The sequence below is a fragment of the Lampetra planeri genome, chromosome 21 (genome assembly GCF_965212315.1).
Source record: "Lampetra planeri chromosome 21, kcLamPlan1.2.h2, whole genome shotgun sequence".
Taxonomy (NCBI): domain Eukaryota; kingdom Metazoa; phylum Chordata; class Hyperoartia; order Petromyzontiformes; family Petromyzontidae; genus Lampetra; species Lampetra planeri.
Genome location: NC_136127.1, coordinates 8,743,178 through 8,865,073, shown reverse-complemented (window position 1 = coordinate 8,865,073; position 121,896 = coordinate 8,743,178). Strand labels below are relative to the sequence as shown.

Sequence of the window (121,896 nt, the reverse complement as noted above, 5' to 3'; positions counted from 1 at the left end):
CATCGCAGACCCGACAGCTCCTGCGGATGATAGGATTCTTGGTTAACATGTTCGTGGATAATATTCTCGTGTATTGCATTTTCAAATATCGCCAACTGAACTCGAAAGCTCTTTGGTTTTTTCGGTAAAGTCACGTAATTTTGCTGTGACGGTTCCACCTGAAGACGGAAGCTTGTGTTGCCTCCGAAACGTCGTGATTTAATTTGTTTTCTTTTTTTGACCTACGTGACTTTACCGAAAAAACCAAAGAGTATGGATCCTTGCAGTCACGAAAACCTCAAATCTAGAATGAACTCGAAAGGTTTCCTCCGTCAGCCTGATACACAATGGCAGCAATGTCCTTTCCCCAGTTCCATGATGCCAGGATTATTTAAGCAGCAGTCAAGAGCAGAATTTTTTTTTACACTAACAAGTGACTACCACGGTGTTTGTGGCCAAATTAAAAATCCCTTTCCACGCAGCAGTGAGAGCGAGTTTTTATTTTTAGACAGGGTTGTCTGCTTTGTATTACATCAATCTAAGCCATAACAGCGGCTTCGAGTTCCCACGTTGAATCTCAAGTTACGTTGCACGTCACATCCGTAACTAGCGACGAAGTTTAATTAAACACAAGGCAGACAGCACTGTATCATCCATCGCCAATATTTTCACATGACCGCGACACAACATAAGATGTATTTTGCGAGCATGCAGCAATCGGCACCGCGTGTCACTGCGATAATGTTTCGTACGGAATTTTAGAATATATTAAACCAACTTCAAACATTACACACGAGCACTGGACGTTATTCGATTGCTTCGCGAACAGCGTCAAAGGCAATCGCACAGTTGGAATCAATTCGACAATGAAGAGTACTTTGAAGTGTTTTATTTCCATACTTAAAGGTTCAGAAGGTGGCAGCCAAGGCATGGGAACGCATCCACCGGGAAAGATGGGGAGATGAAATCAGTTCGGAGCGCGCGAGCTGGGTGGGAATTTTTTTGTTTGTTACCACATCGCAGGATTGTACGAAGAGATGATGACCGTGGCATGGGGGAAGGCCTTCATCCAACAGTGGATTGAGCGTGGCTGGTGACGATAACGATGAACACAACAAATATTTATAGGCGTTTAACACAACACATCTATGTGCAAAACAAATACTGCACTAACCTTAATTTGTTTTGGGGAGGGGAAAAAAACTCACAGGAAACGGTGTGCGATATATGTCATATCTAGGTTAAAAAGTACTACATATCACAAGCTGCCCTTATATGGTATTAAAATCTTTCATTGCGTAGTAGACACCACGTGACAAGCGGGTTGATTAACTTAACAAACGCAGGTGATTGAAGCAAGTCGTTAACTGTGTTCTAAAGATCAACCAACCCTAGGCGCTAGGCTATAGTGCTTATGTTATGCAGTAGAAAATTGTAGCTGTCCACCATGAAGTTGAATCTGTTGGTGCATAAATTGTACGTGTCTTTCTTTAAATCATGCATTGTTAATATACGGTTCAAGTTTAACTTAACACTTAAACCGCTACTTTATTTTCCAGAGTACAAATCCTGAAACGCATATTCACAAATGTCTCGGTAAGCATTTTTCCTTTATTGTAATTTGTAATCTGAACAATTTCCTGGACACTGTAAAAAAGAAAAATATCCAGAAGAGACCGTTTAGAAACATGTATACTTGAGATCGTTCGAGTGTGAACGGTAGTGTTGTAATTTACCAGACCCACTGCCTTTTGGCTAAATTATATGCACGGACAGCATCTGTGTAGTTTTAAATTGGACAAAATTCTCCAAATAATTAAACAAATTCAAAACCAACGAAAGTTTGGTTGTACATATGCAAAACATGCAGGGCGATCCATCTACAGACACCCCACTCATTTCTAATGACGCCCTTGCTGTCAACTAAAGAGGTGATTAAATATTGTGCAGGCTCGGTTTTAAAAATAAAAGTCTATTGGGTGAGTTTTAAAAGATGTAATGTTTATTGACAGTGGTGGCAGACATGTAGAGGCTTGAAATAAAATGTAATTTCCTCTGTAATTTCTCCCCGTTATTTTAGTGGAGTGCCTATAAACAGATCGACTTGTATAAAGGGTAATAAAGAGACACAATTCAACATACCAAAACACACGTTAATGTGTGGATATTTTGTTGCAGTAGAACAAGGGATGTTCCATAAAGGTCCCTTTGTACCACAAGAGTGCGGATATGCCAAGTCTGTTTGAAAAAAGATGAGCCTTGAAAGAAAAACGTTGCTGGAACTTCCCAAAAGCAGTTTTATAATATGAGCAGCATAAAAGCATTCACATTTGCAAACCAAACAAGCAGAAAGTCAAACTGCTGCTACTCGGAAACGTGCCAAATGGCAATTTTCTTGTTTTCCTAACTCGTGTTTACGGCTAACTTGCGTAATTTTAATTTCAACCAGAGCTCTGTGTTGGAGTCTTGAACTTATCTCACGAGGGGTCGGGTGCCAAGTAATGTATTTTAAACTAATGTAACAAACATTGGCAAATTGTGCCACCCTTTAAGTCAAGTCTTCAGCAGCGTCTATACTCTTATTTCTATTCAACTGATATCGCAGCGACAGATTCAAGAGAAGCCACAAATGAGCAGCTTTGTACGGCTATATCATCATACGAATGACTGCTTACGCAACATGACGAGCTCCCTTTACGCGCAGTGCGAAGATTTTAAAGCGTCACCTCCGTGTGTCCAAAAATGAGCAAAATAAGCCGATGCGTGACTCATCAGAAGGTTACCCAATTTGCTTTTCTGCAATAACAGAAAGGTGACACAATCTTCAGTACAATCTTACCACACCAAGCCTCAACAAAATAAAACAACACGTCCGTGAAATGGCAAACGATTGTAAAAAAAAACAAAGTTACTTTCTGACCGGCAGTTCAAACGCAACCCCAAGATTCGTACAGGCAAACGGATGGACAGATGGTGGAGTGGAACGATCCACCCCTCTCCCCCGCCTCTGGAGATTCAACGAATTGTCACGATTCCATTTAAAAATTTACGTAATTTTAACATTGCGGAGAGAAAGGTAGTTGCTTCCTAGTGTGACAGCAGGGCTGATGTGAGCCAATCACATACAACGTTAGATGAATTGAAAAAAAAAAGCAATTGCGACGCATGTGATTTCATGCATGTATCGCGAGCTCAAGAATTAATCGATGAACAGATGCATCGTTCCACTTGTGTATGAAGACTATTACCAGACGGAAACCCATGGATACATGCATATCTTCTGCAAAGCAGTGAATATTTTGCAGCAAAACAAAACGTAAAATCGTAAATTTCACGTAATCATTTGTTCCTCTTCCCTTGCCCCCTCCACGTATTGCTGCAAAAATGACCAAATAATGAGACCGATGACAACAACGCGTTGGTGAAAATTTACTCTATGATATTGGGTTCGTTTGCCATCTGAACCAATCAGCAAGAGTGGGTGGCGGGGGGGGAGTGGAGAAGGTGGGGTGGGTAGCGTAAGAGGCGGGCGTTTGTCGTGCTGCGTGACCTGGGCCTCGGCTCGGTCACGGGGCAGGGAAGGGGGAGAGAAGTGAGGGTTGGGGGGGGGGGGCGTGGTGGGGGGGGGGGGCAGCATCACGAGGGAACAGCGCCGTGCTTCGCCCGTTTACGTGGCGTAGCGCTTGGTCCACTGACGCGCCGTCCGGTCGTGCTCGCTTCTGTTCGTCAGGTACTGCGTGGCGATGCTCCCCACGAGCGGGTCCGCTGTGACAAACGAAAACGGTAGCAGAGAATCGCGCTCAATCACGCACACTTTGATGCGGCAAACATGGTGGGGGTGGGGGGGGCCTTCCTGGCAGAGGGAGCTCGAGAGAACACCTCCAGAGGTGATTTGGCCTACTTTTCCACACTGGCTAGATGTCTTGGAAGAGGCGGGAGTAGAGACGCATTACTTCCCACCACATGCGACCCAGCCGACAATCGACTAACTCTGCATAATACATGTTTTTTTGGTTGGATCGCGTAAATATAAATGTGTCGTTAAACCCGTCACGAAAACAGAACATGGCAATTCATTATGAGTACAGCATACCGGTGTGATGGAGAGCAAATCCACTACATTTACAATCAGAGTACAACGTTTCGCTAGTAATTACAACTAGCTTCATCAGGCGATAGCCAGATTTGTGGAGAAATCCTCCTGTTTTGTTCCTTAAATAGAGGGATATAAGTGATGACGTCACTTGTGAGCCCTTCACGTGTGAAAGGGGGCGGGATTAATGAACGCATATAAATTACAATGGGTATCCATTACCGGTTGGGTTATATTTATGCGATCTAACCCAAAAAAACAATATTACGGATGATATTGGTCACAAAAGCCTACATTTTAAACCGACTAACTGTGGTGTGCCTATTCGTACTGCTGGGAAGGCAGGGCTAGCATGTGTGGGGCACATCCTAAGCTGGGGCTGCGATGAAGATGATTCTGCAATGGAAACTTGAAGAGAGGAGGAAGAGAAAGAGGGAGGAAACAGATTACGGTGGGAAACAATATGATTGGTTGGACAGGACTTCTCCTTGAGAGACACTGAAGGTCACAGGAGATGGAAAGTACCCGCTATGGACATCAGCTATGAATTATAAGGATATATAATAGCTTGCTTGGCTTGAAGTGGCCCGCTCACACGCCTGTACACAGCACACCTTGTTAACAACTGGCATTTAGCTTTCTGTTAGATACTGGCTGTCACAATAACTTCAGTAATTTCTACAACCCGCTGGAAAGAGACAACATGAGATAAAACTGCTCTACAGGTGTTGTTAGTCTAACTCAGAATGCACAAAACAGGGCAACATGCGTTGAATAAAAAAAATCTACTACTTCTTACGGTGCGGAGAATTGATCTGCAAAGATCTTAAATTTGGAGCTTTCGTGACTGCAGGAATTACTCTTTGGTTCTTTCGGTAAAGTCACGTATAAAGATAAAGTAATAAATGAAAGAAAATGTTCTCATTTAATTTAATTTATTATTTTATCTTTATACGTGACTTTACCGAAAGAACCAAAGAGTGATCTGCAAAGGTTTATACATTTGTGTCGAGGTGGGCTGGTGAGCCAGCGGACGGCTTCAGGAGCACCCTGGTGAATATGCAAAGCGCTGCTGGCGAATGATCAAAGAGGGCAAGTGGTGTTAATGTGCGCTCCGTGGTTTGAGGTTAGTAACCACAGTCTCACCGTAGGGATAGGTTCTCAATTGGCCATTGGTTTAGGGAGATACCTGCAACTGTCGTGCGACCTGGCCAGAAATGATAGCTGAACGAAGTGGCATTCACCGCATGGAAATATATTGCATCCAAATAAAACAACTAGAATTTCGGCGGCTCATCGGATTCCCCCAGGAATTTTTTTTTCAGATTCTGATTATCTATGCATTCATCTTGAACATCGCACCGTACACAGCTAGCCGAGCACATCTTCTCTCGGGCTTTCTCCTAGCACGACTGCGGGCATCTTCAGTGGTTGAAGAATCGCCCAACAGCAGCAGCCCAAACCCGGGAAAGACCACACTCAGGATTCCACGCAGCTTTGAGAACCCACGTGGAAAATTACGCATTTATGTAACGTACAAACTCAGCGAAGGCTCCACTCACCAGGGTTGCAATCGGTGAGGAGGGAACAGATGGAAAGGAGCACTTTGGAGATGGTGAGTGCCGGGCTCCAGTTATCCTTGAGAATGTCCAGGCAGATGACTCCCTGGCTGTTGATGTTGCAGTGGTAAATGCGAGTGCGGAAGGTCACCTAAGGGAAAATTGTTTGGCACCATCAGCAGAATCCTGGCTTATAAGGCATGTGAATGTGTCGATTCAGCCATAAAAATATGTATTCTCGTGCTCACAATACACACGGTGAAACCCCTGTTGTCTACAGCAGGGTGAACATTGTGGCTCCTATTACCTGCAATGTCAACCACGAGTTTTCTCCACTCATCCTTACTCGGGTCGCATGATTCATAGCTTAGTGTGTGAACCACTGTGCCACCGCTCTAGCTCAATTTGCATTTAGTTTTCACAAATTATCGATTCTCCCATGCAGTTTAACGGATGAATCCAGAGCTTAGGAATCAATTTCAATTGATGAATCAGTGCATTATTACATGCCTACTCACCTGTTCAGAAATGTCACTGTGTAATTTGCTGGCAAAATGCCCTCTCTGACTACACCACTATCACAGCGAATTTGTTCCCACCATCACAACAACAACAAAAACACATTCATGAACAATGCATCTTAGCAATATTGATGTATTCATCATCACTTTGCCATGGTCAATCCCCTGGCAGATGAAGGCCTCCCTAAAGCCACCGCCACTTCTAATGATCCTGTAGTCACAATCTGCCAAGCACTTGCCCATTAATTTATTGTCATCGCTCCATCTCCTGGGTGGACGTACCATTCCTGATGTGTTGCAATGTCAACTATTCCGGGAAAACTCTGACCTCTGCTCACCGAGTCTCAATTCGGTAAAATGTTAAATACCATGCAGTCTTACTGTATTAGTTGGAAGGCTGGAGGATATTTTTAAAAAATGATGAAAGAGAAACCAAAACATCCTCATCCCCACCCTGCCTTACGTACAATGCGTAAACACTTGTGTGCCTGCCCGCAGGGCTGCACTCGCCTTTAACAGAATGTCACACAATGTGAATCTAACATCGCCAGACTGCGCAGTCTGGAGTAATGATGACAGGGCCCCTTTAGTTTTGGATACGTCACAATGCGCAGCAATCGACACTGGTATTATACATACGAATAATACAGAGGCAACGATTACCCATTTAGCCTTAACAGATTGTGGGGGCAAGTGCCGTCAGCAAACACTTATTTAGGTCGGCGTGGTGCGCCTGGGAGTTGTGTGGCCAGCACCAAGCTCAGCCACATTTTCCTCCCAAGTTCTGATGTGGTACACGCAGGTCTGGGACTGGTGCAGATGTTATCCACTACTGTCAGCTGTGGCTGGGAGTCGAACCCAGGTTGTTGGATCTCAAGCACCATGTGCTAACCCACTACTCCACCCTTGTAAGTAAAAGCCTAAACCACAGGCACTTACTCAAACAAGCATGGCACAGTATTAAACACACAAGGGTATAAATATATGTAAGAACCATGTAAGCAAACACATTCCCGAAATTTAAAATAGCTTGGTAAAATTATCAGGAGCTTTGCAAAAACAAACAAGAAGTATATAGCACTGTACTTTATTATGTTTTTTTTATTTATAAAAACACACACCCAGTATTATGCCATTCCTGGTGAATGCCGTTCTTATGGGCGCACTCCCACCCCAGCAATCTGTTGCACACAGTTGCACGCAACCGAGTCGCTTATGTGTGGACGTCTTTGTTGCAAGTTAAAAGCAGCTGCACCAGCCCCCTTGCTTAAAAGCAGAAGCAGACTCCACTTTCGAGTATCGATCTGCTCAGATATGATTTCTACCGACTTAGTCCATCACGTTGACATTTGCGAACGCATCATTGGTCGTAAAGTTGGGTGGGGGGGGTGGAGCTAAGCGGGAAAAGGGAGGGTAGGGCTCTGCTATTAAGGGGTGCGGCCAGACACTTAAAGCCTCACCCAGACGTGACCACGGCAGAGGTCGCAACCGGTTACCCGATACCCGTACCCTACCCGATACCCGGGTACGGGTACCCGTTTGCGACCCTGGTGCGGCCGGGTACGGGTAGGCCGTGAGTTACTGGTGAGTAACCGTTTGTCACTCATTTCGGGTAGGGTACGGGTAGGGAACGGGTACCCGTACCTGGCCGGGTACAGGTACGGGTACCTATTTGCGACCCTGGTGCGACCGGGTACGGGTACGGAATCCAAACCCGTTTGCGACCTCTGGACCACGGTGCTGCAACTACTCACTCAGAAGCGGTCAAAGCCGTCGCAGGCGACGACGACGATAGAGTTTCACGGCGGACTCCAGGGGCGATTTGTTCACACAACGGATGGGCTCATATGTGGATACGCCCAATGAACACAACGCCCATAAAACGAGAGCTCACCTTGGGTGGTTTGAAGGGGTATTCTGGAGTGAAGGTTATGTCCAGGAAAAACACTCCGCCCTCATACACAGAGCCAGGAGGGCCCAAGATGGTTGATCTCCATTCGTATATGTTGTCACCCTTGGGGCCAGCACTGCAAGAAAGGAAAGTTCCATTTGAGGCTTGCGTGCTATGTTCTCCCACAAGATCACTATAAACGTAGAGTCGCAAGGCAACAAAGTTTCGTTCACATAAGTTGACAGTTGTTAACTCCATTGACGGTATGAATGGTATCGACCCTGGTAGGCTGATGGGCTGAATCAACCCTCAAACACAGATTGCGGGCCACTCAATATCACTTAGCCACCCAGGTTGGGTATCGGAATCAGAGTATTTATTTATCCTGGAGAAATCCAGTGATCTATGAAGCTCTTTTTCACAGATGTGCAGTAGGGGCAGGTCATATAACAACAACACAAAATAAACTATAGGAGTGTAGAGTATCGGAAAGTGAAGCTATTAACTATAAATACATAAACTACAACCAGCTATTAGTTCATTTTCAGAAGCGACCTGGCCACAAATTATAGCTCAACGAAGTAGCTTATGTAGAAATGTATACTAGACACGTTTCTAAATGTGGAGGACAGGTAACACTGTAGTATGTATAGCATGTGTTTTATTATGTGCATATGTACGTGCCTGTGTGAGTGTATTTGGGGAGCGGTAGTGTAGCTGTTAGCGCACTGCGCTACGAACCCGGCGACCCGAGTTCGATTCCCGCTCACGGCCAACACCAGTGACGATTATCTGAACCGGTCCTGGGCCTCTCATAGGTCGACTCAGCCTCAAATGAGTACCCGGTGTGATGTGTAAACATCGCCACTGGGGAGACAAAGGCGGTCGGGCGTGGTGCTGGCCACCCACCCCCTCGTGTGCCGTTCCGGCCTTCATAGGTGCTCGCTAACAGCACTTGCCCCTACAGTCTGTTATAGGCTATACGAGGGAACTTTGTATGTGCGGATAAACGCCGTATTGTTTGGCAGGCCACCTGGGCCGTCTTGTGACCACTTGCTTAAGTCTGCGGACAGCTTGATTTAGGGCGGCAAGTGTGAATGCTGGCGCACACGTTGTGCATTTGTACCCCAAACACAAGGGCCATGTGAAGATGTACGAGGCAAACTGAAGCGCCACGTCACAGCGGCGGGGGCGGCACCTTATGAAACATCTTATCCATTTGTGTGCATCGAGCCATGAGGTCACGACGCACAGCGGTGGTCCACCCACTCCAACAACCGCTTTCTCCAAACCAGAATCATCTTTCATCTTTATTTAGACTGCAGGAGGAATCCGATGAGCCATGAAGCTCTTTCCAGAGATATTCATTAGGGACGGGGTCAGCAAGTTACAACAGCACGGTTCTTCATAATAGAGATTTTTGGGTTAGATCGCGTAAATTTGAATGTGTCGGCAAACCCGCCACCACCCGACACAGCCAATTAGTAAGGTTTGTCACGTAAACAAAACGTGCCAAATCGTTACGAGTACAGCACACCGGTGGGTTGAAGAGTAAACCCACAACATTTACAATTTTAGTACGACGTTTCGCCAGTAATTACAATTAGCATCATCAGGCGATAGCGAAAAACGATAGGAGTGCAAAGTAGAAAAAATGGTAAGCGAGTCACAGAATATGAGTAAATACTTAATAAATCATTCCATGAAACAATTCCGATTTATCAAGATTGGGGAAGTCAGCAAAAACAACAAAACAGTCCCAGACCACACCAAGATATCACACAGTAGTAGTCACTCAATAAAACTGGACTTTAACATTGAACTATCGATACACCGGTAATGATCAAAGTCGCAAATCACATCTGCAAAGGACGAAGAGCGATTCGCGCGGACGTGCCGATCTACGTTGGCCCACGCCCGCGCGATAAGCGGGGCACAGCTTGCGCCATTCATACGGCGGCAGTTATGTGCTGGCAATGCCATAACTCTGGCGTACAACGACGGGGACATGGCACCTGCTGCTATACGGTCATGTGTAATATAACACCCACATCATCTGCTCCATAGCCAGAGGGTCAAGAACACCCAAGTACACACAGGGGAACTATTATGCATTGATGTCAAGGCCATTTTGACACCCAACACAGCCACCGCAAGCTGGAGGAAAGCCACGCGCATCCGACTGCGTATATATCTATTCAATGAAAAGCTAACAAAGCGGTTCGCAGGGTCTACCATTTTTAAGCGACGTCTCATTTTAATTGCCGGGCACATTCTCGTTGTTTTGTTATTCACTTCAACTCATCGTCTCTGCTGATCATTTCCGAAAAAAGAAAGAAATAAACGCACGTGGCGGCACATTGCCAATAAATCTACCCGTGCGGTGCCTTTTAAAACCCGGTTATTAACTTCCAACGGGTGTGATTTCTCCGCAAAATATGACAAAACCACACGGCTGAGTGAACACAACGTGCTTCAGCGTGTCCAGTCGATTTTTTTGCTTCATTATTTTTTATTATTCAAAGCAAACAGACGCCCAAGTCCCACGCCAACCACCGCCTCTCGCATGTGCTACGCTAGACCCCAGTAACTGTAGACTCTGCGACACCAATACGGTGAGGGTAGACATCTAAGCTCATCACGCACAGCACTGGAATACAGTGCTGCCATGCTCAAGGGACCAATGCACACACACGCACGCACCATGGACACACGCACACGAGCACGCATCTGCGCAACCTCATTATGAACGAGTAACAGCCACGCCGGACACTATTTTCCTTGGCACCTGAATGATGTCCTACTTAATTGCGACTTCAAACCAACGTCGCCCATGCATCAATCATATCAAACGCGTCTGCATTTCAGATGTTCTTCGGAGCTTTCCCATCTGAAGCTTCGTCGACATCCTTGGACGCACTGGCCCACCGCTGCGAAGCGTAAAAATAATCTTTGTTATTTTTAGTCCGTCCACCCCGCCTCAGACAGGGGGCCGTTAAAATGTGCGCCCCATCCACAGAGCGGCCCCGCATTCGTGTTTTGGACGTAAAGGAGCTGGGCGGGAAACAGGAAACATATGGGCAACACACGTGAACCGCAGACATCCCCAAGCGAGCTCGCCCACACACAACAACGCACATCCCTATGAAGCAATCCTGGCCAGGTGCAGCGATGTGTGCACTTCTCCCTCTCTCTCTCTCTGCACGAGGAGGTCCATTGTCCAGTTGCTGATTGAGGGGAGTGGGCGTCGAGTCAAGAGCCCACAGAGGTACCCGCCGGGTGCCGTGCTCGCTCCGTGGCAGCGTTGGCAGGGCCCGGTTTATTTTCCGTGCAGGTTCTGCACATTTCTGCCCGTTATTTTAAGAAGCCGTCATCCTTTTCTGTGTCTTGTGATATTACTGCCAGGGTTATGCTTGGGTTCAAGAAAGGGACTTAAGGGTGTAAGGCCTTCAAAGCTTTGCATTTAAGATGAGGATTTCACTTACGGCAGTTTTGATTTCCTAATGAAATGAGTTTGGCTTGGGAATTCACATTTTAAAAAAACATGGATTGCATAAAGAAGATATGGTGATGAACTCTGAACCCAGTAGCCTGTGTTTGAGTCCCGACCAACACTGGTGATGAGTGATATGTGAACTGATCCTCGCTTACCAGCAAGGTGAATTGTGTTCAAACAACCTCTAATTGTCATCAGTGTATGGTAATATGACCCATATAGCATAAATAACAATGAGCACATTGATATCTTGGTGGCAGAGAAACCCAGGACGAGTCTGAAAATGTCACAAACTCAGCAAATTATTGTTTTTCTTAGCAAGAATACTTCCCAAAGGGTGAAAGCCTCTTTGTGCAGATATCAGTTCAATGCTGTAATCTCCACTCATATGATGAAAGGTGCTTGCGAGATGAATGGGCGTCTAATCGTACTAGCCGATTGAACAGCCAAGCTCAGCAATCCTTTACCTCTGCTGTCCATTACACTCCGCTCAAGTAAAAAAAAAAGTGACATATCGACTTTGGTAACAATTGCTAGACTAGTGATAATCATTAACAGCCGTGCTTTATCCACTGCTGGGGGGGGGGGGCTCCCCCACAAGCTGTTGATACACCACACGGCCTTTGCGATGCAACAATCAATCGAGCGCCTGCACACCAGTCGATTTCCCACTCTACGTCCCCACGGATGTGTTCCCACCATTGGCTGCCAATCCACCATCAGGTCTCATCCACTGGCAAATCATCCTTCCCAAACCCACCGACTCTTCTGAACAAAGAACGCTGTCATCTCTCCAATAGCTTCTTTGGCTGCCATTCCGTCACCTGCCATGGCGGCGAGATGTTAACAACCTTGCCTGGTATACAGGGAGGCCGTGGGGATTTGATCCCGACCCTGATGCCTGTATACTTGGAGTTTGCATGTTCTCTCTCCACGTCGTCACGTGGATTTTTTCTCCGGGTCCTCCGGTTTTTTCCTCCACATTAAGAATCAACGTCACCAGTTTTAGAGTATTTGGCTGCTATAAATGTCCACAACACGAGCCACTTCGTTGGGCTATCATTGTGACAGTCAGGTCGCTTCTGAAAAAGAGCTACATGGCTCAGTGGGGTCTTACCTGGTAAAATATAATTTAGTTTTAGTTTAACCCCAGCCATCGTCATCCTTTCTAGTGGTATGTGTCGTCTCATCCGCCGGCCATCATCAAACGGGAAGAATGTTTCCCATTTGCGTTTGTCCTCTGATCCGTGTGTTCCTTCTCGCGTCTTCCATTGTAATTCTAAGCATGGCCCTCTCGATGCATACATTTCATCTTTTGTTTAATTCGCTTCCTCACTGTCAATGTATTAAAGCCATGTGTCATCGCAGGATATATGCACTCGTTGAATACTTTCGCTTGAGGTACACGCTGGGACGCCGCTTCTCATTATCAAACTCAGTTTATAAAAAAGCACCCCAACCAGTTTTTCGCCCTCTTAACTTCATCATTTTGATCCTAGACTCCCCTTCAATAACTGACAGTGGTATATTTACTTAGCTGTCTTTTCCTGTTATTTTTCTCCAAAACATAGCTTCATTTTGTCGAGCGAAATCATTGTACAAGGCCCTCTTGTTTTTCCCAAGCAAAACTCTAGATTATGTTTGACCATACTTCACAGCACTTGTCAGTGTTGGGAAGTGAATGAATGGTGGGGGTGCCCAGGACTGATTCAGCAGATATCACGTGCTACTGTTAGCCACGGCCAGGAATCAAACTTAGTTACCCGGGTTTATATCCCAGCAGTGCAACAGCCTAGGTGACACTGCTCCCCTGGAGTAATATATTTCCTTACAAACTATTGTACAATACCGAGAGCCAAACACACACGAATCTAACAACTTAGTAATTTCCTCCATTCATCATATGCCATATTCATAATGCTGCACATAACCGGTTAAATAGCCTGTCCAATGAGACCAAATATGCAAATACAACCTCACACCTGCTAAAGAGGCTGCAGCCCCGAAACTGCTTGCTCAGGCAACTGGTGGTGCAAGGGTGTCCACTCGAAGGAGGCTCTCGACACCCCATGCTTAAAGGGTATTTGGCCTCATACTCTTAGTTCTTTCGGTAAAGTCACGTAGGTAAAAAATGAAATTAAAATTTAATAAAAATAAAACAATAAAATCACGACGTTTCGGAGGCAACACAAGTCTCCGTCATCAGGTGGGACCGTCACAGCCAGATTTGCTGCATCAAGTGAGGGAGGGATTCAAGATGCAAGCTTTGGTATTTGGCCTACTCTTCCATGCCGACCAGACGCCCGGGAAGAGGTGCAAGTACCCACACTTTACCCCACCAAACGTGACCTGCCAATCTATTGCTTAACTGTGTACCCATTTATTGCATACTGCTGGGTGGACAGAGGCTGGTGGGTGATTCAAGGAACTTGCTCCACTGAACCCGACGGCTTATAGACTGCAAGTCCAGTGTGCCAAGCATTACACCACGGCAGCAACCCAAAGCTTGGTATTTAATTGTTATAATTGAGCCAAAAGGCTACATTTGGCTTCAGGTTAATGAATCGATGTGCATGACGCAAATATGCTTTACGCATTCTAAGCATGTGTAGATTCTTGGTGTTCAACAACTGCCTGCCACTTTTGTGACCATAATATGTGCTGCGGGAAGCAAGGGACAGAGTTCACCCATTCAAGGCCAGTTTTGGCAGACGAGGATAAGCAGAGCCTGTAAACATCCACACAAGCGCCAACTTCGCTTTTTTTAAACCAAGAAAAAAAAAGAAAATTCCTTAAAATTTAGAGCAACAGGCTGGTCATCGTTTGCCGAGTACATTTTCACAGAAGCAATCCAACTCTTAAATTTTTCCCCCTGTTTGTAGCATTCTTGCAAGGATGCGTTTCGTTTTTTCGTCGTCTTAGACAATTAATTCAAGAGCTGCCGCAGATTTCTTTCTTGGCTCTCGGGATAATGCGGCCAAGCGCTGTGGCCCGCGGGAATCATATGAGCACATTAATGGAGGACGGCAACGGCTCGTACGGCAGGTCGGATGAAAGCCCCCCTCCTCACCGCCCCCCCTTCCCCCCCAGGGGCCACGATCTCCACGCACGCGTGACACCCGAATCCACTGCGCACGAGAACGTCCAAACGAGCGCGTTTCCACGACGCTCGCCGAGTATTCCTGACGCGTCACGTTCACAGCCGCTTGACGCTGATGTAAAAAGTCAAGATATTTTCTCTTCTTGGTTCTTTCGGTAAAGTCACGTCGAAGGGAAATAATAAAATAATAAAAAATAAAACATACTAAAATAATTCTCACGACGTTTCGGCCACAACGCAAGCAGCCGTCCTCAGGTGAAGAACAGGTCTGTCGGAAAGACAGCGTCTGAATTATGGTTTATTATTTTTTATTTTATTATTTCCCTTCTACGTGACTTTACCGAAAGAACCAAGAAGATGAATCCCTGCAGTCACGAAAGCTTTAAATCGAAATTCAAGATATTTTTTCTCACAACCTATTTTTTTTCTCTCTCTCTGAAAGAGAACGGTAAGGAATTGCAGAAGAAACATAATTTACGTGTTACTTTTTACTTAGATGTTTTGTTTGTTGTCATATTTTAAACACAACGGTCCGTTAAAGCTGTAATTCTTCAATGCTAATAATTGTGTTTGCTACTGCAATGTTTTTGTACTCTGCGCTCATGCGACAAGCAATCGTGACTTCCCAAAGAAGTGGTACAAGGGTTTGCTCCCCCTGGAGTGATGATGATTGAGCGAGTTATCCCTCAACTGGGCATTGAACCTTAACACAAAAATAACTGTTCACCTGTTTCGCACCTCCAATTTGCATGGTTGGCTACGTACGGCGCAAAAGAAGTTCAATATACATACAGATAGTACTGAGCGAAGACAGACCATGATCAAAATAATTAAATTGAGGCAACTGCATGAAGGTTGAAAACCTCAGAAGGGAAACATTTCTCCAAAGCGGGGTCCTAAATGCTTTCAATTACAGGCGAAAAGTAGTGTGATGCCATTCACTTGGAGGATATAATATCAATGACGAGTGCAATCTTTTAGTCTGATGTCGATCCAAAATGCAATGTGTATACCACGACTATCATGGTGTGCGGAGGCCTTAATCCAGTGGAGGTATTGACAGAGGGCTGTAAATGATAGATTTTCTATCAGGAAACCACACCTTTCCTTGAGTAAAGTTCACCACAATATTTGAATTTTGCTCCAAATATTTCGAGTTAAGTTAATTTATTGCTTGATGTAACTTCCTATGAGGCCAATCATTCATCCTGAATCTCTTGTTATTTAAGACCAAATCACCCTGAATGTGCTCGATCCCAAGCCGGGTTGAGCCTGGCTAGTGCTTTGATAGAAGACTGCCTGAGAATACCAGATGTTTTAGACTTTAGCTGTGAGCTAGTCAGGAAGTGGCTGTAGAACACTGGAGTATTGCACCTATCTGTGCAGCGCTTTAAGTAACTCTCTGATTTACACCATTGGAACCTCATTTGCCAGTAAAAAAATATGATAATTGGTTTTTTACCCTTCTATCTGGCAACAAAACTGACACCTTTTTTTTACAAGGAGTCATGTTTGCATAGACCACAATACCTGCAGCCATAATGCAAACAAAAAACATAACTCTGATAATAAAAAAAAATCATAACCCTGATAATAGTGCATATATTATCAGAGTTATGTTTTTTGTTTGCATTATGGCTGCAGGTATTGTGGTCTATGCAAACATGACTCCTTGTAAAAAAGGTGTCAGTTTTGTTGCCAGATAGTAGGGTAAAAAAACAATTATCGTAACTCTGTGATGTTTCACTCCTGAAGAAGCTCCCAATACTTAGAGTGAAATGTTAGACATCATACCGAAAAAACATGCGATACAACCCGAAAACAGATCTGAACTACACAGCACAACTAGAAAATCCTCGGGAGTTGAGCTTTGAGTGCTATCCCCTCGTGTGGAAGTATTTTCTCAGGGTAGTCAGGCTTCTGTCAAATACTCACAAATAGAATTGTTTACGTATGTATTTTACACTTCTTTCGCACCGTACGTAGCCAACCATGTTAATTGGAGGTGCGAATTGGCCAGAATTCCCAACACAGGACCACACCTGTCAACCCGCCTTATTACAGCCCTTATAAATCTCAACGTTCATCGTATAAAGTCTCATCAGAAAGGAGAAACACAAACCAATATGAGTGGATTTATTTATTATTTGCCCGTATTGAAACGGCTGTATGCGAAATGGACCTGAAAACTCAATTTCCCTGCACAACAATACGAGTAAACCGTATGGGTTGACAGGTATGCAGGACTATCCAGATAAATAGATTTAAGACTTAGTGTGGTGTTCCTGAGTGAAGAGAAATTATTTTTTCTCTCCCTCCCTCTCTTGCCTCTCTCTATACGTTTGCTATGAAGAGAGGCAACTGCCATAAACGTCGCCTATTATATTACTCATCCGTTTAAGGCAAACCTGTCATCAACAAAAGTGTTGGGCGTTGTCGTTTTTTTGTTTAATTCTCATCACAATGTCATCATTAGGAGGAGGAGCAGGAGGAGGAGCACAGAAGCAGCGCTAATTTTTACGTTGTTTTCAATGTCGCGGGTGTTCACACGCCGCCCAGGTACAGCTGCTCAAGAGTCACAGCCACGACGTTTTGGATGAGAATCACCGTTTGCATCCCTTCCAACAAGGTGACATAAATTGATCGATTGTGCTGACCGCAGACAATTTTAGTACACAGCAGTGCACGGAAACGTGGCCAGTCATTGTGTAGATTCGATACAATTATAACGCAACACATTCGTCAATAACGCTGCCCTCTGATAGGGGGAAATATATGACGGGCAACGTTTCAGGCAATTGCCCTTCTTCTTCAAGGACAGTGTTGTAAAATGTCACCTATTATATATATCTCTTTCCCCCCCATTCAGGGTGGCGTTATGACAAATGTGTTGAAATTTTTCTTATGTACGCTCGTGCACCACTGCCAATGCAGCATCGCGCCACCGCTGTTTTTTGTTCCAACACGATCATTGTACAATAAACATCCACTTAGCCATGACGCAGTTGGGCGCAACTACATGGATCCTAAATGCAATCTCGCCAAATAAATCACCGGGAACCATTCAGAAGTACGACACTGCCCCACCCCCCCCACCCCTAACGTTTCACGGTGTGGCTGCGTCCATTGCCGTGCGCCGGCTGACGATAAAATTTAGAGAGACGCGAGGGGTCGGGGGGCCCCTTCAACTCACCTGCAGTTGGGCGGAGGGTCGAGCGTTATCTCGGCGAGCTCCTTCTGGATCCTGCACGCATTCGCCCATGAAAACAAACTGGGTGAGTTATCAGAATCAGAACATTTATTTATACTGGAGGAATCCGACGAGCTGTATATATACAGATGTTCCAATTGAGGCGGGTCAGAACGTTACAACAACAAACGGTACAAAAACACGACAGGAGTGCAAAGTATAGCAAAGGTAAGCAAAAAAATTAAAATACTAAACTATTTTTTATATTACACGGTGAAGCCCACCGAGCTATTAGCTTATTTTTTTACAAGCGACCTGGCCACAAATGATCGCTCAATGAAGTGGGTTATCATGTGAAAATGTATGGCAGTGAAATAATCTAAATAATCTAAACACGTTTCTAAATGTGATGGGAAAAAACTGGAGGACCCGGAGAAAAAAAAACATCCACACGACCACGGGGAGAACATGCAAACTACAAATATACAGGCGTCAGGGGTGGGATCGAACCCCCGACCCCTTGCGTACCAGGCGAAGAAGGTAACATTTTGTCACCTTGGACACACAAACCAGTCGGCGCTGCGCTCACAACCCCGAGCCGCCACGTATATTACAGCTGCATCTTTATTACAATTACCACTAGAGCTAGCTCACATCGGTAAATTACACTTAACCATGGATATAATCCATTCCACAGTGCAATTTATGCAGTATAATTGCATAATAAAAAGGAAATTTTAAGAAAATCCCGGGTCCATGCGAGGGTCTATTGAGATACATATTATCATCATCATCATCACCTCCGTGGCTGGATAGCCTTAATGGTACCAAGGTTTTGTATTTACACATAGGGTGGCATAGTGGCGAGTATACTCGCTATGAATCCGGTAGTCCGAGTCCGATACCTGGCCATGGAAAGCATTAGCGGTGAGTGATATCTGATTTGGTCTCTCTTCTTCACCAACCCACACTGACCACCATGGTGAAGTATGGTAAAAAAAAAACCCTCGTGACCAACATGGCATGGGAAGGACCTTCATTCGGCAATGGAATGGCAAAGGTCTGTATCGTGAGTGTATCAATCGGTTGTCATATTGACGAATAGATGCATCATCGCATGCCTAATGCTGACGACCATTAAGGCTATCTGGCCACTTGCAAAAGAGACTTATAGTCTCAATGGGCTCTCAAAATTGATTGAAGTCTGAGGAAAATACTGCTTGGGTTTTTCGCAGTTGTGTTGTCCAGCTCTCCGATGTGTTTTCGAGTCATTCGGCGTGCTGTGTCTGGTGTCACGTCCGACATTGCTCCCGGCACATCGAGCGAAATTTCGGACATCAACATGCCAGAGAAAGTTTGAGGCTTTTTTTTAACAAAGCGTAAATGTATAATGTTGCGAATATTTATTTTAAAAATAAAGCATATCTACTTGCCACCCTGTGAATGACACTGCTTGATATATATTTAGTGGCAGGTAACAAAAAGATAAATTAGTGGATATATTTGATTACCATGTCAATCGCAAAATGCATGGCATAAACGTAATCAACAAATGCAGCTCTCAGCGTGTAACTGAGCGACAAACGCTCGGGCAGTTAAATACGCGCCATGATTATTACCGCGCATTACGTGGTACGTCAAGTAAACAAGAGCAACACAAGATATGCTACGATCTTTTAAACATGAAAATGCCAGGAACCCACTGAAAAACTTTTATACTTAGAAGGCGTTAACTCAACATGCCCAAAGGAAAACAGATTAGCAGTGACAGCCAAGCACCAAGAGAAATCTGATCCTTAGCGAATGCGCCTTTGCATTTGGCAAGATTCCAAACAGACCACCCACATCTATTTAAACTACAGACCCTTCTCAATGTTATAGCCTTTTTTCTTGCAGGATTAAATTATTCTTCAATTTAAAAGCCACTTATGTGCCTACGAGTGTCCACGCTTTAATACGCCAGTCCGACGACCAAAACGAAGAGACAATTCCTCAGCAATTTTGCTCTGCATCCATGGCCAACGGTAGCGACACGGGGGGCACGCACGGTATCCATTTCAAAATGCACGGTGTGAGCAACGAAAGCGGACGATGTTACTCGGCCGTTTGGGACACGATTAAATAATCAGTGGTCACCTGTGGCAGTCGAACAACTCTGTCTAGATTTACACAGCGCGGTAATTTAATTCACGCACGACAATTACGGAATTCGGGCCACAATATCTGCATTGACCTTCGGGAGCACCGTCGAATGTGGCGTCACCATATAAAATACGACTCCCTTATATATCACCGTCATTTTAATATGATGACTCTTAACAATTCCTTCTCATGCTGGGGACTGCATAAGCAGTTACACACGTCACGGCACACAATAAATCACTTTCCTTTTTTCACTTGAGAGCATTATCCCCTATCCTCGCCTCTAGTCCTGCATAAAAACCTCATCAGCCTCAACCCTTACAATTTGCATTTCTCCTTTCCGCAGCGTAAATTCAAGTGCAATATATATTATTGTTTAATTAATAATAAAATACATATAATTCCAAAGTAGGGAGTGTTGGGACAACCCATAAACAAAAAGGAGATGAATCGATTGGTTGTTCAGGCCTTGTAAGGGTGGTACTCTTAGCTTTAGTATCAATGCCCTGCTGTGTAACCTTCATGGACTGCTTATTTTGGACTCAAATGTAATAAATAGGGTGGGAGGAGACGAAAAAAATAAACCTCACTACGTAATGTCCTGTGAGCATGCTGGTAGAAACGTACTGAAAATCAATAGTAGTAAACAAAAAATGATTCCAACCATTTTCAATCCACCGATGAATGAACACACTTTCCCACGGCATGTTGGTCATGTGTTTGTTTTTTATAATCATACTTTACCACACTGGTTGGTTGGTGAAAGGGGCAGGAAGGGGTTAGCTATCGCTCGCCAATTATGTTAGCCGTGGCCGGGGAATTAAAATTCGGGTAACTGAGTTCATTGTCCTGTGAGCATTGTCCTGTGAGCATGCTGGTAGAAACGTATTGAAAATAAATAGTAGTAAACAAAAAATGATCCCAACCATTTTCAATCCACCGATGAATGAACACACTTTCCCATGCCATGTTGGTCATGTGTTTGTTTTTTTATAATCATACTTTACCACACTGGTTGGTTGGTGAAAGGGGCAGAAAGGGGTTAGCTATCGCTCGCCAATGATGTTAGCCGTGGCCGGGGAATTAAAATTCGGGTAACTGAGTTCATTGTCCTGTGAGCATTGTCCTGTGAGCATGCTGGTAGAAACGTATTGAAAATAAATAGTAGTAAACAAAAAATGATCCCAACCATTTTCAATCCACCGATGAATGAACACACTTTCCCATGCCATGTTGGTCATGTGTTTGTTTTTTTATAATCATACTTTACCACACTGGTGGGTTGGTGAAAGGGGCAGAAAGGGGTTAGCTATCGCTCGCCAATGATGTTAGCCGTGGCCGGGGAATTAAAATTCGGGTAGCTGAGTTCATTGCGCAGCGCTCTAACCGCTGCACCACCGCTCCACCCCGGTACCAATGTAAAGAGACATGATGGAGGTGATGAACATCTTGGAAAATTGATGATCAACCATTGGTGTATGAGCTATTAAGAAGCTAACTGATAGATTTGAATGGCTGCCACGAGTGAAATCAGACGTGCGGTGATAACGACATTTAAAGTACGGACGAACTTAATCAGACATTACTTTTGGTCTAAGATGTGTATTTTAGCATTGACAGACATAGAGAAAATTACAAGAACGTTGTCAAATTATGATTCCTGGTACACTGCGAGTGCGTACATCCATAAGTCGGGACGTGCGCAAATCAACACTCGAGATTTATTTTTGTCGATATAAAAAAAAACACCTACCACCACTTTGGATGTTGGCAGCCCAGTGTCCATTCTTATACCAAAACTGTGGAATTTACTCCATAGCAAATGACACAATCTAATGCCTCATCAGCCTTTACGTTTTACATAACACGTAAAGTTGTATGAACGCATCCATGATAAGTACTTCCTATCCTTCCCCCACACCTCTAATTAGCACGGCTGGATACGTACTACGCACAAAAAAGTTCAAACACGCATACGTACATGCAATGACGATAATGTTTTCATGTTTTTCTTTTCATAATGTCCCGCGATTTTATTCCGATTATGCTTTTGCCGTCATCTCATGAGATGAAGCATTCATTCACATCTCTCGTAAGGCAACGCAACCCTACGATTTAGCGAACGGCCTACGGAAGCAGAAACCACAGATCTACTTTTGAAATCCCTTCAAGTGACCTCCGATGTATTAAGTGACATTATTTTTACCCATCCCACCAAGAGACATGTTCATCGCATGACAGTCAACCCTATATATTCGTTTCCTGGAGCTGAAATTTTGGGCAAAATTAAGTGCAGAACCAAATTGAACGTAATATTTTTTGCGCGCTCATTCATGATGAAGATTAAACTACACTTGAGAATACGGTTTATTCGTAACAAACTCTACGCAATTCTATAGGTCTCTGTGTGAGTCTATGGGTCTTTATGTCAGTCAATGTTAAACCGGGCTGAGACAATCAACTCACTCCACTTGAGAACCCATTTGAATCATGAGCAGTAGCATGAAACCAGGATCCAAACCTGGGATGTCAACGGTGCTAACTCAGCACTCCGACCTGTTTTCCACCCAGCCACCTTGACGATGATGACAACTTTCGATTTAAAGCTTTCGTGACTGCAGGGATTCATCTTCTTGGTTCTTCCGGTAAAGTCACGTAGAAGGGAAATAATAAAATAATAAAAATAAAACGTAATAAAATAATTCTCACGACGTTTCGGCCACAACACAACCTGAGGATGGCTGCTTGCGTTTGTGGCCGAAACGTCGTGAGAATTATTTCATTGTCTTATTTTTAAATCCTTTATATTAAGTTCACTTGCTTGCTTGCTTGCGCGCTTACGACCGTGCAAATCTTTCGGTCGTGTTTTAACCCACTTCCCGTTATCCAATCGAGCTGACATTTTGCACACATACTCGTTGTACATGACAATTTATTTTCGTGAAAATATTTTTCCAAAATTTTCCACTTTTAGGAATTTTTTTTTTCATATTTAATTTAAAATACCAATGTGATAAAAATGAAACTCTTACTCAAGAAAAACTGAAATTAATAATAAAATAAAACCGATGCCACGCATATAAAGGATTTATAGTGAAAAACTTTGTTTTTACGGGTAAATTTGTATTATTTTATTATTTCCCTTCTAAGTGACTTTACCGAAAAAACCTTGACGATGATGACAGCGACGATCAAAAAGCCACAATCACTCGCCTTTTTGCGCTGGTCGACAGCTTGGCGGCAGTTTTGCCCGGAATCTTGGCCTCCTTCCTCCGCGGCTGGGCAGGCTCGCGCTCCGGCTGGTCAGCGTCCGAGCCGGTGCCGCTTGTGCCAGGGCTGTCTCCGGATCGTTGCTCCCTCTCAGCTGCACTCGACATGGCCTCGTGTCAACGCTGCCGGTGCAACACAACTCGCAAATCAACCCCGCGTCACCCATCCCCCACATTGCTCCACCTCCCCGAAACACACGTCTGGTTTATATTCTTAGGTTTTTTCGGTAAAGTCACGTAGGTAAAAAATTAAGTTAATAAAAGTAAAATAAAAATAAAATAAAAATCACGACGTTTCGGAGGCAACACAAGCTTCCGTCTTCAGGTGGAACCGTCACAGCACGATTGCTTGATACAGCAATTGCTTGATACAGCAATCGTGCTGTGACGGTTCCACCTGAAGACGGAAGCTTGTGTTGCCTCCGAAACGTCGTGATTTTTATTTTATTTTTATTTTACTTTTATTAATTTTTATTTTTTTACCTACATGACTTTACCGAAAAAACCTAAGAATATGAATCCTTGCAGTCACGAAAGCTTCAAATCTAGAATTAACACACGTCTGGGTTTGCTACTAGTCCCGATGGACCCAATATATGGCCCACAGATGTATGCAGAATGTAAATCGTCATCATCACCAGCCATGATCCACTGCTGGATGAAGGCCTCCCCAAGTCATCGCTATCTCTCACAACCCTGCGGGTTTGATAAATCCAACTAGAACCTCTACATGAGCTGATTTGTATACGTACAGCCCCTCTGCCAGTCCACTGCTGGATGAGGGCCTCCCTACACCATGCGGGGCCATTGGCGTTATTTCACGCTTCTTCACCAGGCTGGCCAATGCGGATTGATGAAGGTGGGGAGAATAGACGATCGATCATAGTACAGTACAACAATGGATTTTGCTGAACTGCTATATGCTGACAATGCAGCCCCACGACAGCCTAAAACACCGGTTTCTTGCATGGTGGTCACCCATTCAGGCACTCGCCATTCTCAGCCCTGCTTAGCATAATACAAAATGTGTGGCAAGCATGCAAGGACGAATAACAAAAAGCGAAGCAGTTATATTAAGACATAATTCAATAACCAACGCAAAGTAAAGGCTTAAACGTTTGTATTCGTGAACCCAGTGTTCTATCCACATACGACACTTCAGTCATTAAACATCATCGCAGGAACACTTCAATCCAAAAATAATTCTCGCAAAATCCCCACCACCAACGTCACACCGATGTTATTTCCCACGCTTTGATATTCTCATTAACAGAAAATAAGCAAATCAGAGTACAAAGACACGATTGCCAAGTCCATTAGACATACAGTGTGGGTATTTAGGCAGCCGGTAAGCGAAAATAATAGACTAATCTTCCATATTTCCCATCGGGATGTAAACATGGTTAGCGTGCATCATCCTCACTATAAACGGAGAACTGCTGAGCAGTACAGAGCAACACAAAGGAGCAGTATTCACAGGTCACAGTAACTCCATTGGCATAACATGAAGCGCAGGAACTTTGGAAAAAACTAGCAGGCTTTTTGATCCTCGCCAGCAATACTGCAGCCAGTCTGCCATAAATCCTCTCTTTCTTTTGCAAATCCTGCCATCACGCACTCTCAACAGCACCCTCACAACGGAGCAGTTGACCTTCAGTGTTAAATCTCAAGGTCTGTGATGATGCGGGTGTGTTAAGTTAATGTCCTTTGGAGTAAACAGACCTTTGGAAGTCACGTTGCATTAAAAAGCATCGTACTGTATACACTATATATATATGTAGTGTTAAATCTCTGTGGAATCAATCAATGCTGGCCGTGTGGAAAGGCCCAATTTGACCTCTTGCTGAAGATCCCCCGTCGTGTGCCGGATACTTTCCACATTTTACGGTAAAAAGTTGAAGGTGCACCCCTGAAAAATTTGGTGGAAAGGCCTCCACTCCAGGAAGGTGTATTCGGCATACTCTTCGACATTGTCCAGACGTCTTGTTTGGTATGTACGTTGAACTTCTATCGCACCATACGTAGACAACCGTGCTAATCAGAGGTACGAGACCAATTGTGCTAATCAGAGGTCTTGGAAGAAGAGGTAGGAGTAAACCACACTTTACCCCACCACACGCAAACCTGCCCCGGTCGACTGTGGTGTGCCCATTTAGACTGATGGATGTACAAGCAGGTGGAGGGGATTTGAGAAATTGTCCAAAGCTGCGAATGCCGTGCCGGAAGATGGAGTCGAACCGGTGACCTCTGGATTGCAAGTCCATACGGGCTCAGTATTACGCAGCGGCGGCTCCCTGCTCATCATACTTGAGAAATAGAACCGATACAATAGCTGTATGTGATTTCATAATAACAGTAATGCACCGGCCTTTGTCAATCCATTGCTGGATGAAGGCCTACTCACGCCGTGTCAATCAAAGGGGGTAGTTGACCATATTTCATGACAAGTTCAGATATCATTTGCCTCCGATGTTGCGTTCCTCACTGTGCCACCAACTCTTCCCCACCCCATATGATTGATCAGGCTTGGATTATTTAAACGAGGTAAGGAGCCAATTCAGATAACACGAGGGAACCACAGGACATGCGCACACATGCAAAGCTTATTCAGCATGTTTTGATAGAATGCTTTTCAGAGCATGAGTGCACAGATTATAAATCTGGCTTTTGTAAATTACTTGCCAAAAAGAGAAAAGATGAGTTGCCAACTGCGAAACGAATGCTGATGCCAGCAATGTCAGGTAGAGATCTCTGATACTGCAAAGTTGCTTTTGCATTTTGTCCTCAATCTCTTTCCTCCGTCATGAAAATACAATTGAGATCTCCTTAAACACGTGTAAACATCGCCAGTTTTCAGATAATACAGTCCCATGTTTGTGAGCGTAATGTGGGGCTTGTTGCAGAGATATCAATGACACATATTTGCCTGTAATAGGTCTGGAAATAATATGAAAAATACCAAATCTCACAGCCAGTTCAATTTCATGGTGTGGTGAGGATTTTAGTCGGCAAGGTTGTGTACGCGCCAGCAAATCCTCCTATGATTGTCGTTTGGGAAATTGCATAGAACATGAACGCATCTTAATCCGATTCGGTCATATAAGCCTGTGTATGATTAGCACATTGCAAACAAATGAGCACGTACGAGCAATGCATGATGGCCAAATTGCGGTGCACAAAACCACAATGTTTGTGGGTTTATTGGTGTCACCATTAATCTGAGCAGCACACTTTGACAAAATCTGTGGTGTGCACGTCTAAGAGTAAACGATATTTGCTTCACATTTTACAACATTAAAGGTCCTTTCTTGGCGAAGACAGCTGACAAAACAAGCAAGAAGGGCCAAGCCACACGGCAGATAATAAACACGTCCAAAGCCTACTGAACAATCCCCTCCTGTGTGCTTCGTGCTCGGTAGAAGAAAACCCATCCCGTGAAGTCTCGCCATGGCCAATGTAATACGTTACATGTAGATCGATAACGTCAAATGCAACCAGGACAGATATTATTTGTTGTTGTTGATGTTGTTGTGTTTTAAACCAATGAACACACGGTGGTTATCCTTCTGTATATCACGAACAGCTGTCGTGGCGAGAAGACCTCGACAATGGCATTTAGCTGCTTGACATGTTGTTGTTGTTGTTAGCAAGAACATAACATGAAGCCCTCCTGTGAAATGTGTAATCCGTATGCGTATTTATGCATTTCACGATGGGAAAAGAGAGACAGACAGAGAGATATAGCCCACGGATAATCGTGCAAAACACGTAAACGAACCTCGCTCGCAAGCCTCTTTATGAAGAAAAGAAATCCATGCCAACAGAGTATCCATTTCATTTGTTGTTTATGCGTTCAGCTCAAGGACCCTAACTACCGAAAGGGCCAATGTTCTGAACCATAAGCGGTGGTGGTCTTCAGGACAACCCACAACATGTTTGGCCCGAGAATAATAATAACAATATCAGCAACAACAACACAATAATAACAAACGAGCGAACCGAATGGAAGGTGTGACCGACGATGCAAGGGTTAAACTCGCGTTGGTTTTTTAAAGGTTTGGGTCAGCGAGCGAACAAAAGAAACGCACACGGCTGATGCCACCAACACCACCACTAACTAACCACATCCAGCAACTCATCCCTATTCTCTTCGTGATCCATCAACCCCTCTCCCTGTCTCATTCCATGTCGGTTGTCATTTCCCAACACGAATTCACTCACCCAACCCACACTGCATTAAGAAGCACAAGCCCGGCGAGTTCTATCACACACACCACACACACACACCACACACACACACACCACACACACAGACCACACACACACCACACACACACACCACACACACACCACACACACCACACACACACAAACACCACACACCACACACACACACCACACACACCACACCACATACACCCCACACACAAACCCCACACACACACCACACACACCACACACACACACACACCACACACACACCACACCACATACACCCCACACACAAACCCCACACACACACCCCACACACTACACACCACACACACCCCACACACCACAAACCACCGCACACCCCACACACCACAAACCACCGCACACACACACACCACACACACACCACACACACACGCACCACACACACACACACCACACACACACACACCACACACACCACACACACACCACACACACCACACCACATACACCCCACACACAAACCCCACACACACACCCCACACACTACACACCACACACACCCCACACACCACAAACCACCGCACACCCCACACACACTACACACCTCACACCACACACACCACCACACCCACACACCACCCCACACCACACACACACCACCCCACACACCACCCCACACACACACCACACACACACAGCCACCACACACACCCCGCACCACCCACACACACACACCACCCACACACACACACCACCCACACATACACGCCACACCACACCCCCACACACCACACCACCCCACACACAATCACCACACACCCCCCACGCCACACACACTCCACACACACACCACACACCCCCACACACACACACCACCCCACTACACCCACCCAGCCACCACACACACCCCACACTCAACACACACACACCACCCCACACACACACACACCACCCCACACACCACCCCCCCAGAGGCACTTACTTGGCAACTCTCTTTTGTTCTCCAAGTCGTCTTCTTGTTCCCCGTAATAACCTTGCTCGTTATTTCTTTTTGATGTTACTAGTTGCAAGAAGAGGCGCAGGATGAGGATGGCGAGTGTGGGTTGATGGGGGAGGGGAGGAGGTCGACAACGAAGACAACGCAGCCACCAAACCACGCTGCTGTCGAAATGTTGTTGTCTGCACCACCAACACCACCACCAACAACAACAACCAAACCCCCTAGTCTACACAAGGTCTCGTCAAAGCCAAGCAGCACAGCCTGCCTTGCTTGCTTGCTTGGAACCTGACCTCAACGTCTCTCCCGAGTGGCTTCGCTTTCGCTCTGCGTATTGCTTCTCTCCGTGTCAGCACGCAGCGGTGTGTAGGGGGGGTAAGGCTATGAAGCTGTCCCCATCAGCTGTCCCCCACCACCAACACCACCACCACCAACAACACCACCAACCTCTTTGAGAAGCCCCCAAATAAAATAACGAAACGCGAACTCCGTCTCTCGTAACCTCGCCCCCTCCTCCTCCTCCTCGTGTCCCTTCGCCGTTCCACGAACGTCTTGACGCGGCGTGTGTCTCTGTGTGTGTGTCTGTGTGTGTGTGTCTCTGTGTGTGTCTGTGTGTGTCTGTGTGTGTCTGTGTGTGTCTCTGTGTGTTTGTATGTGTGTGTCTCTGTGTGTGTGTCTGTCTGTGTGTGTGTGTCTGTGTGTGTCTCTGTGTGTTTGTGTGTCTGTGTGTCTGTGTGTTTGTGTGTCTCTGTGTGTGTGTCTCTGTGTGTTTGTGTGTCTGTGTGTGTGTCTGTTTGTGTCTGTGTGTGTGTCTCTGTGTGTGTCTGTGTGTGTCTGTGTCTCTGTGTGTGTCTCTGTGTCTCTGTGTGTGTGCCCTGCTTGGTGTGTCTGTCTCTGTGTGTGTCTTTGTGTGTGTCTGTGTGTATGTGTCTCTGTGTGTTTGTGTGTCTGTGTCTCTGTATGTCTCTGTGTCTCTGTGTGTCTGTGTGTGTATCTCTGTGTGTGTTTGGGTGTGTGTCTCTGTGTGTTTGTGTATGTGCCCTGCTTGGGGTGTCTGTGTGTGTGTCTGTGTGTGTGTCTGTGTGTTTGCCCTGCTTAGTGTGTGTCTCTGTGTGTCTCTCTGTGTGTGTCTATGTGTGTGTGTCTCTGTGTGTACCCTGCTTAGTGTGTGTGTCTGTGTGTGTATCTCTGTCTGTGTGTGTGCCCTGCTTAGTGTGTGTCTCTGTGTGTCTCTGTGTGTGTGCCCTGCTTAGTGTGTGTCTCTGTGTGTGTGTCTCTGTGTGTGTGTCTCTGTGTGTGTGCCCTGCTTAGTGTGTGTCTGTGTGTGTGTGTCTCTGTGTGTCTCTCTGTGTGTGTGTCTCTGTGTGTGTGTCTCTGTGTGTGTGCCCTGCTTAGTGTGTGTGTCTCTGTGTGTGTCTCTGTGTGCGTGCCCTGCTTAGTGTGTGTCTCTGTGTGTGTGTCTCTGTGTGTGTGTCCTGCTTAGTGTGTGTCTCTGTGTGTGTGTCTATGTGTGTGTGTCTCTGTGTCTCTGTGTGTGTCTCTGTGTGTGTGCCCTGCTTAGTGTGTGTCTCTCTCTCTGGCTGCCTTCCCCTCCTCCCTCCTGGCTGCCTGCGGCTCCGTCTCTTCTCTCTCACTGCGCCCGTCCCCTCCCCTCCCCACGTGGAGCGCGTTCACGCCTCCGCCGCGATGACGTCTCTCCACGCCTGGGTCAGCTCAGACGGAACGACGCTGCCTCGGTGGTGGTGGTGGCGGAGGAGAAAGAGGAGGCGAGAGGGTGGGTGGGTGACTGTGTGAATGAGAGCAGAGAGGGTGGGTGGGTGACTGTTTGGGTGAGTTGGAGCAGAGAGGGTGGGTGGGTGACTGTGTGAGTGAGTGGGAGCAGAGAGAGAAGAGTGGGTGGGTGGGTGACTGTGTGAGTGGGAGCAGAGAGGGTGGGTGGGTGACTGTTTGGGTGAGTGGGAGCAGAGAGGGTGGGTGGGTGACTGTGTGAGTGAGTGGGAGCAGAGAGAGAAGAGTGGGTGGGTGGGTGACTGTGTGAATGGGAGCAGAGAGGGTGGGTGGGTGACTGTGTGAGTGGGAGCAGAGAGGGTGGGTGGGTGACTGTTTGGGTGAGTGGGAGCAGAGAGATGGGTGGGTGACTGTGTGAGTGAGTGGGAGCAGGGGGAGAGGGGTGGGTGGGTGACTGTGTGAGTGAGTGGGAGCAGAGGGAGAAGGGTGGAGATGGGGGTGACTGTGTGAGTGAGTGCACAGAGGGAGAAGGGTGGGTGACTGACTGTGTGAGTGAGTGAGTGGGAGCAGAGGGAGAGAGAAGGGGGAGGGGAGAGAGAGGGTGGGTTGACTTGGTGAGTGAGAGAGAGGGGGGTGAGTGAGAGGGGGGGGTGAGTGATTTGGTGAGTTTAGAGTGTGTGGTGGAGAGAGAGAGAGCGTGGGTAGACTTCCTGAGTGAGAGCAAGGAGAGAGATAAATGGAAGAGTGAGAATGAGTTGGTGATTGTGAGTGGTGGGTGGGTTCTGGGTGGAAACGCCGTTTCCTGTGTGGGGATTTGTAACATCCAGGCGGCCACAGACGTCGTGGTGGTGGTGGTCGTGGCGGCTACGAAGCGACTCGATCAAGGCGGTGAGATACATTAAACACACCATCTTGTTAGGGGTGGTGGGGTAGAGAGAATTTCACTCTTGCTGTGCAAACACAACAACAACAACAAACAAAACAACAACAGGAGCGATTCGAATGCGGAAACGCCGCTGCTGCTCGCATTGGCGTTCTGCCGCTTGCGGACGACATCGCCGTCGGTTTAACACGGAGACTTTCGCGATAACAACAATATTATACACAATATTATTAATATTATACGCAATATTATCAATAATATTGGTATTAACACGTTACGCGATCTAACACCGCACCCCAGCCCCCTTTAAAAGACGTCTGGATGACATCTCCATGGTGAGTTGTTACACAGACGACCCGTGTAGACGGCTAAGATGGGCAAGTGTGTTGTTGTTGTTGTTGTTTGTGTGTACACTTGATACACACACACACACACCAGGGTATCTGAGGTGCACACTCGTGTAAACGTATGCATTCTTCACCTGAGGACGGCTGCTTGCGTTGTGGCCGAAACGTCGTGAGAATTATTTTATTATGTTTTATTTTTAAAATTGTATTACTTCCCTTCTACGTGACTTTACCGAAAGAACCAAGAAGATGAATCCCTGCAAGTCACGAAAGCTTTAAATCGAAATTTAAGTCTGCAGAGTTGTGTGCTTGCTATTGTAAATGTAGGCGATGCCGTGTCAACCCACACGGCTGTAGCCTCGTGTTCTTGTACGGGGGACGTTTGAGTTTTCAGGTACATGCGGCCACATTTTTTTTGCTTTTTTGTTGGTTTATTTTTCGTCTATTTGTGAATTTGTTTGTGAATTTGTTTGTCTATTTGTTTGTGAATTTGTTTGTCCATTTGTTTGTGAATTTGTTTGTCTATTTGTTTGTGAATTTGTTTGTTTCTTTTTTCGTCTATTTGTTGGTTTATGTTTTCGTCTATTTGTTCGTGAATTTGTTTGTCTATTTGTTTGTGAATTTGTTTGTCTATTTGTTTGTTTATTTTTTCGTCTATTTGTTTGCGAATTTGTTTGTGAATTCGTTTGTTTATGTTTTCGTCTATTTGTTAGTTTATTTTTTCGTCTATTTGTTTGTGAATTTGTTTTTTTTCGTCTATTTGTTTGTTTATTTGCTTGCGTTTCTCCCATTGTGATGTGCGATTTTGTAGGATAAACGTCGAGATTTAGAAGGCCACCGGGGTGATGAATGAATAAGGTCTGAATTGATCTGTAATAAGTGAGGGGCACTGATAGTGGGTTGACAGGTACTGTGTATGTGTGTGTTTGTCAACGTACCCTGCTGATGATGCGTCCTTAACACAGGTAGTAGTGTTAGTGTGTGTCGACTGCATGCGGTGGTTTGTGTGTCTGTAGGTCAATGAGACTCAACAACCCCGCCAGAGCTGTGTTATTGTGTACTTGCCAATGCCACTGTGTACTCAGTAATGTCATTGTTATACAGCACTTACATGGTTGTGTATACTTCCTACAGGATATGGACCCAGTGCTAGTGTCTCTGTGACCTGCAAACACGCCACCTAATGTGAGTACACACGTGTAATTGTGTGTTTTTGTGTAATTGTACACGGTACTTAGCATTGTGTATACTTCCTACAGGATATGTACTCGGTGTTTGTGTCTTTGTCTCTTTGAACTGCATACACACCACCTAATGTGAGTACACACGTGTAATTGTGTGTTTTTGGTATTGTAAATGTATACAGTTATTAGCATTGTGTATACTTCCTACAGGATATGTAATCGGTGTTTGTGTCTTTGTCTCTTTGAACTGCATACACACCACCTAATGTGAGTACACACGTGTAATTGTGTGTTTTTGGTATTGTAAATGTATACAGTTATTAGCATTGTGTATCAGAGGTGGGACAAAGTCATTGTTATGCAAGTCCAAGTCGAGTCGCAAGTCATCAAATTCATGACTCGAGTCTGACTCGAGTCCAAGTCACATGACTCGAGTCCACATCTCATAGGTGGGACAAAGTCATTGTTATGCAAGTCCAAGTCGAGTCGCAAGTCATCAAATTCATGACTCGAGTCTGACTCGAGTCCAAGTCACATGATTCGAGTCCACACCTCTGTTGTGTATACTTCCTACAGGATATGTACTCACTGCTGGTGTCTCTGTCTCTTTGACCTGCATACACACCACCTAATGGGAGTACACACGTGTAATTGTGTGTTTTGGTACTGTAATTGTATACAGTTCTTACCGATGGCTGTACGTACTGCAAGTAGTGTGTGTGTGTTGTATATGTCATGGTGGTTTGTGTGTCTGTAGGAAGAATTGTTTACACACTCATGTAATTGTGTACTTTGCTGTGCATATTATGAACGGACAGTATGCACATTAGCCTGCAGTTATGGTGGTGGTAATTTCTTGTTGACTTACACATACCACCAGTACTACCTTGATAATGCTATACAATGTAATTGTGTATTGCACTTGCTAACCTGTGCTGTATTGCTATTGTAACGTGCTGAACCGCCCACACTGGACATCTGTGAAAATAGCTTAATAGCTCATCGGATTTCTCCAGTCTGAATACAGATTCTGAAAACACTATGTAACACAATTTTTGTGCCTGGGTAGTAAGTGTTATTTCATAATTGCTTATGCTTAAAAAGTATACAAAATGGCTATTATTCCCCACAAACTTTGCTTTTGTGACCAGGACAGTGATATTTTGAAATTTACCTTTTTTCAATGAGAAAACGGGCCAATTTGTGACTTTTCGTTCATGTAAAGTAAAAAACAACAACATGTGAATCAAAATTAACATTATGTTTTCTAAAGTAATACAAAAATGACTACAAAAGATTTAGAAGTAAGTAGTTTTTCGAGATTTACGATTATACTGTAAATCACTTTAACGTTTCAGCCCCCAAATTTAGTCTCCCATCATGTTCTCGTTATACTGTCCTTGGTAGCGGCGTTCAAAGTCAAGTATATCCTGGTGGAAGCGCTCGCCTTGCTCCTCCGAGTACGCTCCCTTGTTCTTCTTTCTTTTATCAAAATGAGCATCAAGGATATGGACTTTGAGGGACATCCTACAGCCCATTGTGCCGTAGTTCTTCACCACAGTCTGAACCAGCTCCACATAGTTTTTGACCTTGTGATTGCCCAGGAAGCCACGAACCACTGCGACAAAGCTGTTCCAAGCCGCTTTCTCCTTACTAGTGAGCTTCTTGGGGAATTCATTGCACTCCAGGATCTTCTTTATCTGTGGTCCGACGAAGACACCGGCTTTGACCTTTGCCTCAGACAGCTTAGGGAAGAAGTCTTGAAGGTACTTGAAGGCTGCCGACTCCATATCTACAGCTCTGAAAACTTTTTTCATAAGGCCCAATTTTATGTATCAGCACCTTCCGGGGGTCCACCAGTGGCTCCCACTGACGTTGTTCCTCCCCACAGAGAACTCGGTCTGCTGTGGCCAGTCTCACCTGTGGTAGTGCGCCTTGGTGTCTAAATCTTTTGTAGTAAATTTTGTATTACTTCAGTATAAATACATGTACATTTTAATTTATATGTTGTTTTATTCTGACTTTTATGTGAACGAAAAGCACAAATTCGCATGTTTTCGCATTGAAAATAGGTACATTTCAAAATATCACTGTCCTGGTCACAAAAGCCAAGTGTGGGGGGAATAATAGCCATTTTCTGTACTTTTGAGGCATACTTAATTAGGAAATAACACTTACTACCCAGGAACAAAAAAAAATTGTGACAGTGTAATAGTTCTGGTGGACAGTTAAACACGTAGGCTTTCGCGACCAATATATTTTTCGTTACAGGTTTTTTTGGGTTCAATCACGTAAGTAGAATTGTGTGGTTAAACCCGCCACCACCCGACACAGACAATTAGTAAGGTTTGTCACGTAAACAAAAAATGCCCAAAAAACCCTCTATAATAGTTCTGGTGGCGTTCTCTCACCTATGGGCACATACCACCACCACAACTGTGTACACATGTAAAGGGTACACTCACCAATGTACATAACTGATACATACTGGCTAGTGTACACCGTTGCGGTGAGGTTGTGTGTCTCGACCTACAGACACACCACCACCTTACTATGTACATACTTAATGTAATTGTATACTAAGTGCCTACTAAAGTACCTTACTAATACTGTCTGTACACAGAGCACACAGCAAATGTTGGGTCGGGTGTCGGTACCATAACTGTGTACACACATACATCACTAGTTGAACACAGTTGTGATGTTGGTGTGTGTTGCGTGAAGGGGGGGAGCGGTGGTGAAGCGGTTAGCGAGTTCGATTCTCGCTCACAGCCACCAACACTGATAACGCATGATCTGAACCGGTCCTGGGCCTCAACTGAGTACCTGGTGCGATGTGTAAACATGAGCACCGAGGAGACAAAGGCGGCCGGGCGTAGTGCTGGCCACCCACCCCCTCGTATCCCGTGCTAGTCTTCATAGGTGCTTGCTAAGAGCCCTTCCCCCAACAGTCTTTTCAGGCTATACAGGGGGGGGGATCTTTGTATTGCTCTGCCTAAGCTCCCAGCTGTCTGCCCCTGCTTGTCATGGACTGTACTGTGAAGCTGTGTATTTCCATACACAGTGGTGTGTGTATGTGCTGTGACCACGTGTAAACAGTATCACCCAGTCGACATGTGCTTTTAGCTGTACTCATTCCTGATAATCATCAACAGCTGTGGTCCACTGCTGGATGAATGTCTCCCACAAGCTGTTGGTAGACCTCACGCGGCCTTGCTATGCGACGATCCATTGGACTCCTGCACAGGAGCCGGTTCACCGCTCCGATGTCACCTCGGATGTGTTCCCTCCGTTGGCTGTCGTTCTATCATCAGGTCTCATCTACCGGCCAATCGTCATCCTTCCCAAGCCCACTCACTTTTGTGAACAAAGAATGTTGCCATCTTACCGCTGGTTACAATGTCGCAGAGGCGTGCATGCTCCTTTTGGCTGCCATTCCTTCAGCCTTGGCTATTGTCATCCTGTTTCACTGGTGTGTGCCGTATGCAAGGCATCATGATTAGTAAGGCATCATGATTAGCATTGATTTGACCGCTGCTCGATGAAGGCCTTCCCTTCCTTCCGGCATATTCTATCCCATCCTATGGTTGCCATTTCATCGTCGCCAGCCTCTTCTGTCTGCCGTCATCCTTTCCAGCGATGTGCTCTGTCCAAAAACCCAACTTAACTTTTCAAGTCTCAAATTTGAGTTTGTAATCTGATCCACGTGTTCCTCTTCCTGTTTCCCAGTGTAATGCTAAACATGCACCTCTTTACTCTTTGCACACACACACTTAAACTTTTGTAAAAAATTGTCATGTCAGCATCCACGTTTCCTATCCATGTCATCGCACGCCGTATCCACCGATTGAAACGTTCTTCTGTGATATTTGAAGAAGGGCCATTGACTATAACGTCGCTGATTATATGTTTCCTTCTAAGGCAGCGTTGTTGGCGAATGTGAGTTTTCTCTTGACATTTGTATGTTGCTTTCATTGTCGACTTCAATTTCCTAAAAGCACTCCAACTTGCTCTTGCTAGCCTCTTAATTACATAATTTGTAGGCCAAGCTGCCTTCAGTAATTGCCAAAGGTATACATGTCACTCTGTTGTGCTTTCCAGTCAAGGACTGAATCGGTATTAACTCGTACTCGACTTTTCTTTTGTTCAAGTTTATCTTGAGCCCAACTTTGCAGTGTCCATCTTCTTGGTTTTTTCGGTAAAGTCACGTAGAAGGGAAATAATAAAATAATAAAAATAAACATAAAGAATAATTTTATTATTTTTATTTCCATTACTTTATTATTTCCCTTCTACGTGACTTTACCGAAAGAACCAAGAAGATGAATCCCTGCAGTCACGAAAGCTTTAAATCGAAATTTTGCAGTGTCCTTTTAAAGATCCATCATATCTTCCTGCAGTTTCATTGGTTGATATTAATGACTGTTATAAGAAAATCAGAGATGGTTAATACTTTTTCTCTGTTTATGTTTCAAGCCTTTTACCCAATACAATTTCCCTAAATTCTGGATCTGAGAATGTTGCCGTGATTGTTGTGTGTTGAGCTTCTGCCGCACCATACGTAACTTTGGTGAGAGCATACCTTTGGTGAGACCATATCTCATGGACTCACTCGTATTATTTACTTTGCTACTTTCTTGATTCCATCTCAGTATTTTTAAATCCTTTATATTAAGTTCACTTGCTTGCTTGCGTTTTTTAATCCACTTCCCGTGATCCAATCGAGCTGACATTTTGCACACAGACTCGTTGTGCGTGACAATGTAGGAAAAAATCTATTATATTTAATCACCAATTGCTTAATGGTGGTAGGCATTCATCTGACCCATAGGTGGCAGCCATCTCAAGCCAGAGGACGAGAGGACTCTAGCCGCCACGCATATAAAGGATTTATAGTGAAAAACTTAGTTTTTACGGGTTAATTTTTGTTGTTCCATCATACACTCCACAGTTTCCATATATTTTAATGTAAGCCTCTATTTGTGAGAGCTTGGATGATCATACATTTCCACTGAGTCAAATAGCATGTTTCAGACGGAATGTCTTTCGTCAGGGGAAACACATGACCATACTACGCCATGCTGCGTCAGTGCCGATTAGTGGAGATATCCACTTCACAATGTGGTGCATACCACCCCCATGAAAGCCACCTCCGAACTATTAATATCTTAACACCACATATGACAAATTCACCGGGAATGCACCCAATCTCGTCAGATTTTGGTAAGTTTAGCCTGGAAGGTGGTCGATTGCGCAACGAGGTTGTTACAGGCTTGTGCGTCGTAGCAGCAGAGGGCGGTGAAATCAAATCCATTGCCCTTGCCGTGTGTACTTCATTGCTCCCGCACTCATGCTGCCCATCTTCATCAACTCCCACTGACCAGCATGGTGACGTATCAGAGGTCGCAAACGGGTTTTGATTCCTTACCCGTACCCGTACCCGGCCGCACCAGGGTCGCAAACGGCTACCCGTACCCGGCCGGGTACGGCTTCCCGTTCCCTACCCATACCCGTACCCTACCCGAAATGAGTGACAAACGGTTACTCACCAGTGACTCACGGCCTACCCGTACCCGGCCACACCAGGGTCGCAAACGGCTACCCGTACCCGTACCCGGCCGGGTACAGGTAGCTGGGTATCGGGTAGGGTACGGGTATCGGGTACCCGGTTGCGACCTCTGTGACGTATGCTTAAATTACCCCCACGATCAGCATAGCGTGAAGACAACCTCATCTAGCAGTGGAATTCCAACAAGGGCTGTAACATGTACAGTACTTCTGTACCAGTAACATTACTACTGTACTGATGACTAATAAGTATTAAGTGGCTTTTGCTTTCTATTGACTTAAGCGTCAATAGGAGTGATTGTGTATAATGCATTACTTGTAATATATTCGAGCAATTTAGAGCTTTAGGCTGACCCTGCCCTATGAGTGAACCCAATCAACCACCATATGACACATTTTTAGCACCAACATTTTTAAATGTTCTGTTTCAGATTCTTCTAGTCATAAACATAGACTTGACTACAGGTATATCAAATGTAACCTTTTTAGCTCTTCCAGAACTTAATTGGCATCAAAGACAAAGATCTCTGTATATCCTTAAAATACTTTTGGGGGTGTGGGTGGCCAGCACCATGCCTGGTGATGTTTAAGACACCGCACCAGGTATTCATTTGAGGCTGAGTCGCCATAGGGGAGGCCCAGGACCGATTCAGATAATCGTTACTGTTGTTGGGCATGAGCAGGAATCAAACTCGGGTCGCCGGGTTCGTAGCACAGCGCGCTAATTGCCGCACGAACGCTTCCCACCATTTACCTAATTCACTTGTGTCAGATTCTCTAGGTATGAATCACACATTACGGCTTTAAAGTTGTCAGTTTTACAGTGTGAGGTGTGGCCACATAGGATGGGATGACACTCGGTCTCTGCTGTCCGTCAGTATTCTCCGGGTACTCCAGTTTCCACCCACATGCAACTCATGAATGGTATTGGCTAAACATGCCAAAGTAGGACCCTCCGGTAAAAATGGTGTCTTGGGGACTCAATGAGACTTTCCTGGGTAAACAATTAGCAATACAGTAATATACTCATGTTAACAACAGCTCATGAAGTACAGCCAATCAATAATTATCAATTCATAGCCAAGTAGGATATGAGAGGGCAAAACCTCCGAATATTGGATTTTAATTTGTTGCATTGAGTGTGTTCTTATATTGAGGATAAGGCAGCCAAGGGATGGAATGTGTCTGAGAGGACGTTTTTCCCCCCGAGCTGACGGGGTGATGAAATTGGTTCGTGTGCAAGTGCTGGTTGGATCGTTGCATTGCAGGCTTGTGGGAGATGACGGCAGCTTGGGGCGACCTTCGTCCAATAGTGGATTGATCATGGCTGATGATGATGATGAAGGAGGTCATAGAAAAATATGATCCCTGGCAATATACAGAATGTGTTTGTGTTTTAAAGAAGAAATACTGCGTTTGCAAAACTTAATTTATGCATGATGCATGGGCCAGATGAGTTAAATAAGCTGTGGGTCGGCCACATGTGTGTTTGGGCTGTGTTGCGTGAGACTGCGGTTAAGCAGGAAACCCATGCATTTGGATCAGCCTCAATTGTAGCAATTGAAAAACGTGTTTGTTTGCTCAGCCTGCTGCAACAATTCAGCATCAATTGCCAGGAAACACATGCGTGTCAGAGGATTTTAATGATGCCCGAGATGCACTCCGCAGTGCATCAGGGGTTTGTAAGTTTACGTAATCACACCTACTGACAAGCCACTCATCATGTCATTCCCAAGGATGGATGTTGTTGAGAAAGCAATACATCTCATAGTCTACCCACCAACACCCGAACTCGGTTATCTAATGATGATTACTGATCATAATTGGAAATACTGTAATCCTGACTCCATTTGTACTTCATACTCTGGCTCTTAGTATAATTAATTGCACTCGGTCATCTTGTAAATCGATACAGGATGAATCACAAATAGTTTTAAAGTCTGTGTGTGCGCACAAAAACTATACGCAGCAAGCAATGGGTTTCATTTATTAGCAAACATAATTTGTAATGTCTGCTTGCAAAACAAACTATGACAATGCAAGAGAGGCCTGTCCTCCGGGTGAGTACCACAGAATAAAAGGGCAATCTCTCATCCGTATCAATATTTTATTGCGACAAAAAGATAATGGTGCAGCCCTGCAATTAGTTATGCTACAGTTCGTCGAAGGGCCTCCACGAGTGGGAGCTTGACAAAACCCCTCTAGAGGTGATTTGGCCTCACCTTCCATGCTGGCTAGCAATCTTGGAAGAGGTTAAAGTACCCACACTTTACCCCACTACATATGACCTGCCGTCACGACTGTCACGTACCCATTTGTACTGTTGGGTGGACCGAGGCGGGCAGGGAGTGTTTAAGAAACTTCCACCTTGGTTGCAACTACCATGCCGGGAAATTGAATCAAACCAGCGACCTCTGGATTGCAAGTCCAGTGTGCTGACAGTTACACCACGGCAGCATTCCCCACGAGAGCACCGCAGAACTAAAGGGTAATCTGTCATTGCTATCAATATTGCATTGCGATAATTGCCGCATTAAAAAAATGGCTCGCGTTTCTCCATCCCGGTGTTTTCTGCAGGTGACGCGCGGGTTTGCCAAATCCCCAGCTGTGTGGTAGCTCCGTCACGGAGTAAATAATAGGATCTCTGCTGGGGAAAGATGCCGCACGAGGGGGTCCAAAGAGGAAGGGAAGAGCTTGGAGACGACGGCGTGATGGAGGGCACGGGCGATCATGGCACATTCACTGCTGCAGCAGATTACAAAGCCGCTGACTTGACGCAGGTTAGTGTCGGCTGCTTTGACTGCACAATTGCAACACGAATGACCATCAGTAGCTTTAAAAGTGGTACAAATTTTCTGAGAATGGGATTTATATGTATCAAAAAGGAGCATACGCCGAAACAAATGATTTAACTTTCAGCCATCTGTCAAACCACCCCTGCACGCAGACCTTCCTGCGCCATGGTGATGATTCTTTGACCATACTTCTCCAACTTAGTCAGTGCGGATGGGTGAATGCGCAATGGCAGGGCCGTTTAAAATATCACTCGTCACCGATGTTAGCCTTGGTTTCTCGGTCCAGAGGGCATGGTTTAATCATATAATTGTACTTAAATCGTCGTGATACTCACGTTTACCCAATGACATCAGTGCATTATATCACGTGATTAATCCAAAGATACGGATTATAATTGGGGCTGATATTAAGTGGTATAAGTGCAGTATTATTTTTTTGCATCTCATTCTGATAACGATGAAACGTAATTTTGTTCACGTTTTGTACATTTTAATGTAACCATAGGTTGTGCAGTTATATAGTACTTCCTTATCATCGCAGTATGGCTCTACCAAGCCCTACTCCCTTCATTTGTTCTGTCCATCTTCCTCCAGCTGAGCTTCAGGCGTGGCGACCGGATAGTCGTCCACCAGCAAATGTCCAACGAGTGGTGGTGGGCCGAACTGAGCGGCTGCTTTGGCTATGTCCCGGCAAGATATTTCACGGAAAGGGACCCGCTGCAGGACCTGGGCGAGGAAGACACTTGGCAGGACGATGAGTACTTCAACAGCTACTCCAAACTGGTATGTCCCAGTGCCCGAGTCACTCGCGATATCGGTCACATTCGGCTCTGTTTTTACCTCCACACGCTCGCCAGTGGGAGAGGTAATACTGGTCGGAATTCCCTTGCATTGTCATAGCAATCATAATACTAATTCGTAGCCAACCAGGTGGCTGAACGGATGAGTGAATGGTTTTGCAACCCAGACATATCATTGGAAGAATAATATCTCACAATACCGGAAGAGGGGTGAACTACATGTAAACACATTGTCTTAAGTGGTGCATTATTGCGCAACTGGCAAAAACGTGGACTATTAATTTTCTGGAATGACTTACAGATTCTCCAGGACAGCTATCTTAAAAAAAGAGATCCTGGGAAAAGCAGGACAGGTGGCAACACTAGTCACCTGCCAGGCCAGTGGACTTGGAAATTCATACCATTCAAAACACGAGATTACAGGCAACTGCACGACTGACGTGAGTAGATGTTAGGTCAAAGCCAACGTGAAAATGCAATTGTCTTGCAATGACGTTGCTAAAAACAATGCGGTTGTGTGTTTTGCTTTGTTTAACGTAGATTGCAACGCTTAGTAAAGTTAACAAAAACACGTAGCACTGCGTTGGCATTGTTGCACAAGCACAATTAAAAAGCCAACACATTCGTCAATAAAACTTCCCGAAAAAATGTACAATAGGTGACGTTTTTGAAAATGGCATTACTTTATCAGAGAGACGACGAAGGGCCATTGTTCTTAACGAATTTGTTCAGTTATTTGGGAAAATAAAGTTTAATTCGCATCACGAACATGCAACTTTGTTCAACAAAGCTGCTGAACTATGTTGCTCTTCAACTCTAGCAATGCGTGCTCTAATTATATGGATGGGATCACGTGGTTAACATGGCTGATTTTATTTTTACGTGTATGATGGCTAGATGTTTGATAAGAAAACTGGACTAATCTGTCTTTCTAAAGGTAAACAACACATTCACCTGTTACTTTTCTTATTATTTTATCATGTTTTTTTATGATTTCACTAAAGTTCCTGAATAGTGTTTTAAAAGTGAAATTTGTAGGCTCAGGAGGCACCTTGGCTTACCTAGACCCCTGCCAGTTTTCCTGGGCCAGGTTGTCCAGGCGAGAGGTGAGGGCGGAGGTAGGGCCTCCTAGCCTCTACCATATTGCACACAGATATTGGCCATCATTGAGTTTGTCAACTCGGTAATGTATAACTGTGTCGTAAAACAAAAACGACACTTTCAATGTGTAACATAGCATGTTGCGCAACGTTAGAGGATTGTAACAATTATATACGGTAAAGGTGCAGGCCGACAATTACTTGCTTACATCACCGCTGTTGGAAGAGCCTTTACTAGGTGGTGCTCTAGATACCCACACATGACACAACCACACACGACCTGCCGATCGACTGCGGTGTACCCATTTATACTGCTGGATGGACAGAGGATGTGATGATTTGACAAACTTGTCCATTAAATTGCGATTTAAAGCTTTCGTGACTGCAGGGATTCATCTTCTTGGTTATTTCGGTAAAGTCACGTAGAAGGGAAGTAATATTATTATTTTATTATGTTTTATTTTTATTATTTTATTACTTCCCTTCTACGTGACTTTACCGAAAGAACCAAGCAGATGAAACTTGTCTATTGTTTCAGCTGCCATGCCTGGAGATCCAAGCCGACGACCTCAGTATGTCCAGTTCAGTGTGATAGCCCTGAGCCAGATGGAGATGTCTCGTTAGGTCTGCGTATCTCGTTTTGGTCATGGCTCGGCATGGCAATTAACCGCGAGAGGCCCCCCCCCCCGCATGCAGGCTCGGCTCAAATGAGGACAAAGGGTAAAAGATTCCAACAAGCAAATTAACTTTAATCTCAAAACAATTACCGCCGTCCCTCCCGCCTTCTAACCGCTGCGTTACCGTGTGCAGAAGCTGCAGCAGGAGATGCTGGCCGACCGAGTGCGCACCGAGACTTACGGTGCTGTCATGAAGAGGAGCCGCGCGTGGCTACGGGGCAAGGCGGTGCTGGATGTCGGCTGTGGCTCTGGTATCATCAGCATGCTCTGTGCCAAGCATGCCCAGCCATCACGGGTACTGTCGCCCTCGACTCGGCACACTGTGCACCGCTCAGAGAGATGCACCTCGGGGCCCTTTTAAAGAGTCGTGTCAAGGCAGCCGGCACAGGCAGATTTGTACCAGCACAAGCCAGCTGATAGACATGATTGTTAAATATTTATTACGCCGCATTACTTTAACCATTTAGCTGCGCTTTTTTCAATTGGTGTACAATATCTGGATTTTTCCAGATTCGAACCCAAAACAACTCGGTGACAGCTGTACCGACAGCTTACGTCAGCTTGTTTACATTTATATGCAGATCTGGCCTCTAGGATGAGCGATAGTGTGAGTAGCTCGCAATCGGAAGGTTGCGAGTTCAAATGCTGGTTTGATGGTTGACTCGGCTCATCATTCCTCGGGAGCTTGATAAAATGAGTACCACTGGGAATAATTAATTGACAAAGGTACCACTGTGGGAAAGGTAATCGTAGTTGTGCGATTGCTACAATTGCTCTCACCTTAGGAATGTGGAATTTCCACCACTGGTTCAGGGCTGTAAACATAAGATGAGCACCAATGCCTCAATGCTCATTTGGGGCAACATATCCCGTTTGACTTTTTTTTTGGATAACATGGAGCAGTACAGGGGTGAATTCTCCGCAGCTCTAATTAAATTATCTTTGCTGATACCATGGAAGAGTAGCGTGGGTTAGGAGATAATTCTTGGTTTCAGTTTGCAGGCTCTATAATACCATCGTCATCACCAGTTATTGTTTGTCTAATGCTGCATACACAATATTAAAACTACGCTTTGCATTTGTTGTTTGAAACTTTAAGCTGTAAAAGTCTGAAAATAATATTTAAGCAGTGGCTGCAAGGGTGAGCAACTCGCGGAGGAGAAGTGACCTGCCATAGAGCAAAAAAAATATACGCGAGACTCGCAGGGAATGCAATGTTCCTTCGGTGCGGAACAATCCTACAAGTGGAAATATGCAGTGATGGAAAGCGGTGTATAGCTTACATTAATCATCATCTAGTTGCTTCCATCATCTCATTAGCGACGTTGAAGCCAAACAAATGTCTGCCATGGTTCTCTTTCTGTAGCCAGTCTCGCTGTTTCATTCAGTATTAATCTGTATTCTTCTTTCAGCCCTGCATCTGTCTGCCTGCTTTTATGTATTCTACTTCTCATATTTCTTTTTTTGTTTGTCATTGTTATTTGTTCATTAAATTTCAATCCCCTTCTAGATATTTTACCACTGCTTCAATGCATCTGGTTTTCTGTCTTCCCTGGCTCCTAATTTCCTGTACTTCTTCTATGCATCACCAGCTGCGGCATCCTGCCCAGGATCATTCTCGTAAAGTGTTCGAACCACGGTAGCTTTTACAAAGCAACCGTAAACATCAGCCACATTGAATGTACCCATCCATTGCATATTTATCATTATAATATTAGTAAATTGACACCATTTTCTATTATGACTGATGATGCATCTAGGATATTTAGAACTATTAGTATCTGCTGAAAATGGCTTAAGAGGTTCAGTGATTAATACTCTTAGGTTGTTTCGGTAAAGTCACGTAGGTAAAAAATCTATAATAAAAGCATAAAAAGAATAGAAATAAAAAAGTATTTTACTTCTATTAATTATTTTATTTCCATTATTATTTCTATTATTTTTATTATTTTATTATTTATTTTACCTACATGACTTTACTGAAAAAACCTAAGAGTATGAATCCTTGCAGTTACGAAAGCTTCAAATCTAGAATTCAGTGATTAACTTTAAGCATGTCAACAAAATTCAAGGGAACATTATATTCATGCATGTGCACTTAATTGGCTGACTACAGTCCCAGCTAAGAAGGTCATTGTAACACACAGGTTTGGCATGAATCCTGCAACCAAATCGTGACCGGTATTTTCAGATCTGGTAAGCTAAGTAGGTGTTTTGCTTGTTAGTATTTGGATAGGAAACGACTTGGAAGGCCAGGTTTTGTGGATTGAGTTGCGAGGTGGCGAGAAGATGGCAGCATAGCAATGGATCTTGAAGCCATCTATGCTGAGGTTTGATTGTTACCCCCTCATATGTGTGGGTTTTCTTCCTCCCACAAATTAAACACTCATCAATGGAACTTGTAAAATTATTGCAATGCAGGACCCTCCTGCAAAATAGTTTTTTTCTCATTGAATCGGTCTTGGGTAAATAAAGGCTGATATTTAATACGTAGGCTTTTGCGACCAATATTATCGAAAAGAGGTTTTTTTGGCTTAGATCACATAAATATTTTAAGGACACATTGATATTTACGCAACATAACCCAAAAAACCTCTTATGGAAAGGCTAATATTTTTCATAGACGCCTTTTGACCAAACCACCTGAAAAAGCACCCCATCTCTTGAGACCACAAAAGCTAAGCAGGCTTGATCCTGCAAAGCGCTTCAATGGGTGACCACCATGCACAGGGTTTGCGGGGTTACATCATAGACAGCGGAGGGCAGTGCAGCATAATCCCTCGCTGTACCGTGCTTCTCTACGCTACTATGTCTGTGCTCCCTGCTTGGCCCACGTGTGCACCGATCGAACATCGCGAAGCATGATCGGATAAGCGCCGTGACCCGCGTGGCGTGGGAAGACCCTCATGCAGCAGTCGGTTGACAAAAAGAGGGTGGCGCACGCACGTGCACATTGTTGTGACCTTCTTGGTTCTTCCGGTAAAGTCACGTAGAAGGGAAGTAATAAAATAATAAAAATAAAGCATAATAAAATAATTATTGTATTATGTTTTATTTTTAATATTTTAGTCACGTAGAAAGGAAGTAATAAAATAATAAAAATAAAACATAATAAAATAATTATTTTATTATGTTTAATTTTAATTATTTTATTACAAAAACAAAATAAAATAATTATTTTATTATGCTTTAATTTAATTATTTTATTACTAAAACGTAATAAAATAAGTATTTTATTATGTTTTATGTTTTTTCTTTTATTACTAAAACATAACAAAATAATTATTTAATTATGCTTTATTTTTATTATTTTATTACTTCCCTTCTACGTGACTTTACCGAAAGAGCCAAGAAGATGAATCCCTGCAGTCACGAAAGCTTTAAGTCGAAATTGTTGTGACCGTCAAGGTGTACGCGGTGGAGGCGAGCGAGCTGGCGCGGCTCACGGAGCAAGTGGTGCGGTGTAACGGGATGGAGGACACAGTACGAGTACTGCAGGGCCGCGTCGAGGATGTCGAGCTACCCGGCAGCGTCGACTGCCTCGTCTCCGAGTGGATGGGCACCTGTCTGCTGGTGCGTGTTTGTGCCGCCTCCCTTCCCACCACCCCTAAATAACCAGCGCTTTAATTATTTACTTATTCATCATCATCATCATCTTCACCACTTAATATTTATACCGCACCTCCCATGCAGTAGATCTCGAGAGCGCGCTGCCGCAGCAGGGGATCCCCCCGCGGTGGCAGCTGCCCCTGTGACGAGAAAGGTGAACACAGCACCGGCCAGCAAGTGGGCATTAGTCTGCCTGTCAGGGGGTGATCTTACTACGTGGCTTTGTGAGTAATTTGGCAGGCCTGTTTACAGAAGTGGTAACGCAAAAACCTGAGTTTGATTCCTGGTCGTAGCTAATATCAGTGACAAGTGACGTGCGAACCACGGCTGGCCCCACCTCCTCAATGTCTTTCACCAACCACATTTACCAGCGTGAATAAGTATACAATGTGGATTTATATAGCATCAAAAGTGACTGCGTCTTATAAAAGCTGAATATAAATTGGGGGCATATTTACTTTATACGGAGAGGCGGTCGGTCTTATGCAGAGGAGGAAAGTCTGGTCAAACAACCCCCATGCCTGACACAGCGTGGGAGGCCTTTCATCCAGCAGTGGATTGATTTTCAGCATTGCCAGAACCAATATTATTTCAGTTGGTGGAACACAAGACGCACTATTCACATCATTCAAGAATAATCTACACTATTACGACTGCCAGCTCAAGAGATAAAATGTAATAACATATTTAAGTCTTTTCAATTTGCGATTTTATAGCACTATAATAGACGCTTGGAAGTTGTGCAGTTATTTCTATAAGTAATTTAACTGACTGCAGATCGTTGGCTACTTGACTAGCTATTAGTAACTGCATGTGTGACCACCCTAGGTATGAGCCATCCTTACATTTTCTAGTGAAGTGGATAAAGCGATTTGATTAGGAAACTCAAATTAAAGTAAAAAAAATACTCACTTTATCTCATTTAATGTTGCCTCCTGGCAGTCCAGCAACAACTAAAATGTGAGCTTTGCTGTCCATGGTGTCATTGCCTTTGCGGTAAAATATAAAGGTGCAGACCTGCAATTGCTCGTGGCTGCCACTGTTGTCCGAAGCTCAAGAGAGGAAGCTCTAAAGGGCCTCCTCTCCTTACATCCTAGTCAGACATTTTGGAAGCGGAAGTTACCCACACTTTACAACACCAAGCGTGACTTGCCAATTGACTAACTGTCATGTATGCATTTATACTGCTGCTGGGTGGACAGGGGCAAAAGTGGCATTCAAGAAAATTGCACTCGTTTCAGCTGCCACGCTGGGAGATCAAATAGAACTGGTGACCTCTAGATTGCCAGTCCATTGTGGTCGCCCATTACACCATGGCAGCATCCAGGTGAATGGTTTAATATCAAGTAAAACCTTGAGCTCACAATAATAATAATAATGACAAAACGCACCAGATTTTGCAGCAAAAACTCAGAGGCGCAGAGCCAAGCTCAGGGCTGCTAGAAAGCCTGACCAAACAGATAGGCCTTTAGATGTTTCTTGAAAGCCGGAGTGTATTTGATGTTGCGGATGTGCAAAGGGATAGAGTTCCACACAGAGGGGGCGATAGCAGAGAACCGACGTAAGGCTTTTGTCAGTTCAAGACCTTGGTGTCCAAAGCAGATTTTGAGTGACGCTGCTGTTCATTTTATTGCCCAGTTTGAGTTCATGATCGAGTCGGTGCTGCAAGCCCGTGACCGCTGGCTGCGAGATGGAGGAGTCATGTGGCCCTCAACAGCTGCCCTGCACTTGACGCCCTGCTCTGCTCAGCGTGAATACACGGACAAGATTGGCTTCTGGGACTGGCAGTATGAACTGGACTTCAGCCAGCTCAGGTGTGGTATGGAGAAGCACCCTGGCCAAAGGCAGCAGTCATAGCCTTCATATAAAGAAGGATAACTGGGTTTGTAATGATTCGGCGCACGCAGCGATTCTATGAATTGGCATGATTCGGACATGTATTTTTTGCTGCACGAAAATATATATTTTCGGCCACATTTTCACCATGTTTCTATTGTTTCTCATTAATTCAAACTCATTGTTATGGAACCTGATTCGATTTCATGTATCATGAGCATAATAATGTGTTTTTTAAGAGATGGGTCAGGAGTCGGAGCAATGAGCTGGCACTGCTGAGAAATCTTATCCAGGCAGCCGTCTATGATCAAGTGGATTCGGTTGTTTGTTCTCAGCCTGGTCATCAATGACTTCACAAAAAAACATCACATTAAATTTGATAATTTCCAGCTCTTAGAATAAACAAAAGACTGCTTTCCAAGATTCCTCTCGGCAGCATAGCGGGTGGGAAAATGCTGCCGCCTTGACGGGGATTTCAGAGGTAAGTTCCTGAACACGAATGGTCATGCAGCTTTGCGTACTTCATTGCTCACAAATGGGATACAATTGGGGGGAAAGGCAAAAGATTTTTAAAAATGTAATCTTTTAGTGAATTGATCGATGCATTGTTGCATGCTTAGCCAGAAATGACTGCTGGAATATTGAGTCAAACACTGAATGATCCCAGATGCTATTTTAGTAAACATTACAAGAATTACAGAAAAATGTAGGAAAAACACGTGCAAATGAAAATTTTCTGGCTGAAAAACTGACTACAACTCGAATGTTTTTATTTTTTTAACGATAAACAATCAACGGAGCGATTTTATGTAATTATTCAACCTTTATATGGGGCTTTAAAATAGGGCCAAACCAAGTGATTAACATTTTAATTTCAGTGGTTTCAGCAGCCCAGGTTGTTTCACTGCGTGCAATGAAGCTTCACAACTCGTGTCATCTACCGCTGGCCGCAGGACTGAGGCGGCGAAGGAATTTTTCTCCAAGCCCAAGCACGACCACCAGATGGACCCAGACGACTGCCTGGCAGAGCCATGCTGCATCCTGCAGTTGGACATGAGCAAAGTGCAAACTTCCGATTTGGAGGTACGCCCATTGATTGGCCCTCGAGCCGTTAGCCCAGAAATGGTTTATTGGTACCACCCCAGGTGGCAAGTGCTAATCATCATGCTATTGAAACATTTTATCTCTGGATAACAAATATGCATGATAGCAAGGTCAACCTGCTTGCTTTTTGTGAGAACAATTACATAAAAGTAGGGTAACTTAGTATGTTTGGCAGAGAATATAAACTTTCAAAAGTATTTACGTGACGTGAAACATACATGAAATATGAAAATAGTAAGTGTGGATAGAAGACAGTGTTAGTGTGCAGATTTCTGCCCAATGTGGACACGGGCAGTATTTGCCACCCCAGGTGAAACCAACCACAACTCCCTTGGCCCATCGGCTGCACGTGATTACCTTGTTTCTGCGCAGAAAGATATCTGCAAAGTGTTGCTTTATGACCAATATGTGTGTGTTTAATCCAATGCATAGTAACTCAAATGAAGTGGTGAAATAAGAGAGTAGCCTCAAGCGCAGTTGAGCTTTTAATTGAGATCTTTATTCTTGTTTGTGTATATTGTCTATACTACATTGTTTTTTCCCAAATTGCATTTCATCTGCAATCATATATTTACTGTGTTTTATTTTGTTATTAATCTCAAACACCCCTCCTGGCGTTTCAAAAATGTATTGCATGCGAAACGCAGCATAAATAATACATGATGAATAACCAAAGTGATGCAGAGGAATTATTTAATTGCTATTTTGTTGTTGTTTTTTACAGGAGATTACTTACGAATTTATATTCGAGGTCAAGAAAGCAGGACCTATGCACGGGTTTGCGGCGTGGTTCAGCACAGAATTTAAGTGCCCCGACTCCAACCCTTCCATAATTTTGGACACAGGACCCATGAGCACGTAAGCCTGCCTGACATTTCTGCATTGTTCCCATCATCATTAGCCACGATAAATCCACTGCTGGATGAAGGCCTTTCCAATCCGACCCACCGCATGATCCTGCGATGGCATTATCCATTTGCAATATACAATTATGCCTGCAAATATTAATTCAATGTAAACCTATTGTGGTACTTTGGAACCTAATAACATAATTTTCCGTGTAATGTTTAAAAAAAAAAGTTTAAACTATGCTTTCTATTTAATTCCAACATCATGATCCATTATCTATCCACTGCCTGATGACAGCCATTGAACAACTTCGCCATCCCTGCTGGTCCTGCAATCCCTTATTTCATCTCATTCCCTGTGGAAACGTTTACCATGGTGCTTATTTTATACCGAGTCGACTTGTTTTAGGCCACTGGTGTTGTGGGCTGTGACCGAGAAGTGAACTTGTGTGTAGCCTGCATATCAGCTTCTCTGTACTAAACACAAAACCCACCACCGCGTGCACACGAATGGCAGTAATTTAATTCTAGATTTTAAGTTTTCGTGATTGCAAGGATCCATACTCTTTGGTTCTTTCGGTAAAGTCACGTAGGTGAAAATAAAAATAACTAAATTAAATCACGATGTTTCGGAATGTTGTATCCTAGCCTTCTTCCAAGGTTGATATATAATGAATGAAAACACACCAAAAAGCAGCAGGCTGCAAAACACCAGGTGTTGTTGAGTAATGAACTGAAGGAGGGCTAGGATGGCAGAATTGCAACCTTGCTTCAAGGAAAGATAAGGGCAGAGACAGTGGGAGAGTCAGCCAGACAGAGTTAAGGCAAAAAGCCCAACCATCTATGACCTCAGCACATGGGCGAATAATGGGGCAGTGTCGACTCGAAGGCAATGAAAGGAAGCAGAGGCGCCTTTGTCTGGATCACGGCCACAGAAGGCCGGGGGTCATCACTGATTGTGTGTTTAGGGATTTCGAGCTAATTGGAACACGTGCACACAGGGAGGAGAAATACGCCTTGTTCTCCTGCAGCTGAGGGAGCCAAGATAAACCCAGCTCAAGGTTGTGTACACAGGAGAGGGAGCTGATTAACAACCCTGCACGTCTGAACGTGAGGGGGCCTTGTCCTGAAATTAATCACACTCCCAGAGCAGAAGGTTGGATGACCACAGTGAGACGAGAATAAGGGTGTTGTGCCTCTCTCAAGGATGCTGGCTCAGCTGAACAGCGAGGCTGCGGGGGTCACCAGAAGTTCGTGTTCGCCTAGTTAAGTCAAAAAGCTCAATTATTCTGTATTGCTATTAAAGTCACGTTAAAGTCTGAATTTAACAACAGGGTAGGCTAAAGTTATTGATATGAAATGTTATTTCCATACTTTAATACTTTATATACAACTCGACCCGAAGCATAACGGGATGAATCACCACCAGGTCGAATATAAAATACATAATAAAAGAGCGATGTTAAACCCAGGGTCGGAGAGAAAGGGAGATCCCGGCCGTTTTTGTATCCCCGCAGCGCGGGATAGGAGTGTATACGCTCGGGGAAACACCTCCACTTGAGTCAAGCACCACGATGGGAAACGACAGACCTTAGGTTACATACAGAATCATAACTGGGAAATGGTAAGGGAAAAATGGTAGCTTAAAACTCTTACCCATTTCTTTGTGCGTCAGTGAGGGTCGGAGGGAGTTTGCCCCTCCCTCCAGGTGGTGCAACACGGACAAAGATGCCTATGAGACGATTTGTAACGTCTGTGTTTTGGTTCATGAAGAAGGCCAAACAAGAGATAATATCGCACCCAGACATAGAGACGACCTCGAGGCAATTTTGTAACACCTGATTGTTTGCTCGTGGATTTTATGGAGGGAATATGACAACGGAATATACCATGGGTGAGGCACACAAGGACATACGGACGTACGTACACACACATGGACACACCTACCTACGGACAGATCCTGACACAGTAAATCAAAAGAAACCCCGCCTTGTGGGCAGGGTCCAAAGGGATTTTTCGGCATAAAAGAAAGGACCCTGAGCATTGGAAACCAGTTCGACCAGGAGGGTCAACTCATCAGCCGAGTTCGACCAGTGGGTCGGCTCAGGAGTTCGACCGGGAGGGTCGGCTCAGGAGTTCGACCGGGAGGGTCGACTCAGGAGCGAGCTGCGACCAGCGGGTCGGCTCGACTCATCTTCAGCTCGACCGGGAGGGTCGACTCAGGAGCGAGCTGCGACCAGCGGGTCGGCTCGACTCATCTTCAGCTCGACCGGGAGGGTCGACTCAGGAGAGAGCGGCGACCAGCGGGTCGGCTCGACTCTTCAGCTCGTCTGGGACTCAGCCGAGTTCGATCGGCTCTCGGGGCTCGACTCAAGCGGCTCCCCATCTCCTCTGCAGGCGGGCAAGACCCGCTTGACAGCTCAACTCGGCCTGCGTGGGTCAACCTCTGCCGAGTCAGAGGTCTCTGCTGTCGCCGGAGTGGCGAGAATCGCGGTTTGGCGACGAGGCTCTGTGCTTCCCCTGGTTGACGACCCAACCCTGCACGCTGCGAGCGAGCTGTGGGCGCCACCTACCGACCGGGTTCCGAACTACGACAGCGTATCAACAGGCATCCAACCAATTCACCACGGCGACAGGGGAGCGACTGATACGTATGACGCGCACCGCCCCCTCACCACACGACCACCAGGCGTCTATTTGACATAAAGAACCGACTCCGAACACTGACTATTCAAGACAACTCTTACCACTCAAAAACACTCGAGACCGAGTGATGGCCATCCGTCGTTTATAAGAGTATTCGTAATTTTTATCTTTAATATTTAGTGGGCTGTACTCTTAATCGCATAAATTCCCAACAGATCCATCAATACGAATTGATTCTTGGCACCTCCTTCCGCCAAGCCATGCTCACGTGGGGAGTGGTGGCCCACCAGATCCTTATCAGGTGATCTGGTCCCCAATTAGTAAACTTAGTATAAGATAACGATCTTCGGAAAAGGAGCACCGTCGCAGGCCCTTACTCCGAGCCATTCTGTTGTCAGATAACCTGCCGATGTATCTGTTGAGATTGGTGCCTTTAAGAATAATAACTGTTTTTGATTGTGTTTTTTTATCGCCGTATAATCTTTCAAGTATCTTTCATTCATTAACGTTAAGGTTTTTCTTAGCATAGTATTTGCATGTTTTAACGACTCTCTCTCTCACTAACAACCATCGCGTTATGCGGGATCTATGTGCCGTGTCAAAGTGAAATCAGACAATCGTTGATGATGCTGTATTGATGCCGTGTTGACATTCCGGGATTGAGAGTTCGCATACTATATCATAGTTGAGGTTGAATTAGTAATAAATTGATTAATACAGAAGTGGTTGTGTGATTCTTTCCTGAAATCTATGCATAAGATCTGCTTCTGCGTTGAGATCTGAACTTGGTGACCTTAATAAACACACTAATACATACTCAGTAAATGTTAAAGCGATAACGGGGTGAACCGGGGACCTAAAATATAAGCGAGAATGAGACGAACCTAGACAACGATGCCGAGTTAATCTAAGTAATCTTGCATACTTACACCACACCTGCATAACTGCATACGATTAATTGCCTTATTCCGATCGATAACCCACCCTCGTCACCGAGGCGGGGTCTGGTTATCATAACGACTTGTATTATCATAATTACACCCACTCGCATAATTACTACGATTACCTCTCGAATTGGCATAATTAAATGTGCATAATTACATAAATTAACATATTTCCGGATAATTACACATTTGACCAAATTTCATTTGATTATTATTATTTTCACTGAATATTCATAACCCACATATACAACATAATAATTTCACCCACGCACGCATACAACATAACAAATTTTCATAACCAACATATACAACAGGAAGCAACACAAGCCTCCGTCATCAGGTAGGCCAGCCGCAGCAAGAAATAATTTTCTGGAGTGGACAAGAGCGGCAGTAATTGAACTAATGCCAGGGCATAGGAAGTCCTAAATAATAAAGGTAGTTTCTTTTGTACGATGCGATGGACCAGACATAAAGCAACAATGAGCCCATGTGCCTGAATGGCATTAAGGTGTAATAATAAAAGGTTAGGTGAATATTGCTTTCGAATCCTTCCAAAAACTACCACACGTCTTTCACCAGCTGCGCCACTACCCATAAAGCTCTGAACAATAAGCTCAAATTCCCCATTATCATAATGACACACAACTGAGACGCACAATGTCATTCGTTTGAGTCTTTTAAAATAAATGATGAAAATTAGTTTTAAAATATGTAATAGCACTGTAGTTGCTGGGAAAAATATTTTAATAACTGGTGATGGTTTCAATATATCATTGTCATTTAAGAGGTGACCAGGAATAAGGATTTGTATTCAGGCGCTCACGCCAAATAACACGTTCCTTCGGAGTGGGCAGGTAGGAACTTGGTTTGACAGGGCATTCGTGCACGACAGACAAATAATCCCTGGTCGGCAGTGTGGAAGCTGTTGTTTTACCTGTATAAGTGTAGTGTATCGTGTCGTGTATAGTGTAGTGTGTAGGTTAAACGTTGAGTTTTATAAGGGCACCACGGAGTGACCAGCCCCACCCCTCACCCGGGTACAGCACAGGCGATCGGCAAGCCACACACGATGGGGATTAAGTGTGGGTTCTCCCACCTCGTCAGCATAATAATGCATTTTATTTATATATCGCTTTTTCTCACGCTCAAAGCACTAAACAGTAAAACGTATTCAAATATTATACATACTAAAAAAAATCTTATTACATGAAAAAAAAACACTGGCATGTGTATAAAACATCATAGCAGCATAGAGAGCATTCAAGGGACGGAATATACTAGGTGGGAGAGTTGAGGGAATTGAAGATAGATTGTAAGAAAAGCTAGATTGCAAGACCTTTTTAACAGATGAGTTTTTTTAATTGAGATTTGAAGGTGGAAATTGACTCGGCAGATATTATCTCAATGGGCAGTGTGTTCCATAGCCTAGAAGAAATTGAGAGGGCCCTATCACCAACGAAGTGGAGTTTGGTGGGAGGCACGAGTTTATGGGTGTCAGAGGATCGTTGGGCGTGGGCCAGGGTGTAATGGTGAAGACCAAAAAAAACCCTCAGAGGGCTCTCTAAAGCTTCCTCAAGCGGAGGAATTTTCACCAGCAGTGGCTTGAACAAGCACTTTCAAAACAGTACCCTTTACCTTCACGTGTTTTTTGTTGTTGCCTTCCCCACTCTGCGTGTGTGAATTCTCCGTTAGCGCCACACACTGGAAGCAAACGCTCTTCATGTTGGACTCCCCCGTGGCGGTGACTCCTGGAGACGTCGTGGTGGGCAGTGTCGCGCTGCGGAGGAACCCAGTCTGGAGACGGCACATGAGCGTGGCTTTCCGGTGGCGAGTCGCCCCGTCCGCGGATGCCCCCGATGCCATTGGCGTGCGTTAACAATATTGAAGATAGTCGTCAACTTAAATTTGTAACCGACGCAGTTTCTGTTCACTATCGAATGAAAGAGAGAATTAATGAGAGGCGTGGGAAACCACAGGCAAGCTGGAAGGCAGCCAGAACCCAGCTCCAACAATTTGTCAAAGCCGTGGTCCTATATGTGTGAGAAAACCAGAGTACCCGGAGATAACGCACGTGTGCAAGGGAGCAGGTTTCTCATCAATGGGGGGGGATAAGCGACTGGTTAGTGGAGGTGTGTAATGATTCTCAATTAATTGGGGTAAGTCGTCAGTGGAGAGTGCAAAGGCCCACATTAAAAAATTGTCCACAAATAGGAAAAATAATAAAAGGGCCTTAAAAATGGTGGTATATTTATTGAAATAAATACTTTAAACCCTTTACTAAACATTATTTTAAATACAAACTTTTATGGACTTTTAAATCAACTTAACTAAACTTTATTTTACCAGGTAAAACCTACCGAGCTATTGTCAGAAGAGACCTGGCCACATGATAGCTCAACTGAAGTGGCTCATCACGTAGATATGTATAGCAGCCAAATACTCTAAGCACCAACAATAAAATGCTGTTCAAGGTGGACTATCTATACAAATTACTACTGTATAGGTTTTCGCAGTTGTTTATACTGCTCTCTCGTGTGTCCGTTGAGTTGTACCATGTGTTTGCTTAAGCTCCTAGCCCTGTGCAGCGAAACGTCAAAACATAATGCCATAACAAGATGCGGCACAACCTGAAAACAAACCGGATAGCTATCAAAACAAGTCGTCGGCTATGTTGATGTTTAATGGTCCTTTGCATTAGAAAATATGTCATTTACGGGATTGCTTGGCTTTATGTTTAACTGACTACATCTTATAATAAAGGTTTTTGGGTCAGATCGCGTTATTTATAAATGTGTCGTAACCCTCCACGACCCGACACGGCCAAACAGTAAAAAATGTGTCACGTTTTTCAAAGGACAAAATAATCCACTTCTTTAGCCCACCGGTGTGCTGTAGAGGGAATCAACAGCATTTGAAAATTTGAGTACGACGTTTCGCTGACAATTACAATCAGCTTCATCGGGCAAGAATGGTGAAGCTCTCCTGTTGCTTCCGGTCTTAAATAGAGCAGCATCAGGGTGACGTCATCATTTAATTCAATCCAATCTGGTGCAGTGATTCGAGGCAAAGAGGGGGAGGGTATTGTAATTATATACATGGGTAATCATTCAATTGTTATTCTTTTCAGGAGGGCGAGAAGACCTTTCCTCTGTGGCGCTGAAGAACACGGTATTCAACGAAAAATTCCAGTTGCACAGTTCACCCCACACATTCACCTTGTTGCTCTTAAATAATAATCCGCACAATTTTTACACCTCTCCATCGTTTTGTTTATTACAAATCTGAAGAATGTGACTGCTCATTGTGTTTATGTATTTTATTATGAGATCAGCCGTGTGTTTTAGTAATGTTTTGTCAATTTATATTTTAAATTATTATCGTGTAATTCGTAACCTCCATAATATAGCACAACTTATTTCGGAAGGATGAAACGATGATTTGTTGTGTTTTCATTGCTCTAGAAAGTTGTGCGTTGTGTTGACGAACGTAAATATGCATTAGTTTGATATATGTCACTAATCGACTTGTATGTCAATCTCGTCATTTAGTTTACAGGTGCTATTTGTGTAACATGCAACTAAAATACAAGGCCCACAATAAAGTTTTTTTAAAATCTGCTACGGTTGTATTTTCCACTTATCTTTGAAGCTCATAATTCTGCAAGTTGTTTACAGCAGTAAAATTATGTATCATTTGCAATGCAAGCAATGTGATCCAAGGTAAATTTGCAGTTGCTTGCGTAGGCAACTGCATGCAGAAGGGCCTCCGACAAGAGAACATTCTTAAGCCCACGCTCTGGAGGGTATATGGCCTACTCTTCCACGCTTGTCAGATGTGTTGGAAGAGGTACCCACACTTGACCCCACCACCACACACAACACGTGCTTGGTGCTCAAGATTTAACGCAAATTTTAGTTTTACACGTGTATATAAATGTAGGTGTTGACTGTCATCCATTATGCTAAATTACAAAATAGCCGCATGCAAAGTATGACAATTGTAAACAAAGCTACCTTATTCAATGCTTTAAATAGATACTTTGCTGATAATACAAAGATATACATAATTCCTGTAACAGTGATTATATTCACACTGGCATTCTTTTTCAGTACAAAAAGAGCATATCCGAACAATTTACGCAAACTCATTGTCAACAAATGACTGTCTCCTTGGGGATGCGTTCCTAATTTTTGGATGAATCTAACAAAATCCAAAAATTTTGCTGAAAACTTTGAGATGATCAGGAAAAAAATTGTAGGACTACGGCAATCCGATCAAATGACATTACAGGTAACAATGACATCACATCCACGCTGTTCCCACCAAAAGTGGCGTCACATTGCATCAGGTAACAATGACATCACATCCACGCTGTTCCCACCAAAAGTGGCGTCGCATTGCATCAAGTAACAATGACATCACATCCACGCTGTTCCCACCAAAAGTGGCGTCACATTGCATCAAGTAACAATGACATCACATCCACGCTGTTCCCACCGAAAGTGGTGTCACATTGCATCAAGTAACAATGACATCACATCCACGCTGTTCCCACCAAAAGTGGCGTCACATTGCATCAGGTAACAATGACATCACATCCACGCTGTTCCCACCAAAAGTGGCGTCACATTGCATCAAGTAACAATGACATCACATCCACGCTGTTCCCACCAAAAGTGGCGTCACATTGCATCAGGTGATGTCACTTTGTTTGCCCAAAAATACATTAAATTAACATCCCAATGATTTTCAACCGAAACTCATCCACTACCTCTCCTCTTTAGTCCCTCTCTACTCACCCAAGCATACATCCATCATAAACCAATATACATGATAAACTTAGACATTCATAATAGTTTAAATCCTATGCACCGCAACAAACCCATTTCGTACCATCCACACAGCCACAAAGCGTCACTGCACGGGACTCGACAGACTGTCGAACGGAGTCTGCTGCGACTCTTGCTGCTGCGGCTCTTGCTGCTGCTGCTGCTGGGACTCCTGCACCTGCTGTTCATCCTGCCGGCTCATCCAGCAGAAGACCAGGCTGGCCACGAGCGTCGCCAGCATAAGCCCCGCACATATGGTGAAGACGTCGCGGGGGCCCGTGCGCACGTCTGCGTCGTGCAGTGCGAGCAGCCCGAGGCACGTGAACGTGTTCAGCGGCACACGCAGCCAACCCAGTACCCCCGCCTGGCTCTTCTCCGGTATGACCTGTGGGTAGCGTCGGGACACTTGTCATCGTCGTGACACTTGTCATCGTCGTCACGACTTAATATATAAATACAGCGCCTCTTGTACAGGACTTCTTGAAGCGCCCCGCGGCAGGGGACAACCGGCGGCAGGTTGGCAGCTGTCCCTGTGACGCACAAGGTGAATGCAAAAGTGGGCCTGCAAGTGGGCCTTTGTCTGCCAGTAGGGGGCCATGTTATGTCGCTTCCCGTTTACTCTAAGTAATTTATGAGTCGTTTATTTGGACCATGACGGCCACACACATATGGTCTATTTTTTTTATAACTCCACGGGATCTTTAACAACCACCGTGAAACTTATGGCAGTGAAGTAATCGAGCTGATAATAAGAGTATTTAATTGCTTAAATAATTGGCTATCCTAACTCTTAAAATTTGTAAATGTATTATTTCCTTAAAAGTCTCCCCAAGTATTGCTGGTCTAGCATTGGGGTGTTTTGTTAATGCCATTAATAAATATTTGGCATGGGGAATAAAACCCATGAACACAAAAGGGTACCACTTAAATCTCTAAATTGATTCAAAACCCTCGTTGCTCAAGCCTACAACACGTATTCCCATTCAGTCTCCCATCAATGTACTTACTAGACGTTGCTTCGGAGATCTCAAGATTGGGTGCATTCAGAGAAGGGCATTATGCCTGTCAAAAATATATCCAAAGACTAACAGTTGCTGACCAGATTCCTCTTTTGACAAGAAAAATAAATAAATGGAGTCATGCCAATTGGACCTTATCTGACGGAAGGACGTGAGCTGTATATTTAACAGGTATGATTGACAGCTATGATGCTTTTAATATTAAATGCTATCAATCATTTATCACTGTTACCATCCATTTTATATAGTGCCTCTCCAGTATACTGTGCCCCCCAGCACAATGCTCACCCTGCAATTCAAATGCAGTAACTATTGGACAAATCCTAGCATGGGCGCTTTGGCAAACCGAGGCAGATCGATATCAACTCCATATTGCCAATTGGACATTTAACCCTGTGATGGCAGAGGGATTTAAACATTACTACAGACTTTCAATTAACTGCATGAATACGAAAGGTTCCTTGCGTGGATAGGGAAATGCTGTGGTTACATAAATGGTAACAAAAACATGCGGTGGAGTGGTGGTACAGTGGTTAGCGTGCTGCGCTATCAGCCTGGTGACTCGAGGTCAATTCCCAGGCACAGCTAACATAAGTGCCGAGCGATAACAAAACTGGGCCTGCTCTCCCCCATGCTTCTCCCACACTGACCAGCATGGTGAAGTATGGTCAAATAATCCCCATGACTGACAGAGTGTGGGGGAAGGATTCATTCAATGGTTAAGAATGTCTGTAAATTGATGTAATAATTATAATAAAAACAAATAAGACCAGCAGAGATGATTAGAGGGTGGGAGCAAGGAGGAAGGGGTAAGACAGTAGTAGGTTTCAGACAGTTCACCTATGCATACGTGGTTGATCTCGTGTACAGTCGAATTGTTAAATAAAACCAAATCATGAGTATATTTTGTATTCACGCCATTCGTATAGCACGAAGCTATAAAATCTTTCACGAAAGGGCTGCAGTAGTTTAGCGGTAGGGGGCGATGATTGCTAGGCATCCTTCCAATCAATTGCGAGTAGACTGCCGAACGAATACATTATAAGGTTGCACTCATTTCACCCAAAGTGCTTGCCACAAATAAACCACAATACCTTGCTGATCTTGTCAATGAGCATAAACCATGCAAGCTCTGGTCATCCTCGCAGCAGGTTTTGCCTAACCATCAAACAAAGATGGTCACTACATCATTCACTTTCAGATGCGCTTCTGTGGCCGTCTGGAACGTTCTTCCTTGCAATGTTAGGAAGCCAATGAGCTATGCACTTAAAAAAATCTCGACTGAAAACTAATTTCTTTTGAAATGCTTTTGGTGTTTAGTTTGTTGTCCTTTCCCCGCACCTCCGATTAGCACAGTTGGCTACACACGGTGTGAAAAAAGTTCAGCACAGACACGTACATACGTGTACAAACCTTGCTACGCAGGAAAGCAACGGCTGGGAAGTAGACGCCGACCGCGAACTCGAAAGCCAGGAAAGCCAATAAGGAGCGGTAGGGACTAGCGTTGGGGGGAGCCGTGCTCCACACCAGCTGCACGAACGCGCCGAGCGCAAGTGCCACGGAGAGCAGCAGGGCATGCGTGGGCTGCACGAGCGGGCGAGAGGGCGATGTGGCGAGGCGGTAGAGCGACGAGCCGGCGAGGCTGGCCAGCATGAAGGAGGAGAAGGCTATGCCGAGCGGCGCGTTCCAAGGGTCCAGCACGGGAGTCCACAGGAACACGAACATGTAGACGGTACTCTCGAACAGGGCCTGTGGGTAGTGTTTCAAGCGACTGGATGTAAGCATTTATACTACGTAACGTATTCTAGTTCTTTTTATATTTCATGATACAATTACATATATCAATTGGCATTGTTGCCATGGTGTAATGGCACCCTGAACTTGCAATCTAGTGGTCTGCTGATCCATCTCACTTTGCTGCAGTTGAAAATTTGGGAAGTTGCCTACACCCCCCCACCCACATCTGTCTATCCAGTAATATAAACGCGTGAGCCACGGTTATTTGATCGGGAAGTTGTGTGTGGTGGGGGTACTTTAACCTCTTCCAAGACGTCTGTCCAGCATAAAAGAATAGGCTGATTCTCCTCCAGAGGGGGCCCTTTAGAACTTTCTCTAGTGGAGGCCCTTATACCAGCAGCGGCACGAGCAAGCAATTGCAAGGGCTGCACCTTTACCTTTGACTGCGATGAACGTCGCCACAATACCTGTATAGCCGCAAGCAGCAGCACTTTGCGGTCGGACAGCAGGCATTGCAGTCCCTCAATGCAGCTCCTCCTCAGCCCAACCTTGGTCGTGCTGCGATTTTCATCCCAGCGCCAGACGATCAGCGCCCCCGAGACGGCCAGGAAGGGCACGGCGAGCACGAACGGGGCCACCGGCCCAAAGTCCAGCGTCTCCGCGGCCACGTTGGCTACGACGCCCGCCACGGCCGCAATGGCCCCGTTCCACAGGGCCACCTCGGCCAGAGTTCCATCCACCCACTCTGCTGGGAAGTCATGAATCTGCCTGTGCTCGTGCTGGTACCAGGTCTGCGCTTGGGGAAAACGAGAGAAGCAAGGGAGGCAAAATGAATGTGGTAGCTGCAAGCGGGTTATACGAGTGGGCAGTTTCAAGGTGACTCAAATGTCTTTTGGACGGGGTGTAAGACGTGGAGTGCAGAGGTGGCACAGTATTGATATCGCACACTTTGCTCTCAAATTCTGCAACTTAAGATCATTCCCAGCCAGTCCTGGACCCCCCCCTTCAAAATCCGCACGAATCTAAAGTGTAGTCAAAACAACCCCATAACTGACATGGTGTGGAGAAGCCTTCATCAATTGTCAGATTGAGAATGGCTGGAAGTAACTATACATCCCATTCATAGGTGTGCCTTGCTCCTCACTGGGTAAAGTTTTGGTGGATCTTACGAACTGGCCAATAGCGGTTTATGCTGAGCCAGGCTGGAGACTTTATTGACCTGTAGTAGGATTTTTATGTGCAAATGCAAAATGTGTTATAAACTATTGTCTACCTAACGATTAAGGTCCTGTGATGCCACAATCCATCGAGCTCCTGCATACGGATTGATCTCATGGTTCCATATCCACAGTGACTTTTGCTATCATTCCATCACCGGATTCAACCACGTGCCATCACACCTAGCAAGACTACCCCGCTCAAGCCCACTGACTGTCACTTACTTTCAACATGACGCACCCGCTGTGCGTTGGGAGTGCATTTATTTGCTTACATAAACTGGATGCGAATTGTGCATTCATTTTAAATCAATCCATCAATTATTTGAAGCAAGAATCGAAGGTATTCGTCAAGATTCTAACATGGCATTTTGGTCCACATTTGTCTGCGTAAAAGCAATCACTCTTTTGTGGGTTTCACCAACAAAAGTTGCGCGCACGTGGTAGGCAGGCAGTCGGAATGTTGCACCTCATGGGCTGTGAAGAGGAGGGCGGTGGAGATCCCACCCAGGATTCGGGCCACGAGCAGGACAAAGTAGCCGCGCGACAGCTTCAGGAGGCAGCTGGCGGCGCAGAGGAGCGAGAATAGGACGCACGACGTGCGCCGGCCGCCTAGACGCTCGGCGAGCGTGCCGACAAACGGCGCCAGCAGCAGGCCCGCCGCGAAGCCGCACACGTACAGCACGGCGATCTGCGGCTCCAGGAAGCCATAGTGGCTGTAGAGCTTGTACAGGTAGGGCCCTGTCCGACGACACACAATGCTCAGTGTGGCCGACATGTATGATTGCGTCATGACAATAGAGCCTCAACGTGGTGTGAGAGGACGAGTGGCCACAGGAGGTAATGACAGGGAAGTCAGCCTACAGTACAAATGCACTAGTGGCCACGGGAGGTGATGACAGGGGTATCGGTTGTGAGTGCGAAGGGCCTGGTGGCTACGGGAATGTTCGAGAAGGGAGCGTGGTCGGGTGACGGAAGAGGACGGTGGAGTCTGACGGTCGAGTCTGCCGATAGAGCGAGCGTCCAGAGTCGGAGAGAATGATTGAGAAGGGGGGGCGTGGCCTCATTTTATATATAAGGGAGATGCGCGGGAGACTCAGGGCCGTTGCAGTCGGGTCTCTGCCTGATGTCAAGTGAACGTGTCTTCAATAAAGTGCCATCTCAACAGAAGTGTGTCGAGTCATCATGACAATTGTATGAGGAGCTTCTTTTGCGCCGTATGTAGCCAACCGTGCAAATCGGAGGTGCGGGGAAGGACAACAAATTAAACGCAAAAGTCTGTTTTAAAGAAGTGAGTTTTCAAACTAGATTTAAAAGTACCAACTGTACACAAGGCTGGAGGGAATTTGTGAAGCTACAAAATAAGGTTGCCACAACGTTTTTTACGACACAAGTTTCACAAAACGACAATTACATACAATGTACCGTCATGTAAACCAAATGTGCTTCATAATTGCAACGGGCAGCTTCCTCGAGTTAATCTGATGAAAGAAAATGTATTAAGCACTCTCCTGGTAGGTTGTCAGTTACATTTAAAAAAAATGTTTTAACAATTTTCCGTTACACCGTACAAAAAATAAATAAAATGTCATAACCATTTGCAAATGGACTTTCTGAACCAATGTTGAACAGGCCTCAGTTTCGTGCTGGGTTTTTGCCTATAAAATCCAGTAAACCAGCAGTTTGACAGTCCACAAACATCTGACAATACTCTAAAAGGGTAATATGGTCCAGAGTTTGCCTCCTTGAACAAAATTGCACTTGAAAACCTTGCTTCAGCAAGGTTAATTTACTGACAGACTTAAATATTTAGTTTATGGTGGTGAATCGGACCCATTTCTTTTTACTTACTGTTACTTGACACGTAAAATGTCTTTATTGTGCCTATTATAGCAGCCTCATGAATGTTTTAATATTTCCAATAACCACAGTCCCCTGAAAGTAATCAAATTAAATCAGAAAATCGACATGGCTAACAAACAAATAAATCACGGCGGCTGTTTAGTTCCCTGGTATGTTTTCAGGCTGTGCTCGTGTTGTCCAGCACGACGTCTGACGTTAAGCTTTGCATGCTGCGGAGCTTCTTCATTAACTAAGCTCAGAAAAAAGCTCCCAGCGCAATATCGGACATCATGCCGTACAACACAAGGCGCAACCGTAAAACAAATCTTTTACCTAGTTCCTGAAGAGGCTCCCAGCACTCGAAGCGAAATCGTCGGACATATTGCTAAAATATAATCAGCGCTCAAACCTGAAAACACATCGTAACAACCTGCAAGGGGGCTTTACCTTGCAGCCAGTCGGCGGCGAGAGCCAGAAAGTAAGGAGCATAGAAGTGCAGTTGGAAGTTCCTGTACGTTGGGTTTCGCACGGCATCTGTTCCCAGCCGGGCTCGGGATGCCAGCCATGCCAGGGCCAGGGAGGCGACGCACAGAAGAACGAAGGCAGCGTAGGTGGCCCCAAGCATCTTCACTCTGCTGTGGATGTGCTCGGCAGCTGACCGCTCATTCCGTCACCTGTTGGGAAGAAGATGGGAGGCAAACGGATGTCATTACTCAAGCAATGTCTCCTTCATATATCTGTCTCTCCGTGTAAAGAATAAAAGTATTTTTCACACAATGGTATTAGTGGTTAAATTGCATTGTTACAAGATGACTTTCGTAGTGGTTAATGGTAGTTACAATAACTATTTGTCATTACTGAAGCTATTAGTATAGGACAGTTACTAATGATATCTGAACCAGTCCTGGGTTGCTTGCTCCCTTCACCAACCCACACTGACCACCATGGTGAAGTATGGTCAAACAACCCCCATCCTGGGGTGACTGATATCGATAGGACTGTCAATTATATTACACCAACAGGTGAACGTCATTACAGTAACATTAACCTTGATTTGACCCAATTGTTAAATCCTCTTGAGACATGCATATATTGCTAAAAACCAACACAACGGCAAATATTTTCAACGATAACATAATCACAAAACCAATGTTAATTATGCATGGCCACATTCTCCGGTTTATAAGATGCTCCGGAAAGTAAGACGCACATCCCGATCTTGCGCCCCGTGTCAATACAGTCACGCAAATCTGGTGACACGTGCAAGAGAAATACAAAGACCCCCCGTATAGCCTCAACTGACTGTTGGGGCAAGTGCTGTTAGCGAGCAGTACCTATGAAGGCCGGCACAACACACGAGGGGGTGGGTGGCCAGCACTACGCCCGGACGCCTTTGTCTCCCCAGTTGGCGAGGTTTTTACACACAGCACCAAGGTATTAATTTGAGACTGAGTCGACCTAGGGGAGGCCCAGGACCGGTTCTGATAATCGTGGCTGGTGTTGGTGGCCGTCAGTGGGAATCGAACCCCGGTTCGTAGCGCGGTGCGCTAACCGCTGTGCCACCGCTCTCCACAACAACAAAAATATATATTTTAATTATTTTGATAGAATATAGTATTGTCATCAGTATGACATAAGTATACGAAGTTTGCAGTCGATACCACATTGGGAAGTAGGTTATAATTGAGTTACAATATTTGAAGATACGACAACAACAAAGTGAGTTAAATAAAAGCGTGTAAAAAATATAAAAAGGTCCTGTTTTGTATCCACTGCCCTTGACATATTTCCAAGCACAAAGAACCATACCGTGCACAATGAAAGCACACTGCAGTGCTGCGACATGGCATACAATAAGGCTGTATTGTACTATTGATGACAAGTCAAATATAGAGGCTGTGTGATGTACATTAGGAAAAGTAGACGCTGGATATAGGCACACATTATTCGAGCACTTTTCTGATATAAGCAACGCATTCATAGATTCGACTGGTCGTGGTTGGGTAATGCAACATTAACTTCTGATAACAAGCACGCCATTTACAGTAGTTGCAGTACTTCGATATAAGCACACGTGCGCGTCTCCCAAGGTGGGTGTGCTTATAACCGGCTAAAGCTTCGCACACGGGAAGTACAGGCCACGGATACCAATAAGCACAAGCGAATTGGGAGTCAAATTTCACGCCGCAATGCAGTCAACGAGACGATGACATACATCCTCGATGTGCGCGGCGCATCACGAACAGGACAAGCGTGCAATTTGACGAGGCGACGTTTCAGGCAATGGCCCTCGTTCATTGCCACTACCAAAAAAAATGACGCTTTCGTCCACATGGCATTGTTATTGCCACGATCGGGGTTATTTTTGTTCCGTGAGCAACAATGATGATTCGAACTCGCCATCACACATGGAAGCGCTATAACACAGGGCGGTCTGTCCCACATCGTAAACGCACCTTACTGCAGCCGTGTAACTCCACTCTGTAAATGTGTCGTTAAGCGTCCGTGTCAGCCTTCAACTGGCCTTTGCAGGACCAAACTTTATCAATATGATCACTACTACTACCACCCGACACGACCCGGCGGCATTCGTTTTCAGACGGTGACGCTGAACCACGTTGACTCTTCACGAAGCCCCTTTCACTTGCAGGGACCACCAAAGCCAAAGGGCCCCCCCCCACCTTATAGCCTGCAACAGAACGCTGTGGCAAGTGCCACTAGAGAACAGCGTCTTTGAAGGGTCGGCACGGCACACGAGGGTAGGCCAACACGACGCCCGGCCGCCTTTGTCTTCCCAGTGACGACGTTTGCCGCACAGCGCAACCGGGTTACTCACCCCGGATCCAACTCTGACCCCACCACCAGCAGCAGCAGCAGGGGCTACTTCCTGCTTCCGTACGCTCGTCCAATCAGGGGACCACACGGGCAGAGGCAGTGACCAATCACAGGACTCTCTGCGTGCGTGCGTGCGTCTGTTGACATTGGGGAGCGGTGGCGCATCGGTTAGCGCGCTGCGATGCCTGCCACTTGCGAGTTCGATTCCCGCTCACGGACAACAACCGGCGACGATTGTGTGAACCGGGCTTGGGCCGCCCCTAGGTCGACTCGGTCTTGAGTGAGTAGAGGAGCTGGTGCGATGTGGAAATGTCGTCGCTTTCCTACTCCACAACCTTATCTATGTATGTGCAAAATGGTACCTGAAATAGTGGCTCTCTTATTACAAACCAATTCAGACATAATTGGTTACCCCGTGCCCTTATAAATCTCAACGGTTATCCTACAAAGTCCCATCATGAAGGAGAAACAAACAAATAGACAAAACAATACAATTTTTTGCCCGTATTGAAACGGCTTTACGTCGTATGGACCTGAAAACTCTTATTTCCCTGTACAAGAATACGGGTATGAAAAATGCACATTACTATCCGATGGGCACATCCCCTACGTAAATAGACGTGCAACCCAAAGTGTGGACCATATAGTAAAACCGTAAGAGCCTAATTCTTCTTCTTTCGTATGGCTGACGATTTAGATGGCAGAGCAACAACTGCAATGTCACATTCAGGCGGTGAAGCCAGATCATCGCTGTGATGTCTCCTCGTATTTGTGGATCTGGAATTGCGTCGATATATGTTGCACGCTCTGTTCTGGGTGGCCACAGTCGTACACTGGATGGTTTTCAATTTTCCATTTATGCATCAGGTATCCCCATCTACTGTTATGGTTTGTGCGGATTCGATCTAGGATGGATACCGAAAGAACCAAAGAAGATGTAAGATAAAATTTCAGGAATCCTTTAGAGACTAATTGAGATACATAGATATTCGGTACGTTAAAGGCAAGCCACAGTAACTATATATTTTTTATTTTACCAGGTAATTGCCCACTGAGCTATACAGCTTTTTTCAGAAGCGACCTGGCCGCAAATGATAAACCAACAAAGTGGCACGTGGAAATTCATAGGAGGCAAATACCCTAAACACATGTTTCGAAATGTGGAAGGGAAAAATCCTGAGGACTCGGAGAAAAATCCACTCGACCACGGGTCTGGGTCGAACTTCTGTGCTCCTGCGTACCAGACAAGGTGAGATAACGTCTCGCCACCGTGGCGCACAGGAGTGCAATTGTGGCCATGCAACCCAAACGATGGATGATAGTGTCCATAATCAGCGTTTTTGGGTTCGATCGCGTTATTTATAAATGTGTCGTAACCCTCCACCACCCGACACGGCCAATCAGCAAAAAAGTGTCACGTTGACAAAAGACAAATAGTTCACTGCTTTAGCCCACCGGTGTGTTGAAGCGTGAAACCACAACACTTACAATTTTTGAGTACGACGTTTCGCTGGTAATGCATCCAGCATCATGGCGAATTGCCCCATGTGCAAGAATATAATGACTATCTTCACGCTTGTTTTCTCATGAAAAGGTGAGTCCTCCCAAGTTTTCGCTGCTGTGTATTATCCTAATTAAGTAATTGTTTTGTCCAATGCCAGTTACATTATGGGTTTTTGTTTGTTATTTATTGGAAGAAACCAGATAAGCCGGAGGAAACCCATGCAAAACAGGGGGAGAACATACAAACTTCACACACAAGTCGGGAATCGAACCCAGGTTTCCGCCACGTTTGTGAATTTACTGCTGGATGGGGGGGGCCTCCTTCCCCACGCCGTGCCGGTCAAGGGGATTATTTGACTATACTTCACCACGCTAATCAGTGCGTATTGGAAGGCCTAACCACAGAGGTGGGACAAAGTCATTGTTATGCAAGTCCAAGTCGAGTCGCAAGTCATCAAATTCATGACTCGAGTCTGACTCGAGTCCAAGTCACATGACTCGAGTCCACATCTCATAGGTGGGACAAAGTCATTGTTATGCAAGTCCAAGTCGAGTCGCAAGTCATCAAATTCATGACTCGAGTCTGACTCGAGTCCAAGTCACATGACTCGAGTCCACACCTCTGCCTAACCATAACCAATACATACGTATAACGTCGACTATAATAGCGTGCATTACTACTAAAAGTGTATAAACAAAATATTGTGTACAGCAGTGGGGATAAGATTGGTGCCAAAAATATACACTAGGTGGCGACTTTGCACTAATAGGCTGCTGTATTAGCTAACAGGCAATTACATTAATAACTTCTTATAATCGTTTAAGAACAATTTAAAAAAACACCTTCAACTTTTAAAGTTCAAGTTGATCATCGTTAAAGCTGAAATAAAAAAAAATACTGACTCTAAGTGGGGTGTTTGACAAGGCCATATCTGACTAAAAGGCTCTTAAATATATATTTAATAAATTAAAATATTCTGCGCTGCAGTGATTACATGAAATGTTTTACATTTTCTCGAATGAAAATCACTGTGAGCAACAGCACTAACATTGAGTGTACGTGACCGTTTTCTTACTTAACTTAAAATTTCTGATGAGGATTCTGCAAAGAGGCTCCATCCGTTTCACCTTCATTCAATGGACTTGTATATTTTCTTTGCACGTTTGCTATCACATGTGTCACTCTATCACGCTGCTACTCATGCGCGGACATTCTGTACTTTCTGTACAGCTTGCACCACACTTCAGCAGAATCCCTACATTTCACACCGTGGTAGTTCTATTCTGCTTTGCATAATGGAAAAATGTTCAGGAGTTAGATGTCCACGTCGAGCCTAGCCACGGACGACGAGAGGGCTTCTGGAGAGAGAGAGTTCGTGTGTAGTTTTTGATACTGCTCCGTTGAGAGAGCGCAGATTACAGTGGTTTACGATACTGTATGGCTCATAGTATGGGTTTCATGGCCACAATTCGCACTGCTGTGGCTTGTCTTGATTTGCTTTATTTATAAAGGAGATGTGCGCATCGACCCGTTGATGTTCTGATGTGGTTGATGGTCACACCAGCAAGCGTCTGCGAGGAATGTCAAAGCCAGGATATGTGAGTTTTGGGTCTCAAATGAGGCGTTTATTTTGGACGTCTATGTTTTTTCCACTCCGTTCGTCAGCGTTCTTTCGGATCTGGGTGAGATTCTAGGATGGTGATAACGCGATCCCAGAAGGGACATCAGGACTTGAGTCAACGGTGAGGTGCATTGCAACTCTCGAGATGATATCAACGGTGTATATGTATATATGTATTTGCTTATTTATTTCAAAAACACACAAAGTTGATTGACCTCATTCCTACACCTGCACTTTGTAGATTAATTGTGATTCCACGGAGGGCTCTCGCCTACAATGTGACTCGAACGTGATTGGGTTTTTTGTGTGTGTTCGTTCACGGGCCCGTAAAAATTGCGTTTTTTTTTTTAAAAGCACAATGGTTAATGCCGCGCCTGGACGGATACGATAGGATTGGCTCTGCTTTTAAGAGAAAGGATGCGGACAGACAGGCAGGCAGTCAGCCAGACAGCCCGCACACCAAAAGCCCAGCAGGAGGTCTGCCCCACGGCCCCACGGCCTACGCAACTGGCAAAGATAATCACGGCGCAAAAACCAGGGTGGGTCAGGATGGCCCACCATCACCCCACATTCTCTCTCCCCCCATCAAGGACGCGCGTGTGCACGAGAGGCAAAGAAGAAGCAGCAGCCAGATTGCTGCATGCGCCGGTCCTCTCGCGATTTGAGGCTCGTTCTAATTTGCTGCCTAATTAAGATACCACAGCCTGCGTCGCCACACCGCGCTGCTGCAATGTTTACCGGAATAGGCGAGCGTATATTTGTTGGGCTTGTGTGTTTGGCAATTGCTGTATTGAAAATTGTTGGGGGGTGGGTTTAAAATATATAAATGTGGTGGATGCATGCAGATTGACAAATGCTGTACATGGAAATTATGCTGTTTGGAACAAATCATTTTGAGTTTTTTTTAATCCAGTATTTATTTATATAGTGATGTTGTTATTACGATGTTGTAAATTGTGCTCACAAAACACACCACACATACACATAATGTGCAATATGTTTATTGTATGCTGACATACATCATTAAATGGCGTGCATGGAATTGTAATCACGGCTAAGGTGGAGACAGATTAATTATGTAAGACCCCTCTTCAATACGCATACAATCGTCATTCAGCCTGTTGTGCCGTCTAATATTGTACATTCATTGTTTTTTTTGCAAATGCAACGTGAGCCTATTTAGACAACAGTGGCACAGTTGCAGTGTGTGTGTGCGCGCATGCAGAAAGGTGCATTTTATTTATTTATTTGCTGAGCAGAATGTGTTTCAGATTGAATCCGAATTTCAAATTGCAAATCGCTAGGGGACCTCCACATGAAAACGAGCCCAGAGGTTATTTCTGACAGATTAGGAATAATCTCCTACACTATTCTGCCCTACCAATTAAGCACGCCGCGCAGCAAATGCGCTTATCGAAGGGACTGCGCGTGTCACTTTGGTTACTTTAAATTATGGCAGTTTGTGTCTTCTGGCTTCTCTTTGGCTAAAGCTGTCTGTAGCTGAATGCCCAGACATGCCGAGTGAGAGCTCATAATACAGCTCAGTCTGTCCGAAGAAGATTCTTCGCTAAATCCGTACCGAATTCAAGCAGCTACTCTGGGCCCAAGGTGATATACCCTAATTAAAAGTCAAGTGCAAAAGCATTATGTTTGCTTTACGTTTCATGTAGGACTGACATTTTTCAGATTATTTCCTAGAGGGTGTGTATATATATCACACTGCTGAACTATATATGTATGTATTAAGGATGAGTTTTGTATCTATTTTTTTTTAAATAGGAATTATAATTTTTGTGTTTTTAAGGACATTTACAAATACACGTAATGCATTTCCGTGCTATTATTCTTTGGTTCTTTGGGTAAAGTCACGTATAAAGATAAAATAATAAATTAAATTAAATACTAGCATACGACGTTTCGATTGCAACACAAGCAATCATCATCAGGTATAAATTAAATAGAAACACAAATCTAGTATACTTAGAAATGTAATGTAATACAACAGAGAGTCGGATAACATATCAGTCAACACCCTATCTGGTTGATTACGTTCTTCCTGAGATTGCTAAATTTGAGAGAGAGATTATCTTTATACGTGACTTTACCGAAAGAACCAAAGAATAATTCCTGCAGTCACGAAAGCTCCAAATTAAGTTTATCTCCGTGCTATCAAAATTTACTTCAGCTGGGTCGACACCATGGCACTGTTGGGAGAAAAAGCATGGGTGTGATGTCATGGAAGTGATGTCACTTCCTTTCGGATTAACGATAACAAACACATGTTTCTGATAATACAACATTCAGAAAATTGGGAATGCATCCCTTGTAATGTACATATGTGTGCGAGTGAATTTGTTGCTATTCATGTTGGGAACAAAATCTTCTGATATTGATGTCTTTCAGATGTGCTTTTAGAGAGATCCAGGATCACCCGTCATTAGAAACGTGTGGTTTTTAATACTGATAATAAGAATTCCTTGGTAGAATAAACATTGGGATAACAATAAAAGTTCTGAATGAAGAACACTTGACCATCGGTCAAAAAATTTAGTTCAACAATTATTGTCTCAACTACTCAAAATACAATGCATCAATATCATAATGCACTAAAATCTTATTTCAGTGGGAAAAGACAATGACACTGAAAGGGGAGTGTTATACTTCTCTCCTGGTTCCACTCTTACCTCTGAAACTGCTCTTTCTATGCAAGGACTGACTTCCTTGATGGAGCCTTGTCCCACGAAGCTCCATCCTCATCCTCAGCCCCCTGCTCTATAAAATATATCTACTCTTGGAAAAATCATCGACAGTTTTAATGTCTACAATAACGCATGTTAGTATTGCCATTTATTCCATAAACCCAACCTCGCTTTCCCTTCTCCCATCCTGTCTTAAAATTATTTCATCGTGGATTGGTTGTAACCTCTTCCAGCGAAATGTTAAGCGCACGCTCAGTAAAGACTCCAGTTTGAGCGTGCACCTTCTAAACTCTGACACCATTCTGCAAAAGAGTGTGCGACAAATTGGAGCTGTCATTGATACCGAGCTCCCATTCTTTTCCCACGTCAACTGTCTTTGACCTCATTCCTCCATCTGCACAACGTCTGCCGCATCTGCTTTTTCCTTACCCCAGCTGCTGATAAGACGCTCATCCATGCCTGCATCAAATCCCGAACTCGACGACTGCAAGTCTCTCCTCTATAGCCTCCCCAAACTCTCATCTCGAAACTCCAGAAGATGCAGCCTGACGTCTCACCTGCACCTGTAAATGAGACCAAATCACAAAAATACTCCATTCCCTCAATCCAATTCCGGATAAATATGAAGATCACACTCACCATCTTCAATATCAGCCATTGACTCACCCCTGGTTACTTTTCCCCTCTCATCTCACTCTACTCCCCTCCTGCATTCTCTATCACAGAAACCAAGGTTTAATTCTAACACGTAGGCTTGAGCGAACAATGTCCATAATACCGTTTTTTTGGTTTAGATCGCGTAATATAAATGTGTCGTTAAACCCGCCCCGATCAAACACAGCCAATTAGTAAGGTTTGTCACGTACAATAGATTGTAAATGGTGTGGATTTACTCTCCAACACACCGGTGTGCTGTACTAGTAACGCATTGGCATGTTCTGTTTACGTGACAAACCTTACTAATTGGCTGTGTCGGGTGATGGCGATTTTAGCGATACATTTATATTTATGCAATCTAACCCCAAAAAACTGTATTATGGACCAAGGTTTCATGTCAGAGTCTCCAGTCAACCTTTGCTGAGTGGGAGGTTGCTCCTCTCTCTCTCTCTTATGCTGCTCCAATGGTCTGGAACTACGTTCCCGCAGCAATGTGTCAAGTTGACGCCTTGCTCGTGTTCAAGTCTAGGCTATAGGCCTTTTTTCCCCTGTCTGTGACTGACTGCCTCTCTCTATAATATTTTTTTTTAAATGCCCACTATTTCTGCACAGTGTCTTGCGATGCAGTTGAATTTTAAATAAATATTGTATATTGTGTTGTACATTGGTACGCATGGCCCAAACCATGTCCGATTTTATTGAGAATTGAGTCTTGAAATTCAGAATACCTTTTTAGAAAACGTGTTTTGTAAATATTTGGAAAGAAGCACGTGAAGGGAAACTGCTCATACATTAATAGAATAATAGTAATTAATTTACCCATAACAGACTCTCAAGATACTCTTTCAGCAGGGTCCTGCATTGAGATGTTTGGCTAATTTCATTAATAAGTGTTTAACATTTGGGAGAAAACTAGAGTAACCAGATAAAATCCACAGAGATATTATTATTTCGCCTGTTTACTTAGACAAGCCTGATTACTCTTCTAAAGAGGCTCCTGCCAAGTGTAGCAGTAGGTTGTGATGATGGCTATATTTATTTTCCTTTTCAGTAATTTCATATTGCATTCAAGTTCTATAATACTGTAACATCCGAGATTAAATTGCTACACGGCTATCTCTTAACCAACTCTCAGGCCGAGCCTACAACACCTGCTATTCCCAGGTAATTTCCCATTCGAGTGCTAACCAGGCTCAAAACCTCCTGAGCTTTTAAAATCTGACAAGCTTGGCCGCATTCAGCGCGACTTGGTCATAGGCAAACGGGTAGGTCCAGTACTATTGCCATGCCAAAAGAATGCGAGGCATGAGAGTGAACAAGAATGCATACAATGCACAGACATGCTTATTGTTTTGAGCCTTCAAAAATACCCAGCATCATCCCTTCAGGTAATGCAACTTTGAAGGCTGCCACCCACCATGTGAGTCAGAGGTGCAGGAAAGAACTTGACCCTCAAAATATTATACTTCACTCACCCACAAGTGCCATATTTCATGCACATTCGTCGCCAAGGAATGAACTCTTGGCAGTGGCTATAAGCGAGGATTCCAATAACAGTGCAGATCAGCATGAGATGAGACCTCCTGCGATAATATTTCATGGGGCTCATATCCAAGAAGTCGGTGCGTTATGCAAACATGCCTTTTTTTGTAATTACATTCCTTCAACGCATGGCCCGTGCGTTGGAGGAATTAAGAAGAAATCAGTCCACACTTGAAAGGATATTTAATGTTGAGCATAAAACTACGTTAATCCACCAGATTAATAAAACAACTATGTAATACTCTGCGTGCGGAGTGAGGGCTCTACGTCCATGCAATGTCAACTGATCGTGTTCTCATGTAACTCACAAAAACCCCTAAGGTCAGAAAGCACACGTGTTCTTTCACAATGGACATAGAAGCAATTGCTTTCAGCATGAGCAACAATAACTGTCTACCCACTTATACCATCAGCTATATAAAATGCAATTCTTGAAAAATACGTAGTATGTATGTATTAGTATTGCTACAGTATTACTATTCGTCTTTGGAACCACTGCAGTGGGGAAAAAACCTGTAGCACTCGCCTCAATGCTTTCGAGAAGACTGATTGGAAGAATTTCACTGTTACTAATATTTAAATATCCCTGTTGAGGAATTACTCTGAAATACAAAGACTATTCAAACGTGTGCACTGTACATTGGTAATTGGGATGCTCCAGCATTTAATTTTACGCTACTTGTATGCCCCGACAACTCAAACGCATATTAGATATCTACTCACGTCAACAATTCCAAGGCCTTGCTGAATTTTAGCCAAGGGGACCCCCCCCCCATATGGCAACTGTCCGTGTGTGGCACAAGGTGAACTCGAACCTGGCTTTGGACATGGGCAAGAGGCTGCCAATACAATAATACCAAGGTTCACGTCGGGGATGCGTTCCTGAAAGGTGCCACGACGAATATCGAAACGGCGTAAATCAAAGCGATTCACAGGGTAGGGGGTGGCGGAGGCGAGTGGTTGGTTGAGGCGACGCACATCAGGTCGTGATGAAGATGTGTTTGCGAAAGGACGTTAAAGGGGGAGACGTAAATCGGAATATTGATATATCTCTGAATTCCAACCGAGCTTTGTCCAAGGAAGGATTTGCAAATGTTCTAAATAAATGAGTTTCTTGTTGTATGACACAGACTGACATGTAAGTAGGAGACGTTAAAGCACACAATAATTACTTCTGTGTTATGAAATTATCAAATGTGAAAAGCTGTGACTCTGGATATCCTGACCTTTATAAAAAAAATAAGTCTTGTGGCTGGTTGAGAGCTTAATAAAAGTATTCAGAACATAATTAAAATGTTGGCTATACATTTGCATTACAATTAATAATTAATCCCCGTTGAAACGTTTGACAGAGGAAAATGCAAATGTTTTCGCCCTCGAGTTATAGTGGAAATGCTAAATGTAATTGAAACCTCTCTTGAGCACCAAATATCAAGAGGAATTTTCTGAAAATGCCAGTGATAATGAATTTTAGATATTTTCTGAAATTAACCAATTCATATTCAAAATATTTCTTATTTTAGTTTGAATATTAATGAGTTGTTAGACACTCGGGATGCTACCATGGCATAATGGTTACCCTGGTTAGTTGATTGGCAGGTCACGTGTAAAGTCTGGGTACTTCAACCTCTGTCACGATGTCTGGTGCATGTGGAAGAGGAGGCCAAATACCATTTCTCGAGGGGCTTTCTACTCCTTCCAGTGGAGGCCCTTCTGCCAGCGGTGGTGTGAGCAAGAAATGGCAGGGAAGGCTTTCCCGACCAGTATTATCCATAATAGAGGTGTTTCTGGGTTCGATCACGGAGATATAAATGCGTCGTTAAACTCGCCACCACCGGACAAAGCCAAATTAGTAATGTTTGTCACATAAACAAAACATGGCAATTCGTTACTAGTTCAGCACACCGGTGTGTTGGAGAGTAAACCCACAACATTTACAATTCGAATACGACGTTTTGCCAGTAATTACAACCAGCCTAATCAGGCGACAGCCAAAACAAACTATTATGAAGTATGTATATCCTTGGTTATTTCGGTAAAGTAACGTAGAAGGGAAACAATAAAAAAATAAAAAAAATACAATTCTCACGACGTTTCGACTGCAACACAAGCAATCATCATCAGGTGTGAAATCCACATACACCTGATGATGATTGCTTGTGTTGCAGTCGAAACGTCGTGAGAGTTTTATTGTTTAATATTTTATTTTATTTTATTGTTTCCCTTCTACGTGACTTTACCGAAAGATCCAAGAATATGAATCCCTGCAGTCACGAAAGCTTTAAATAAAAATATTAAGTACTTTAACCTTTATCTTTATTATGTTATTAGTGGAGCCAAGTGTGATAGTGCACGCTTGTCATCCACTGGTGTGGATACAAGGGTTGGTGATTCACACAGAGAATCTTGACACTTACCAGCACAATAGTTGTTGGAGGTGACCAAGACGCTTCCGATTTGCATGTTTGGCTACGTACGGTGCAAAATAAGTTCAACATATATACATGGCAGCATAGCAAGTTGGTTGAATCCACCAGGGAAAACTTTGAATGTTATCTGAAATGTGTGGCATTTCCCATGTGCACGTGTGCTCCAGTTTCTTTCCAAATGACAAACACGATTAATGGAAGTGGTCAAACATCCCAATGCAGGATTCTCCTTAAAAAGTAATAATATGCGGTGATTATTTCCTCATTATAAAAAGCATTATTGTTATATAAATTTTAATACCATGCTGTGAGACTTCCTTTCCAAGTGGAGTTCTGCTTAAAACAGAAGCTGACTCGAGTAGATGGAGTGGGGGCAGTGAGGAAGTGTGAAGCACACAGAATCAGATTCAGAATATTTATACTGGTAGGAACCTCCTGGTTACACCAGCCCACAGGGGATTATTGTGTCCGTCGTGCAGGGAGAGGCTGGGTGGGGAGGGTGGGGCTGGGTGGGGAGGGGCTGGGTGGGGAGGGTGGGGAGGGGCTCGGTGGGGAGGGTGGGGCTGGGTGGGGAGGGGAGGGTGGGCTGGGTGGGGAGGGGCTGGGTGGGGTGGTTGGGGAGGGGCTGGGTGGGGAGCGTGGGGCTGGGTTGGGGCTGGGATGGGTGGGGCTGGGTGGGGAGGGGCTGGTCACCCCGTGGTGCCCTTATAAAACTCTACTCACGCCGGCTTGTGCCCGCCCTCACAGTCGAGCATATTTGCGGAATACACCACGCCGCCGTTGACCCTGGCCATTGATCGAGCAACCCAACGTTCCTCCCAGCTCCCTCCGCAGGAATGTGTTGTTGGACGAATCTGATGCGCTACAAAGCTCTTTTTCATAGTTGTTCAGTAGGGGCGGGAAAGAATGTTACAACAACAAACAGTACAAACGTATGAAAATAGTTAAAAGTACAAGAAAGGTAAACAAATCACCCAAACACATCCAATTAAAACTAAACCATCCCCATCCTACCAGGCAAATCCCACTAAGCTATTAACTTATTTTTCAGAAGAAACTTGACCACAAATGATAGCTCAACAAAGTGGCCCATCATTTGGATAATGTGGAGGGAAAAACCGGAGGACCCGGAGAAAAATCCACGCGACCACGGGGAGAACATGCAGACTGCAAAAATACAGGTGTCAGGGTCGGGATCGGGATCGAACCCCCTACCGCCTGCATACCAGGCAAGGAAAATAACATCTAACCACCGTTGCGCCCCTTTAATAAATAAATACATTTCATGTGATCACTCGCCGTGGCTCATATCAGCGTTGAGTGATGTTTGAAGCAGTCTAGGGTCCCCACCACTTCCTTCATCAAACCACACTGACCAGCGTGGGGTAGTATGGTCAAACAACCACCAAGACTTAAATTTCGATTGAAAGCTTTCGTGACTGCATGGATTCGTCTTCTTGGTTCTTTCGGTAAAGTCACGTAGAAGGGAAGTAATACAATAAAATAAAAATTATAAAATACAATTCTCACGACGTTTCGGCCACAACGCAAGCAGCCGTCCTCAGGTGAAGAACAGGTCTGTCGGAAAGACAGCGTCTGAATGAAACACTACCAGGCTTGGCAGCGTATATTTGATCGAAAAAAAACAAAATAAACACCTTATTGGTTCTTTCGGTAAAGTCACGTAGAAGGGAAATAATAAAATAATAAAAATAAAACATAATAAAATAATTCTCACGACGTTTCGGCCACAACGCAAGCAGCCGTCCTCAGGTGAAGAACAGGTCTGTCGGAAAGATAGCGTCTTCACATACCGAAAGGACCAAGAAGAACCACCAAGACTGTTATGGCATGGCGAGGCTTTGATCCCACAGCAGATTAACAACACAGTTCAAGATATCATTGCTCAAGTAGATAGCTTGCGTGTTTCCCTGAATGTAGGCAAACTTTAAATCATTTGACATACTTTTATTGCAATCTATATTTTCAGGGCTTGCCCATGAGGTTCTTTATATAAAGTGGGTTGAATGAGATTATGCTCAGCTACTTACAATGTATGCGGGCGATCGCCATGGTTGCAAAAACATTTCACAGGGCAAAAAGTGTTTGTTGTTGCAGTATTTGCAAGCTGAACTCACTCGCTGTGTCAATCAAGCTCGGTTGGCTTTACTGCAATGGACAGCAGAGCATTAACTGACCAGAACGTACATTATCGCCAAGATTATATTTCCATGGGTACAACTTCGGTGCAGATGCTGTCGAATCTAATGTCGTTTAACATCAAGGCAGCGTGTATCATGAAAACAAAGATCCCTACAAAAAGATACTATGTGCCACAGTACGCTTGACTGGTAAGTAAATCCAAAAGCCACTGATTTATTTTTAATTGTGTCTCGTCTATCGTTCGGCTGTGTAGTGTTAATATACGCAGCAACTACTCGTTAAAAATCGATAACCCACCCGATGAATTCCACGGGGGGGGGGGGGGGGGCCTTGCACTAAAACCCTCCCCCGCTCCACAACGCCCCCCCCCCTCCCCCAGTAATCCCAACCTTTGTGAGCGGCAGAATCCCAGACTACTGCCCCCCCACAGTCTTTCCTTCCATCCTCCGCCGTGGCCGTCATTGAGACGGGGGAATTTGAGAGACAACAAAAACAAGAAGAACAACAACAACACACAACCCACACGGCTCCCACGGCATGGCCATGTAGCTGCCAGAGAAGTTGATAAATTAATAACAACACGGTGGAAATGCTCCCTCTATAAATGCACACCATTGTGGCTCTTGCAGTGTAATGTTTAAGTAGAGATTACAAGCATGTGGAACTCGGTTTTGGGGGACTTGGGTGAGGTTTTTTTTTATTTCCATATCAGCAGTGGGGTAATGTTACACCTGCACGCAACTCGTTCAGCACAGAGGCATTCTAAAAGTGGTGCGGCAGCCAAATCATGAGCAATGTTGTCGCAGGAAGGAACAATAAATAGGTGATCCCTTTCTTTGGGCTGTCAAGTGATGCAATAACTGAATGTACACAAAGCGTTCTTCATTGACTGAATCACAAGCAATACAATGTAGATGTCAGAATCTGTCTTATTTAATAATGAATCACAATTCCACCATGAAGCATGCTCGTGTACACATATACGTTCCCAATGAGGGACTACGTGGTTGGCAGCAGTGCAGCCGAAATCAATTGCCATGCTGTATTATTCTTTGTTTTTTTCGGTAAAGTCACGTATAAAGATAAAATAATACATTAAATAATAGCATACGACGTTTCGATTGCAACACAAGCAATCATCATCAGGTATAAATGATGATGATTGCTTGTGTTGCAATCGAAACGTCGTATGCTATTATTTAATTTATTATTTTATCTTTATACGTGACTTTACCGAAAAAACCAAAGAATAATTCCTGCAGTCACGAAAGCTCCAAAATTAAGATTGCCATGCTGTACTTCTATGGCTCCCACATTTATCATTCCCACCGTCATCAAACAGCAGTGATCAGCGAGGGTAAGTGTCTATACCAATAAAGACCTTAATCTGTATGTCTCAAAACCCTCTAGGGTACTTTCCGACAATGTAGAAAGCTGACATTTGGTGCATGCGTAGCTTTTAAGATATAAACAACAGGAACATTTTGAAAAAAATCGACATTTTTCATTTTAAGGCCCCCAAATCTATATTTAATTGCCCCATAAACATGTTTGTGCATGTCAGTCAGAAACCGTTCAAAATATAAGATTGCGGTTCGTTTCCTTCGATAGAGCGTTAAACATAAAATAAATTTACAGCGAGAACCACTGTTCTATATTTTATTGTTTTTGAGATTATCAGTATTAAAACGGGTTTGAATGGAAAAAAAACAGGCATTTTATGATCTTGAAATCTGAATAATTCGAAAACAGTAAAAGATAGGAGCTTCCCCTCACGCAGTCTTCAGTTAATTATTTTAGTTATTTCTAATAAAAAAAATAACAATCTTTATATTGAGACGTTTCCAATGGGTACGTAAGAAGTTCACTCAAGTCATCAACAATTATTTTTTTTGTGGAAATACGTTTTTTTATTAGTTGTTAGTGTCTGATCGTTCTTAAAAATTGTAAAAAAAAAAAAATCACATCTGGTTCATTATTATATTGATCGAAAACTTTCACCCGGCAAAGACAGCCCTTTATGAACTAGTGGTTGAATAAACTCCCATGTTCCCGCACGGGTTTTCGAAGGCACCTCATCCAGCAGCGAATTGGCAATTTAATATTTCGATATACATAAACCGAGCATAGCCACCATCCTTGGGTAAGTAATCGCTGTTATTTCAGATTGGAGAAATATGCAGCATTACAACAAAAATGACAATCGCAATATGAAAAACACAGGGAAGCTCCACCCAAAGTGAAATCGATTGCCGAGTGATTTCATTGAGGTGCTAGCGAGGCGGAAGTGTGTGACAGCCACTAGTCACGCCGTTCTCCTGCCACAGGCCCTTGATTTTACGGGTTATTTTGGGAATTAGCTTGTTGCTACAAGCCCGAGATATGTTGAGCCACTGCTGGAAGCCGTGCTAAGTATGTAGTGCGAGTATGAAATACAGTTGTGCGTTTTTTTTTTTGGGGGGGGGGGCAGTACTGGTAAATGTAGTTTAATTCATAACCAGGAGCTTAAAGCTATCAAATATTTTCAGTCTATTGCTCATAGAATGGCTAGAGTTAAGCAAACGTTCAAATGGATGTGAAACAATATATTGACTGCAAGTGTATTTTTTTTAATTTTATCCGCAACAAACTTTAGGGCTGTAATTTTAAAAATGGCGATCAATAAGGTAATAAACATAGTATACAACCGTGTAATCATTACATTCGTATGAATGTGTATGGTAATGTAAATAAATGTGATATGGTTGGTGGGAGTGTGCATAATTCACAATCGGAAGATTATGATTTCAGATCCAATGTAAGGTGTTGACTCAGCCCATAATCTCACTTGGGTCTGTAATGCGAGCAAGGAATGAGGGGGCGGAGTCTGGGTCACGTGAGGAGAAGGAGGAGTCAGGGTCACGTGAGAGGGAGGATTTAGGGGGAGAACTGGAAGGGATCTGGGAGTTGAGAAGGAGTGGAAACAGGAGGAGGCCATGCTGGGCAGTGGCGAGAGGGTGGCGCGATTGCCACGTGGTGGAAGGCCACGGCACCGTCGGCCAGCGGTGTACGTGGGGCACAGCAGAGCTAGTGGGCGAGAGCTAGCGGAGTAGAGCTAGCGGAGGAGAGCTAGTGGAGTGTGGGAAGCTAGCCGGGCGTGAAGAGCTAGCAGAGTGTGCGGGGCACACAGAGCAGCGGTGTGGCTGCAGACGGAGCAGCGGTGTGGCTGCAGGGTGTACGGTGGAGGAGGTGCGGGTCTGAGCGAGGACGCCGTAGGGGCGAGAGAGACAAGAACCCGAATAAAGGACAACGGAGATCTACACTGTTGAAGAGTCCTTTATTACAGGTCAATACAAACAGCTCCACTTTGTGAGGAAGTCAACAGGCGTTAAAAGCGATTCGTAATTAGTTTAATTTGGTGATATTGTGTAGTTTATAATGTAATTTGTTAACTATAACCCTCCACCACCTGATAAAGGCAATCAAATAAAGTTGTCATATAATGGGCAACTCTGCGAATTGATTTGGTTTTTCAGCAAACCGGAGGAATGTTGAAAAGCAAGCAACATTTTGACAAATTTACATTCGATGTTTTACTGAAATCACATCTAAATCGTCAGGTGGTAATAAAAGCTCAGATCTCATGTTGAAAGTCTCACCCTTATACATTTAAGATGTGAAATTCCCACCACTTGAACAGGAGATTAGCACCGCCCTATGCTGAAGTGAGCCGATTAGCCAGTTTTTTTTTTCCGACTATTATCTGCATGTTCTGTTCATATGAAATTCATGCCACGCTTCACGAAACTTCCACACAATGTGGCATACAAAGTTATGAGACCGTATTGGCATATGTACATGTGGACAGGCTCAAAATCCATTAACACCGTTATGATCAAGACTTTCTTGTAAAATAATTGCTTCTCTTTTACAAGGCAATCTTACCGACGACAGCAGTAGAGCTTTTTCAGATGGAATATATCTAAAAAATATTTCCAAAAATACATCCCACATTTCAATGTCTTAAATAGTGAGGGGAGGGGGGGTAACACACCCAAAGTGTTAATTAATCTTATAAGTAATGCACCATGACTATGCCATTGTCAGCAATTCGAGTTCAGATGGATTGGTATTTTTGGCAAGTCAAGCAGGTCTGCTAAGTCCCATTATTATCGACATGTTGCTTGACAGCGAGAGCCTCTTACAATAGAGAACCCAAGAGCATGGCGGCCCATCTGATGGTCATGAATTTTACATCCTCCTGCAACGATGGGTCACACAACCTCAGTGTTAACCCAGTTCTGATTAAGCCCCCCCTTTCAAACGGATGTGAAACAAGAAATTCACTGGAAAGTTATTTTTTTTACTTTCGCGACAACTTTTACGGATGCGACTGTGATCCACCACGTGCACGAATGTTTATCCACGGTCGTTTGTGTTTGGTTGCATCGTAGTCGCTGGACACGGACCTTGCAAGGTTCACCTCGCTCAACGTTGACGTGATGCAAAAGCCCCCCCACCGCACCTGCGTTTTTACTCGTTATTTTCTGATATTAACGGTGTACGAAACTTTTTGCTGTCACGGTAATGATTTCCGTTGGAATCCTCCGCAAGTGTTCATTTTCGAAAATTATCATGATTTCTCGAAGAGCAAAGTAAAATCACACAATACAGTGGGAAGGCATCGAAATGGAAAACAATCAAACAACGCCGATGACTTAGGGGTTAAGAAGCGGAGGGTGGGGAATGGGCGAGTGTTGGTGGCTGCGTTGCGTAGTTGGCGTCTCACAGGGTGGGTATATCATGTCCGCAGGCAGAAGGTTTATTCGTTAGACTGCCAAACCATAGAATCATCATGGCATACTGTGTTTACTACGGATGCTGCTGAGCTGCAAGCATCGGTAAACCATAATGCGATATTTATTAGCTCCGCTACGCTTGCATTAAATATTCATAGTCTCATAGTCTTCTGGGATTATCTGTGCCGAAGGCTATAATTTAAAACGTAGACCAAGTGAATTCCAAGGTTTTGACATGATGGGGTTGGTGGCTATCTTATAAACGTATCCAATGTTTTAATGAGCGGGGGGGAAAACATAATCGCTTTGGATAAAATTACATTTGTGGTAACTCTACCTTCTTCACCTATCGCAACCTACTTTCTTTCACTAAAAATGCAGAAGCATATTGAGCTCTTGAATGCTCTCCCCATCCACAAGATTGATCCCCTTTCAATTTTTATATATTGATTTCATTCATCACATGGATTCGTGCCAATGACATGAAATGACCTTATCTCATGTCCTCTAAAGCCCTGTCAGCGTTTCTTATGACCTCTTGCCACCCTAACAGGACATTTTCCATTCTTGAAGGTGACGGTGCGTTAAAAGGGGGGCAGCTATGGTCAATCAGACAATCATATATTTCAAAAAGCGACCCCATCAACATAATTTTCGGATGGACGTTTGTGACGATTTGTTTCCAAAAGGGAGGTCTGCCAGAGCAAGCAATGGTGTTTGTTACTCGATCAAGCAACGTCTCACGCAATTTACAACACAATACGATTCGGATTGATAAAGCGTCTACATTCTACTGCATCTCAAGATCCTGTCTGCTCAGTTCTTCATTTAAATAAGGTGGGGGGGGGGGGGTTATTTTTTATGTCTAATTCCGTATTGTGGCTGCTGGCGCTTCACTGAGTTTGCCAATGGGGGCCTTGTTACAGAACACGACTTTTTGTGACTGCAGCCTCAAGCGATAATGGTTCTGCTGGTGACCGGGTGTACACACAAAGACAAAGATCCCCCGTATAGCCTCAACAGACTGTTGAGGCAAGTGCTGTTAGCGAGCACCTATGAAGGCCGGTACGGCACACGAGGGGGTGGGTGGCCAGCTCCACGCCCGACTGCCTTTGTCTCCCCAGGGGCGATGTTTACACACCGCTCCAGGTACTCATTTGAGGCTGAGTCGACCTAGGGGAGGAGGCCCAGGTTCAGATAATCGTCACTGGTAGTGTTGGTGGCCGTGAGCGGGAATTGCCAGGTTCGGAGCTCAGCATAGCCGGCAGAGGTCGCAAACGGGTTTTGATTCCTTACCCGTACCCGGCCGCACCAGGGTCGCAAACGGGTTTTGATTCCTTACCCGTACCCGGCCGCACCAGGGTCGCAAACGGGTTTTGATTCCTTACCCGTACCCGGCCGCACCAGGGTCGCAAATTGGTACCCGGCTACCCGTACCCGGCCGGGTAGCCGGGTATCGGGTAGGGTACGGGTATCGGGTACCCGGTTGCGACCTCTGGCATAGCGCTAAGCGGCCACACCACCGCTCCCCTTCATGCACTCGCACGCGCGCGGGGCGAGCTACTGCAGACGTGGGTGGCATTAAAGCAGGCGACACGTCTGCCTGCGCGAATGCGTGGAGCTTAGAACCATAATCCCACCCTGCCCCTCAAGCCGTCTCGCCCTGGCTGTTCCCACCAGCAATTCTTACCCCCCTCCAGCCGATCAGCCTATTTGCATTCATCCATCCCGTGTTGTTCGTTGAGCACCACACAGACATATATTCTAGGGGTGCAGTAGTAGAGGGGGGGGGGCAGACGAGTGGCGGGCACCCTGTCTGTCTGTCATGGCCCTGGAGAGCTGGGTGACAAAAAAGCCAGGCTTAACATGCAGTCACGTGAGATAAGGGGGCAACTACATGATGAGAGCCGGTCAGCCCAATGCAAGAACTCGCCGATAATCTCCACGGTGCCAAACAGAAAGGATGGCTTGGTAGAATGGTGTCTTAAGTGGCCGTGAGATCGGTATCGAGGGAAAATGTAACCCTTGACCTTCCGAAATCGGATTCCTAAAGCATTCGCCAACCCCCGAGACAGCACAAGATGAGATTATTGAGTAGCTATAGGTGTCTTTTGCAAACTGCCATTCCCTTAAGGAATCCTATTTTTGCCTTTCCTGAAGTGGGCGGCGTTCTCAATAAAATACACCATATTATTTACTTGCAAGAATTGTTCGCATCATCTGTGGCAGTTGGCTACAACAACTGCTCATTTTGCAATAGTCGTCGCTGCAAGGCTAAATTGTTTTTTTAGGTTAAGAAAAACAAAAGCGGATTTTTAGCAGATGACTGGTGGAAAAGGTTCTAATTAATTGTGTGAACCATACTCGACTAAACGGTGTAACCTTTGAACAAAATGCAAATAATTAACAATGCATTCATTCATAATATATGCTGTAAGAGATTTATGTATATTTTTTGAGCTATGCAACATTGTTATACAAGCTGGAATGTTTGTACTACTTAGCTGTTCATAATACAGGTTGTTTTGGGTTAGATCGCGTAAATATAAACGTGTGAATAAACCCGCCACCACCTGGCATAGCCAACTAGTAAGGTCTGTCACGTAAACAGAACATGCCACTTCGTCACTAGTACAGCACATCGGTGTGTTGAAGAGCAAATCCACAACATTTACAATCTGAGTACGACGTTTCGCCAGTAATTACAACCGGTATCATCAGTCAGCAGCCAGATTTGTGGAAAAAACTTTTTTGAAACCTTTAAAAATGGTTGCCTTCGGTGACCTCCCCCTCTTTCCTCCTGAAGACGATCGCTTGTGTTGTGATCGAAACGTCGTGGTTTTTTATTTAGACTTTTCTGTTTCATTTTTATTATTTTACCGAGAGAAGCAAAGAATAGGTTAAGAACCACAGAATATGAATTCCTGCAGTCACGAAAGTTTTAAGTCAAAATTATAAATGTTGTAGAGTTGCTCTCAAATACAGTTATGCTGTGCTCGCGCAGTGACATGGAATGAGTCACTGTAGCGCGTGCCGCTGGGAGATTGGTAGACAATAGAATTAGGGGTAACAGCCCGTTCTACCAGTTGCACCTGTACGCAAGACACGGAGCCCTCTGGGGGATCTAGAGGGGTGTGGGGGGCTGAGGGCGGAGCCTGGCAACGCTGGGGAGGATAAAAGGCAAGCTCCGACTCACAGTCGGGGCTGCTGCAATCTGAAATGGAACTTGTTGTGCTGTCACCCTCTTCAAGCTGTGGGTTTGGCAGCATGTTGGTTGTCCCGACCCGGTGTGTGGTTATCCCCCTAAGGCTGTGAAGGCCGGAATAAAATAGTACCTCCTACTAGTGTCTGTGAATTAGCACACTACATTAGTAACGAATTGGCATGTTTTGTTTAAGTGACAAACCTTACTAATAGGCTGTGTCGGATGGTGGCGGGTTGACCGACACATTTATCTCTATGTGATCTAACCCAAAAAAACTGTCATGGATAATATTAATCACGAAAGCCGACGTCTTAAACTTAGCTGTTACTTTCAGTATAATTTTACTGCAATTTAGCAGCTGGAAGCATTTTTTATTTTAACTCCATTCCCAGTATGCTTTAACCATGTAGTCACACATTTCAACCAATTCTCATTCCACCACAACACTTTCTTGAAGTGTTCCATCCACTTGCAAACTTGGAATCAATAGTAACAATTTACATCGTAAAACAGCGCCACCAAATCTCCACTCTACCAAACCGAACGTGGGTGAAAGTGAAACAACGAAAGTGGCCACCGAAGACCCAGGAGTCGTGGCATTGGTGGCAGCGCGACTTGTCAGCAGTGCTGTTGAGAGGAAAATTTAAATAACATTAAGCACGGCGATAGGAGCCTCGCTGACAGGCTCCCAGCAGGCCACTTCTTGCAAAATTCGGGTAAGTTGTTACGAGCAGCAGGGACCGAAGGCGAAGAAGCACAGCTTGAGTTGTAAATCGGTTTGGCAGAGGCTTCCTACGTGTGCTATGGGCACCGGAGGCGAAGACAGCCGTCTCTGATTGTACCCAGAGCACCACGATACATTCAAAATTAAAGCAAAGATGAAAAAATGCGTTTCTTTTGTGTGTGTGTGTGTGAGATTGTGCAGAATTTAATTATTCCAATAGTGTCGTATAACCTGCGATTTGCAATGTTTCATATTTACATGAATCATACTCAATGTGTTTGCCTAAAGACCCCCCCCCCACTGCCCCCACAAAGCACTGGATGTGCAGTATTCCCTGGTTATTCGCGATTTGGGCTATCTGCGAATCGCATATGGAACTCTACACGACGACATGGAGAGAGAGAGAGAGAATGTGATCCGAGAAAGTGATGAGATGAAGTGAGATAAAGTGATGAGACAGAATGTGATGTGATAAAGTGATGACATGACGTGATTCTACTGTGCAGCATCTACATTATTTAAGGTAAGTTAATTTATAAACTAGTCTTTGATACTTTCATATGTATTTGTATTTCCTTTATGGTTATTATAACCAGTTTGTAGGTTTTTGCTTTATGATAATGTTCATGTATTTCATAGATTATGTATTTATGTTAATTAATTTTAGAAATCTAGATTCGCGAGCATTTCGGGAAAGTATCCCTTGCGAATGACGAGGGAAATGCTGTCCACACGTTTGGGGGAACTGTGAAGATTAGTTTTTGAAAGTGTAAAAAAAAACTCTTCTGTGATTGCCGAGAAAAAAAAGGTGCAATTTTACATTTACACCTTGACCAAAAAAGAATGACATGGGAAAATAATAAAATAACTTTAATTCTTATATAAATAATCACGTCTTCACGAGACTCGGTTTGCTGTCAGCCAACGAGTTAAGCATACAGCTGACGAATCTGTGCAGCCACGACAGTGCTTTATATTAATAGTGATTTTCATTTGGTGGAGTCTGCACTGGTATTGGTTATAGGCAGAGGTCGCAACCGGGTACCCAATACCCGTACCCTACCCGATACCCGGCTGCCCGTACCCGGCCGGGTACGGGTACCCGTTTGCGACCCTGGTGCGGCCGAGTACGGGTAGGCCGTGAGTCACTGGTGAGTCACCGTTTGTCACTCATTTCCCAACGTCTTGTCTCTTCTCACAATTCAAGTTCCTAGAATCAACCCACCCGCACCTGCAACATGGCTTCATCCCAGAGGTCGCAATCGGGTACCCGTACCCTACCGGATACCCGGCCGGGTACGGGTAGCCGGGTATCGGGTAGGGTACGGGTACCCGTTTTCGACCCTGGTGTGGCCTGGTACGGGTAAGGAATCAAAACCCGTTTGCGACCTCTGGTTATAGGTGGAGGCGGGGGGGGGGCAGGTTTATGCTACATCTCCCATTGTGGGCAATGGCACGAACTCCACTTGTGTACTGATGGAGCAAGCGTCTTGTGCTCAGAGGGGCCGCACAAATCTGCAATTAATGAGCTTTGGCTCGCGTTCAGGAAGTGTGTTAATGATGTCTCAGCAGAACCTGGTGCCATGAAATAATGATACCCTATGCTCCGCACTGCTTTCCCGCAGCAGTCACACCAAACTGGAGAACTGATAATTGTCCGGAATTAATATTTAAAGCGACACAAGAAATACAGATAACTTTCAAATGGAATACCAACTGTGCATTTGAAATTAGCAATTTCCAACTCAATTTCAATTCATGCATCACAAATTGGTGGTTTTAGTTGAGCTGGCTCATATTTAGGTTACTCACGATGTGAACAATAATATGGCCTATTGATATGAATATTCCATGCGTATGTTGTGCAGTCCTTTATCAAACCACTGCTATTTGACCATACTTCACCACGCTGGTCAGTGGGGGTTGTGAAAGCGGGTCGCATAGACTTTGGAACGTAGTGCAGTACAACGTTTGGATTTTGGCAAGTTGCCCTTTTTATGACAACGTAGCTCCACAACAGTCTGCTACCCTTTGTGTGCGTGGTGGTCACCCCATCCTAGTACTAGCCAGGCTAATACCCGCTTAACTTAAAATTATTTTTAAAATAAAATTTAGCGCACTGAGCGTGATTTCGTCATCGGCTTATGCGTGTATCAGGCACCTTTATTTGTAAGTATTATTGAATTCACATTGTGCGTGTCTATGTGTTTTTTTAATACAACTATATCTGACAGTGATGTTCGGAATGTCTTTGAGAATGCACGGCCGAATTGATTGGGTTTGGTGCAGTTGGTTTTCACTTAAAAGAAGACATTCTCAACAATATATCTGTCGGCAATTTTTTTTTTTACACTGATACGTAAAAAAAATACATTCATATAAGCACTGTATGCGCATTCACATTAAATGCTCCGTATCACTCTTTATCACATCTCTCAAAAGTATATTATACACATATGTAGGAATGTATTTGAACAGGAAATTGCACGTTCTCCAATATGAAAATGCACTTGCTCGATCCGTGTTTAATATACCGGTTTGTCAAGCCTCTCTGTTTTAATTGGGGCCATGATCTTTCCACTTGCTGTGGCCCAGAGTCGTTTACATCCGAGTGGTAATGCACTGGGCTCCACTGACAAGATATAAATGAAATGACACTGTAAATATGCTAGTAAAAAAACGGACATAAAACGACAATGTATTTGTTAACGCCAGTAATTATTTTTAAACAAAACGTGCAAATTATAATTCTAGATTTGAAGCTTTCGTGACTGCAAGGATGCATACTCTTAGTTCTTTCGGTAAAGTCACGTAGGTAAAAAATGACATTAAAATTTATAAAAATAAAACAATAAAAATCACGACGTTTCGGAGGCAACACAAGCTTCCGTCTTCAGGTGAAAAAAAAAGACGGAAGCTTGTGTTGCCTCCGAAACGTCGCGATTTTTATTGTTTTATTTTTATTAATTTTAATTTCATTTTTTACCTACGTGACTTTACCGAAAAAACTAAGAGTGTGCAAATGCTAGTTGTTTTTGTTATTGCTAATGATGTGTTTTAACTGCAGCAAGCAAAGCTCTTGATAAGCCGTTTCAATTGGAGAACGATCGCTATTTGCAGTCCTTAGCGTGTCCACTTTCAGCCCTTTTGTCAATCTACTGCTGGACCAGGGCGAGTCGTCATGGTCGTTTGCCCATACTTCACCACACTGGGTCAGTGTGTTTTGTGAAGTTGTAGAAGGGGGGGGGGGAGTACTTTGTGGTAGCACATCCAAGTACTATCCGGGCTCAAAATCCCTGCTTAGCTCTCAAAGTCTGACTGGAGACGGGCGCATTCTGAGTGAGTTGGCCACAGGGTATGCGATTACAATTCCACCACAATTCACTCTCTACAATGTAGACGAACAAACTATTTCCAGCACATGTGAATTAAACATTTAAATACAACTGTGTTGGATATAACCAGATGACGCCCACGATTCCTGGCCAGAAAGCCTACGATTATTTAATTGGCATGTAATACGACTCTTAAATGGGATTGTGGGATCGGCAGAATCGCAGAATCATAGGGGCTGCACAGGGCTTGGCCAGCCTAATGGAATCAACATTGAAATGTATTGGCCAATGAAATGCCTATGACTTTTTTTCACTGGCGATACTGGTCGATACTAGCCAGCTAGTACGTAGGACCATAAGAGCTTTGAAGTTGAAAAAAATATAGAACAGATTTGAATTAATGTATAAATGGCGTTTCCATGAACAGATATTGAACACATATCAATTTCTCAGCCAAAGTTACACGTTATTTACTGCAACATGAGCAGACCGCCCCTTTACCAATATGCATTTCCGCAGAACGAATTCAGTGCGTGTATTCGTGGTATTTTATGCACTCTAGGCAACAATTGTGAACGTGAAGTTATCTTAGTCTAAGTGAACATAGAGTGTACGTCAATAGGTTAATGGGGACCGGAACCCCTCTCGATAGGTGAAAATCCGCAAAGTAGGATTGGCCCCCTAGGAATTTCCGTATATGTGTGTGTGTGGGTACCAGAATGTTTAAAATATGTATATTTATACTTTATATATATTTTACTTAAATCTATTTAATTATAAAACCTTAATATTATACATTCACTCTCTCTCTCTCATACGATACGTATCATGGTGTTCTACACTCACCAATGACAGTAGTATCTTGAGACTTGACTCCAGTAATGACGACGACGACGATGACAATGACGATGACAATGACGACGATGACAGACCTGTGCAGTTCGATGAATGTGATGATGAATGATGATAATGATGGTGTTACTGCACAGGTATAATGAGGCCTTTAAATGAGTTCAAAAAATCCGCGATGCACTGAGGCCGCGAAACTTGAACCGCGAAGTGGCGAGGGATTACTGTATATACATCAACGGCGGTGGTGCAGCGGTTAGCCCACTGTGCAATGTACTCGGCTAAGTTCTATTCCCTTGTCACAGCGAATGAATATCAGTGGCGGGTTTTATCTGAACCAATCCTCCGGCCCCGTTTTCTACCAGCACACACTGGCCAGCACAGTGAAGCATTACCGAAGATAAAGATCGCCCGTATGGCCTCAACAGACTATTGGGACAAGTGTTGTTGGCGAGCACCTATCACGAGGTTGGTGGGTGACCAGCACCACGCGCAGCCGCCTTTGTCTCCCCATTAGCGATGTTTACGCACCGCACCGGGTATTCATTTGAGGCCGAGTCGACCTACCGGAGGCCCAGGACCGGTTTCAGACAATCGCCGTGACCAGGGGGATGGCAACAAAAATAACCTGGAAGAGCCATTTAAAAAAAAATCGAAATGGTATAAAAAATGTTTTTTTTTAAACCCCTCTCAATATTTCAAGAGCCGCAATGCAGTTGGTGAATGACGGTCACGAAGCAGTCTTTAAAGAGCCGCACGCGGCTCCGAAGCCATAGGGTTGCCCATGACCAACATGTCTTTTGGAGACCTTTAATCCGCGATAAACAAACGGGCAGTTATTTTATATAGTGATACACCATGAATCCGTTGTCAGTCATTAACACTGACAGTTTTGTATAATGAGACTACCTGTGCAGGCTATGGGTCTCCTAATTAGCCAATTTAATGGTGTAATTGCCCCAGGACAGTGACCATTATGCTGGCCGCTGTCTCGCCATTCTCTTGGCGATTCTCTCCATCTCTCTCTGATAATAAAGATAATGATATAACACGTCGCTATAGGGTTATATTAGTTCGGTATGAAGTAAACACGGCTACCGCTGCGTATCACCGTACTATTATGCGTGTCATCGTATCCTCACCCAACTCATATTTTCCATTCATTTTCATGAAAGTTTTGCATTTTTATTTATGATGTGTATTTTACGAGGGCAGCAGCAGTAGCAGCAGCAGTAACATTGTTCCCATGAAACCTGGTCAAGTGTGATTGTTCAAGCATTCCGAGTTGGAATTCCACCGGGGCACACTCAGCCTCTCAATTGTGCGTTCAGGTTGTTACCGGGCTGCGTGTTCAGCGTGATATCCGACGTTTCCAAACCAAGGCCTTCTGTGAGCTTCGTCGGGTGAGTTTTATGCTACGTGAAGCATCTTCGACCGCTGTTGGTGGCCAAGGTGCTTGAAATTAGCCACCAGGCAATGCTTTGTGATCGAGGGAGACTGCGAGCTGCTCACTTCATTTGCTGCTGTGGCAGCTGGCGGTACGGGCAGCGAAACGTCGGCCATCATGCCGAACAATTCGTGGGCACGACCGGTAAGACGCATCGGAGAGAGGCGTGCAGCGCAACCCCGAAATAAGAAAATGCTACACAGTAACAGAGTCTTTAATTGGCAGGGATTCGTAGAAATTGTTTCTCAATGGAGAGAGTCAAGCGTGGAGAATCATTAAATAACTGCAGCATCGATGATGGTCTGGGGGTTTTAACGTCGCCTCACATTGTAAGGAGCAAAACAACAAAAAAGAAGCACACGAAGGTTTTTTGTTATTGTATTTCCAACGACATTCATCATCCTTAAGTAATGAGAAAACGCAATACTGCGGTTAACAATTGGGTCTCGGAGCTTTGAGTGGTAATTATTGATTTAAAGGTGACTCTGGGGAGCTGTGGGGACTGACACACATTCAAACAAATGCATCCACACGTGCCAAGCGCCAGCATTTGGCATCGCTCCTTCAGACTTAACCTAATTACTCGATATGTGACCAAATGAGTGCATATGCCATTTCTCGTATGCTAAGAATGTGTATAGTTTGCAAAAGTTTCCCATTTCATTGAAGCAAAAAGGGTTTGCAATCCTTATACCCAACTGATATATTTGTGGGGCCTATGTACATGAATATTTCCCAATTGGTCAATACAGTAGAAATGTAGGATTGAAGATGCATGTGTTTTTTATATTTTAAACAACAGCTCCGCTGGCTAAGTATATACTGATCCACCTCTCAAAAGATTCGATTAATTGTCACGATTCGTGGGTTGGAAATTGCTTCGAAACATTTTTTTAAATCTCTTGAATAGCTCTTAAGGTACTGTCAATTGTAAAGGTACAGCCCTGCAATTACTTCCTCATACCACTGCTGGTGCAAGGGCTTCCACTAGAGCAGTGATTCTTCACCTATCCTTCTCTGAAAGGCCATCTCTCACCCCCCCCTGGGGGTGCGTGCACCAAAGGTTAAGAACCACTGCACCAGAGGAAGCTCTAGACAGTCCCTCTAGTGGACTGTATTTGGCCTTTTCTTCCATGCTGGCCAAACGGCTTGGAAGAGCGGTGGTGAATTCCTTACCCCACCAAACGCGACATGCCAATCAATTAGCTGTCGTGTACTCATTTATAACGAGCTCGGTGGAGACGTGGTGAGATTCAAAATAAACCATCGCTTTTTTTGTCAATGCTGTCGCAGGAGGTCACGCCATAGACGCAACGCTCCTTCGCTGACTGCGTGATGAGTGATTCATTGATTGTTTTTGACTGCCCCTGGAAGTTTAAATTGAACCGGACGACCTCTGGATGGCAAGCACAGTGCGCTAACCATCCTTTCATCAGCCATATTTAGCCCCGAACAGCACCGTGAGCATATGATTTGTATAAAATGTGCAATCAATTGATTTATGTGCAAACATTTCAAACGATTGATTTCCGTACGCACTATTTGATGCGTGTATAGCGAGCATGCGGATTGATTTCGGGCAATCATTCGATGCATCGTTGCTTGCACTTCCGATCCCACGCGCGCACCCTCGCAACTGTGCAACCTACGAGGGCATTCAAACAAAGTTTTGAGGTTAACGGCGCTCGTACATTTTGACTGCGTTTCGCTTTTTAAAAATACCGTATACCGTTGGCAACCCCCTGACATGAATGCCCTCATTGCTGTATGATTATACAAAGTGCTTTTGAAAGGAAGCCTGGCTCGAGGTTTGTGTGACTGGCTCTTTAATGTAAACCAGCTGCGAGGCTGTTTGCCTTTTAATGAGTCCCCACAATTAGAAATGCCACTGAGCAGCTGAAAGCAACTTCATGTTTGTAATTATTTAGTATTATTACCATGGGCGAAGTTTGGGAGGGGGAGGCACGGAGGAGGGGGGGGGGGGTAACGCCCCTCCCAAACTGGACACCTTTATTAATTTATTTTCAGTAGTTTACAATTAAGATAAAAATGAGTTAATTATATGCACCCGTGATTCCTAATGTGAGAGACAAAGCGAACCTCTGCCCCCCCCCACCCCCCAAATATGATTATTATGCTTGTTTACTCAGGAAACCCTCACTGAGTCTCAAGATTATTTTTCAAGTCTTCGGAGTCGAGGTGATGATCGCTTTATGTTTTTTTCCAATTAAGTTATTTACGAGTTTTTTTTACTTACAATATGACACCGGCAAACAACAATGGCCTACTCTTCTTTGAAGGATGTCACGGGATTTTTGGCATCAACTGTGAAGCCGACGACACCTTTATTTTTTATGATTAACACACCCTCAGTATTAACCAGGACGGCCTTCCAGATTCGAAGCACACACCCCTGCAACAAGCGGCGAAAGTGCTACTGCTGGGCAATAGATGACAGGGATTAGACCAAATAGATTAAAAAGAAGAAATTCTAATGTCAAAAGGCTCATTGGTACAGGACACATTATTGATGTGCAGCGCTTAATATAAGAGCGTACCACCGGTAACAGCTTGAGGTCACGTGAAATGTATTTTGCATTCAGTGCAAGGTGCAGGGCGATGGGTGCATTCATTTGAATGCGATCGTTAATACTCCCGGGATAAATGAACGCAGGTAAATCCAGGTGGGAAATTCAATTCGTCTTTGCACAACAACAACAACAATGTCGCGCAAAAATTTTTCCTTTTCAATCGCACTTTGGGATATTTTATGTCCACTAGCGGACAAGCAGCACAGCAGCATTCAAAGGACATACCCTTTTCTTTTTGTTTTTGTCCATGCCCGCAGCGAACTATTAGAAGTGACTTGGGGGGAACGGCAACCTTGCGATCTTCGCGCGCAGAGATGAACGCTGCTGCCGAACTCGCCCGGCCAATGCCACGCGTCGAAGGTGCCATCACGATGATTGCGAACTCAGAGCGAACGAGCGAGCGAGCGAGAGCGCGTGCGGACATCCCATCGTGTTGAGCAACTAAATAAATAAATATAGCGATTTTTTTTTTTTTGGCGGGGGGAAATTGAGATGCCGTAAACGGGAAGCATTTCAAGTCGTCGCAGCAATGCCATTGAAGTTTGAGACGTTAAATCACGAGTGGTGTATCCAATCAGCCCCTGGGCCTGGGCCATCACTTTGAGCTTCGTGATGCAGCAATTGACGCCCAGCTGTGTTTTCATTTTTGCTTATGCACTCCGTGAGAGGTATTAGGCAACACAGGACGCGTTCGAGCAGGCCGAGAGAGCGAAAAGTTTCTTCGCAAATGCAAAATCGTTAGCGAAGACACACCGCCCAAGGAAAACTTGCAGCTACGTGGTCACCGATCAGCCGTAGGTCAATCCACTGCCGGATGAAGTCCATCCGCCTTGTGTCACGGTCCCGCTGCGCCCTGTCGCTGCTTTTGGTAAACAAAATGATGGCATTGCTCAAGGGGAACATTTTCACAGATATAATGAGATGAGCCTCAACATTGCAATCTTGCAATGCACACACGCATTCACGACGCGGAGCACACCGAGAATATATTTACAGCGGGGGTTATAAGCGGCTAACCTATTTTAATATATGCCTATGACCTTCACAGCATCGGGCATGCACGTAGGCAATTCTTGACTGCTGCCTGGCGGTCTTACATCTGAAAGCCTCCACGTTTTTGTAACCCAGCGTGTCCGCTGGGACCCCTTGCAAATCTGCAGCAACGAGCATGGGTCATAATTACCGTAATATCAACACACGCCGAGCATTAAACACACTAAATACATTTTCACGTTGCTCGTGTAAATGCAGGTAATGCACTCGAGGCTTTTTAAGTGCTGTTTTTGGCCCCCGTCTCTAATCATCTACTCAATTTGGCTGGACATTAATAGTCAATTTAGTTATTTTTATTGCACGCATTCCAAGGAGCATGCCCAACAACCAGTATTCATTGCTAATTAATTCATATAAGAACACATTGCAGGGAAAAAATTATAATATTGCAGTGGTTTAGACTTGTCTTGGCGCAGTTCCATGAAAGCAAATCGTACAGAAACATTGCCGTTGTTTTTTTTTAACGCTTCGCCCATCTATATTCATGCGTACACCGCTCCCTTAAATCAACCTGGGATTATTATTTGTCTTCTTCTTTTTCCTGTTCCTTCTTCTCTTATCCAGTTTAGCCATTAGCTGGCAGCACCTGTATAAATTGACAATGTCAGTCCCCTTATTTACCCAAAAAGGGTTCCGGGGGATCACGTGGAACAGCAACGATGTGCCCGGTCCAATTTGCTCGTTGTCACGGGGCCCAGAGGTCCCTGCTCCTCACAACAAGCAACAAACGCTCGCTCGCGTCACACAACCAAGGGCTGTAACAATTTGGGGGAGGTGGTGGTGGGGGGAGGGTGGGCGGGTGGGAAGGAAAAAAACAGAATGCCCCCTTCACTTCCTCCTTAAGCCGTCACTCGGTTTGGGGGGAGGTTGGCTACAAGCTGCCCATTATTGGAGGAGCATTGCGGGGAAACTGGGACGCTTCATTATTGATGCCTCTGCGGTGAGAGGTGGAGGGGTGGGGTGGTCACAGCAAGGCCAGATAATTGAAATTGGTTGATGCTGCCAATATCCGTCGAACGGACGGCGGTCAATTTGATGGACAGGTGACTCGCGACGGATGCGGCTGTTTACCTCGATTTGTTTTAAATATTTTACTGAACGCGCGAGTGAGAGACACATTGCCTCATTAACGGTATTTTTTTTTTTACCCCGTGTTGCTATAGAAACGATAGCAACCGACGGAGTACGGACACCCACAACATTTCTCAGATTGCCACGGATGAGACCAGCGCGCATGATTGCTATGTTACGTGTATTACCTCGACCGGACATATATCTATCTCACGTATAATATATTACATCCATATTTTCCTCACTGTTGTAAATTATGCAAAAAAAAACAAGCGATTATAGGGAACACTAGGCCAACAAATACATGTTTGGCCACACCTCGCTTTAAAATGCTTGCTACGAGAAAAAGAAAGAGAGAGAGAGAGAGAGAAAAAAAACTGTCTTTTGACTCTTCTCTGTGTTCAGGAAAAGTTTGCAAAAAAAAAAATGTTAATGTTGGCAGCCTCAGCGGTGGGTGGTTCATCTCAGCAGGCGGACGATTTGCATAGCCCTTCCAACAACCGAGGTCACTTTTGCACGACCGTTCTATCCGCGCGCGCGCGCACGTGCGCAGCCCCCACGGAACTGCGGGTACACCTCGTCCGATCCATTTTAGCATTCCGCAGAGCCCCTTATAATTGCCGACGCAGCGAGCAGTCTGGGCTCGCGCTGATTCACCCCCCCCCCCCCCCCGACGTTACAGGCACTTTTCCAACAAAATGTATGCTAACGGAGCTGTGGGAACACATTCGTGGATAATGTATATATTTTTGACACCATTGGAACCTCATTTGCCAGTAAAAAATATGATAATTGTTTTGTTACACTTCTATCTGGCAACAAAACTGACACCTTTTTTTTTACAAGGAGTCATGTTTGCATAGACCGCAATACCTGCAGTCATAATGCAAACAAAAAACATAACTCTGATTATGTATGCACATTATCAGAGTTATGTTTTTTGTTTGCAAACATGACTCATTGTAAAAAAGGTGTCAATTTTGTTGCCAGATAGAAGGGTAAAAAAACCAATTATTATATATATATTTAACACCTAATACCGGCAAGAAAAAAAACAAGACATGATCGCCATTGTTTGGAAGCAGCAAATGAATGTTTATGAAGACACAGGCTGCAGGCTTTCGGTAATGAACCACAGGGACACGAGTTTAAGTCTGCACGCGATCCTTAAGGGACTCTCCCCATCCCCAGGTTTTCATTTGAGAGATAAACTGCTTTTGCAGAGGAATAACAAACAGTCTCACGTGACCCTGCCAATCATCCCTTCATCCAGACCCACAGACCTTCCACAAGACTCCCCCTGTGACCATGCACTATTCAAAATGACCCATTCCAACGTCTGCCAATAAATAAATCCGATTAACCTCAACGCCGTGTGAAGTCAATTATTATAGAATGTTTTATGCATGTGTAGTGACTGACTCAGAGACACTAAGAGTTGGAGGCACTCTGTTTATTAACACGGCCTAACGAGTGAACACTTCCAGTAATTCGTCTATAACGGACTACGGTTCCCAGTCAGGTCTGCCTGACTGGCGACGCCGAGATGGTGAAGACGGAGATGGCGAGAGAAGAACGGCGAAGACTCCAGCAGCAGCAGCACAAAGGGGATCCCACTCCACACGACAGCCCCGAGGTCCCCTCCAGGAGCCCCTTTTATACTGTCACGTGGCCTGGCTCCGCCCCCGGCCACGCCCCCTTTCTGGAACCTACCCGAGATCCCCCTCTGGTCTATCACGTGACCTGCTGTCGGCCAGGGCTGCTGTAAGCTGCAGATCCCCGCCAGCAGCCAGCGCTATGCCGCTACATGACCAAGTTTATGTCACTGCACATGTGTGAGCGTGGTCCTAAACAACCATAATAGAGGTTTTATTGGCTTAGATTGCGTAAATAGAAATGTGTCCTTAAACCCCCCACCAACCGACACAGCCAATTAGTAAGGTTTGTCACGTAAACAAAACGTGCCAATTCGTTACTAGTTCAGCACACGGGTGTGTTGGAGAGTAAATACCCAACATTTTCAATTGCAACGTGATAAATTAATAAGGTTTGTCACATTTAAGTGACGAAATTTACTAATTGGCTGTGTCGGGTGGTGGCAAGTTTAACGACATATTTATATTTACGAATTCTAATCATAAAAACCTTTCATGGTTAATATTGGTCGTGAAGGCTTACCTGTTAAACTAACCCTAAACAACGGCTAACATTGTCTGTGACGAACGGGCACATAAATACGCATTGATCCTCATGCTCACGACAAATGTATAAGAATCGATTTTAATTTGTTATTACGCTCATGATAAATGCACCGCGCTGCGTGTGTGAGAATGGATTACCCTGGGTTTATACAAATTACGTGCTACTGCAACGCTTAGGTTAACGCATTGGACGCAAGAGTATAACAAAGGTGGAAGAGACAATAACGGCGGCGATTCTTGAATCTAATTGCGACCCTGAACATTGATGACAATTTGTTGAATCACTGGGGGATTGGGGGTGATGGTGATCTCCTATTCGTCGAAAAATACTGCAAATTGTGGGTGCCTCCATAGACGCCACATGTCCAGAGTGTCAGATACCCCTTGGTATGACTCTTTGTTCCGAATGAAATCCAGGCATTTGAGATTGACTCGCCAAATACATTTAGCATTGACTAGCCAAATACAATTTATCGTCAAGATTTTTAGAATGGGATCATATTTTACAGGAACCCATTCAACATTCCTTGAAGATTCTGTTCGAAAACAAAAACGTGAAATGATTATTCGTGTCAATATCGTGATACCTTAACCAGTCCCGGGCACCAAAACGTGCAGTGACTCGTGTGCTAAAGTGTGGTGACGAGTCATTCATCCAGCAGTTGCTTGCAAAGGGCTAAACGTAAGATGACAATAATGATTATTACGTATAACGGTGTGTTTATTGCAATCACAGCTATCACCTTCATTGCATAGAACATGTGTTTATGTTAAGCGCATCTGTGCACCATTGCATTATTATTGTTACGGGCGTGGTGGGGGGGGGGATTTGTTGGGTATTTATAACCATTCACTCAAGTCTATAAGGCCTTCAGTCTTGCACATCAGCTTGCGCAATGGTTTGTTGGTCCTAATTATGTCCCCATGCTCATTAAAAGCAATGGGATGAAAGCTCAGCTTTTTTTGCAGCTGCCATGGTGAACACAAAGTCCTCCCCTTCCTCCCTCCCTCCCTCTCTCGCCTCTCCGCCCGCCTATGTCTCGGCTCATTAAATCGGTGATCAGATTTGCACTAACGAGCGTTGTTCACTGACATACTGGGTCGGCTTCTCAGAGGCCGTGGTATGACACTGGGATGGTTGGCATTTAGCCATGCCTCGCAAAATAACAAGGGTACTTTTCGCTCGCCCTTACCGTAATACAGAGAATGGGCAGGTCAGTTATATTTATCTTGTATGAGTGGGGCGATCAGTTGTGCGATTTTTTTTATTGTGTCAAATGCCGAGCGTGAAATGACGGATGACAAATTTGACACGCTTGCATTGTGCTTGTGCAGACCTCCGATTTATAGCAGCTCAAGCACAAGAGGCTAACATCCACGCGTATATATACTCGCACACTGGCCATACATTTTTTGATGGCGCGTGCGTGCGCTAATATTGCGTACCATAAATCGCCGTCCTGCATTTTAAAGAAATAATACGGAATTAAGGAAGATCGTTTGTGATAGTTGCCAGTGGACTTGTTTTCATGCGCATAATTTTGTCCTCTAAGCAGAGAGAGACGCGCTATTGAAATTATTTGGAAAAGCGATCAATTAATTACTTCCATCCAAATACCTTGAAAGCAAGAGTCATCTCTGGCTACGGTTATGGCCGGCGGTTTGCTTGAGAATTGTAAATAAAACGCATAACAAACACAAAACAAGCCAGGTGCGCTGTACAGCATCGATGCATATATTCCACGTTGCTCTATGGCTGCCAAAGCGTAAATAATAAATCAATTTGGAGGATTGTCTCTATGCATTGCAGTCGTGGCACTGCAGTGCGTCGCATTTTCCACTTGCCGAAGCAAAGGAATAACTGACAATACTTCGCGAGAAAATTAGGACCCGTAATTATGCCTTCCGCGTACTAGAACCTCTTCAGGAGATGTCCCAGTCAATGTAGGACGCCACGGTGGCTATGAGATGTTAACTACCTCGCCTGGTATACAGGAGGTCGTGGGTTCGATCCCCACCATGACACCTGTATATTTGAATTCAGACGCTGTCGCTTCGACAGACCTGGTTTTCACCTGAGGACGGCTGCTTGCGTTGTGGCCGAAACGTCGTGAGAATTGTTTTTTTATGTTTTATTTTTTATTATTTGATTACTTCCCTTCTACGTGACTTTACCGAAAGAACCAAGAAGATGAATCCCTGCAGTCACGAAAGCTTTAAATCGAAAAATGTATATTTGGAGTTTGCATATTCTGCCCGTGGTCGCGTGGATTTTGCTCCGGGTGCTCCGATTTTTCCCTCCACATTTATAAACATGCGTTTCGAGTTTTTTTGCTGGTATAAATGTCCACGTGATAAGCCACTTCGTTGAGCTGTCATTTTTGATAGCCAGGTTGCTTCTGAAAAAGAGCTATAGAGCTATGTGGGCCTTACCTGGTTAAAAAAAAAGTTTTTTAAATGGTAATCATGGTTCAGTGTAACACACTCTGGAACAATCTTCACTTGCTTGGACCTCCACCCGTTGCCTATATGAATATGCTGGTTTGGAAATGCATTTACAATGCTTACATGAGATTTGTCCGCGAAAGATTGGCTTGGTTGTGCAATTCCCATCGAGGTGCGATGCGAGTTATGGGACTTTCAGGTGAGAATGGAATCGATCAGATTCAACAACAACATTTTTTGTTGTTGTTGCAAAATACAGAGCATTCATTTGGCACTCAGCGGGTCTTCATAGCCACATGGACAGAGGCGTTAAATTAACTTATGGCACCAGCATGCATCATCATCTTTCCTGAATGATCGTCTGTTAACTATTGAGGAAGCTGCTTTTCTCTTCACGAGTCAAGCTTAATTTGTCTGTGAGTTCCGGCTAAGTTTATCCTTTTATTTAAAAAAATAAAATAAGTATGTGTAAATAAATGTGCATACTATTACACATTGCATTGTTCAATAGCATTTATATCAGCATCGTTATCATAAAGCATGACCAATCCGCTGCTGGATGGAGGCCTCCCCAACCCCTCACCCATGTTTACGATCCCGTGATGTAATAAGTATCCAGTACCTGAGAGTGAGCTCATTGCATTGCTCATCTCCTCGGAAGATGTCCTCTCAGGCGTATTCCCTCCCTTGGCTGCCAACATTTAATTCAAATTGAGATGTAAGGGCGTGGTGGATTTATTTGATTCTTTCAAATCATATTTACGGAACGTTCAACACTGAACACAAACACAGACGAATCAAATGTGTCGTGCGTTAGTGGTACACGAGAAGAGGTGGCGCAGTGGATGTGTGCGCGCTGTGCTCCGAACCCAGTAACCTGAGTTTGATTCCCGTACCGGAGCTAATTACCAGTGGCGAATCCGAGGATCCCCTTCGTCGACCTGCACTGAGCAGTGTGGTGAAGTATGGTCAAGCAACTCCCATGACCTAAACACGTGGTGCTGAGCACCCCCCCCCCTCTCCTCCAGCAGTGGACCGATAAACAGCGGCGGTGATAATTATCATCGCAGGACTGCGTTCCGTGCTCACTGTTCACCAAACACCGCCGTGAAATGTGGCCAATTGTTTGAGTTAAAACTACACAATTAACATTCCATGCCAGTCACGTTTCGGAGAACAAAATGTTTATGCCAAAACACTAAAAATATAACACCTTCACTGCAGTTAAATCTTTTAACAAAATGTAGTCTCCCTTGTCCCCATACCTTCAACCATCTGCTGACAGCTTTTGTATTCACACTTAAGTCAGCTAAATCCCCTGGAAGTTGGTGGAATAATTTATGAGGAACGGGGGGCCTCTGGCTGCCGGAAACCAAACAGAAAGCCTGCGGCGTCGGTCGGCTACGGGCCGTGCCACTTAAAACCCAAACTGCGGGTCTCACCAACAGCAGCAGGGCAGTAATGTGTTGCCGTTGTGCCAGCACCACACTATTTAGGGAGGGGGGCAGGGGGGGGGCAGTGTCCCGTGTCACTGCCAGCCCCCCTTTCAAGCCACGCTCACGGCATAAACATTTTTTCGGGACGCAGATGGAATTGGAATTTGAACTTGTAGAGAGTGTGCACATCCCTCGCACGAGGACACAGGCTTTTATAGGGCGGATTGTAATTCTTGTTTTTGCACGTGACTGCCGTTTTAGAAACGTCGTGAAGAAAAGGAAAGAAGGTAAAAGGCGCAGGCCTGCATCTGCTTTGCTTATGCCACTGCTGGTGGAATGGCCTCCGCGCGAGGTTCATTTAGACAGCTCTTCTAGAAGGTGCTTGGCCTCCCCTTCCATGCTGGTCAGAAATCTTGGAGGAGGTGGAATAACCCACAATTTACCCCACTACGCGTGAGCTGCCTATCCTATTCTTTTGTTTGATGGGAAAGGCAGACAAAGGTAGCTCTAGTTTCCCCAGCACCTCCGATTAGCGCGGTTGGCTACGTACGGTGCGAAAGAAGTTCAACATGCGTACCTGCATAGTTTAGCGATTAACTCAATGCTTTCCTGAGATGCCAAGTGGGAAAGCACGTTCGCGCAACAGATCTCAGTGGGCAGGTGGATGCGATACGTGTCCCACGATCTGGGACTCATGTCCACAGTCGCACTTCGTCGTCGACTCGCGGAGTGGGTGGCCCGGCCACGTCATCGCTCCCTCGTGTCCGGTTGTGCGGACTTGGTTGAAGCCAGGGACCTCTGCCGTTGGGTCAGTGCTGATGAGGTGACCGACTAATTGTTGTGTCACAACTTCTGCTGCTTGGTCGACAGAGGTGGGGGGAATTTGAGAAACTCGCCGCATAGCTTCAAGTGCCGCGCTGGCAGATGAGATCGAACCGGCGACCTCTGGGTTTCAAATGCAGTGGGCTAACCATAACACCACTGTGGTAGCATCCACAAATGTAAACATTACGAAGTCACTGCTGTCATCAAAGAGTTATAAAACTAGTTAAGATACCATATGTGAGAGTATATGCATATTTACAAACCATCATTTTGGTTATATACTATCAATTATATTTTGTGAAGAATAAGGGTGATGTTTCGAGTTTCATGGAGTAGTTAGAGACAGGAGGCCCGGCTGTTTGTCAAATTAGGCTGGGTGTTGTTTGTGCTACTGGCTTCCCTGCGGCAACAACAAAAAAATCCCAGCGAATCGCAACGTGCTCACTGCTGCGGTACCGTGAAATGTTCTTCCATTATAAAGTATGGGCATGCTGCTGTGCGGTAATGGTTAGCAAACTGGACCTGCGGTAATGGCTAGCACACTGGCCTTGCAATCCAGAGGTTCTCTGGTTCGACCAGTTTCAAATGACGGTGCGACCTCACGAAAATCGACGCATACTCTGTCCACCCAGCAAAAGAATTGGTGCACTATGCTGCAATTAATCGATGGGCGGGTCCCGCCTCTTCCAGGATTTCTGACGAGCGTGGAAGAGCAGGCCTCTAGAGACAGACTTAATTTGGAGCTTTCGTGACTGCAGGAATTATTCTTTGGTTCTTTCGGTAAAGTCACGTATTAAGATAAAATACTAAATTAAATTACATACTAGCATACGACGTTTCGATTGCAACACAAGCAATCATCATCAGGTATAAATTAAATAGAAACACAAATCTGGTATACTTAGAAATGTAATGTAATGCAACAGAGAGTCGGATAACATAACAGTCAACACCCTACCTGGTTGATTACGTTCTTTCTAACTCTAGAGACAGCTCTCTTTACAGATTCCTTCTTGGACGGAAGTACTTCCACCAGCAGTGCTGCGAAAAATCAATTGCAGGGCTGCACCTTTACTTCTTCCAAAATGCTCCCACGACGTAATAACAACTGCAGTGGTAAAACCTTAATCGGCATCATGTTTTGCACCATCACCGCAGCACTGTATACCAAGAATGATCAATAATTTAATTTAACTTCCACACCACCGTAATAGTATCCAGAACTACACCACGAAGCAACACCACCATCGTGCCTTTTCATCATTACCGCTTTGGAAATTGGCAACGTCACTCTCGCACGCTTCAGCAGAAACACACAGCGCTCGCTCGAATCACTCTTTTCCACAGCATTGGACTCGAGTCCCGCAGGTGAAGTTGAAGAACCAAAATTTCCTACAGACAAAGGCTCATTAAATCCTTTATATTAAGTTCACTTGCTTGCGCGCGCGTTTACGACCGTGCAAATCTTTCGGTCGTTTTTTAACCCACTTCCCGTGATCCAATCGAGCTGACACTTTGCACACAGACTCGTTGTGCGTGACAATTCATTTTCGTGAAATTTTGTTTCCATAACTTTACACTTTTTAGGAAAAAAAATTTGATATTTAATTACCAATTGCTTAATGGTGGCAGGCAATCATCTGACCCATAGGTGGCAGCCATCTCAAGCCAGAGGACGAGAGGACTCTAGCCGCCACGCATATAAATGATTTATAGTGAAAAACTTTGTTTTTACGGGTTAATTTTTTTGTCATCCTGGCCACAACAATTACACAGCAGATATCCACCCTAAAGTGTTGACTCATTTAAAAAAAAAAATTTCATCGCACAAAATTCCACAACCATCAGTACCTACAATGGTGAACATTTATTCGTAGAATTCCAAACAAGACACTATTATGCACTTCTAAATGGCACGTTAATTGTAGGTTTTCCTACCTACTGCCTGTGTGTGTGGAAAGCACGCCACGCTCTGCATCACATCGCAACCGACCAATTAAAATGAGCGGAAGGGTGTGAATTGACTCGGCTTCGCTTTCCGGATAATTATCGCTCCATTTAAATTGGCACTTTTTTTTTTTGGTACGAGCTACGACGACGGTGACGGCGGCGGCGGCGGCGATGATGATAACAATAATGTGTGGGAGGAGGGTGGGTGGTAAGATACGGGCCGTCACAGCGTGCCGTGACATACGACGCGCAATATTTTTGATGCCTCTTCCTGCGTCGCCCCCCTCTCACTCATTACCACCAGGCTGGGTTCTGCGCAGCAGGGGGGTGGGGGCAGGTGTCTTCGAAGCGTAAAGTAATTTAAAGTCGGCATTCTCGCGAACGTGCGAAGCGAGGCGTTAAAAAATACAGCGCCGGCTTGACACAAAACCGACGCACACGCCTGTGCCTCCTCCTAAGAAGCCGGGGCACGCCAAACCAAAAAAATACAATTCAATGTATAATTCACGCACGTATAAATGTGTGTATGGTATTCATAAGTGAGTTAATCTTTTATAATATATTGTATGGCGCTAAGTCCAGCTGAAAAGGATGGTAAATTATAAAATTGATGTCGCTGTGCGTTTGCTTTTCACCTGCGCGCAACACATTGTCCGAGCATGCCAATATTTAGTGTGTAGCATGCACACGGAGGAACGCATAATTTATGTATGTTTTGCATGCACTTGCATGCTGCCCCGAGTATTTTCTAAACTGATCGGTATGCTGTTAATTGATAGAAGCGCGCGTTGTTTTATCGTTTTAACGGGTGAATAAATACGTTTGTAATGTATTATTCTTCGGTGGAGGAGGGGGGGTTGCACCTTTCTGCGTCACTGTAGGCGTCTTCCAACCCCTTCTCTCTCTCGAGACAAACCCCGCCACCAGGGCGAGATGCATTTTCAAACAGAGTGATGCCATCTTTTCAATTGTAAATGTGCTTCAGGTACGCACGCACACAAATAGTATTTAACGTTTGCATCGGGCTCTACGTAATTCTAACTGTTGTGGGTAAGCGGGTGTGGGCAGGACGTATCACGGCTAGAAGGGAGTGGCAACAAAGGAAATGGAACGTGCCTGAGAAACTAAAACTCAACAATTTTTTATTGGTATCCTATCAGGTAATGTCCACTGAGCTATATAGCTCTTTGTTCAGAAGCGACCTGTTCATAAATGATAGGCAAACGAAGTGGCTTATCACATGTGAAATGTATTGCAGCCAATTGCTCTAAACGCATGTCGATTCTAAATGTGCAGGGAAAAAACTGGAGGGCCAGGAAAACAAATCCACGCGACCACGGGGAGAAAACACACACTCTCCACGACCTCCTGCATGCCAGGCGAGGTAGTCAACATCTCGCCAGCACGACAAGAAAGAGAGAGCATGCCAACCGAGGAGATGGGGCCAGGAGATGAGCTCGTACGAAGGTGCTGGGTGGATTGTGACATCGTAGGATGTGAGAGAGGGTGGCGGCACTGAGAGGCCCTCATCCAGCAGTTAATCGACCAAGGCCGATGATAATAAATTCATTATGCTTCAGGGGATATGCCCCCTTTCAGCAGCACTACAGTAATTGGATACTGAGCTTTACTCGACGATCTAACACACTCGTATCTCCCCAAACAGCCTGCCACCAGCGTGCAATACTTTTCAAAAACACAGACAACTCGTCTTTTTAATTGTAAATTTGCTTTTGGCGTGTGCAAATATAATTACAATTTTTAATAGCTGCTCCGTGTTGACATCACCGCTGGTCATGCTAAATCATAAAAAAAAACACCAGTCAACAGAGGAAAATAATCAATGGCAGCGAATAAAATGTAAAATTACCCCCGTCGTAAAAAATCCTTAAATGAGTCTGTAGCGATGCCAGCCAATGAGCATATCATGTCGGGCATTTGGCTCTACACATGATTGGAGCTTCTTTCAGGTCCTGAAGAAAAGCTTTCAGCATGTGGAGCGAAACGTCGAACATTGGAAAAGGTAAAGGTGCAGCCCTGTAACAGCCAGGAAAAAAACATCAGTGAGTTAAATAGGGACAACCAGGAAAATATAGATTAAATCAACATCCTATTCGCAACAACATTTTTTCAAGGACTGCTAATGGCATCATGTCTCAAATATGCTACCACCAGGTTGCAGTTTTTGTCGAAACCGAAATTAATGACACTGAAAATGCACCCAGAGCCATCTCGTATTGTACACTGGAAAAAAACCCAGAGGGCAGAGTTGAAGACACAGAAAAGGTCACGTGGGCCATGGGAAGGAGCACGGGGTCATGGGGTTCCCTCCGTTTATCTTTTGGTTGTGAGTGCCAAATTAGAGAAGTGTGTTGGAGAGAATAAAAATCAAGTGAAGTTCACATCCTAATGAACGGCAACCATATATTGTATAACCAATTAATCTTTGTAAAAAAAAAAAGGGAGAAAAGGCTTTTATTTTTTCAAAGGTAGAATTGCAATAATTAACATGAAAAATACAGTAATCGTTAAAATGATCTCGTACACCAGACTCCATCAATAGTTGTAATCAACCACTCAATGTAAGGCACTTGATTACACTTCTATAATGCACCAAATCATTACATCACAAATCATTAAAAGTGGTGTATACTTAAATCTTGACTTAAAGCTTTCGTGACTGCAGGAATATGTTGTATACTTGGTAGATAGCACACTGGCCTTGCATTACAGAGGTCGTCGGTTTGATCTCCCGGCATAGCAGTTGAAATATTCTGGAAAGTTGCTTGAAATCCAGCCGCCTCTGTCCTGGTAGCTGCATAAATGGGTACACAGACTGCAGTTAGTCGATCGGCATGTCGCGTGCGCTGGGATGAAGTGTGGGTACTCCCATCTCTTCCGAGATGTCTCAGAAGAGGTTGGAGTAGGTCAAAAACATACCCTCTAGAGGGGGCTGTCTGGAGCTCCCTCTGGTGGAGGACCTTCTGCCAGCGATGGTTGTGAGCAAATCAATACAGCACAGGGCTGCTCCTCCAACTTCAGTTTTTTTAAAATATATTTCAAAATCAGTCTTTATTTAGAGTGCACGAGGAATCCATTGAGCTATGAAGCTCTTCTTCACAGATGTCCGGTATGGGGGAGTTAGCAAGTTTACAACAACAAACAATACAAAAACAAACACGATAAGAGTGCAAAATAGAGAAAATGGCAAGTCGCCAAATATAAATCATAAATAATTCATACATTTATTATATTAGTCCGATTTATCACGCTTGGGGCAATGCAGAAAAATCGACACCACAACAGGCACAGGCCACACCAAGATAACAGCAGACAGTCCCCAATAGAATAGCACATTAACATTGCAGTAAAATAAATGCGCGTATAAAATGTGGGGCAGTTCTCTGTTACTTGCCAAAAGTGAACTTGCAAAGGGAGTGTGCATGGACACGCACATATATTTCAAATGAAACGAGGAATTGTACGTTTCTTTCATGTGAAACCATTTAATTATACAAGCAGCATCTGATGCGATTAAATCTGTCAAAAAGTGTTATTGTTAATCATGGGTGTGAGTATCCTTTCTCAAGGTGGTACCATTTTTGTCAATGTGTTAAAGTCGGACATGAAACATTCATACGATAATCCAAATATCAAATGATATTCATGAATCCCTGAAAATAGAGTGGAAGTGTGATTAAACCTGCTCGCACAAATTTCCTTTGGACAGAACGTGTCATGTAAAATATCTCATGTGGCCAAAACTAAAAATCAGTATTCTCTCCTATTGCCGCTGTTCCATTAATCCAATATAGAGTTCTGTCAACGGCTTCAATGCAAGTTACTGGAAACTCATCTTTTGCTGTACATGAAACTGTAGTTTAATTGTTATCTCTTTATTCAGCAGTTCCTTACTGAACTGCCAGGTAGGGTATGGATCTGTGAAACCCTTAGGTGCCTATTTGTTTTGGTTTCGTCCACGCAGACTAATGTGTTCTTATGAATGTGTCCATGAAATAAAATAAATAGAGGTTTTAAAAAGTTTCCGCTAATATTGTGGTTGAAATGAGCCCACGTCAGCCGGCGGGAAATCTAATGTTCTTCCATTTCAAATGAAACATAGGAACATTGTATTGAACACATACATTAGTTAATTAATGTGTTCAATAAAAAAAATACCGTTTAAAGTCCATGAATATCTATTGGCGTGTTACAGGCACGCAGATTAAAACATTGAAATTCAAATTGGCATCAATGCCACCACCCAGTGTTTAGAACATCTGCAGAGTTTTGAAAATTTCTGGGTTTGATCCTATTGACTGCTGTTCACGAAAGCGTTTAAAATAATTGGGCACCAACTGCACTGCGGATTTCCGCTCGGCATATAGAAGTGAAACCTGGGTGCAAATTCCTGCACAGGGCTGCCTCTGTGCTCGCCAAACATAGCCTTGAACACCAAGCTGCGTACACCGTGCTGCGATGGCAGCAAATGCGGCTCCTAAAAAGAGTGGCAGCACTGGGCATAAGCACACCCGAGTAAGAGCGTAGCTCAAGGTGCCCCAAAATCATGACAAAAATAGGGGTGCGTCAAATGTAAATACTAATCTTATTCAACAAAACAGGGTCATTAACATAGCACATCAATTCATGTATCACATCTCCACCTTGTTAACATCTATCTGCTCTCATTTCACTGCATCTTGACTTTTGACTGCATCTCTTTTATCTCTTTACGTCTATCTATAGCGGAGATATTTTGTACATGCAATGCACGTGTGTGTGTGTGTGTGTGTGTTGAACCGACACGTACTGTATATCTCTTGCCTCCGTCTCTTCGATCATCTCACGAGGATTGTATTATTTGAAATTGGGGCCCTCAAAAAATGTTCTACTTCGGGCTCCCAATGGGCGAGCACCCCTATTGCTACTATAATATTTATTTACCTAAAATATACTTATGTAAGATGCAATTGTGTGTAATTGTATACTCACAGTTTACCAAAAATGTGCAAAAGACTTTCTCACTGTTGTCTCACAAAAATAAAAATCACAAAGCAATTTCCTGGATGGAATGTGTTAACCTCTGACCTACGTACTCCATATTGTCTTGCAGTTGACCTCGAGTTTCTGGAAAAGCAAGAATCCCATCTAGCTGACCTCTGCCATCCACCTCTCGGCTTTCATTCCAGACTCTTTTCAGTAGCTTCCAGACTATTCACAAAGGATTTTCATTTCAGTTTTTTGGTCTCTCCCAACTGCCAATTTAATTTCAATTGTGCTGTCAGTGTCAGGTCATGTGACCAAGTAGTCATTCAAAAATCTCGCATAGAAGTTGCATCACCCTTTGTTAAGAGTATGGCCCACGGAAGGTGATTTCACAGAACTGCTTCTAAGAACTCTTCAAGTGACCTCTGGCCCAGAGTAAGAGGCACTTTCCCACACGCTCTGTGTACGAGAGTAATGCTCGTCGCATTTCAAATCCACATTTTTATTCTCAGAAATGGAACTTGGCCAAATTGAGTGCAGAAACAAATGTAATGTGATGTGTGATTTTTTTTTTGCATATTAATTAAACCCAGGATCTCAGCGGTATAATTTATCATTCTACATTCGCACCCAGATATCTTTTTGCAATTTCCACCCCACCCCCCCCCCCCCCAATTAACATCACTCATGAGTTTTCTCGGGATTTATTGGTTTGTATTGTTTAGGCATTTTGTCATATGCTGGTATCCAGCCTTGCATGTCAAAACGAGCACCTTGCCATCCTATCTCATCAGGGGTACCTTGCTTTGGATTTTCAGAGCCTTAGGCATTTCCGCTGAATCTTAGAAATATTAAGTCACGGGCTCAGGGCCAGATGCAAGCTCTGTAACAGATGTTTCCCTGGTTAAAGCCACTTAACTCACCCTCCAGATTATACCTAACAATTAAGCAATGAAATACCGAAGTGAAAACGGTCATAATATACACTATCCAGCGAGGTATACAATAAATGGTAGTGGGGACATTGCTATGATCTGTTTCGTTTGCGTGGTGTTAATTGGGCCTTTGTTTCACTATCTGAGGTTCCCTTCCCCTGAACATCTGCGTTGGCTGAGACCATTGGCCCAAGACCTCCTTCTCCTCTCTTGACTACGACCGATTCTGTCTACGAAGAGTCCTCGTTATAATAATGCATGGCTCTCCGTCAGTCCAAATGCGGATGTAGGTGTCCTCATGCACACTGGTGAACGGGAGTCGCTTGACTATACTGCACCGTGCTGGTTAATGCGTATGAGTGAAGGAGCTACCCACCAGGACCAGATTTGAGAAGGCCGAGAATCAAATGGTGCAATGCGCCGACCACTGTGCTACTGCCCACTTCACTGCATCTCCATTCTTCTATCCTAACATGTCAATGCACTCGCTGGCCTTCAGACCTTCTTGCTAAACAAAAAACCGCCTTCAACACCAAATGCCCCTGCCACCTTCTCCATACGTCTTCCATCCATCCTGTAATTTTGGTCATAAAGGTCACTCTTCCATAATACTGTATAAGCTTTTGGGTTAGATCGTGTAAATATAAATGTGTCGTTAAACCCGCCACCACCCGACACAGCCCATTGGTAAGGTTTGTAGCGTAAACAAAACATGGTAATGTGTTACTTGTACAGCACACCGGTGTGTTGGAGAGTAAACCCACAACATTTACTATTCGAGTACTGTGAGATTTCGCCAGATATTACAACCAGCATCATCAGGCGACAGCCAGAGTCATGGCGAGTAAAACGAAACTTTTATATTTACACAATCTCACCCAAAAAGCTCAGTTATGGATGATACCGTTGGCAAAAGCCTCTTACGTGTTAAAATGTCACTCTTGTAATACAAAACCATCACAGCATCTCTTGAAATCTCACCTGGTTAAAAAAACTAAACTATTTTACATGGCCTTGACCAGTGGTTACATTCAGATTGATACATCCAAATTGCATTGTGACGAGATTGTGACGAATTAACGAGTAAAAGAGGTTGTTGAGGCTATGATAGTTGGGGCAGGGATAGGGTGCCTCTTTCTGAATCAGATTAAAAACATACCGACTGAACCAATATGATTGGATGTAAACTCACAGCATGGTGCTGAGACATCTGCATACCATACAGCAACGGTAGCATATGCTTGAAGCCAAACATAATAAGGGGATATCATTTTATTTCCAGATAATAGCTCAGCGAAGAGCTACAATGCATTTAGGAAAATTAGAACGAATCATGTTTTTTTTTACAAGAACGTGACTCATGCGGCTATCATAGCCAGCAGGCATGTAACAATGTATACTTTCATAGATTACAATTTATCGTAATAATAATAATTCAAATTTATAATTCGCATTCCATCCCAGGATTCCAATGCGCGTGGATTGACACGTGATTGTAAGAAGTGATATATACAAAGACTGTAACATGTTAACCTTACATTTAGACTCAAGGAGTGAACGAGAGACCACTAAGGCAACAGAGAAAGCAAGCAACACAACAACAACAACAGGATGGAAAAGGTAAAGGTGCAGCCCGGCCTCCATTCGAGGGAGCTATTTTGGTCTGAAATAGAGGTTTCTTTTGGGTTGGATCACGTAAATATATAAATGTGTCGTTAAACCCTTCACCACCCGACACAACCAACTGGTAACGTTTGGTTACGTAAACAAAACGTGACAATTCGTTACCAGTAGAGCACACGGGTGTATTGGAAAGTAAACCCACAACATTTACCATTTTAAATGATGTGCTACCCAATACATCTTAGTGGCATCTTATTGCAGCTTAGAATATTTAAATACACGCTATTCATTAAAATATTATGCATCTTTTTTTGTACAAGGTTACCACTTATAGAGGCGATTTTTTTTTGTCTGGTAAGAGTTGGTTAAACACACCACGCTCAACAAAAAAATAAGTTTGAACCTGCGTGTAAAAAAAAAAACATGCCGGTAGGTATCAGATGCAATGAGTCTGTGTTCATATTGACGACCATGCAATGAGCGACAGTGCGCGCGCGGGATTAGGTATGCAGACGTTGTGTGGACCAAAAATGTATTATGTGCATTATGTTAACAGAGTTGTTTGCGTTAAAAAAAAAAGCGGTGGCGAGGCAACGGCGTAAAATGCGAAAGAAAAAAAGCCCTTTGATTTCTCAGCCGCAACTAAACTGCATAATTCCAAATCTCAGAATAAATGGAATGTGAATTAGCATCCACACTGATGGTTGACCAGACTGCGATGAGACTTGGATGCCGTTTTTTTGTTAATTCCTTTGCATATTTTTTTGAACGGGTTCCAATGATGGCAGTTTTTTTTCTTTATTTCTTTACATTTTAATACGACTCGGAGTAGAATGCGGTATTGTTATTGAAAGAGAGGACACGATAAGCTGCAGGAAATTAGATTTTATTGTATTGCAGGGGTGCATTTTATGCTTCATTTAAGTTCGCAGCACAGAATGATGAGGTTGGGGTTATCCCCCCCCCCACCCCGTCTAAGTAATATTTCCGGCACACGCACGAAGACAAAGATCCCCCCGTATAGCCTGGGTTCGTAGTGCAGCGAGCTAACCGCTACACGAACGCTCAAAGCACACATGCAGACACACACGTGCACAATCTAGCCAGCCGTGATGCCTCTGTAAAAATCCAAGCCTATTCATGGTAAAAAAAAGGCAAAGGTGCAGCCCTTTGCCTTTTGCTGGTGGAAGGGCCTCCACTAGAGGGAGCTCTAGAGAGCCCCATCTAAAGGGGATTAGGCCAAGATTTGAAGCTTTCGTGACTGCAAGGATTCATATTCTTAGGTTTTTTCGGTAAAGTCACGTAGGTAAACAATAAAAATTAATGAAAGTAAAATAAAAATAACATATTTTATTTTACTTTTATTAATCAAAGTATTTTTATTTTACTTTTATTAATAAAAGTAAAATAAAAAATATTTTTTATTTTATTTTACTTTTATTAATAAAAAAATTTTGCCTACGTGACTTTACCGAAAAAACCTAAGAATAGGGATTAGGCCAAACCAAACGTATTCGAAGAGGTGGGAATACCCACTCTTTACCTCGTTACACACGCGACCTGGCGAGCGACTAACTATGGCGTGACCATTCATACTGCTGGCAGAGACCGCGGCGAAAGGGGCGCCACGATGGCGAGATGTTAACTACCTCGCCTGGTATACAGGAGGTTGTGGGTTCCATCCTGACCCGGACTCTTGTATATTTAGAGTTTGCATGTTCTCCCTGTGGTAGTGTGGATTTTTCTCCGGATCCTCCGGGTTTCCTCTCCATATTTAGAATGAACACGCGTTTAGAGTATTTCGCTGCAATACATTTCCACATGAGCCACTTCGTTGAGCTATCATTTGTGGCCAGGTCGCTTCTAAAAAAGGGCTATATAGGTCAGTGGGCCTTACCTGGTAAAATAAAATAAAGATTGGTTTGGATAAACCTGCCCCATTGTTTCAACTGCTGCACCAGGACATCAAATGGAACTTGCGACCTCTGGATGGCAAGTCCTTACCATCACATCACGGCAGCATCCTTCTATTCGTGGAGACAGACAGTTTCACCTTTTTAATAGCATCCCAAACCAACTGCAACGTTCTAAACAGTGAAAACACAGCCCGACACAGGCCCAAATCAGCATACTTATTTCTGAAATATTCCTAAATGGAGCATCTTTACTTAGCAATCTAAACTTACTCTCAATCTCCAATGCTCAGCATTTCAGAACGCCCAAAGACATTTCAGCAAAGCATTTCTATATATATAATGCATGAGTGTATAAATGTTTTGAGAATGAGCTCCTGAAATATATCCACGGGCTTACTTTTAGCATATTGAAGGCCTCACTTTGAATGTATTACTGGGTGGCATTTTTTCTCAAGTGCTTTGCCACAACCAGACGGCAGTGAGTTCAGTATCCAGCTGCAGATCGACTCAGGCCATTATCCCCTCGGGATTAATAAAAATTAACCCGTAAAAACAAAGTGTTTCACTATAAATCCTTTATATGCGTGGCGGCTAGAGTCTTCTCGTCCTCTGGCTTGAGATGGCTGCCACCTATGGGTCAGATGATTGCCTGCAACCATTAAGCAATTGGTAATTAAATATTTTAAAAAAAAATCCTAAAAAGTGTAAAATTATGGAAAAAAAATTTCACGAAAATAAATTGTCACGCACAACGAGTCTGTGTGCAAAATGTCAACTCGATTGGATCACGGGAAGTGGGTTCAAAAACGACCGAAAGATTTGCACGGTCATAAGCGCGCAAGCAAGCAAGCAAGTGAACTTAATATAAAGGATTTAAAAATAAGTACCGCTTTGTGTGAAATCAAAAGTGTTCACATACGGGGCACTTTAACTTGACTTGGATGTTAGTGCAATGCTGCCTTTGAATTATCCAGGAAAGCCTCATTGAGTGTCAAGAATGTTTTCAGGAGAGTCCTGCATTATTGGAATGTTTGGCCGAATACATAAATGAGTGTCCGACTTTTTGGGGAAGAAACTGGAGAACCTGGAGAAAACCCAGACACGCAAGGAGAGTGACACTCAAAGCTCTGCACAGATACACTGAAGAATACACTGCCATCTGCGAGCCATCTTTCAACTCACAAGCTGTAATGCTGGCATAATTCACTCCCAGACAGTTTCTCATCCAATTGCAAAGCATGTTCAACCCTGTGTGGCTAACGAGATCAAATCACTCGTACAACAGGCACTTTCAAAACGACTTGGTTGTAGGCAATTTTAAAATAAAACCTTGCCGATTTTAGCCTGCAAAAAACACAATGCATGTTTGTATGTTGAACTTCTTTCGCACCGTACGTAGCCAACCGTCCTGTACTTGTGTAAGGTTACATCCACAACGAAAAGTGAATTAATAACCGTGAGTACGTGCGCATTTTGTAAGTGCCATTTGTAAGAAGCTTTGTGTACCCTTTGTGCGTGCACTCCATCCGTACAGAGTGGGTTTTGGAACCACATTGGCAGATCACTCTGCCGGGTATTCATGGTGTCTGGGACAAGCCGCGCCACCTGAGCTGAGCTGTTGTGAGTGTTCAATCCCATTGACCTGAAAATGCAGTCACTGTCCAGACTGACTCCCATTAGGAATTTGCACATCCGAGACGTAAGCGTCTGTGGCAGGCATAAATTGCCCTATTGAAGCTGCCAGTGCAGAAGCGTGTCACGGAATGAGGAATTTTGTGTTTATATAAAGCCCTAGGCTCAAAGTCCATCGTGCCGTGAAGCTGCCAAGCCGCGAGGGCAGACACGAGGATTGCGATGGCTTCGGGGAAGTATATTTTTTTAATAAAATTGCAAATGGTAGCGAGTGCAGTGTGTATTTACACATCTGGTTATGTGAACTAAATATGTCGAGTCCAAATGCTGCGCTAGAGGAATGCAATGAAAAGGAAAAGTTGCATTTGTAGATCATCAACCGTGGTCGATCCACTGCTGAACGTGGAACTCCCTACGTCGTCACCATCCTTGACGGTCCCACGATGCCACAATCCACGCCACTCCTGCGTCTGAACCGATATGATCGCTCCATCTCTGTGGTAGTGGTGGTCGTCTTCCTCCTGTGCACGCTTCCTCTTTCGGCTGTCACGCCGTCACCAATCTCGTCGATCGGGGGGTCATCGCCCATCCCAGCGACGAGTGCTGCCCCGAGTGCACTTCGCCTCGTTGAACTGAACTTCAACAGAATTGCGCGTGCTGTACACACAACACGCGCATTACATTGTCGCACAAATGTCGGCGGCGATATTTGTTTTTGTGCACAAACGGTCGATCTGCGGGAACAGCCGGTTGAGAAATGTGCGTGCGCACGCGTGGGCAAGGCGCATCGCCGGATGGGGCGATGGTGACCGGATGAAGAGAATGCGCCAGAGAAGATAAACACCGTGGAGATGGCGCGACAAAGGTAGTCAAAAAGCAGCGTCTTTTGGCTGCTGGCCATCGAACAAAGACGGGCACTGCATCGCGCACTTTCACATGCGCTTCTGCGGCCGTCTGGAACGTTCTTCCTTCCGATATTGGGAAGCCACTGGACTTATGTACTTTTAAATCGTCTAGTTTGTAAATTATTTTATTTCGAACTGATCTGTGTGTTCAGTTTGTCGTCCTTCCCGCTGCACCTCCGATTATCACGATTGGCAAAAGAAGTTCAATATACAGTGCATACAAGCCACGGTGATGACTAGTGTCTGCGTACAAAGGCCTTTATCCATCAGTGGGTAGATCATGGCCGATGCTGATGATGATTCCAATAACAACGCAACTATACATGTAATGATATTTGTTTTAACTACTAAGGTAGATGCTGAATTTCAAATTAGGCATACAATTAAATGAAAAATGATAATATCATCATTAGGATACCTGCTCTTGGAGTAAAATGTATAATAATGCCAAAAATAGCTTTCATTTGCAGATACGTATTCTGCGGGCACAATACCCGAAGGCTACCGTTGGGTGCTAAAGTTACCTTTATAAAGGCACTTAAAGGGATTAATGATTACATGAATTGATTATGTCATTACAATTGGATGCAGCTGTCATTCAATCTATCGCAGATCCATGTGATTGCCAAAAGTGCATGTTGCATTGATTGGAAAAATGGGTTCCGTGCGTGACTTGCTCCACGGAATGTCGCGTTCGGAATTTACTTTGCCCAATATGAAAAGGACGCGTGAGGCCGTTTGCAGTGAAATGCACTGCGCTCATGAGCGGTACAGCTCTTAACCTTCAGAATTTGACGGGCCGGGCTTCGTGTGTTATTATCAATGCGTCGAGGAGATTCCTTGGCTAATGCGCCCAACCCGGCAGGCTTTATACTCCTAACCGCGGCGAGTCGCTCAATCGGAATGTCAATGATCGCAGATTAACCGGTAACGATCCACCTCTCTCATTGGGTTAAAAGCACGCATGCGATGGGGGAAGGAATTACAACAACGAAAAAAAAACCCTGCAACTTACAGGAGAATAAAAGACGGGGAGACACATGGACAGCCCCCCCAAAAAATATCCATGTTAATCGTGTAGTGGATGGGCGAGCGAACGAGGAAAATGATTGTTCTTTTCGCATGTGCGGCTGGCTATCCCTTCGGATACGCAATGCCCTGGCGTGTTCCTTGCCAAGCACGGAAAACCTTGAAATTCTGGTAATTAGCTCTCGCTTTTAGCAAACAAAGCCGCATGCTGCGCTTTGAAAGTTGCTTGTTGAATTTTGAATCATTGTGTACTCTGCAGATAGCGCAGAACATCGTCTGTTGCGCACAAGAGCTCATTAGGAGCGGGAGGCTGCAGGGAACGCGCGCGCGTGATAATTAGCACGAGGCGCGAGTTCTCGCCTA

The 121,896-nt window shown here is 44.3% G+C and overlaps 3 protein-coding genes across 12 annotated transcripts; 1 reads left to right on the top strand and 2 right to left on the bottom strand.

Moving 5' to 3' along the window:
• Positions 1–464: 464 nt before the first annotated feature.
• Positions 465–30,212, bottom strand: LOC144724645 (ubiquitin-conjugating enzyme E2 E2). 2 transcript variants are annotated; one of them, XM_078603942.1, is made up of 6 exons: positions 28,882–30,212; positions 23,185–23,363; positions 17,833–17,883; positions 8,047–8,179; positions 5,635–5,782; positions 465–3,744 (listed from the first exon to the last, which is right to left on the bottom strand). In XM_078603942.1, exons 2-6 carry the CDS (start codon positions 23,346–23,348, stop codon positions 3,647–3,649), a joined length of 594 nt encoding a protein of 197 aa, XP_078460068.1. In that variant the 5' UTR covers positions 23,349–23,363; positions 28,882–30,212; the 3' UTR covers positions 465–3,646. The 2 variants fall into 2 exon arrangements, with proteins under 2 accessions (XP_078460068.1, XP_078460067.1); XM_078603941.1 differs by having other exon boundaries at positions 28,420–30,209.
• PRMT2 (protein arginine methyltransferase 2) lies at positions 30,107–58,121 on the top strand. Of its 8 annotated transcripts, none has more exons than XM_078603934.1 (12): positions 30,108–30,208; positions 30,990–31,050; positions 32,527–32,577; positions 40,722–40,924; positions 41,534–41,722; positions 43,650–43,811; positions 46,925–47,089; positions 48,764–48,939; positions 49,840–50,044; positions 50,790–50,923; positions 56,196–56,370; positions 57,631–58,121. In XM_078603934.1, the coding sequence occupies exons 4-12, from the start codon at positions 40,802–40,804 to the stop codon at positions 57,661–57,663; spliced, it is 1,362 nt and encodes a 453-aa protein (XP_078460060.1). In that variant the 5' UTR covers positions 30,108–30,208; positions 30,990–31,050; positions 32,527–32,577; positions 40,722–40,801; the 3' UTR covers positions 57,664–58,121. The 8 variants fall into 8 exon arrangements, 7 of the variants coding, with proteins under 7 accessions (XP_078460061.1, XP_078460060.1, XP_078460062.1 ...); XM_078603936.1 differs by having other exon boundaries at positions 30,111–30,208; positions 49,915–50,044; XR_013586550.1 differs by lacking the exon at positions 30,108–30,208 and adding an exon at positions 53,311–53,564 and having other exon boundaries at positions 30,799–31,050.
• Positions 57,749–68,068, bottom strand: SLC61A1 (solute carrier family 61 member 1). 2 transcript variants are annotated; one of them, XM_078603933.1, is made up of 6 exons: positions 67,984–68,068; positions 65,595–65,821; positions 63,775–64,046; positions 62,556–62,879; positions 61,765–62,100; positions 57,749–59,717 (listed from the first exon to the last, which is right to left on the bottom strand). In XM_078603933.1, exons 2-6 carry the CDS (start codon positions 65,770–65,772, stop codon positions 59,418–59,420), a joined length of 1,410 nt encoding a protein of 469 aa, XP_078460059.1. In that variant the 5' UTR covers positions 65,773–65,821; positions 67,984–68,068; the 3' UTR covers positions 57,749–59,417. The 2 variants fall into 2 exon arrangements, with proteins under 2 accessions (XP_078460059.1, XP_078460058.1); XM_078603932.1 differs by having other exon boundaries at positions 67,604–68,009.
• Between the last annotated feature and the right edge of the window lie 53,828 nt (positions 68,069–121,896).

Excerpts from the sequence above, each read along its gene's own strand:
- LOC144724645 (XM_078603942.1), bottom strand. The coding sequence starts at position 23,348 with ATGTCGAGTGCAGCTGAGAGGGAGCAACGATCCGGAGACAGCCCTGGC. Across the intron at positions 17,884-23,184 it reads CTGTCGACCAGCGCAAAAAG|GATCCAGAAGGAGCTCGCCG; the intron begins GCGAGTGATTGT and ends GAATGCGTGCAG. Across the intron at positions 8,180-17,832 it reads GACCCTCCGCCCAACTGCAG|TGCTGGCCCCAAGGGTGACA; the intron begins GTGAGTTGAAGG and ends CCTTTCTTGCAG.
- PRMT2 (XM_078603935.1), top strand. The coding sequence starts at position 40,802 with ATGCCGCACGAGGGGGTCCAAAGAGGAAGGGAAGAGCTTGGAGACGAC. Across the intron at positions 43,812-46,924 it reads AGCATGCCCAGCCATCACGG|GTGTACGCGGTGGAGGCGAG; the intron begins GTACTGTCGCCC and ends GTGACCGTCAAG. Across the intron at positions 47,090-48,763 it reads GGATGGGCACCTGTCTGCTG|TTTGAGTTCATGATCGAGTC; the intron begins GTGCGTGTTTGT and ends TTTATTGCCCAG.
- SLC61A1 (XM_078603933.1), bottom strand. The coding sequence starts at position 65,772 with ATGCTTGGGGCCACCTACGCTGCCTTCGTTCTTCTGTGCGTCGCCTCC. Across the intron at positions 64,047-65,594 it reads CGCCGCCGACTGGCTGCAAG|GGCCCTACCTGTACAAGCTC; the intron begins GTAAAGCCCCCT and ends GTCGTCGGACAG. Across the intron at positions 62,880-63,774 it reads TCCTCTTCACAGCCCATGAG|ACCTGGTACCAGCACGAGCA; the intron begins GTGCAACATTCC and ends CCCCAAGCGCAG.